The sequence below is a fragment of the Aquila chrysaetos genome, chromosome 4, assembly GCF_900496995.4.
Source record: "Aquila chrysaetos chrysaetos chromosome 4, bAquChr1.4, whole genome shotgun sequence".
NCBI classification, from domain to species: Eukaryota; Metazoa; Chordata; class Aves; order Accipitriformes; family Accipitridae; genus Aquila; species Aquila chrysaetos.
In genome coordinates this window covers 73,240,776-73,375,095 of record NC_044007.1, presented here as the reverse complement: position 1 = coordinate 73,375,095, position 134,320 = coordinate 73,240,776, and the positions used below count along the sequence as shown (strand labels likewise).

At 40.5% G+C, this 134,320-nt stretch overlaps 2 protein-coding genes and 1 long non-coding RNA gene across 5 annotated transcripts; 2 read left to right on the top strand and 1 right to left on the bottom strand.

The window, feature by feature from the left end:
* The first annotated feature begins 18,151 nt into the window (after nucleotides 1-18,151).
* Nucleotides 18,152-64,899, top strand: RPRD1A (regulation of nuclear pre-mRNA domain containing 1A). Of its 3 annotated transcripts, none has more exons than XM_030010860.2 (7): nucleotides 18,152-18,527; nucleotides 29,817-29,946; nucleotides 30,673-30,779; nucleotides 30,863-30,957; nucleotides 31,916-32,042; nucleotides 32,141-32,316; nucleotides 60,207-64,899. In XM_030010860.2, the coding sequence occupies exons 1-7, from the start codon at nucleotides 18,377-18,379 to the stop codon at nucleotides 60,354-60,356; spliced, it is 936 nt and encodes a 311-aa protein (XP_029866720.1). In that variant the 5' UTR covers nucleotides 18,152-18,376; the 3' UTR covers nucleotides 60,357-64,899. The 3 variants fall into 3 exon arrangements, with proteins under 3 accessions (XP_029866720.1, XP_029866722.1, XP_029866721.1); XM_030010862.2 differs by lacking the exon at nucleotides 60,207-64,899 and adding an exon at nucleotides 35,408-35,490 and having other exon boundaries at nucleotides 18,153-18,527; XM_030010861.2 differs by lacking the exon at nucleotides 60,207-64,899 and adding an exon at nucleotides 35,396-35,490 and having other exon boundaries at nucleotides 18,153-18,527.
* Nucleotides 64,900-68,209: 3,310 nt separating this feature from the next.
* On the bottom strand, nucleotides 68,210-73,394 carry C4H18orf21 (chromosome 4 C18orf21 homolog). The gene is made up of 5 exons (XM_030010864.2): nucleotides 73,246-73,394; nucleotides 72,945-72,967; nucleotides 72,212-72,411; nucleotides 68,825-69,036; nucleotides 68,210-68,402 (listed from the first exon to the last, which is right to left on the bottom strand). Exons 1-5 carry the CDS (start codon nucleotides 73,323-73,325, stop codon nucleotides 68,249-68,251), a joined length of 669 nt encoding a protein of 222 aa, XP_029866724.1. The 5' UTR covers nucleotides 73,326-73,394; the 3' UTR covers nucleotides 68,210-68,248.
* On the top strand, nucleotides 73,284-95,684 carry LOC115340072. Its single transcript, XR_003922916.2, has 4 exons — nucleotides 73,284-73,354; nucleotides 75,870-76,158; nucleotides 93,285-93,411; nucleotides 95,035-95,684. It is a non-coding gene; the product is annotated as an uncharacterized LOC115340072 (long non-coding RNA).
* The last annotated feature ends 38,636 nt before the right edge of the window (nucleotides 95,685-134,320 follow it).

Sequence of the window (134,320 nt, the reverse complement as noted above, 5' to 3'; positions counted from 1 at the left end):
GGAAAAACTAAAGCCTCCACTCTTAAGCCTTCAGAATCAAAGAAACTTCAGAATGGCAATACATTTTGCAAAATTATTTTTCCATTATTTGAACCAGGTCAGGACTAAATGTTCAATTCTGGACAAAACTCACGTCAACCACTGTAGTAATGTTTAATGGTTAGAGATCTTGTATGAATCATACTATGATTTATACCTTATTATGTGCAGAGAAGTTAATAGGATACTGGGGCAATTGTCAGGGAACTGGTACGATATCTTTTGTGTAGCTTGCCAGCAGGACTTAAGAGTTTGGATGATGTGTTAAAATACTCTTATTTTAAATCATGGAGATACAGCAGTAAGCTGAATAGTCGCTATCCAAGAAAAAAGCTGCCCAACCAGATATTAATGAAAAAATAGTATTGTGTGTGTTCAGTCCCAAAATGCTCTTTTTTTAATCAGTACAGATTCATGCAAGATGGGCAATTGTCAAATCTGGGATTTAGATTTCCTCAAATTTTGCAGTGTTTGAAATCCAGAACCAGATCTGAATTACACCGTTCAAGCCTAATAAAATAAACACAGGTGAAGTCCATGAACCTTACAGAAATCAGTGGGAGTTTTATTATGTGCTCCAATGGAGAAAGAATTTCACTCCAAGATGCACTTGGAATCAGGGACCCTCATTGTATTAACGTTACGCAAAAATATAACTGTGCATGACTGAATTGGTCCATAATCAGAGAAATGGATGAAGAATGAAAGGTCCTATTAACTTTGCCATTAAAGTCCAAAGAATATGTGTGTAGACTACATCTGTTACACCCAGGCTTTTCTAGATGAATGAACACCAGGATTAAATCAAGCTAAATTTCGGAAAGCTACATGTGTATGCGATGGCAGGAATGCCTCTAATCATGCATTTTCATTGCCAAAAGGATTTTGGAGTTCTGCCATTTCAGAAGGGTCATCAGGCAGTAGTATCCCATAAGGACAAACTGAAAACTCATATAACTGAATTACAATAATACATTAGCAGTTATTTATCATTATTCCTGTTTAGGAATTCACAGCAAAACAATTTTGATTACAATGTGTAACACAAAAAATCCATGGAAAAAATGCAAAAAGTACAGTCTAGAAATCAAAACAAACCGAGTCTGGCTTTTGATGCAAATAACTTTCTCTGTAATCTTCTTTCTGTCCTGTAAATAATAAATGTATTTCTAACACTCGTAGGATTTGGATTCCTGTTGATACAGAGCTCTAACAGCAAGCCATGTGTGACTCCAATAAGACATGATAATATTCTGTCAGCTCATCAGTTGGACCTTTATACTGGAAATACCTGGCTCAGTCACTATGTGAGAAATCACGCCAAGGCATGAAAATAATGTGATTCTTTTAAAGAGAAAAGTTGTTTAAAATATCATATCCTGGTTTATAGGCCAACCATCCAAGAACAATTATAATACTCTGGAGCTATTGGAAGGCAGATAAGCTGAAAGCACGTTTATTTTTAAATGGTATACTATATAAAAAGCATTACATGTCTCAGTAATTTTGACACATTCCTGTTTATTTTGAGTAACGCCTTCTGCAAATTACTTTGTAAATGCTAATCGATGCGATGTTTTGAAATCAGTCAGAGCCGGCGAACCTGGCAGACAGCTTCAAACCGTCCGAGTGTCCATTTAACAACATTTTGTGACAATGCATGTTGTGCCGGAGCATTTTTCGGGAAGACAATGATTCATCCTATTCACCTAGCTCAATGTAATAGCTAACGACCAGGATTAACGCCATGCAGAACTGCAGCTGTTGTAAGCAGCATGCGACGGGACCCTGGCTTGGCCAGAGTAGTGTTAGTGAGAAGCTGTGTCACTCGCTGCCTGATCTCTGCCCAGAAGCACCGTTCAGATAAAAGGAGGCCTGGACGGTATCTGCCCAGCTCTAACTGGTTAGACAATTCTGGCTCGCATTGGAAAAACAAGGAAGCATGGATAGTTACCACACAGGGGGTCCTACCTGAAAGCACTGCTAAATGAGACCTGACCTACATCTGCCTCCTCCCACGGCTTAGCTATGTGCTGGGAGACCCATGTAGTGCGATATGTGGAATGAAAAGGACTTCTTCCTCTTCTTCTTCTTCCTCTTCTTCTTCTTGCTCTTCTTCCTCTTCAAATGTCAAAGAAACAGTGGCTGCAAAATATAGCTAAAAACTATCTGCTCTTTCACACTCATGGAAATTAGTTCTTTTTTGGTTGTGTTTTCTTACATTGAAATAAAACTAGTAGGGAGTGGAGAAATATGTTTTTCTTTGTTTCTTAAAAACACAATGAGCTAAATCCAGCTTTCCTTGTACAGCTAGGCATGAAATCAATAGTACAATTCACATAAGCAGACGTAGCAGGATCTGACACTCAATCTTCTATACAGGTAAAACCAAATTCATATGTGAGTAGTGTGGCTCAGCAGAATACATTCTGCAGCTACCCTGTGCATATGTCTGCCTGACAAAGATGGGATGTGCTCACTGAAAGTACAGCATATAATAGAAAATTTCCTTCATAAAAAAAGGTAGTTCTTTTTCACTTCCCTGTAGTCTCACTGAAATTAATGGAAATTGCACATAAGCAAATGATAGAATATTTTGACTACAGCATCACAGGGAGGAATGTCTTGTGAATGAGAGAGGAAGAGGATTAACTCACCCAGTCAAAACACAGTATTTAATTTAAAGCAGTCACAATTTTTAAAGTTTGTTAAAATATGGGGGGGCGTGTCCTGTGTTTATTTAAAACTGTGACATTTTTCCTTGTTGCTTTTCTACAGAAAAATCCAGCTAAGGATATTTACAAGAATGATTACTCAACACCAACACATTGTTACCAAATTAGATATTTTCAACAGAATTTGTTCACCAAGAATAAGATAGTGTCGCTAGCGATGGTAATTCTGCAAAAGCTCTTTGTGTCACTCTTTTATCTACTCGGGTGTGTAAAGTCTTAGGATATATCTCTCAAATTGACTGGTCTGGAGTAACAGTAGCGTATGCTCTATGCCTTCAGGTTTCAACCTGACAGATGTATCTTGTAGTGTACATCACACCAACCTCGAGTACTAGCAGTAGCAACACAGGAGCAAGTGTGAGCATCTAAAATGGTGTTATTGTTCGGGAATGAACTACAAGCCTTGGATAATGTTGGCATTAGCAATTTTTTAAACAGAAGAGGTCTTATTCTGAGGGGTTAAATAACTGCAGTTGTTAAAGGGAGTGACTTATTTAAAATAACTTAGGGTCTCAAGTGTAAATGAGTTGGAATTAGTCTTCCAGGTGGCTTGTGCAATGTGAGTTATTTAGGTTACAGAGGTTTAGTATCATGTTAGTTTTTATGACAAAAACTGCTGTACCAGATGCATATAGGCCAGGATTTGCCAGCCTGGAAAAGTGATGACAGAGTGGTGATAACAGAAGTCTGTGAGCAGCAGTGGAAGGAAAGAAAATGAGTAGGAAGTGATTATTTATGGTTCCTTGCAATACAAAAAATAGGGGAAATTAACTGAAGTTATCAGCAACTTAAAAACACACAAAAGGAAGTAAGTTTTAACAGAGAGTAAAATTAAACTCTGGAATCCATTGTTATAGGATAATTGTGGACATCAAAGTAAAATTGGATTTAGAAAGGAATTAGAAAAATTCAAGGAAGAAAATCTGTCAAACACAAGGGTATAACTTCAGACAAGAAATATTTTGTTACTGAAATGGTATTTGCACACACTATTTTAATAAAGAAAATATATTTTATACTTGTGACTAGATTATAGCTGTTCCTAAAATTGCTTCACACTAGATATAGATATTTTTGTATCATACATTTTTATAGATCACCATTTTTAATATCTAATAAAAGATATTTCTTAAAATTGCCTTTTGGGGACAGTTTTTTTTTTCTTTTTTTCATTTTTGCTACTGAATGTAAGGAGAAGAATATTTCTTATTCTTTCTCCCCCCTGAGTTTTACCATTTTATTCCCTGTTCTCTTAGTTTTGGTTTGGTTTGGGTTTTTTGGAAGTTTTTTTGGCAATTTGAGTTTTTCCCAAAGATTTGTAACTGTAAAACTGTAAAAGCTACCACAAGGCAAGGAAACAGGGGTGGGGGGTTTTTTTTGGGAAAACTGAAGAAAATCACAATGGAAAAGAAATATAATTGTACTGATGTCAGGGGAAAGTCCTAGTGGACCGTTCCTAACTGTAGTCGGAAGAGAGGTGCCTAAATCGTAACTCAATCAGGTGTTGACAGAGAAGGAGAAGAGAGACAGACACAGTCAAAAAAGAATCCCCTGAGAAGATGACCAAAGTCTGTGGCCTGACAGGGTCCTGATCTCAGCCTCTCGGCCTTTAAACTTCTCGCACTGTAGCTAGTCATTAGTAAACACGACAAGAACAGGGCCACGGGAGCCAGAAACACCATGATTAATGATGTTCTGCAGACATGCAAAAGCACTCCATGTTCACGGCATCAAACTCAGCTGCAGTCTAACAACGATTCCTTAATTGTTCTCTTGGCATACGGCACACGGCTCTTCTTCTAAAAATCATTTTATATTAAAATTCCTGGTAAACCTTTTATCCAGACCAGAGTGAACTAAGCAGTAAAGCTTGTCCTGGGGAAAGAAAGAAATAACTTTGAGCAAAATGGCTGGCGAAGTGGCGGAGGAGAAGGGTCTGTCTGGAACAAAGACTAAATATCATGCTGTAGCCAACGGCACCACTTGAATCGCTTGAGGAGTAGAGAAGTGAAAGAACAGTGAACCTCACACATGCCCTGTCTAAGGAAGCCATCTTATTGCCAGGGAAAATTTGCCTCTGGCAAGAGCAAAGTTTTCTCCGGAGGCAAGCGTGAAGGGTAAGGCTAGAAGTGGCGGGGCAGGACTTGAGTTGCTCTCCTGATCCCCAGCCAGAAGACCCACTCCTCTGATACCAAACCACAACCACCCTGCTGCAGCGCTAGGTAGAGGCAAGGTCTGGTTGGCTGCCCCAGGGTTGGGAGAAAGAATAAAAAGGCTTAGTTTTACATTTACATTCGCCCTTCCCCCAAACCAGAAACATTGTAAAATCTCCCATTTTTGACGTCCTTTCAGCAGTCAGATGCCACCAAGTCTGTTGACAGTTGGTGTTCATGGCAGAAAATGAACTTTGTTGTTTTCCTGTCATGATCTTTGCCAGCATGGCTACCTCGCTGTAATTTTAAGGTATATGGGTGGTTCCTTTTGGAAGAAAAAATTGATAGCCCTATCAAGCAGCCCTCAAATTGGGAGCCATTTTTACCTTTTGCTAGCCTAACTCTTGGAGCTACTACCACCACAAGGTGCAATTCCAGTGAAGAAGCTTAACACAGAAAGCTCTAAAATATTATGAAAACAATCTAGATGCAGAATAGTTAGTCAATAACTTAAGATTTCAGCTGAATGGTTATTCATTACATATCTTCAGCTATTACAGCCCTGATTAAAGAAAAAAGTTGCTTTTCAATCTGCTGTCTTCAGAAGAGGTTTGCTTGGAAGCTCTTGGTTCTCTTCTGGGATATTTTGTCCGAAGATTGCTTTCAGGGTCTCTATTCTATTGTTTCACCATGAAAGCTTTTCCCTAGAATAGCTTTTCCCTTTCTTAAAGCACAATTTTGCATTGCTGTGCCCAAGACACAAAGGTTAAGAAGAGAGTCTCTGAGGTCTGATCACAGAAGCGACACCCAGTCGCTCTGCCAGTGGGGTTGGCTACAGCTGGAATGGGATGGAGGAAACAAAAGTACAGCTCTACCAGAAGGTGTGACCAAATGCTCATCTCAGAGGATGTTATTAATGGGAAGGCTGTAACGCTAGCGAAGCTGTAAATGCAGGTAGCTGCCGGCAGCAGAGGTGGTCTCTCTCGCTACGGTTAGACGGGAGCCGCTCATTTCTCTGCTTCTTTTTGGTGGATGCTTTGTTTTGGCACCTGCTTTCCTCTTGGACTGAACAGGCATTCAGAACTGACTTTCCAGGCACGCTGCAAGATCTGCCTAAGCTTTGGGAGGGCTGTGATAGGGTCTGGAATTTACTGGTGAAGGTAATTCCAGTTTGGGATTGATTTAATCTCAGGCTCGTTGGTTTCTTGTACTCGTTTGTGAGAGAATAAACCAGATGGCTTTTTCTTCTATGCTGTTTTTGTCTAGCAGTATAGAAAAGCACTTACAACCCAGAAAAGATCCATTTTCTTATTAATGGAAAAAGGTAAATAATTGATAAAAAGGCAAAATTTACAATCTATAAACCAGCATTTGCAGAACAAAGTGAAATACCAACCAGTCTTGCTATAGACTTCAACTTTCCATCCAGCACTCCTTAATGAAAATAAAATCCAGTGGCCACATCTAATTTATCAAATGATAACTCGGAGCTGCCATCAGAGGTTCTACCTGGGTAGCACCTGGTGGCACACAAAGCATTTATCTGAGATGTGTCATCAGAACCTCTCATTTACCACACACGCACACAGAGTAAAAAGCATTCGTTAAACAAATAAGAGTAGAAATGGGAAGATTTATTCTGGAGACTGTTGAAAGCCAAACAGGAAAGCAGATTTTATTCTTATCAGCTGGGAAAACAATTGCAAAATATAATCTTGTTTTGCCTGGCTTGCATTTTGCTCTCTTTCCTTTCGTTTTTAAGATGATACCAGCTCTGACTTCTGTGCAACTTTTTCATTTGTTTCACGGTCCATTTTTTTTCAGAAATTCTTTCACTGGCAGCTACCTTTATGTCACTTTTAATTTCAAAGTTGATGCTTAAAATCTGTTCTGTGGCACCAATACAATTAGTAGCATGTTGACTGCTATTCCTTCTGGTTTTTAGTACTCTAATCAGATAAATTTTACAGTCCAAACAGAGAATATGGAGCTAAGTGGATCTTTTTACAGCAGACTGGAAGAAATATATTGCTAGCAATGTTACTGTGACAATATATATACCGTAATATTAAAGCTATATTTTAAATTGAGAGTAGTTTGTAATCAAGAACAATGGTAAATGTAAAAAATCGGTGAATGTTAGTTGTATGTAATTTGAGCTCTGGAAAGCATTTCTTAGGTTATGGACAATGCAATTGCAAAATAGAAGAGACAATCACTCAAATCAATAAGGGCTCATTTGAAAAGCTTCTTCCTACTTCCTTGGCAAGTACTGCCATCAGCAAAATCAAAAGCAGGACCCAGTGCGCCTCAATGTGCCGTTCATTGCACTGCAGTGTTCACAGCGTCACGTGCCTATCCATATCCAGCTCAGAATAACAATATTGAGTGTAGGGAAAGCTCCAGCCACGTTGGTTGAATTCCATTTTATCTTAAATCTGGTGGGCAAGGATATGCATTTAAGACGTACGCTTGCCGGTGACTGACTGCACACTGATATCGGTGAGAAAGGCGTGGGCTGTACAAACTGGAGGCGAAGTCCAAAAGCTGCTGTAGGACTGCTATACACTGGTGGCATTCTGCTGAGGTCACTGGTGGTGTATACCCTCATTGGTACCAGTATAAGAAAGGTGAGAATCACTTTTGCTATAAACTCAGATCGTGAGTTTACGAGTTAAAAAAAGGAGCAAAAAGAACTGGAGACCTCAGTCTGGCCTTGCCATGCTGAGAATGGATTAAAATTTCACTTACAATGCAGACCTTCCCCATTCTGCCACAAGCCTGATGGCCTCTTGATGCCAAATACTGTTTTCAGTGGTTTACCAACCCTCCAAGTATACTAAGACTGAAAGCATTTGGCTATGCATCTGAACATCACAGGGATCTATAAAATTTCCAGGCTTTTTCAACTGTTAATCTAATTCCTATGTGTTAGGGTGAAAATAGACCTGCAAGTCATGTTTCAGTGCCTGAGTGATTCCCACTCCAAGCAGCAAACTGGTCTTAGGCTGGTAAATTTTCCACTCTAAAAGGTCAAAGTTTGAGGGTAGAGAGGGCAGCATCGACTTTCTGGTATTTTTCATGCTGAATGGGAGATGACCTTTAGGAATTTTTAGCAGGCCCTTTTAAATCTTGAAGCTCTGCCAGCGTATAGCTGACAGGTGCAGAATGGTAAGGAGTAAATGCCATCATGGCAGATAGCAAAGACAGACACATCAGAATGAGGACATTTGGCAGCCATGCATTGAATCCTGAGAGGTATTATACAGTAAAATGAGGCTCTTACCGTATAGGTACAGGAGATGTCAGCTCAGGACTATTGTCTGTGGTGTGTGCTTACTCTCAGTGCACATAACAAGCTTCAGATTTCAAAAAAAAACCAGGCTTGCAGTCATTGTGGGGGCGGATTTCAGGTCATTTTCAGTACAAATCATACGCTAACTGGAAGCAAGCATTGATTGCTTGGGGTGAGCCAAATTTCTTGATGATACCATATGAAGCCTGTTGGCATAGTCCTGGTACCTTACGAGACCAATGGAACTGACACAGCTCAAGGCTGCTGGAGCTCCTTCCTTATAAAAGAAGCAATACAGGCAGTTCTGGCAATTAATACCTGCCTGTCCTGCCAAGTTCGTCTGACGCCATTTCATATTCATAATGCCCAGATTACTTTCTTGAGCTTTTTGGAATATCCAGGGTGGAAAGCAATGCTGAAAAGATGGTCTGTTGAGTACAAGCAAACGGAGATCTGTCTTAATATGGAGAAACTACCTGCTTTATATGATCAGTTGTTGTGTTTTGAAAACAATATGACTGTAAAGTTTTGTTTCATCTTACTAGAATATGTATTTATCTGCAGAAAATCTTGTCTACCTGTGCCATGATGACTGTGTTCAAACATGCAGCTGATCATCCTTCTTTCTTAAAATGCTTTGAGTGATTCCTAGGTCAGACAGCTGGATTATTTCATTCATTTATTCATGAAACAAGAATGACTTTGATCACAGATAAATAGATCTGATTCAAAACACCAGGCAGCAACCAAGAACTATACAATGAGGAATTGCTTCTACATTATTCAAATATGCTTTAAAATTTTTTCATTCTTTTTTATCTCAGCTCTGAACCGAGATGGGAGGACTATCCAGAAATTAGTTCTGAATTGTTGATGATCAGTACCATCACCCAGTGCAAGCCAAAAATGTGAGGAACTGCTTAAATTTACATCACTGATATAAGGTTCCCCTGAGGGGGACATTCTTTCTGCCATTTTCTGCCTGGACCACAGTGAGAGCGCTATTACTACAGCCAGGTAATAGCAGAAGTTGTTGCGAGGTACAGAAGTTTACTTCAGGCACTTCATCACATTGGAGTTCCTTTCTGCAAAGAAAAAACAGATTATATGTATCTTAACAGTGTGAATCATTAGTGTGCCCCCATCCCTTGATCATACAGAAGAATACTCCAGTCCATAGCACTGTTAGGTACATTTTCTCTTAGGAATGTTAAAAAAATGGATTTCTACATACACTATGAAACTTAGGGAAGGAATTTTAGTACATAATGATTATATGACAAGTTCGTTACTTAAAAGGGCTATGCAGGTCTTGGATTTCTTCCACATTCTTACTTTTAAGTGATCTTTGATAACCTGCCTTGAAAATAACAATGTATTATATGACATTTTTTATTTTCAGCACCATATAGTACTGTTATTGTTGGGTATCTGCTGAAAGGGCAACACAGCAGGGTGCAAGAATCCAGGAATTTCTGGAGTTTAGGTACACTCTTTTAATACAGATGCTGGATGGGTCAAGCACTGGAGGTGCCTCTGCTGGATTCCCTACTCGTGGATGAGGAAATACTGGTTGAAGATGTAACACTCAGTGACAATCTTGGCTGTGATTACCATGAGAGGATAGAGCTTAAGATCCCTTCAAGATGGGCAAGAAGGGGGAAACCAGGGGGCTACCTGCTAGTCAGCCTAACCTCAGTTTCCAGCAAGTTTATGGAGCAAATCCTCCTGGTTGGCACTTGTGAGACCATGCCTGGACAACTGTGTCTGGCTTTGGGTTCCTCAGTACAGAGAGAAAAGCAAAAACCTGGGAAAGTCGCACAAAGGGGCACCAGGATGGTTAAGGTGGCATACAGAGACAAGGGACCTGTGATTATTTGGCTTGATGACAAGAAGGCTACAGAAGGATCTAATTTCAGTCTTCAGTTACAGAGAAAGCGGCTCCAAGCTCTTTTGGAAGTGCACAGGGAGAGGCTGAGAGGCTATAAATGAGTTGCAGGAAAAAGGAGATAGGAATGAAACTGTATCTGCTATTTCTAAACCACTAGTGACACCTAGTTTCCAAGAAAAATATCAGAAGCTACATTAGCACTGCAACTTAGAAAAATGCATCAGATTGCATTTACGATGCTACAGGTTCAGTAATTTGAAGGTTCTGGTTAGCATAACCCCAAACTAATAGACCTTGATAATAAAAATATGTGCATTAAATCTCTGCTCCAATAAGGGACACAGAGCTTGCAGGTGTGGCCTCTCAGTAGAAGGCACTGACGCTGTAACGCATCAGAGACATTTCCATGTCTGTGTCTGTGCTGTCAGGCTAAATCATTAATTTCTCATTAAGGACTGACTCCCTGATTGTCCACACACTGTACATACTGATGTGCACCGAGACAACCTTTGGGTGCTACCATCTGGCTCCTCAGGTGGGAAATCTTGGACTTGAAGTGGAAGCAGCTTACTTACGTGCAAGTCCTACTCTCACTGGCAAGAGAGATGCAATTGAGCTGGGTCTGGCTTGAGCTGCTCTGCTTACAGTAGTCCAAAGACAGGAGAGTACTGGGAAGGCCGTGAGCCTCCTCTCCCTCACACTGGCCCCAGTTCAATTTAAAACAAAAGCGAAGCGAACAGCCAGTCTGCGCCCTGGAGGACTGTCCAGGAGAAGGTTGGATTCTCCTTTCTGAGACAAGAGCAAATCTCTGGCAAGTATGTTGGTTTGGAAATTCTGCTTGATGGGGATAGAAAGTCACAGGTATGTGACACAGCGTACAGCTTCTGACAGCCAGAAGAGGGGAAATGTCAGACAACGCCTGTGGGCAGCCACAGTCTCCTAGCATTGCTACAGCACTCTCAGCTACAGCATCCTTACCTTGCTTCCAAACTTTCCTGCCCCCTGCTCACCATTTCCCAAGAGAAGTAAGAATCCCGCTTCCATAGAAATGAGGGGCTTTTACTCTTAACTGGGCAGCAGCTGTGGCCAGATGTGACAGTATAGGAGAGTCACCAAGCGGTAAAGCATATGGTAGCCTGGACCACTACCAGACAATGACAGCATGTCTGGTCACCCCTTGATAAACCACAGATGTCTGAAGAAACATGGACTTTCCACTGCATTCACAGCTGACTCCCGCACACAACTGCTCATCCGTCACCAACTCTGACTACGTTTTGAGTCGGGTATGACAAAATGATGGCACAGAAAACAAGTACGGCAGAGGACCACGTCACTAACAACTACTGGCAAAATTACTGTGCTTGAGTCATGTTCCTGAAGATGTTACAAGAGCAAACTAAGAACTCTTACTGCATGCACAATCTTCCTTTCCACATACCCTCTCCTCATTTATTTTCTTTCCTCAAAAAGCGGGCTCAAAAATACAGTTTTGGGGTGAACAAATAAACATCCCTTGGGAACAGCCACCTAGCACTCTGGCAATTCTTAGGTGTGCTCTCAGTGTAAGGAAGAGAGAAGACCTAGTATGCATCAAAAAATACATGGATTTTATTTATGGACCCCCCCCATGCATTTGGGGAAACTGCGGCTACTCAAGTAATTGATATTTTTGACAACATAACTGACGGCTAGCATGTAGAAGATACGTCTGACGGCTTTGTAGTAACAATTCTAATAACAGCAGACTTTTCCATCCCACTCGGCCTGCTCATTGATGAGTAGGAGTGTGGAGGTAAGCACACTCCAGAAGACAACAAGTACCGACTGTACTGAAGGATCACACTGACATGCAAGTTAATCTGAAGTGCTCTACATGATAGGAGAGTGATGTTTTGTAGCTGGACAACCTATTGTGCTATGTGAATCCAACTGATACAAGCCAAGCAAGCTAAGCCCTACGATGTAGATTTGTACTTGAGCCTGTACAAGTACACACCAAGTCGTACAAGTATATTGCTCAGCAAATGTGAATAGTAATAGTGTATAGACATACTCTAGAGCTCTACTCCACCATCCTCCTGCTCAAAGCAGGGTCACGTATGAGGTCAGACCAGGGTGGCCAGGGCTTTATCTAGCTGAGTCTTGAGAATCTTTAAGGATGGAGACTGCAAAACCTTTCTGGGCAACCTGTTCCATCTTCTGACTCTCCTTGTGGTGAAAAAACTTTTGCTTTATGTCTAGTTGGAATCTTCCATTTCAGTTTATCACCATTTGTCAGCCTCTCATTATGCATGCCCATTAATTATTCCATTTTTCTCAGTAACCTCCTCATAGATATTGGAAAGCTGCCATTAGGTTGCCCCGAAGCCTTCACTTCTCCAAGTTAAACAAGCCCAGTTTCCTCTGCCTCTCCTTCTGGGTTCTGTGCTCCAACCATCTGACCATCTCAGAGGCCTTCTGCTGGACTTACTCAAGCTTATAAATATTTTTGCTATACTAGGGGAGACCAAAACTGAATGCACTATTCCAGATGTGGTTTAATGAGTGCTGACTAAAGGTGAATAAGCGCTTCCCTTAAACCTCTGGCTACGCTTGTGGTAGTGCAGCACAGTACGCTGGCAGCCACCACCTCCAAAACCAAGAGCTGAGTACACTGTAACAAAAATACAGTGACTGCTTCCTACAGGTGAATGGCTTCTGGGACATCGTGTTCTCTACTGGATCACAAAGGTGAATCAGCCCATTTCCTTTGATTTAAAGTCAAATATAAATGTGCGTTTTCAGAAATTTCAAGAAGGTTCTTCACACGGTATATCAACACATTGCCAAGTTTTCCTTTTCCTTGCAAAGATAACATTATTTATTGTTAAGAATGTGCTTTATTACTTTTATGCTGTGACTAAGAGCTATATACACTTTAGGGCACATATTAATGATTCATTAATATATTGCTCAGATGTTTAAAATTATTCAGCCTAATGTTTCATGCCTTTCTGCACACCTGAGTTAATACATACCCTGGAGTGCTTCCTGCATAGTTACAGCACTCTCTCTACTAAGGAAAACTGGGACTTGATTGCATCCATATATTAATCAAAGCGTATGTTTACATAGTATGACTTCACTTAATAGCATAATGATGAAGAAGCCGGATGTACATAGCTGTCTGGCTGAATGCCTGACTTAGGAAAAAAAGAAAGGTTTTCTACAAACATCTTTACATCTCCACAGAGGGCCAAAGAAATCACAGAAATGCTAGAGAGATTTTTTTTTTTTAGATTGTATAATGCATCTTTCTCCCTAAGACATGGGAATGCCTTGCTGGATCATATATACATATCTCAGTAAGTGGTTTTTTGTTAATCTCAGAAGTAGCAAGTAATTTCTGCCTTTAATGAATTACATTAAAAAGGTGAAGGGCTTAGTGGCAGGAACTCATGTAGAAGAACAATTATTCACTCTGAGGTTTTTGGCTCCAGTAGGCAGCTCCTGTAAGTAACTTCAGTGAGCTTCTTCCTTCCATTTAAGCTTTCTTTTGTTCCCTGCCTGCAGGACTTCACACTGATTCAACTCAATTTTTTTTAACTTATTTATTTATTTATAGTTTCTGCCAGGGATATGCCCCCTTGTTATACAGGTAACAAATGGGGTTTAATGTTTCTGAAGAAATTACCCAGATGAACTACCATCTCTCAGTCAGGAATCATTTTACAGCTGTATTTCAGGGTCTTCTTTTTGCATTTCTCCATTTTCATGCCCTTATTGGGATATGGAAGTAGGATCATTTACACAGAATTGGGTCATGAGATGCACAAGCATATTGTGACAGATGGAAAAATATTTTTCAGTATGAAACTTCAGAAACTGTTATACTGGATGGACTGGACACTTGGAACAATAAAAAGGAACTGATATGCCAGTGTTGTATTTTTGAGATCCAGGTAGCAATTGGTATGCTGACTAACACAAATTCTCAGGCAGGAAACAAGACTAGAGAAACCTCATTTCTCCTTTAATAATATTTCATCTCCTGGGTGGGACTATTTGAGAAAGAGCTCCAAAACAAAGATAAAAATGACAAAACGCCAGCCTCATACAGAGAAAGATCTGGTCTTTTCTGATGCAAGAGCTGGTTTCAGCTCAAATCCCACATGGCTGATGAGTAATGTTTAGTAAACCAGTATATACATAGACTGTTTTACTGCTCTATGTAGTGCTGTAAAATAAGGATTCCTAAACAAATCCAGTGAAGCATAGGATATTACTAAGGATAAATAAATCATCCAGTTACATCTCTGGGCTTCAAGAGAAAACAACTTCTAAAGGTTACAGCTGTAAGGGGGGAGTACCAGACTGGAGTGCCCTGGAGGAAACAATTAAAGTTAAAATTGACTCTGAGACTAAGACATGTTCATATCAACAAACCATGGAATGAGATAGGTAGGCTCAGTGAACAGCAGTCAGGTGGTGTATATTTTTAGCATAGTCTATACCTCTTGGATTTGGCAGGTAGAGTGCTGTTCTGCAGAGCAATAGCAGCCAATTCACACTGAACTCACACTGCTGGAGCACGGACAATGGCAGTTTCACTGGGGCTTTGCCCATTTTGCCTCCGGGCACTCTGTTAACCAGCACAAACTGCCACTTTTGCCACATCTTTGGCCCTACCTGAAAGCAGAGAGATAAGAGACTCAGTATAGACAATCTGCCTTCTCTATCTTAATGCTGATCTCATTTTAAATTTTGCCTTTTCTTGCCAGTTTCAGATAAAATATCTAAACACGTATTGTCTTTTGTTATCTCACTTTTAAAATGCTTAGTGATAAAAAAATCATGCTCCTGCCTTGTGGCAGTTTAATTTTGATCATGCCTCCAAGTGTACCAGGAGCTACGCCCAGCTAGATTTGCTGAAGGGCAGTCCAAGAAACAAGTTTCAATGTTCTGATGATCAGCTGGAGTGGTTCAGGCAGAGAAAGAGCACACATGCTGTTTTGTGGCTTGGAATAGTTGCTTTTGAGACAGCCCTATAGCAGAGTCAAGATGTTGTGTGCTTCAGTAGAAGCAAGCCTTCTCTTTGAAGTAAGACTGGATAATAGAAATGCTCAGATATTTGGGGGAGGAGCAAAGATGTGGACTGATGTGTTTTGTTTTTTTTTTTACCTTTCCCACAATATACCATAAGCATTGCTATTTTAGACACAGATCAGCCCTTCTAGTGCTTAAACACTTCCTAGGATTCCCTCAAGGTAACAGAACGTAAAACTTCCAGTCATTACTAGAGTTAAATTCCCCTCTTATGGAAGGTTTTATGTGGATGTCCTTGGTTGAGGGGAAAAGAGAAACAAAAAATCTGTGGCCAGCATATGAAGTGTAAGGGTGCTATACAGCCTCTTGGCGACTGCAGTCTGAAATGTAATTACATCTTTCAACTACCCAGAGCTTCCCAGTCCCACGTTCTACAAAAACATCAACCGAGTAATTTATTCATAGTCATTGTCTTACACTTGCACAGGGCTCCTTTCTCCAGGAGCGGGAAAACACAGCGAACTACCACCAACCCACGGTGGTCAGACAGAAGGGAAACAGTGCAGAATTTCATTCTTAGGGAATGAGAGGAAAGATGTTATTACGGTTTGAACACAGGAACGGGTGGAAGAAAACTTGCCATCTGTTGGCAACTCCACCCCTGCGGACATGGGTGAATTTTTTTAAGGCAGGTGAATAACGTCTGAATTGTTTCTGAATGAAAGTTGAGGTTTTCAAAGCTCTGCAGCAAACGAACCCTCCATTGTGCATACTTGCTGTCTGAGAGTCACTTCACTTTGAGTAAGTCTCGTGGTAAATTTCCATTCACTGACTGGATAAGCATAGCTTTTAAAATTAGATTACTGATGTAAACATTTACGATTACAAATTTAAAATGTGCTATAAAGATTTATGGGGAAAGTAAAATATAAATTTTGCTGTACATTATATTATACACTAGATTATACACAGACAATAAGTCACTCTCTTGGTATTTAAATATATTTATTTACAGAACAAATACCTATCTCAGAGGATTTATTCTTGTTTGTAAAATGTTCTGATAATCTGGGATAAAAAATGCAGAGGAAGCAGTAATAAACATTTCTATAATCATTACCAAAATTCTCTACCAATTTCCTGCTCTTTTCCTTATCTTTTTTGCTTTAACTTCTAAATTTCACTGTTTGTTCCTAGATACTTTTTAATCTAGTCTTGTATGTGAGAGAAATGTTTCTTTTCCCATCGTTACCCACAAGTTTCTCCTGCTAACATCAGAATGTATGCCTCCAGAAAATGGTATTTGAATGTTAGTTACTAGATTACCATTCATATTTCATTTTTCTCATGGTTGCATCCGTGTTAGCTCTGTCTTAATTTTAGTTCACTGGCCAGTTCTACTTAATGCCAGAGTGTCCTCTGCTGTACATAGCAAAAATAGCAATATATTACAGGTTCTTTCATTCATGATGATCAAAATGCAGTGAAGTGATAGAAAAAGAGACTCTGTAGGGATCTGTGCAACTTCTCACTTAAATTTCTGTCAAAAGCATTTTTGCAAAATCCTTTCTAGTCCCCCCCAAATCATTTGTGCTACAGATGATTCTGTAAATAGAATTCACATTAAAACCTCCTAACCCTCCCACCTCGCCCTCGCCAATGTTTTATGTTTAAAGGGAAGATTTCACTAAGAACAAATATGAGGAAAATTGCCTGAAGACAATCCTGTGGGACATCGTCTCTGAATGTCAGGCATGAAATAGGGAGAAAACTTTGTAAAGTTTTAAAAATCCTCTACAGATTTTTTTTCATAACTTTCTGCTGTTTGGTGAGGACAAACTGGATGTGTTAAAGGTTACAGGAATACTCCATTTTAAGGGTTGCTACTTAACCATTGACAGGATGTCCCAAGAGTAAGGTATATGCACATTTTTTTCTAATTAATACACACATAATTTTATAGAAATATTAAAAATACTGAGAGAGACATTATCTGCAGTGATAATTATTAGCTACAGAACTAGGATTCAGGACAGACCTGTAGGAGTTAAGGTGGATAGTTCTCTGAAAATGACAGCTAGTTGGCAATGTTTCAAATAAGAAGTGGCGTCAGGTGTTTTTTAGAAGAGCAGCAGGAAGGCTAGAAAAAGCTTGCATTAAGACTAGAAATGCTACTCGTGTCAGGCGGCATAGAGCACCTTCCACGTAAGGAGGACTGACTTGGATCCTTCAGCCCGAAAAATGACTGCAGACGATACAATGCAAAACCTATGCAAGAATGCAAAGATGAGCAGAGAACCTTTTTTATTCACTATTTCCAAAACAGCAGAAGTAGCAAGGATTCAGTAAAGATTTAAGGGAACAGGTTTGAAACACAACTAAGAGGAAACACTTTTGCACGTCATCTTGCCATTCAACAGCAGAACCCTCACGATACTGTCAACGCCAGAAAGAGAGTTTTTAAAAATGAAGCAAGACACGTTTGTGGAGTACGTGTCCACCTTGCAAAGATGAAATACCATGCGCCTTGGCTCACAGTAAGTTCCTTAACCTGCTAGGTGAAAGACACTGGCAGGCCCGGGTCGCCTTGGGGCCTTTTTTGTGTCTGGGTTTTCACGTTATTTCCCAGGGCAAAACGCTGACATATCTGGCCTTTTGCAGTAACTGCCCCTAACTCTTGCTTCTCCTCACCGCACCCTACGGCCTCCAAGAGCTTACTGGGAAACCTCTCCAAAGCCCCTTAGTAAGGCACGGCTGGGACGCACAGGCTTTAGGGCGTGTGGCCACCTGGAGCGAGGCGGGCTAGGGAGGAAAACCTGAGGGAAACCTGAGGGAAACCTGAGGAAAACCTGAGGGGAGCCATCCCGCCGCCCGAGGCGGGCCGAGCCCCGGGGAGGGGAGACCCGCGCGAAGGCTGCTGGGAGAGGCGCGAGGACGGCGGGCGCGGGCGGGGCCCCACCCCGCTCCGCCTCGTTCTGGGCCCCTGCCGGAAGTGAGGGCAGGAGGAGAAGGGGGGCGGGGCTAGGCGGCTCTCCGGGAGGTTCGGCCGCCGCCATTTTGTTAGCGCCGGGCTGCCCGGGTGCGCGGAAGTGGCGGCCGGCGAGGCGGGAAGGGACGGGACGGGGCCCGCCCGGCTCCTCCCCTGCTGGGGCGGAGAGGCGGGGACTGAGCGCGGCCGAGCCGGGTCGGTGGAGGCGGCGGCGGCGGGGGGGGCCGAGCCGAGCGCGGCCCGGCGATGTCGGCGTTCTCTGAGGCGGCGCTGGAGCGGAAGCTCTCGGAGCTGAGCAACTCGCAGCAGAGCGTGCAGACCCTGAGCCTGTGGCTCATCCACCACCGCAAGCACTCGGCGCTCATCGTCAGCGTGTGGGAGCGGGAGCTGCGAAAAGGTGAGGCTGGCACGGCCGCCGCCGCCGGGCCTTTTCCCGCCCTCGGGTGCCGGGTAGGGCCTGCCTTGGGGGCGGCGGCGGCCGTGGTGGGAGGAGGCCGCCCTCGGGCGTGCGGCTGCTGAGGGGAGGATGGTAGGGCTCCTCGGCCTGTCGAGCCGGTGAAGGAGGGAGGGAGGGCCGGCCGGCCCGGCCCGGCGCCTGGGGAGAACGGAGCTGCCGGGGCAAGTGTTAAATTAAACCCCGGGTCTCAGTTTCTTGGTTATTGCGGGCTGGGGGGTGCTTCTCCTTCCTCTTTTTTCCCCCCACTCCCCTGGCTCCTTTTTTCTCCCTCCTATTCCGCTTTCCTCCCTCAGTGAGATGCTTCTGAGGAGGCTCGTTCTCACGTTTTACTCCCCTTTTTTGCGGAAGGAGAGAGGAAAGTGGGAAGAGGGACGGAAGGCGGAAAGCACGGGGTTTAGGGCTTTTTGTTTTAATACTGACAGGTTCGGCTCTTCCAAGACGATCCTTTTTAGGTAGTCTTTCATTATCTATAACAATAGTTAGTTGTAATACTATTTAAGTTTCCTGACGCGGTGGCTTTGTCCACTCGTGCCAGCAGCTATTCTTTTAGGGAAGCTGAGAAGGGGAATACTCAGGGGGAAGAGCAGTTTAATGTGTCCAAAGTGGTTTTTACTTACTGTTTTTGCAGATGGCTAATACCGATGTTAGCATAATAAAGATGTGTGTTTCTTTAGCTGTATTGAGTATTTGATGTTGAGCCTGCAGACTTAGATTCTTACATGGCTTTCCTTTTAACAGGAAAGAACTTGAAGCTATAGGCAGTGGCTCAGGGACTGAAAGGCAGAAATGAAATGGCACGTGAAGGTTTATTTGACCTGACTGGCAAATAACTTTACCTTAAGTTGACTCATTTAAGAAAAAGAAAAATCACTTGCTAGAACTCTACCTTGCTCTAGGAAATGTTACTGTATTCCAATAGCTTCCTTTGGAGCCCCATTAATATGTGGATCTTTAATGGGAAAAGTGGAAGGCTAGGTTTTCAAGCTGAGAGGAAAAACAGCACTAAGCCATTACAGGACTTGGGAAGGAGAAAGCAATCTCTTAGTTGCACGCAACTAAGAGGAATAGTCAACTCGCAGAAATGATGTGTAATGGAATACAAAGAGTGCATGGCTGGATCACAGCTACCTCTTGGTTAGGGGGCATAACTTCACAGCAAATGGATTGAACTACCCTTAAAATAAAAATCTTGAGTATGAATTACTCAAAACTTCACAATATAGTATGGAAATATGTTCCTATAAACTCTGTAGCTTTTCACATGGCTACTGTGTTTTTGTTTAATATATGCTTTTTGTGTGAAATGTTATCTTTTGAACTTTCAGGCATGAGTTAAATTATTTTTTTCTGTTGCCTAAAGAAAGACCTATTTGGTGGCATATTTCATCTTGTGAAATAAACACATTTTCACTATGTGTTTGTTGCAAGCTTGCTTTCTTGTTCTGAGAACAAATGAATGGATCTCCCATCTGTGTCTGAAACATTTCACATTTCTGGGCCTTCTAAACAAACAACTTGAATGTTTGATGTTCTGAATGATATCAGAAAGGTATCTTAAACTAACTGGTACAGAGCCAGAGTTTTGGTTGCTCATCTTAATTAACATGCACAATACCAGTTCATAATAATCTATAACATTAGTGGTCAGTCCTTAACTTTAGTATTAGCATAATTTTCTTGTGCTGTTGGACTAATTGGAGAAATGAAATGGGCTATATATTTGAAGGTAGTATTGAGAGGCAAGGATAATGATCATCTTAAGAACTCCTGGGAATGCTTTGCTTTTTCTCAGCTTTCAATGTCTGGCTTCCACTTTTAAGCCTGTTCTGAGGGTGTAGCTTAGGAGCTTCGAATGAGCATAGCTGCTGCAATGGGTTTTATCTTCAGTCTGTTGAAGCTGTCATCCAGCTTTTGCTGCTTCCAAGTAAGATTTTTCTGGTGACCTCTTTTTGAAAGCCAACCTTCAAGGATCTGTGAAAAGTATGTGATAGTCTGCTTCCGGTAGGAATAGCCTAGTTGCTTTCAATGTCCTATACCTTTTCTTCTGCACTTTTAAGGCTTATGTGAAGTGTTTTTTCTTCCCTATGTTCCTCTACCACTTCATTTGAAGCTGGTGTAGTTAATATAGGCAGGATGTATTTTAATTTTCCATCTCTGATAATAGTACCTAAGCTTCATAAATGTTAGCTTACATTTGGCTGGCACTAACTTTTTGCTAATAGCAGCACAGAATTGTAAGATGGTCCCTAATTCTCAAAGGGTGGATTTAGTGGTCAAAGCAGACAGCATGTGGAAAACGAGAAGGAAAACCAGTATGCTGTGGTGAGGTGACTTGCATAAAACATCACAAAGCAGAATGCTGGCAATGAGGCCATAAATAGAGTAAGTTTAAGGCTCCTGACTTGTCCACCATCCAAGCTGTAGAAACATGATTTCCCTCCTACCTGAGAGGAAAATGATCTCTATTTGGGGAATACAGACACAAAAATTATTGGCATTGTCTGCTGCTATTGCTAGCCAGTAGTGTCCTGGAACCTTGCCTTTCTAAAATTTATTTCCTTTCATTGTATCCCTTTTTTGTTGTCACCCCTGTCTCCAGACCTTCCTTCCAGCCTACTCCCTTTCAGGCTCATGGAACATTGTATAACCGAGTTGCACACATAACAGTGTGATACTACATTGTTTTCTGGATGCTTTCAGTTTTGGTAAAAGATCCCTTGTGTCAGATCAGCTTGCATGAACCTTTCTGAAGATGTCTTTAGTTATTCGTGAAAACAAGTGCTAGGATCACAGCTATTTCGTTCCTGAATGTTTGGTTCTGATTCTTTTATTTTTAAAATAGTCAGTGTCTTTATATCACGTTGGAGTAGTAGAGGTGAAGAGGTAGCTTTTCAAATGTGCATATAACTTAGGTAACATAAAATGTTAAGCCCTTTCTGTTTACTTTGATTCATTGATAGTGTTTAGGTCCCATATTAGGGCATCTCTACAGATCACTGGTTCTATACAGCTTCTTCTACAGGTTTTCTACAGTTGAACTTTCATTGATTCTCTTGGTTAATTCTTGCATTTAGATGTAAACAAAACTTGCACATCTTTGTCATAACTTGGAGCAGTTACGTAACACTGGGTTTGTCTTGCTGTACTCCAATATTGCTAAAGTTGTATTCAGGCAGTTGTTGTAACTCATGATTACTGAAGGAGAATGCATATATGCTTTTTCCCTAATACTACCATAGCTTTTATATGTAGTTCTTAAAATACTGGCATGTAAAATTCATAGGGTCATTCTTAGAAATAATAAAAAATTGGAGGAAAGCTAGTATAAGGTATTCTGGAATTGACTGTATTGTGAAAGTCCTGATGTTATCAGGAGTCCTGATAACTCTGAATTGTCCAGACGCTTCTAGTAACATCACAAATATTTAAGGAAAGGATGTTATTTTATACAACCAGTAGTTTGATGAAATTATGATAAGGAGTTGCATATAATATGCTTCAAGAGGCTGAGTGTAGAGATGTGCTGTTTAATGACTGACCTCAAATATGTGCTAATGAAAAAAGTATGGATGAACTGTGCCACTAGTGTAGGGCTGTGGCAGAGCTGGTGCTCTGCCTGGGGTATTAAGTATTCCTGATTCTGCATCTGTGCAAAACCACTCACGTGTTACTCAAAGTACTCCAGATTTCAGTGTATGTATGTTAGTAATCTGTTAGTATGATTAGTGGAGAATAGATTCTGTAGTTCATTGATCTTTTGTTCATTGATGAGTAAAATGATGAGAAAAGATGAATAGAATGCCTTTAACTTAAATGACAACTGTAACAAAATAACAAAGATTTCTCCTGTTTTGACAGATAAGCAGAGGTCTACAATGACAACAGAACAGCTCGTTTTCCACTTTGCTGTTGGTTAAATATGTCTTTAATTATTCTGATGGGTTTTTTGCTGACAGTGTCTTGTGCTGTGCTGCTGATGAAAATCCAGCAAAACCAATAATTAGTTTTGAAATAGATGAGTTCCCTGATGGAAAGCTGGTGCTGCCACAAAGGAGACTGAGGATAGTATTGTCCCTTTAGGCCACAGCCTGTGTTAGCGCTGGCTTATGCTGATCATGAGTCTGCATTCTTTTGAATGTCATAGTTGATTTATGGAATAAATAATTTGGTGGGGAGGCTGCTCTTCCAGTACTTCATTTGTAGTAAATGTCTTAATAATGTGAATCTTGTGCGGTTTGGATTTTTATTCTAGAAAAGTGTGGCTTTTTTTTTTTTTGTACTTGTGATCTGGCAGCTTCATGATTATGATTGTTTCAGAGTAACTTGTGTGGATTAACTTTTGTGATAATGTGGCCACATAACCTAATTATTTTACAGACACCTTTTGATTGCGGGTTAGGGAGAATTTTGTAAAGGCTTGAAAGGTGTGCCTTGAGGAAAATGATCCTGCTTCAGCTAGATTTCAGATGTATGAAATGTAACACCCAAAGTTAAATAGTTAATAACTTAGTAGACATAAGCTGACTCAGTAGTTAAGTAGTAGTAATTAATTAACTGTAATGTGACTACATGACTCATTCCCAAAATGCAACGCTGGGCCCATTAAAACTATTTAATTTTGTGTATCCATAAAGGGATTGACTTACAGGGGTTTTTTTAAACTTAAGTAAAGTAGTGGCATTACACATACAATTTTGTTGTGTAAGCCTGCAGCCACTGAGTGGCTGCTGAGAAAACCCTTAGGAACCCCCTTGAAGAGGCTCTTCTGAGATGGAGGCTGTTGAGACTTACTTTCTGTTATTTGCAAATCAGGTATGTTCCCTTGCATACATCTCTTGCTCCCTGGTTTCAGGATTCTCTGCAACTGTAGGGGTTTGTTGTTTGTGTTTTTTGTTTTGAAATGAAAAATTTCAATTCCATAATTCAAAGCGTCAACCTTCAAGGGTGAATGGTAAGTGCTTGCTCAGTAGGCTTCATGTGCTATTTGCTGTACTGGGTTAAAGTGTGTTCTTTTTAAAAGGAAAAAAAAAAAATTACTAAATGTTTGAGTTTGGTAATATGGTAATTTTTATTTCAAGCTCCAGTTAGCTGTCTGTAGTATCTTCCTGTCAGCTCATTTTCTGTTAGGTTTTCCAGGTCCAGCTCTGTCACTTGTTAGGTGTTTATGTCCTAGTGATATTTTAATAGTTGTCGTGTTGTGTCTTTAAACCCTATTTCAGATTCAGGTATCTGTTTCCTCAGAGCCTGACATGGCATCTCATAGATTAGTCAGTCTCAGAAACTGATGCTGAAGAACACAACATCCTCCCCGCCCCTTAGTCACTTGTCCTCTTGTTTTAGCTCTCATCTGTCACCCCACCTGTGTCACAGGGATTGTTGTCTTCACTGCAAAGCTTATCCAGGTTAGCAGAGCCATTGTATATTTTCTTTAAGGCAGCTACAGTTGCGTAAGTGCATCTGGGCTGCTACAGAGGGATGTATTTTTAGCGTTCCACTCTGCCAGTTTACCTGCTGTTCCATTTTATTATGCTTGAACTTTTTTTTGTTTTGGGTGTTGAAGTCATTCAGTGGTATAAAATGCAACTATTTTTGCTTATTTATGGCTGTCTACGACTTCTGCTGCTGGGATGTATGCTAGTGTTTGGGTCCTCACTCGTTATAGCTGTTGGCATTGATGCAGTACATTTTTCTGAAGCTAGTGGCTGCTGTGGCAGTTGCTCAATGCTGCTGAAAATTGGAAGATAGAGGATCTTAGTAGGCAAATTTAGAAGGCCTAGCAACATTGAAGCCAGAATTGAAAGATGTACTACATCTGAATTACTCTGATATTCAGTCAACTGCTTTGGAGCAGAACCACAGCCAAAAGTGGTGGAAATATATTGCCCTGCAGATGTGAAGTGCATTTCAGGAAACAAGTTCCTGATTTAAAGCAATTATTTTCTGTACTATGTAGTGTAGTTTTTCTACAAAGAGAAGGAATCTTTTTCTGCTGGTGGTTGTAAGATTATTTTACTTAATGGTGGTATAGTGTCATGGGCCAGTGTGATACATTTGAGAGAATAAATAGATTTTGTTTTATTTAAAAGAAACCAAACTATGGCTTACTGATTTTACTGGTTAGTAGGTGTTCTTGAGGAGGCCAATAATATACTTAAGACGGAGGTGCTTGTGGGTACCTTCCTGCTTATCCACATGAATCTTCTCATCTATGCAAAAAGGTTTGGAGATCAACCAACAGCGGGAAAAAGTTCAGGTGAATGCGAGTTGTTGAGTCAAGTTAGAGATTTACAAAATGACCTACAGTCAGGAGCAACAGATTAGCAATATAAGAATCTTTCACTTTAAAGTAGTCACACTTGGATTGTGTAATCCAACCTGACTCATTGACTCTCTGAGTCTTGAAAGAATGCAGTGTGTACAAATCTATATTCATTTATTGCTGTACTACTTGTGTTCTGCTATCTTACCTATACCTGCCTGTCTTTCATCATTCTGGTTCTGAATACTTAAGTGCAGTGTCTTTTTTCCTATCCTAAAACTGTTGTTATTGCTGTCGATTCGTACTCATCTTGGCATTGTACCAGCCAGGTGATGCAGTGAAAGGAATTGGTTTGTTTCACATGTTTAGGTAATTCAGGATACACTAAGTGCAGTGAGAAGCTTCTACAGAGTAATTATGTTGGAATGGTTTCCTTGGTTTGTGACCGACTTTCTCTTGTCTCTCTGGTAATTTGAAGCTGATGGCCTCTTTCCCAGCAGTGGCTGTATGCTGTGTTCCCTTTGCCTACTATCCTTCAAACTCAAAGTCAAGATACTTGGACCCTCAAACCTTGAACACACGTTCTGTGGGCAATCTCATTCCCCTCTTTGAAAAGGAGACACAGCAGTTCTCAAACCTTGGTAAAATTCACCAGGAGAATCAGGTGACTGCAATGTTGAACCCTTAGTTTAACTTTTTCTTAACAGAAGGTTAATTAATTTTAAGATTAAGTGCTCGTTGGTACCACATGCCTTTTTTGGTTTTATTATCTTTGAATTGTCCTTTCTGGTGGTAGCCTCTCAAGTGACTTTTTACAGATACACTTTCAGTCATGTTACCAAAGATGCTGCACTTAATCAGCTTGCATAAAAACTCAGGTTAGCTATCAGTGTGAAGGGTCAGTGATCTTGCACTCAAGTTTCAGTGCTGCTTGGCTTAAAAAAGATGAGTTGGGTCTTGTAATAAAAAGTTTAAAAGCTTGTCAGGTGTTGACAAAGATGTTGTGTAACTTCTTTTGCAAAGATATGAAGCATGCTATGACACAGCAAGTGTCCCAGAGAAGTGCTGACACTCATATACTCTGCTGCATATATGTAGACTAGTGTAATTCAAAAGCAATTGAGCCAAATCTTTATTTGAATCCATATTAGAGAACTTCAGTAAAAAGGAAACTGGTTAGTGCTGATAAATGTTGCGGGATTTTAACCTACTGATGCTCATTTTCTCAAAACCTCTTGTTAAATGATACTTTCATTTGAGGTCAGTTGGCATAGCAGAGCCGGCCTGTAGAAGGTTAAAGGCTGATGTAACATTTTCAGATGGGTCAATAGTCTATGTACTTGTAGTGGGATATAAGTGAAATCTCTTATGCTTGTGTGTTTCTCTGTAGTTTCTTCCTTTATGTCTGAGATGGCAAGTATCTCTCAGCTCTAGGGAAAAGGTGTGGAACAGCATGAAACTAATGGGCATGTTTCTAGCAATCTTCATGAGACCTCAATTTCCAATGCCAGGAGGTAAACCTGGGGAAGACAAATATGGGTGATTATGCTGGCTTTGATTGCCAGAGTTAACCTCAGTGAAAATAACATGCTTACTGCCTTCCAAGGTAAAATACTAGAGTTTCTTGCACTAAAGTGGTGGCTCGTCAGAGTTCTCTTAAGTATTATGGACTCAAGCATACAATGTCAGGGCATCTATATTGGACTGGCAGAGAACCAGGAATACCCAAGACAGGCTAACAAGTATGCGTTTCAAAGAATTTAAGACTTGATAATGAGGATGTCAAGTCTCTCCACCATAGATGCCTGATGATGCTGCAGAGTATTCATTGGCATTTAAATATGTCAGATACTTTTTTTTTTTTTGGGGGGGGGGGGGGGGCACACTTGGTTTCAGTTGCAAGGTGCCAATCCCAGTTAGTCTCATTGTGGATGCTTTAAGAGTAATCTGCTTAGTATGGCCCTTACACCAACCAGCACCACTGACATGTTAAAATATTTCAGAATCCAGCGCTTCAGGGAGCTGCTTTGGTGGGTAAATGGTAAATCGACCTGAAACAAGCAGAGGAGTTATGTGAACACTGCACAGAGCTTCTGAAAAGATGATTCAGCCCAACATGGATGCTTTCTTAGCAGTTTTGTGTTTGCAGACTGTACTGTTAGTGTACCAGAGGTACTGTGGGGCTAGCTACTTCTAACACTATACGTTCTGACAGTATGTGCTTTTCAGATCCTTCTTTAACCTAACGTCCTACCTTTTTTTCTTTCATTTTCTTCTGACAGTAAGACTGCTTTTGCTAATAGCCTTGCCATGTGTTGAGGATGTTTTTTTAAATAGTCTTAACTGTTCTTTGATCCATTTTGGTGTTCTGAGATACATCAAAGCGCAGGGCTGAAAAGTTAGTGTCGCTGCTACTGAAGAGAGATGCTTTAAACAGATAATTTTTTTCAGAACAGATCTATCTGGTCTGGAATTTTTTATTTCAGACTTCAATAGCTAATTTACAGTCATAGCAGCAATAGAACGCTTGCGTTTTTTTCAGCTCAGAGTTGTCAACCTCAGTTGCTAAAGGTTACGTTGCCCTTTAGTCTCGTGTGTAAGGCAGAGCGGTAGTAGGCCAGGATGTAACTACTGAAGATTGGTGAAGTGAAGGGGACAGCTTCTTGAGAGTAGGCATAATTTTTAGCTTTGGAACTTTGGAATTAAATATTACTTCACAATGTTCTTTGTGAACATAAGGGTAGAATATTAGTCGAATTTCTAACCAAAGCCACAGATAGCTTAATAGCTTTTTGATGATTTTTGTTCATTATATGCAGCTTTGGTTCTGTTGAATTGTAGTAGGAAGCTGGAAAGGTGATACTAGAGGAAAGCTTGAAAGTGACTTTCTGGATTTTAGCGTGCTTTTTCCAAACATGGTATATTGATCTATTTAACTGTAGTGAATAGATCAAGTCTAGACTTTGTGAGAATCAACATCACCTGACTTCATGGCACTGCATACATCGCCTGTCTTTACCAGCTCAGTTGATTTGGTTACTTGCTGGAAACAAGGAAGCTGAGGTCTGTCACAAATGAGTTGCCTCACTGAGGATTAAAACATGACTTTTCTTTCTGTGAAATGGACAGACAAGGACCTATTGTGCATGCAGTTCAGAGGATGTAGAATGGGGAACAGTCTGCTTCATTAGATTTTGAGTCCTAATTCTGGGCTTATTTAAGAAATGGGGGAGACAGGCATGGTCAGCTTTGGTCAATGCTAGTTAATTTTCGTGCGCCCATGAGACAAGACCTGTTTTTTAAGATTCTCTCTTTGAATAATTCAAAGCTTTGTATGTGACAGAACTATGATTTACTTGAAACATAGGTAGGAGACGTGTTGCTATATTGTCAGTTAGTTTTTAATATAGAAATTAAGTAGCATAAGTTTATAAAATCTACATTTTAGTCTAGCCAGCTTTTGACCCAAATAGATGAATTTCCTGGGAGTTTGCATGTAGTGACCTCACTGTTTGGAGCAGACTTTTAATAGATCCACCTTGTGTGAAGCACTTCCAAACTAATTCGTTTTTGCCCTTTTTTAGTTTTCCTTGATTCTAAGAGATAGGTGCATTTTTACTTTTAATGCAGAGGTTTCCCCCCCCACTTAATCCAAAACTCTCTTAACTTGTTGGATATGTCTGTCCAAGAGGATGGGAAAAATTCAGTACTCCGAGGAGAAATCCTTCAGAGGAGTATTTCTATAGTGCAGAATTTATTCTCAAAAACAATTCCTTAGAATGGAAGCATATCAACATTGAATTTTCTGTTTGTATGTGAGGGTGCTAATTCTGCATGTTTGAGAGGTGTCAGTGGAAATTAACAAAATCACATCATATTGGGAACTAAGCATGAGTTTTAAGAAATCCTAGATTGGCTTTACCACAGTGCTGCTTTCCTCGAGAGAGCAGAAAAAACTTAAATCCTGTCTCTCAAGAGAAACCTCTTTTTAAAGTCAGAGCATACATACTGAGACTGTGTGGTGATAATGGATATTGGAAGTTTTCCTGGTGTTAACACAAGGTTAGAAGGGTTACAATAAGAGTTGCAGCTCTGAGAAACCTGTAGACTTACGAAGATTAGATGAAGTGTGGTGGTAAATGAAAATACCTAAGTAGGAACACTTAGAAAACGTGGAAGAGATTTTCAAAAGCAACTTGTAAATATGAAGCTTGTAATCTATTATATGTTAATGCGAATGGGGTAGAATGCTTAAGATGCTTGGAGAAGAGATATGTTGCAGGAGCCTGAAAGTGATTTTTTTTTAAAATGTTTTCTTGATGTTACAGCTGCAGGCACATGAGTGTTTTAATGATTAGGAGATGAGGGAGGGGAGTATCATGGTGATATGGAGAGATTGACTGTTCAGTTTGCTCAAATATGAGAATGAGGGGTGGTTATGTAAGACTGAGTGAAATTCAAATCAAAAGGAAGAGGTTCTTCACATGAGTGATTGTGGATCTGTGAAGCTCCTTGTCAGAGGACTTCATGGGCGTAAGAATTTTATGCAGGCTCAAAGGGAAGCTGAAGTACTTTGAACAAATCCATGAAGACTACCAAATGGACAAATCACATAAGGCTCAGGAAGACACCTAGAAATAGTTGGGGGCTGAAGAACACTTTGGAGTATCTTTCTTTTTTTTTTTCTGTTTATTTTTGGAGGTGGTGCTAGAGGGAGCTTATGTCATATTATGAAGGAGGAAGAATCTGAGCAAAGAGTTACAGCAGAAGGGAGAGAAAAGCCACTGGGTGACCAAAGTCTTTTCACGTTTTTAAATACAAAATCAGACTGAAATGTTGTAAGCAGTAATGACAATAGGAAAAACACATTTGATTTGGGTTTTTTGTGTTTAGTATAAATGTGGATAAATAGGTATTAGTTGGAGGAACTAAAATTTCTAATAATTCTTGTTTATCACTCTTTTTATTAGCAAAACCAAATAGGAAGCTGACATTCCTGTACCTGGCCAATGATGTCATACAGAACAGCAAAAGGAAAGGACCAGAATTTACGAAAGACTTTGCTCCAGTAATAGTGGAGGCTTTTAAGCATGTTTCAAGGTACAGTAAACCATTATGTGCACTGTCCTTCATCATCCTTCATCATACTGTATTTGAGGGGTATTTAGAGAAGTCCTCAGTTCATCTCTTCTGACCTAGCTAGTCCTTGTGCTATTTCTGTACTTGAAGTCTTGTTAATTTAATTTGTTCAATTTTCTTTAGATCTTGGGTAGTCTTAATGCTGTTGCATGAAGTTACATAGTAAATTCATCTGCATTCAGTCCCTTTTGCCTTAGAAAGCTGTTAGCTATGCCTTAAATTAAGACTTGCTTTCAGTCTTTATAGCATTTATGTGCTACAGCAGTTTGCTATGTTTCATTACCGGTGTTGCATGATTTGTTATTCCCCAGCAGCCGTTCATCTTGTTGCATGACGATGCTAGAGTCTTGATACAGAATTATTTTCACATGGTACGCAGCTGTTGAAGCAACACAAACGTATTTGCAGTGTTTGCGTAATAGGGTTATAGACCTACGGATTTATGGGTTGAGCAAGCAAACAGAAAGAGGGGACTGGGTGTTGGCAGTTTTTTTATGTGCTTTCTGAGACATCTTGAACTGGTCTTTGCTTTCTTTTCTTTAAAATGTGATTTTGTTTTCTGAGGTTACTGGACTTCTGATACTTTGGTATTGCTAAGGTATGCCAAGGTCCTTCTGTGACAGATAATCATACGGCAGTGCTGTACTTTTCCTGAGTGCTGATTTTTGCTTTTTTACCTTGTAACAGTGAGTCTGATGAGAGTTGTAAGAAACACCTTGGCCGAGTGCTCTCTATCTGGGAAGAAAGGTCTGTTTATGAAAATGATGTATTAGAACAACTTAGGCAAGCGTTGTGTAAGTATTTTGTGTGTGTATGAAGATTGAGTCTCTTGTTTGAAATGTTATTTCCCTGACTCCTCTGTTTTGTTTTCATTTAGATGGAGACAGAAAGGTGAGGAAGCGCACATACGAACAGATAAAAGTTGATGAAAGTAACTGTTCACCTCGAAGTTCTCCCACTGACCCTCCACAGGTAAAAGCATGTTTATAAAATTCTGTATGTGCGTATGGTTTGATACAGAATTTTTCAGTTACTCTTGTTTTTGAATGGTCTCTGTTTTTCTTTTTAATGAGGTACTGTTTGGGTGAGGGTGACTGTACCTGAAACTTCTTCACAGTACTTTAGGTTACAAGTGGAGCATGCTCTAACTTTAGTCAGTTTGATGCTAAACCAAAATGTATGAACTATATATCCAGCTTTGTCCACGTCAGGATTTCAACATTAGTTTCTACAATGTTTTAAGTTCTCATTTGGTTTCCAGGGTGGTAACAAGTAACATGTGTATTAAAATAAGATTGTTATCGATTTATCAATAAAATACTTCTCAATGTTGCAATCGCTGGTTGGGAAAAGTTCTTGTCTACCTTGCATTGTTATAGCTTCTATAATTGTTGTGGGTTTTTTGTTATGGTACTGCCCCATCTCTGAAGGCTTTTTGTTATGGCAAGGAATGACTGTCCCCAAATAATCACAATTTAGTATGTTTCTCTGTAACAGACATCTGGCCTTCTATGAACATCAGCCCTACTTCCAAAAGAAGTGCAGTGATCTAGTCTGATGTGATAGTGAAGCAAAAATACAAGAAAAATAATTTCAAAAATGTATAGTAAAATAAAAGGTACTGTAAAATAATCACTACTGTCAAAAATAAAAGATTTATAAGTAGTCCTATACCAAGAATTTAAATGAAAAATCTATTTTAGGAAGGTGACCTTTAAAACTAGGAACACTTCAATGTTGTTCTGAGAATTAATGGCTTGGTTTTGTTTTGTTTTCCGTCTGAGAGGGGATAGAATGTTGGTATAGTGCTGATATCATAAATGCTTTTAAAATTACCATCAAATTGATTCCATAAGCTTATTGTGAAATGCTGCTTTGTACTAGGATCTGTTTATTTAAACTAGTTACCAATCTTGCATGCTTTTTTCAGACCACAGATCTCATTAGAGCATTACAAGAACTAGAAAACGCTGCCTCTGGGGATGCAGCAGTTCATCAGAGAATAGCTTCTTTGCCTATAGAGGTCCAAGATGTGTCCCTGTTAGACAGAATAACAGGTGAGGGTTGGGGATCCAGTAACTGAAATACTGTTCTGAGAACTTAACAGTATGTAATGAAATCATGCTTTACTTGGTTTTCTCTGCTTGCTTTTTAGATAAGGAATCTGGAGAGCAGCTTTCCAAAATGGTAGATGATGCATGTATGTTGCTGGCGGATTACAATGGCAGGTTGGCAGCTGAAATAGATGATAGAAAACAGCTAACTCGAATGTTGTCGGACTTTCTCCGATGTCAAAAAGAATTCCTTGCAGAGAAAGAACATAAGCTGGAAGTGCGTAATGTTTTGTTTTAGTCCATTCTTCACTAGAGCTTGTTCTTGCAAATGTTTTTAGTTTGCCTAAACAATTTTTCTCTCCAAAGGTAAATATTTAATTGCTGCTGTTAGGTCTTTGCTTCCAGCACATTATTAACAAGATTTCTTTTGGTTCTAATGTTCTAAATCTATTAAACCAGCTCAACATTAGGTAATGTTACAACTGTAATCACTTTAGTGTTTTTCTTTCTGGTTTTTAGCCTATTCAGTCTTCATTACATGTACAGACTTAGTTTCAGTAGTGCAGATAGAAAGTCTTATCCTGAATGGTACAAACTTAATTCTTCATAGAGTAAATTTTTTCTTGTTCTTTTTATTCATTGTTGTAAGTCTTAGTTGTGTATTACATTGTTTAATAATATCCTTTTAGTGAATAGAATGGTCTTTCTCGTAGTTGTAGGTTTGTGAAGGTACCCACTTAAAGGGTAAGAATTTAATTTCTTGTTTCAGCACAACTCTTTAACCTGACTCAAACATCCATTGGGCCCAGTAAAATGTAGTTTTAGCTTCTACAGCCTCTGACATGGCTGGTTAGCAGCACTAGCACTATTAGGACAGGGCAAATCATTAACAGAAGAAGGATGCAGAGTGAACAGCTCATTACGAGCAAATAATCCCTTAAGTTACACCGTTCTTTGCTACTACCAGTCATCTGTTTTCCTTTCCTACCATGTAATACTGTCAAGCCTCCTGTTGAACATCCAGCATATTCTAAATAGGTCCATAGTTTCATGTCCATTGCTTCCCAAATACCTTGTCTCAGCTTTGAGGCATAGGTTCCAGCGTTAACTTGAGTATTACAGTAATACTGAAGCTGCATCCTTCTGCAAGGGAAGATAGCTGAATGGTTGCAGTGCCCTGTAACTGCAGCATAAGCATACATGGTGCACAAATTAATTGCTTTTCAGGTTTCATCACATAGGCCTGTCAAGAGCATTTTCTTCACTCTGTGGCTTCTTTACCCTTTTATAACTTCAGAACTTGAGTTCAGATTTTGTGGTGTCTTTGTTCAGGAAAATGCTGTTCGCAATGTATCTGAAGTGATCATTCAGATCAGTTGTGTCATTCCTAGACTACTCTTATTTCTTGACTCCCTTCCTTTGCTCTATGCCTCACAGAAAAGCAATTGATGAAAGTTCTTGCTGTCAACTTCACTGTGTTTATCCTGGGAGAAGAATATCAACCAACTTCATGTAAGATAGGTGGTATGCACAGTAGTGCTGATTGCAGTAGCAGCTGATCCAACTGCACAATGGAACCTGCGAAATTAAAGAACAGGAAGCCTTAAGCTTTTCATCACCTGCCTTACCTTCCCTTTGTGTGTGTAATGTGTTTGAAGGATAAGTTCCCACAGTACCAGCGTAGGACTGATTGTCTTGAGACACTTCTTTTTGTAGATCATGACTAGCAATTAGACCCTGTTTAGGTATAGTAGACCGCTGGGATAGCGAGTTGCTCAAAAGGCAACTGTCCTTCAGACAGATGTATACTTCTGTAAAAAGAAGAGAGCTCAGTTAATCAGAAATTACAAATGGAGTGCAGCTGTGAACAGATTCCACCTGTTTGTTGTTTTCAACAAATAAAAACCAGTTTAATTTCCCAATATTACTAGATCAAAGAGTTTGTAACTGTAAGAGAAAGCAATTGCTTATTCCCAGGCTGTCATGGTCCTTAAAACTGGGTTTCTTGGCCAAATTATTTTAACTGTTAAAGGATCTCATTCTAATACAGTACACTTCCTGTTTTGGACTAGTTTCAGAGGTCTTTCTTTAGAAAGCAGGAGACAGTCCTGTAGCAGTCTGTTTTAAACAGATGAAGTCCTAGGATGTTGAGGTATACTGTTAGAATGTTTTTAGACTGATCAGTGTGCTATAAATGCAGGTTACTAATAAAAAACCATGAGGCAAGATGGTGTCAACCCTGGGTACTAATAAAGAGCTATAAGGCAAGAGATTGTAAAGAACAAGAACTTTAAGATCAAGCTTCTAAACTTATGTTAAGATGAGTGAAGTGACTTTATGCTCACTACCAGTAGTGCTTTTTGGTTTGGGGAGTGCAGGCTGATAAACATTCTGAAGTTTTGAAATGTAAGATCAGGATGTCTTCATGATACTGTCTATAGGTCCAGCTGACTTAGTTTATCTTTTTATATTATTATTTTTAAGAAATGGCTATCTTCTGATGTAAACACCAAATATCTGTAGCCAGATGCATTTGTTTTCTGAAGCAAGGACTCTTGTTTTTACAGTCTTAGGAAATACCATACCTCAGATTGAGCCTTGCTTCTTGGCTTCTCATTTGAAATAGCACTGGAAAAGGGCCTGTCACCTAATTCTTTGAGAATGTATTTCTTGAATTGTCTGGTCCCTGGGTTTTGCTGCTCAGGTTTAATTTCTGGTGAAATTAATTTGCTCTAGACAAGCTTGTTTCCCTTGTTAGAATTCTGGCTACTGACATTTTGAGTATGACATTGTCTCTGGGTTGTAACATATCAAGTCTTAATTTCTTTCTGCATTAGTATCACTGATCTGTGAATATATTGCTGAGATCCTACCTTACTGATTTGTCAAACACCCAGGTATGGTAAGAAACAAGTGGTTGTATTCTTAGTGGAATCTAGAAATGTTACCTGCTGTTGACCTGGTTTAACAGTATTAGAATTTGAATGTCCAGAGAATTCTTGCCAACTTGAAACTTTAGATGGGAGCTTTAGACCTAAATTTGCAGATGTTTTATCTTCTGAAGAAAATTTACAGGTAAGTAACTTTGAATAACCAATCTTTCCATGAGTAGTTTTTTAAGAATAAGAGTTTCTCTAATAGTAATTTCTAAACAGAAGTGCATGATTCCCATCAAAATTAAGGTAATGTATGCATTAAATCTTGACAGGAAATTTTGACAACAGATAAGTAATAGGAGCTATCGTGTCTGCATCAAAATTTAACTGTACTGCTTAGTAGGTGACTTTCATTAAGTCTGCTCTGGGTAAGTAGTGTCATCTTTAACTCTTAAATTGTTTTCTTTAACATCTGTCTAGCTTCTGTTGCAGGTGGTGGACATGGACCTATCTTCTAATGATGTCACCATCCATTAGTACAGACATCCTGCTAAAAATAAATTTAAGAATCAAAATCTTGTATTGTCTGTTGTTTTTGAAAACTGAAGAGGAGGAATTCTGTAACTACTCATACCAAACCTCTGCTATTTTCATCTATATTCTCACAAACGTTACTGAGTTTATGCCTGAGATGGATGAGTATTTATCCAGTGTCATTCCTTTTTCTTGAAGATTAAAACTTTCACATGGTTATTCCTAAAACCCACAAGTCCTTTCGGTTAAATCGTTCAAAATTCCAAATGCAGAAGTTTGGGTGTCACTTGCATTGAAGCTGCCATTACCAAAAGGAGAGAGCTGTGAAAACAAGACTTTTTCAGACTTTCGCTTTTTAACTTACACTCTAGCTATTGGGTTTACGTGAACATCAGAAATGAGAAGTGATGGATATAGAACTTGTCCTTCACAAGCACAATAAAGAACTTTCACTTTATTAATGTACATCTATTTTACATTTAATGTAGGTCACAAAGATGTATTTTATTATTGCTCTTATGCCCCTTTAGAGCCCACCTCAAATTTGGGATCATCCTAAAGAGTATTTTCCCTTCACTTTTGTAAGTTTTAAAGTAGTATAAATATTTAAGGTTCAGTGTACGGTAGCTGTATCTGTAAACTTGTATAGGTTTTATAGGTAGATGTGATTCTCTCTGTTAGAGAAAATGGAAATATTTGCAGAAAGATCTTTGTAGGAACCCTTTTTTCTCAGAACTTGGAGGACTAATATAATTTCCTGTTTTCTTCTACTTTGACTGACTCTTTCCTCTCTGCTTCCTCCTTGTGTCCCTCTCCTACCTCCCTGCCCATCCCCTAGTTTTTGAACAGAAATGTTGGTTGATCTGTTGATCTCACTGAAGGCTGATAAAAAAAGCTTTTTATGTTATTCAGTAACAGAGAATTTGATATACATAAATTAATATCCAGGTGCGCTCATCTTTTGATAAAGACTGTCCTGTAGACATTCTAGAATTAACATGACCTTAAAAATACAGGGATGACATGAACAAGAGAAATACTTTTTTCATATTGCTTTGCTTTTGCCTCATCCACAGTCTCGTTGATTACAGTGTAAATAGACTCTTACTAAGTTTCAAATAAAGCCTTTGATAGTTCAAATTCTTACACAACTTGTTAACAAGTGTGGGCAGGGGATCATATGACCTTTTTCTAGAAAAACAAGACAGCCTCCTCTCGCCTTCATTTTGATGTTACGGAAAAACATAGCATTGCTACACTTAGCATATACTAGATGATCCAGTTTCTTACATAGTGTTTGTATCAACTTACCACTTTAAATGGGGGAACATCTTGCCACTAAATCCAAATTTTTATGAAGTAAATGCTACTCTGGGAGGCCTGCTGTGTTTCAGCAGCTTGCATTTAATTAAGACACTGTTATTGATGGTGTTGCTGTCGTGCGTTCCTTATTTTCTACAGCTGTATAAACAATATTCATATCCTTACACTCACACATCTGGTTATAATTGTTCGTGGTTTCTTAGCATGTTGAGAGAATATTATATGTTCAATGCACTTTTATTTCATGATTGAGCTTTATAGCTAGATATATATAGCTTGACTTGCCTTCTTAAAGGGTTTAATTTTGTCATGGGATTTTATGGGTAAACAGCAAGCAGTTAGTCATCCTAGTCTGTAGCGCTGGAGTCAAAGGCTTTTTTTATTTTCCTCCCCTTCTGTTCAGTTCCAGCTTAATGGTTTCAAATGCAGACAAAAATGTTAAGTGAAGAATTTATAGATGGCAGTGGTATAACAGGCCTCTTGTGTTTAGGTTTTGGTTTTCAGTGTGAGAGTGGATTGATACCATCATCGACTGTTTCCCTCCACTATGGCCTTTGTGTTGTTACAGGGTGTAGTGCTTTCCTTGCTGGATTTTTTTTTTTTTTTTTTTTTTTTTTTTTTTTAGACCCCTTATACTTACCTGGTACCTTTTTGTATGCTGGCTTCTTTCTTTCAGTGCCAGATGAACTTAGAGTAATACATTCAGTCATGCTTCATACTTTTCAAGTCAACTTAAAATAATTGGGATTCCAATCTTCATAATCTTGCAGCTGAGCAGCTAAAGTATTTTGCTGAGCTTTGGTTGAGGAAGATGCATTTGTAGCTTGAATCTTACACTGCTCTTTGTTACGGGGTGGAGTTTGCAGCCTTGCAGGTGATCTACAACTCCTTAAATGTGGCAGCACCACAGTAACTCAAGTTAATCTTGAGTTAGAGCTGAGCTGTGCTGTACCTGCTGCTAACAGTGCAATGATTACAGAACTGGTAGCTGGGAAATATTAGGAAGTAGGCAGTATGGTTCATCTGTACTCATCAGGACTATTTTGAGTATTTAAGATCTGATGCATGCTTGGCAGCAGAAGACTCCCTGTAAGTAGTGAGACCAAACAGACCATGTTGTGTGGTCTCTTGACATTATGAACCATCGTGTTCGTTTCTCTTCAGGATTACAGCTTCAGAAATTGAAGCTGGGTTGACAGTGCTTCCCATTCAGGGAGTATATGACTTCTACTGAAAGAGGTGCTTGAATTGATCTAGATAGTCTTGGGCTGAGGGGAGCATGACTGTGGATCTCTTTTTATAATAAAAAAGGGAGGAGAGCCTTCACCAGAATTACTTTCTTCTGTGGGCCAATTTCAAGTAACTTTGTTTTTTCAGAGAAATGTATGTAGCACTTAATCATCAGGAGGGTAATGTAGGCTAGGGATCTCTAATGGACAGATTCTTTTCATTCTAGTTCTCCCCATCCTACCCTGAATGAAATCAAATATGATTCAGAAACAGGCCCCTGTGCTTAGAGATTTGTATAGATCGATTCAAAGTCCTTGCTTATAGGTTGGCTTTGAATGACCATTTGAGATGCTTTGTGCAGTGTAAATAAAGTTGAGTTGCATAGTACAAGTCCTTTAGTGAATATAATCACTGGGGGTTTTGTGTTTCTTTTGAAAAAAAAAAAATCAAAAAACAAAAACCACAAAACCCAAAGCAAAAAAACCCAACCTGCCCCCCCCCCCCCCCAAAAAAAAAAAAACCCCAACCAAAAAACCCCAACCAACTAAACTTCAGTAAGCTTCAGTAGTTTGAGTTATCTGCCTGAAGATGACTGGGGAAAATTAAGCAGTCACTGCAATACTCATTTGTCCTTAAGGTTTATTAGGTTAGAAGTTAAAGAATGTGAGGGGATGTTTAAAACGAGACACACGTTGCATTTCTGGTCTGCAACAGAAGTAGAGTTGCTAAGCATGCTTATAGGTTGCTAACCTATCTTTTAAATGTGGTTGTTCTTTTGTTTCCATGAGCATTTTTTTCAGTGGCAGGAGATACAGTTGTAAAGGTTAAGTTTTGTAGAAGTAATCTGCTGGACTAGAGTGGAGAGCAGCAGCCCTTATGTCAAACACAGCAAAGCAAAGTCAAGTGGTCGGTGTATTTTGTTCCTCTCTGCTGTACCCACTTCATGAGAATAACGCTTATTTGCCCTATTTCTTATAACAAGCTCTCTGTACTTGAGCAGTAAATCCTTTTTTTATATTGTGACTTCACGACTGCAGCCTCAGATACTATGGTACATAGTTTCTCAATTTGTACCTGAAAGAGTGTTAGACATCAGAGCTCTGTGTTGTCATTCAGAGTAACAGAAACACTTGAAGACTTCCACTTCTTAAATTGAATTACCAGATATTTGAGTATAAATCATGGCTTTTCTAACAGACTGGGCAGGTTGTAGGTTGTACTTTGCTGATCCTTGTAAAATAAGGATAACCTTTTGCTTCAGTTCATCATGTTTCAAAGCATCGCTTGTCACATTGAAGATGTAACATTTTTTATTACGCTGTTTCAAAAACAGACCAACTTCTGTATTTATAAAAGTTTTTACCAATTTCACCCTTATTATTTGTGAAGAGTGGGGTTTTTTAACCTTAACTCTGTAGCTCACCCATTACTTTTTATTTGAAAGAAAAAAAAAAAATGTACAAGATACTAGATACTGGGTACTTTAATCTAATACCCTTGAGGTACCTTTTGAATTCCTCATTATAAAAATACCGAGGGAAGATACTGGTCTTATCTAGGTAGGACTTGCTGCTGTTTGTGAGACTTTTAGACAGTATGTTCCTGGCTGTTGGAAGCCAAAAACTTGATACTGTTAACCAAAATGAACGGATCTATTTGTGTCATCCTCAGAAGAACAAGTTTTGCAGGTATGTAATGGATTCAGTTTTTGTGCAAACAAACATCTGAGATGATGGGAAATTGAAAACGGAATAATCAGTGCTGTATCTAGAACTTCTCAAGTTTTTGAAGGACAGCTGTAGATTGGCAAGTGACTTCATCTGGTGCTTTCTGCAACAGATATTCCCTTTGATCAGATGTTTGCTGGAAGAAAAAAAAAAACCCCTGGATATAAGAGATGGATGTAAGAACTGAATGTAAGAAATATTGCAACTAGTGCTTATTTATGTCAGCAGTAGCAATGTAGTTTTTCAAGTTAAGACTACACCTTTTCTACAAGCTTGAATTTCCCACAGTAATATTGTTGCTCTTTAGACTCTTTAAAATTCTGGTGTTTGTGTTGCTAGACCTACTAAATTTTAAGAACATATTTTTTTAATCTGTCCTGTGAATACAAAGTCAGCAGAGCTATAAAACCTGCTTGTATCACTCCAACTAGAAGCTTGCTTTTGGAATTGCTATTTGTTGAAGCAACTGTAAACTCTAAATAGAAAGATAAGATGCCACTGGAATGACAGTTAGTAACTACACAGACTAAACATTGGGCTTTCTCGCTCAGTTTGAGAGTTACAAAGGAAATGTTTGTAATCTAGTTTCAAAAAAGAAAATGTTATGGGTGGAAAGGAAAAGGGAAGGGAAGCTATCAGAAAGCTCTGCTCCACAATTTGAGATGACTTGTATAAACAAACTGAATAGAAATCTGTTGCTTTAGCTGCTGTCTTCTGGTAGTTTCATCTAACAGGAAAATAAGCCCATGTGTATTTGAAGATAATTGTGTTCGACTCAAATGCTGTGCTTCTTGGTGTTTTCTTTAAATTGTGTCCTAATTAAAGCCTATGTCATTAGGCTGATACTCAAAAGTTACACTTGGAAAATTTTTCTGCCGTCGTTAAGATCTATAAACTTTCTTATAAATTTTTTGATCTAACGAGCTTCTATATGAAGTTAGAAGGAAGCACCACACTCAAGTTACTCTTTGTTGTGACCTATACTGGTAGATTTTTTTGCTGAATTTCTGATGATGATTTGGCTGATTGGTTGGAAGGGCTGACAAGCAGTGCTTCTAGGAATCTGACAGAAGAAAAGAGAAATGGCTAGAACATCAGCTTGCTTTTCCTCTCAGCCTTGGTGAAACAACGCAAAGCAGATTTCATTCTCTGTTACAAACTTTTGATGTTTCCACTTCAAACCAGCACAGTGTTAGAAAAAGTGATTTTGTAAAATCTGATGCAGAATATAGCAGCACTCATGCATTTGTGGACAGGGCTGATACCTTCTTGAAGAATTCGAATGTGCACAGCAAGGAAACAGTCTACAAGTGGACAACGACTAGCTGTTTATGAGACAGCATTTAAAGAAAATTTGTATCCCGTATAGTCACTGTAGATCTTGGGCAGAGTGCTGATATTTACCTGTGTCCTCACATATACATAGGAAAATAATTCATCAGCTTCTGTAATAGTCTGAGGCGGCAGATATTTCAGAGCCCATTAATGAAATAATAAATTACCTTTTGTTATTAGTTGTATTTTAATGTCAGCATAGGGGAAAGTAAAGTTCTTACTGGAATAAATGTTAACTGGCGCAAACTAATTAGTAAGTATAGCTGATACCTTTGTGACAAAAACCTGTTTGCATTTTTAAAAAAATTGTATTGGGAGTGAAATATTCTTGCTTTAGAATATGTCAAAATTCTGTGGTACGTAAGGACAGTGCACTTTCCTTGGGTTTTTTTGAAACCCAGAGCTTGAATTGAAATTAATCTAAGTCCATCAGTTATGGGTAAAATATCTCTGAAAATAAGAACGTTGAAGAATTCATATGAATCTTGCATGACTGAGATAAGGATCATTTTTAGTTAGTTTTAATAATTCTGTTGTCAAAATGATTTGAGTTCATATGACTCAAAATGAATGAGTTCATAGTTGAGCTTCTTTAATCAGGCACCAAAACTATTTTGTTTCCCTAGTTTAAATTCATGATGATCTTAGGTAGTGGTACTAGTAAACTAGTCACAAGGTTTATTGTGACCATTTCAGACATTTTTTATGTTCTGTATGCTCTTTTCAAATAGCTACTAATGATCTGAAGGACACCTTCAACTTTTCTGTTAATTATATATTCTCCATCTGCAGTTCTTAATAAAGGTACAAGTAAGTAGACAAACAGCCAACAGGTAGAGTTTTAACACATCATGGTAGTGAGGTCTTTTTTTTTGACCAGTAGCTCTCTAATGTGCTTTTTTAAAGTAACATATGCTAATTGCTTAAGTGGCAGATCATGGAAGTTACTAACTTCCATATCTTTTCAGCTGAGGCTAAATGTAGAGGGCAGAAATACTGTTCAGTAGGACTCGAAACTGAATTTTACAGATCAAAAGCATCACACACCAATGTCTAAGTCAGTATAGTAAACCTGGGGAATTTTACTTCAAAAAAATAAAATCCAGACATTTTATAAAATCAGCTACTCCTGATTCTTAAAAAGAGCCCAAAGAATAGTAGGCCACTTCATGGAGCAGTAGGCCAAGAGGCCCAGCTGAGACAAGATGAAAACCGTTAGGGAAAATAATGCTTCTCTTAGCTGGGCTGTTGCTGGAAAATCCAGTTCTTGAAAAACTGTTTATCTTTCTGTTAAAGCATGCAGGTGAAATGCAGAGTTTTGAATATTTCCTTTCAGCTAGTATCAGCTGTAGTTTAGTTAATACTGGCCTGAATCTGAAAATTAATCTCCAAGAATAACGATAGCTGTTCTCCCTGGAGAAGCCAGTCTGGAAGGCTTACCTCCATCCTGAAACACACACCATGTGTGTACTCTGAATCAAAATGCTGAGAGGGGAATGGGAGGAAGAGAACTGCAGGGCTTTCACAGGATGCAGGAGCTGCCTGGTAGGAGTGTTTATTCTTGCCTTGATTGGAATTGCAAGCTGAGATTTATGATCATGTATATATTTACACACACAGAGTTTTGGGTTTTTTTCCTAGCACCTTATTTCAAAATATGTTGTCTTTGAAGCTGCATTATTTTCTTCATAACTAGATTTCCCTGATTGAGTGGGGTATGGTACAGGTGTCTGCAGGGGGGGAGAACAACTTGGAAGCTATGAATGGTTGAGGACAATGTGAAAACACCAGCTCTAATTATTGACTGTCTCTGGCAGCTGTATGCATTAGTTATTCTGGGGGGTGTAATGGAACAGTAAGAGAGCAATTGGGAGAGCTATTTCAGCAGCAGTGAGGAAACAATGTATTCCATATCTGTTGTGCTTGCTGAGAATTAGTTTCTTAGCTGGGGAGAAATGGAAGTTCTTTGTCACAGCAGTGCTCACCATTGACCTGATAAGGGTGTAATGTGGTCCTTACACTTGCCTTAAAATTTTAATTATAGACCAAAGGAATGGCCAGAGTACATTTACTTCTGCTTTCAGGCTGATACGGTTGTGATGTTTTTCAGTTCTGCCAGAAGTAAGAGTACTGGATTAGTCTACTTTGGAGTTGTTGCTGAAGTTTTTCTACTGCCAAAATCTGGAATGCTGTGGATTAAAAATGGTGGAAATTGGGAGAAACAGAATGCAGGGAGACAGCACGGGATGATGTGTAAATCCTGTAAACGAACTCCATGATGTTTCATTCTAGTAATATAGTATGAAGATGTATCTCTGAGATAAAAAGTGCATTAAGTTGACTTGATTACAGAGGGCAAACCATTTTTCTAACACTTCTCAGCTACTGCTGGCAGTGATTGGCGGAAGAGGAGGGAGTAAATTGCTCTTACAGAAGGCTTTGTGCTGGTCTGATTTCCTAGGAGACTTGACTGCTGCAGTCATGCTTCCAGTTATCAATTATCCTTTCATTTGACAGGGATACAATCTTAATAATTCAGTTCCTTAAAAGTTTGCTAAAATTAGGTTTGTAAATAAGTGGATAGAAGAGAGGCCCAAAGGAATGCTTCAGTAGCTCTTCTCCCCTCAATCTGTTATCTAGTCAGTCTGTGTAGCATGGAACCAGCCATAACCTCTGCTGCCCTTTGCCACAACAATAGTTGGGCAATGTAGAAGACATCGAGGGATATTGGGATGGGGAGGAGGGAGTTGGAGGGGGCACACTGGGTGGGAGTTACTGTGGGATGGAGAATTAGGCTAACTGGGATGGAGTTAGGACATTTAGCTGCTTCTTGACAAGAATCAAATAGCATCATCGTTCACTGAACATCCTTTTACCACTGTGCTGCCTGACCTTGAATAAGTGGTACTATTGAGGGTGTAAAATACTTGCATGTGGTAATAGGATTGAAACAGTATTTCTCTGAAAGTATTACTCTGAAGAGCCAGTGTTTTGAGCTGCTCTCTCCAACATCACTAGCTGCTTTATTTTCTTGCCTGATTCACTCACTACTAGGTTAAATTCTTGTTTGTTTTTCACAAAAGCACCTTTCTGTTTAATTTTCTTCATCTGTGAAATTGACCTCACAGCAGGTTCTAAATTCTCAGTGGTTTGGTAATTTAGAAATATATTATGAATTCAAATTGATTAAAAAAACCCTTTTGCACAGTTATTAAATAAAGTACCCTGCTCCATCAAGGAAATGAAGAAAAATCTGCTGTCATAACTTTTTCAAATTGAAGAAGAGCTTCAGTATTTGAAATAGGATGTTACATATTTAAATGGGAATATTGGGAACACTTTGTTGTCTAAGCATCAAAAAGGAGTTTTAGTTACTTGCTTTTCCACACTTTTACACTACCAGATTTAGAAAAAAACACTTTTTTAAGTGAATGAGAATGGTATTTTTGAAGGGCATAGGCAGGAGAGGAATGTACTGTCATTTTTTAGGCAGAAAGTTTAGTGAACATAAGGGACAAATAGGTTTTACATTTTTGTTAGTGGACAAAATAAGGACTTAGAGGAGAGAAATTACTGTTAACAGCGTTATCTGGCCCCAGCATTACCTCCCTGAATCAGACTGGTTTCTCGGTGCGGGAGATCAGTTCTCTCTCCATAGCTGGGTTTGTTTGCCATAGCATACATATCATTTGTAAGTGGGGGTGAGGGAGGAAGCTGAGTAGGAAGAATGCCACATGCTTTTTAAAATAATTGTAGAAGTTACAGTAGATGTTCACCAGAGGGCTGGAATATTAATCAGTATTTTGTCATTTAGCGCAAGTCCTGAAGTATTTGATGCTATTCTGCAAGTCTTTGATTTAAGCGTAGGCCAGTGTTAACTAATAGATAGAAATCACTGTAAAATTAAGCCTTTGATCTTCCTGCAAGTTAAATGTTTCTCTCTGTGTTTTGGGGTTGTTTTTTGTTTGGGTTCCCCCGCCCCTCCTCCCCTTGCATCCAAACCAGACTTTTGTATGCTGCTCCATCTTTGAGGCCCTGTAAATCAGATGTGGACATTCAGTTCTGCAGTCAGCATGTGCAACGGTTTTAAAGCTCTGCTGCATGCAGAGTTGGGGGGTAGGAAATGTGTAGTGGCTGCTCTGTTAGTTATTACATTGCAAGAGGGGGAGAGTCAAGTTTTGGAAGACACGGCATTGAAAGTTGGAGATAAGCCTTTTGAGATTTGAGTTCCACCATTCAAAAGATTTTTGTTTTGAAGTCATTTCTGAAAATAGCATGTTAATGACTTGTCAAAAATAGCAATAAAACAATGTGAAGAAGCAAGATTTACATCTGGCTGTGGTCCTAGAGGTCAAGTAGGTAATTACTTTGCTCTAGTTCCTCAAATGTTAGGTTCTCATTACCCCTTTCCATTCCTAATTATGTATTTCTTTTCATCCTTTGATTCTCTTCAGTTCATAGCATTCAGATAAGGTTCATTTTACTCCAGCCCAAATACTCATTCATCAGACAGCAAAGGAGGTAGAGGGACAACATTGTTTGTTCCAGAGTTGTGCCTGTAAACAGGTTCTTAGATTTTTTGTGGAGTGCTGAGCTCCTTGCAGCTTCTTTAAAAACAAGTCTCAGATCTGTCCTGATCTCAATAAATGTGAGCCCTTTCATCGTGAAGACAGTAGAAGGCAGAAGACTGAGCAGATGGTATATTTCCCCCAAGTGTTACACTTGGCGATGTTTCAAACACACAAAGTTTTAACGTAATTTATTTCTAGGTTGCTAGTAACTACCAGAGTAGGAGGAATAATTCTGCAAGGGGAGTAGATAGGAAATCAGTTGTTTTCCTGTGTCACATCCTAATCCACTATTTGTAATCTGACCCATTGTTTTATTTCTTCTTTTCTGCACTATCACTTACTCTTTCTCCTCAAACCATGGTCACTAAGAACGCACTGAGAACGTTGTGTTCGTATAGAATCTCCCTCGACCTCGTCTTTGCTATCCTACACATCAAGACTCAACAGTGACGCTGAAGCTGAATCTGGTGCTATTCATTGCCTAAGACTTCAGCATATCAAAGTGAAACCTGCTTAAATTCTAGATGTATTCTAGAAACATCATAAAATCTCCCATTTTAAGTTACGTGTTTTCTGATGGAGGTAATTGACATCCGTCAGCCATAGGGAACCGTGGTCAAAAGGTGGTGGCTTTTTTTATAAGGTCAGTATATTTGATAGATGAAGTGAGCGAGCTGTGCCATCATCATACCAGATTTATCCCAGATACTGATAATCATTTGGCATCCAGAAAAATCAGGCATTGAGTTAAACTGATACTTGATGGGTAGCTTCCAGTCATATCTTTTCAGTCTTTCACTCATCTGTGATTCTGTAATAACCAATGTAAGTGATGGATACTGCATCGGTGTCAGTAAATCATGTTTTCCTCTTTCCCCATTTTCTGCCTTCTGCCCTGGGAAATCTTTTTGTTGTTGGTGGTGGTGATTTTTGTAGCTGCTGTTGTTTTTTAAACCAGTGGTACTTTAAACAACCTTTAGTTTTAAACAATTTAGATGTAGAAGCTGTACCACTGCAATTAGTATTGCGTACACTGACTGTTTAGCAAAACAATTTAGCATGCCATCTTGAAAGCTGGGCATTTCTTGTGCTTGCCATCACAGGTCATGTAGTGAATTGAGGGCCATTCCCATCATTGAGCATAGGATGATATTAGATGCAACCTCTGTAGAGAGAATTAAATTCTGTCTATGCGTATATGTATTAATTTGCTCTTTTGGCCATAACACAATGACTGTGCTTAGCTACGGCATTATCTGAAGATATGGAATGGAAAGTCCCTATTTATAATATTCTTATCTGTGGAAGAAATCAGGTGTTCTTGCTCAGCAATGTTATCTCAAAGCCTTTTTATCCTAAGGCTGAAAGGTTGTGGAATAAAGCAGAAACAGTGATGCAGGTACAAACCCAAAACAGAAAGTACAGTCACTATGTGCTGGTTTGGTTCTGGGGAATCTGCATGAACTTTTTCAGACATGTTCCTCTCAAGAACTAATAATTCCTGGTTTTCTGGATTTCTTCTTGTGTAATAGTGCTGTCTTAGAACACAGATAGCAGCAAGAAATGTAACATGACTAGGCTATCCTCCAGAAAGTAGTCTTTAAACCACTACTCCTTTGGTTTCCTGGCTAGCTTCTCACCTGTAATTTATATGGATTGTCAATGTGTTCTCTTGCTGCAATGCCTGTAGGTGAAAGTCATCCTAATACCACTGAAAATGTAATGGGCTTTCTTCTGCAGCCGTTTTGTACCCGTGTTCTCAGCATTTCTAGAAAGAAGCACCCTGAAACTTCTTTTTTTTTAACCTCGTGGCTGATTACTGTCTTCTGCCTTATGCAGAGAGAAGAAACCAGGCCAGTTTTGTGGAACACCGAGATCTTCCTTTATTCCCAACCCACACTCCACTAGACCTGTTACAGCTAGTGCTAATCCTTAAGTCCTAGACGGGTGCTGCTTTATTATTGGGCTAATCAGTGTTGCTAAGATTGGACTCCAAAGGATCATGCAACTGCTTTCAAGCCAGGTAGTTGAAAATTGTTGATGTATATGCAAAATATAAAATAATTATTAGCAGGTTTTGTTTTTTTTTTTTTCCCAAATCTTAAGGTTCAAGATGGAGAAACTTCCTGTCACTGTGCTGACCAGGAGCACCTCATTTATTCTATTCGTGTCCTCTGCGCTGTGTGTGTGCATGTACTACTTGGCAAATATCCTAGCCCCAAATCCTTGAAGCCATGCTGGATAACAGCCACTGTAGTCAGTGGAAAATTAATGTTCTTTTCATGCAACATGATCAGAAGAATTGTATACACTTAGTAGCAGCTGTAGGCTTTAACTTTATGCTTCTGTTAAACAGCAATAATTCTTGGGCTTCTGAGGGTCATTCCATATGTGGGCTGTAGAATAATCTTGATCACTTGAACTTCAGTTTTAGAGTTGCTTGTAAGTCTTCATTGTCTTCTGGTGTCTGAATAGCTCACATCTCCAAAAAGCAAGAGAGTTTACAGAAGCTACTCTTAAAAATACCAAAAGTAATAAAGACTGTGTTGTATAATCTAGGTTTTAGCTATCTTCAGTTATAAAATGCTGAGCACAAACTCCAGATTTGCATTGATAAAGGCTTAGCATTTAAATATGTATTTGTTAATTTAAGAAATCATAATTGTATTATGTAATTTATGATTTAGAGCAATTTTATTTTCTGCATGTGAGCCAGCGCCCAAGTTTCAGTAGGAGAAAGTTGCTGGAAAATACTGAATTTCATTAGAGCTGCAATAAAAACAAAGCTGTCAGTGAAAAATGTAAACGCACAGACGAACTGTTGTGAGGGAGAGCAGGCAGGCTTTCCGTGCCTTAGTGGGAGGGGGAGATACTGTACAACTCTGACAACTCTGCAAGGTCCAAACTTGCATTAAAGCAATTTCTGCAAGAGATACGTTCTACACAGCCCGCAAAATGTTTAATGGCAGAAACGCTTTCTCTTATGCTGCTGCATACAGACTAACTTGTTAAAGCACATTGCCCACTTTTGCATTGCACACGTGTTTTTAACAACACTTTTTCTTCCAATATTTGAGTACCTAGCATACTTTTTTGCTACATCACACACCTTTTGCCATGTTGCACAATGAACTTTCTCCTCCGAAGTTCAGTTGATCTGGCAATGTAGTGAAATACGCCCTACGTAGTTGCAGATTTCAACCTACATATGAATGACTGTTGGGAGGGTTTTTGTTGCTTTTACTTGGCCCCATTGTCTTGACTCTTCTTGATGACGTAGCTGCGAGCAAGTCGCTTTCCCTGAACCATGGCAAAAGCATGGTTTTGTGGTTTGTTCTTTTTAGCTGTGAAAGGGGGGGGACAGTTGTGCTCTCCGTGCCATCAGCAGTTACTTGCCCTCTCTCAGCCGAGGCTCCTCTTGCTGTGTTGTTGCAGCATCAAGGACCTGCTAGAGCTGGCTAGGAGTCACTGGGGGACTCGTTTGGGCTGCTAAGCCCCTTCAGCTTGCAGTGCCTGGCTAGCTTGATTTTTTTCACTCGCAGGTGGGTCTGCAGGTTGCCAGTAGAGAAATTACCTTTTTGTAAGGCGAGACCTTTAAAAAAGAAAAAATTAAAAAAAATCTGAGTGCATAGTGACTTTTACGGTCACTCTTTAAGACAGTATCTTAAGTTTGGGTGCAAGTCTATATTTTATTATAAGTCATGGTTTAATCAGCCCTGTATCTCATAGCAGGCTGGAAGCATACACCCAGAGGGCATTTATGTTGTTCTTCATAAACACTTACTCTACTCCGCAACTGATTATGTCCAGCAGACCAGAAATCTAAAACATGTCCTGGCAGGCTGGTTTTGCTGTGCCAGCCAGTCAATCCAGCTCTTGCCTGAAGTTCAGCTGCAGGTTCAGACCTGCTGCTTTTGTTTCCGTTGATGTAAGTCCCAGTCATCAGATGCTAGGTGTAGTTTATTTTTATTTTTTCTTTCAAACTTCATGTTTATGAGAGATCTGGAAGCACGAGTTTATGGACAGACCAGTCTTAAGTTTACTGAACAAGTAGGGAAGAGATGGATAATTATTCTAAAAAAAATTCTTAAGTTGTCCTACAAGCCACGTATATTCAATTTGTATTCAATTCAATTTGCCACAATGGTAAGCCCTTTTCTGCAGCAAGAGTACAGTCTCCATTGCTACTTCACGTCTTGTTTTCACAGGGAATTTGGTGCAGCTCACCAGTGAAATGAGACAGATGTAATTATTTTGTAATTTGGACATCAAATCTGATAAAACCCACGTACTTGTCTGCTTTCCTGAGGTACTGTAAGGAAAAACAACAATTTAAAAGATTTTAGGTTCTTATTTTAGTGTGTACAAAGGGCAGTAGAGCCTGAGTTTTTCTCTGGAACCTTTGATACAAATTTAAAACAGCATCAAATTTGTGAGAGTGGATTTTTTATGAATAAGGGAGAAATTTGGAGTGTCTGTCATACGAAAAAAAACCCAGGGTGATGTACCCAGTGAAAATGTACCGAAGTGACTTGCATACTGACGTGCAAGAAGCACATGGCAAAACAGAGAATTTGAGTGATTTACTACTTTGTATAATTCCATTTTTTTCAACACTGTGGACACCCAAATAACTAGTGTGGGAAATACAGCAAAGGAACTGATGAAGAAGAGTAACTGTGTTTAGATAGTTTATTTCTGCCTACTGGATAGTCAAAAATCTCAGTCATTAGAATCTTTATCAGGAGTGAAATGCTGTACTTTGCAAACAATGATTCTTCCCTGTGTTTCCCTTGATTCCAAAATTATGCATTTATTAAAAATTGGATGAAAATTGAAAGAATGAAAGAATTTTTTACATTATTTGCATTTTTCCTCTGTAACACATCTACTGAATTACTTGTGATTTCATTTGTAAATACCTTAGTAATAAATTACTTTAACATTTAACTTACTATGTTCTCCTGATGACTTGATCTTCCAAGGTCACTTCATCCACAGCTGGATAGAAATACAGACCTACAAAACAGAAAACCCCACAGGTACTCTAGAGCTTCTATAAAAACCAGAATAATAATTTTAAAGGCCTTTTTATGAAACACAGGTGGCTTGAATGGATGAAAGATGCTTTAAAAAGCTAAGACATTTTAGAAATGATTGCTAACCTCTGATACATGTTTTCTTTTATCAGTAGATCACAGAAGGATGTGCATTAGTGGGGTTATTGCAAGGTGTAGGCTTTTGGGAGGAAAATAGTTCATAATGGGAAAGAAAACTTCAGGGAAAACAGTGTAAATGGCTTTCCATGTTCTTTTTAATGCTCTTGGTCTGCTTTTTCTCTAGACTTTTTCTTCTCTGGTTGCTCATAATTTCTGCTCTGACAACCTCTTTTTACCCCCTTTTATTATAAAATAAAACTAGCTATTTGAGCAATTCAGAATAGGGTAAATAATGTAAAAAATGGGCAGCTGTGCCAAATTTGCTGCCTGAAGTTGGTTGTTTTCTAAGAGACATTTACATTGTGAATTTTTCTTGTAATTGTTCTGTTCTCTCTATTGGTATGGTTTACCTTATGCAAAACTTTCTCATCATAGTATTTTAATACTACAGCTTGAAGATACGCACTGTTTTTTAAAAGATGGAACTTGTATCTATGTGCATTGTTAGGAAATTTAAGATTCTGCTCCTTTCTTGTTGGCTGTAGAAGGGGTGTGGTAGGTTGCTTACATCATGCGTGGTAGTTTTCATTGGAGATATTGCTACAGGACCTATGAGGGGCAGTTTCAAGAAGTAGGTCTGAATATCTACTGCTGCTGTGTAATTCTCCCTTTCCAACTTTACCTTTCTTGTGCTCCCATCCCTTCTACTATCTACTTCACACTCCCGAAAGGAGAGGAAAACAAAATTACCATGCAGCATATCAACAGTTTGTCTTACACAGATAATTATTCTCATGAGTCACGTAAACTATAGTTGCAATTCTCAAGTGACGCTGAGCACTTTCAACTACCATTAAAGCAAATCAGGCTTGTGAATGCGTATCTTTGAGCTGTAACTAAATCCTCTTCTTTAGAATCCATGTCTCTAAAATAGATGTTTCAACCTACTTAATGAAATTGTGAGAATGACTTGACAAGTGTAATACAAAACTGTATAGTTGATGAAATTTATTAGTGTATAAACACATTGGATGACCCCCTGGCATTTCTTGGCTTATTTTGAGAACCATTCTTTTAAAATCTCTTTAAGAAATAGCCACATGCTTTTCAGGTAAGACTGTTCTGGAATTGTAAGGTGGTTGTCCTTCACAGCTGTTTCTTCAGGTTGGATAGGAGTAATTTATGAACTGGGAAAATAAAAAATTAAAAAACCAAAAGAACCGAAGAATTAGTTTGAAGAGCTTCTGTAAAATGTCCAAGACCAGTTTTGCACAGATAGACCTGCACTGATCGATTACTTAAATGAACAAGCTCAGCAGCCTAGGCTCATCTGTAGCAGAAAGTTGAGGTCCTCTATCTGTATTTCTTTTATTTATTTCACTTGAAATATAGCTAATACTCAATCTCAGGTCAATAAAACACTTGATTCAAACACTTCTCATTCACTTTCTTTCTTGCTCACAGTTTGAGTGGCTTTACGCTGTAGCTGCAAAAGCTATATATATTAGCCTGCTTTAAGCTCTCTGCTGCTTAGACTGCTACTACGAGGTCTCATGCTTCTACTTTATGTAGATCTGTCTTTGACAAAAGAAAAGGATCTGAAACAGTTGTCTCTTGGCTAGCTATAGATAAATCCCCTACCTAGTGACCTGCAGTGTTACTTTCATTCTCAGATTCACTTTTCATCTTCAAAATAGTTACATGTAGTCTTGGCTTTACAGAATTTTCATACTTTCAGATGTCCTTGTTACATAATGAATATCAAAGTCCACATTTTTGTGGTTCGACACCCACAGCATTAGCTTCAGAAAGATGAATTGCACGTGTGGAATCTGAAGTTGGAACTGAGACTGTTGTAATGACCTGCAGGTGAGGGTTGCGTGAAAGGAGGAATGTGAGTCTGATGTACGCAGTTTTTACCGTTCAGCCGTTAGGTACAGTAAATACTTGAGCCTGAAGACCTTACACAACTCCTCTTAAATGCATTGCCAAAGGTGTGGTTTTTTTCTATAGACCATCAAAATTTTTCATTCATAGATTCCTTCAAAATTGAACCCTGATATCATTTAATTTGGATTTCCTTCATATCATTTGTGAATAGGTGAAACTTTAAGAAGCTATCACTAAGCCTGCAGCCATTTAATTTTTTTTATTATTTTCAAAACTGTTCTGCTTTATCCCTTGTGTGTCCGTATAGAGTATCAACTTGAATTGCTCAGAATTGTTCTGAAGTGCCTGATTGTTTGTCATCAGAAGTTCTCCAGAACTTCATTCTGTCAGCCAAGATTTGAAAATTAAGAATTCAGTGTAATTTAAACATCTCTCGGAAGTGTGTAGCTTTGAGTTTATTATAATGGCTAAATTTTCAACCAGATAAAAATGCTGTATCAGATAATAAAACACAAGGAGACCAAATTTAACCTCAAGCAGGCATCTTTCATTCAAGCTGCTGCTGCTCATATCTGCCATCCTGAAATGCTTTAAATTAAATCATTGTGCCATAGAGATTCTCTAATTAAATCAATGTCTTTAAATAGTAATTTATTTTATAAATTAATATTCATCACTGTGGAACCTTTATGATTGAATGGAGGTAAATATAAACTAAGTAAGCCTAGTAATACTCCTGGTAATTAAGCTTCTAAGTCCCTGTTTTCTTTAACTTTCCCAAACATTGACCAACTTTTTGCCAACACAATCTTAAAGAATAAAGCTATGGACAAGTTTGTAATAAAATAATGTTAAAAGATGACCTTTTCTTTGAGATGACATAATTCATGTTCTTTCTGGAAGTATTATGGAATGGGGAAATCCTTCTTTCTGTCAGGGACATGCATTTTGATATACTAATGAAAATCAACCTGAATTTAATGAAATTACAAGCCTTTGGAAAAGTCTTACTTTTATTAGGCTCATCAGAGGTTTCTTAAAACATTACTAACTTCCATGAAGAGCTTCTCCACCAGAGAGTTTTCCAGCTTGAGCTAAAGAAGATTTCTTCTGCAATGGCAACTGTATACAGTTGTTCTCTAGGCTGACTATGGGCCAGGCACCTGACACGAGAGCAGAGAAATTCTTCCATGGGTGGGTTGTCCGTGCCTTCCATGAGTCTAAGTAATCGGGAGGTGGAAGCTGATGGGTTTGAATGCAAAACTTGGACAAGTTCCCATGGAACTTGGCACCAGAGGCTGCAGAGATTAGGAAGGGATCCAGGACTAGACATTAGAGTAAAGAACGGAATAGGAGATCTGCTGGCTGAGAAGGAAGGGAGTGACCAGCCAGAAAAGAATAACGTCGTGTAGGACTGAAATGGGAGGAACTGGAATTCCTTTGGACTAAGAGAATGGAAGCAAAAACTGGTATGAGGTGATAGAGAGATCTGATGGAGATATTACATAGGCAGAGAACAGGGACAGGCTGAGTATAGGAGTGGGGAGAAATAGCTTGTACTAGAACCAGATGCAGCCGAAACTATAGACAAAATGATAAGTGCAGACCAGGATTGGAGTGAGAGGAATTCAGATATGGAGCCAGAAAGGAAGGAAATGGGAACAGTTAGACAAAAACCAGTTGTGAGTGTGTGTATAGCATGTGAATACAGGCATGACAGGAGGCTGAGAGGCATTGAACAGCCTTGCTGGACAAAGAGGTTGGTTCTAGGAACAGTGTTCAAGGAACGGAGATGGAGTCCAGGAGTCAAGTCTGGGGTGAACAAGATTTGAGACCCAGCTTTAGGCTGGAAGGAGCGGGACAAAGAAATTTTAAGGAAAGGGAAGAGTAGTTTGTGACCACTGTGAAGGACTTCACATTTCTTCAGATGGGAAATATCCTGGTAAAATCCTTTATTCCTGTTTATTACTGCTGCACTCAGGAATTTATGATTTGGAGATCTGCAGTGTATTCCTGTCCTTACCACAGCATAACAGTTAATGGTAGACAAAGTCACTTAATCAAACTTTCCCCAGATGGTCACTAATTTAGTTTGTGGGTTTCAAACTTCTGAGTTCCTGGCTTCCTGTTGCTTCATTTGCAGACAAGCTGAGGAGTCTAGTATTTTAACTTAATGCTTCAACATAAATTTTCTAAATTAAGTTCTTGGTAATTTTAAGTACTAAGAAAAATGGGATACTCGGAGGATGCATTTCATTTTGATTTCTCAGCTCAAAGAAGTTTTCTGAAGAATAAATTGTGTTTTGTAATGGTGAAACATGGTATTAGAAAACCTATGAAAGTATTAGTAAATCTGCGTACAAACTTACGCGTACAGTAAGTAATGCATGGGGCAATGGATAGAACAATAAGAAATAAACAAAGCAGTTACTAGGTAGGTGCTCATTGTTTCAGTGCTATTTATTTTGCTCTAAATGTGGTAAGACCTAATGGAAAACTGATAGATGATAGCATACTTGAAAGTTGAAGCTTTCTTCCAAAAATCTGTTTTCTAGTAAACAGGCAAAATGTGTAATGGAAGATTAGCCAAGTCAGTCCTTTCCTAAGCTTGTCATAACTGTCCTTGATTTTTCAACCGTGTGTGTGTGTGTGAAGCATATAGATGTGTTCAGACTCTGTTCAGGGTCTTAAATGAAAGTTATTTCAGGGTTTTGTTCATCCTTATCACTGTTAAATAGGTTGAGCCTTTAATCATACTGGTGACGAACGCAAGCCATGCCAAATTTTTAAAGGCAGCACAAAATTTAACCCTGCTGATCTGTTTTCCAGAGTCATAGTGAGGCTTATCTGACTCCTTCAAGCCTGGTTGTCAGTCTTGCTTGCAGAAAAATACCCAGACTGGGTGAGGCATTAGATTTTAACAAGGTGGAGTCGCACACACACATACTGTGTTTCTGAACTTCAAAACCTAGATATCAGGGTATCACATGCCATTTGCCTTCATCTGAGCCTTTGACGATTTCTAGTGGTTTCTGTGCTGTTGGACACAGTGCACGAGAAGCCTTTGCTCTGTGACACAGCTCTGACATCTGCACCTGAAATCGGAAGGTTGGAACGGACCTAGAAAGTCAGATACCTCAGTTTTAAATACCATATATATACAGGCCACGGATGCTGAAGGTTACACATGCCCTCAACACCTTAAAAGCCTTTAAGCCTTTTGGGTTTTGTTTTTCTGTATTGAGAGTATTGATTTCCACCTTACCTTTCTTTCTGTAGCCAGTAAGGGTGCAGATTAAATATTTGTGTTTTCTGCAAACCTTTTATTCTTGCTTTGGAATCAGACTTTGTTTCTTTCACTTTGCTATACATTTTCTGCCACGCAGTATTTTGATGCATGCCATAGCCTTAGTGATCACTTGAGGGTTTAAATCATATTAATGTTGTAAAAGGAAAGCATATCCATGAAGTTCCAAGTTGTTTTGGCTGTAGCATCTTTCTGCAGTAATTGCAGAAACTTTATATTTAGATCTATTTCAGCCTATTTGAGTTGGAAGGGAAAGTATTCTATGCAGTAAAGAGTCTGTTTGGCCTGCCCACATTTTTATTATTCATGATGATTGTAGTGTCTAATCAAAAATTATTTGGCTTTTTTGCCTGGTACTTATTTGATAGAGAATTACTATTAATCTGGCTGTGGAATCCATATGTTGTTAGCATTGCTTTCACAAAATATCCATATTCTACACTGTCAAGTAATGGAAACTGTGGTAATCAGTGGGATTCTAATGAGCAAAATAAGTTCTTCTAATTATCTCATAAACCTACTTTTATGACTGGAAGTACAAAAAATTATTGCTTGAAAGTAGTGTTATCTTAGACTGCTGAAGAAATTGAAGAGACTTAATTCTGTACATCAGGTTGCTCATATAGCCCAAGAGTAAAGTTCTCCATAGGTAGCAAGCAATGTGAATTATGCTCACTGTAGCAAAAGAAGACATTGTACTTCTGCCTGGCCTTGACTGTTTGAAGTAAATAGCTTGAATCTTGCCTCATTTACACAGGGGTAATTTGAATTATATCTTAAAATCAACATAATGAAAATGAAATTGAAATTCTCCGTGAGGATTTCTGCAGTTAGAAGTGTCAACAATATGGGTAAATTGATACTCGCTTGTACAGTATACAGCATTTCTAATGGAGCAACAATATCAGAAGTAACGCCAAGATACCCCATTCCCGCTCCTCTGCTTTAATTAAGTCACACTCTCAACGTATACGTTGAGGAAAAAGGTTGTAGGTACATGTGCATGCTTTTATGATAAAATAATAAAAGCTGTACATATAACGAGTATTGTTGATAATGAGTACTTGATACTTGTATTCCAACAGTCCAGGACTACTTGGGTAATGCCAGGACTATATTAGCAGCCTTAAAAATACATAAGCAAACCCTTTCAGAAGTGACTAGTGATTTTAAATAGAATCAAGCTGTGAAAAGCAGCCCATTTGAAAGTACCTCAAAACTGCTAAAACTCCTGTACTTGAAAAACAACCCTCTTTTGAACTTGCTCACCAGTCATGAAAATGGGACATTTCCAGTGATTTCTAGCATGGTTTTGGGAGTGTCATGGAAAACGAGCTGCTCTGGATAAGGTGAATAATATTTCTACTTGTGAGGGAGGATTGTCATGGACATCTAACCTGTAGTCGCAGATCTCACATATGCTTTGGATTACCAAAATTGTATTAAAATTGCATTCTGTAGCTTATACTGCATCAATAATATAATGAGTTATAAAATCTTATGTAATTTTTTATTTAGTTTTGTAATAAAAACCTTGAGCAAACTTTCTCAGAGGTCTCTACTTTCTGAGAAGGCACAAGGAACAAGTTTTGACTCCCTGAGAGCGTGCATTACGCTAAAGGTATTGGCAAGAGGAAGATTATTATATGGGAAACTGAATTTATGAGAACACTTTTCTTAGCGAGAAAAAGGGACCTACTGTCAGTAATATTGATCAAGCTGATATTCACTAGGCAACAAGTCCCAGGCAAAACGCGTATGGAAAATGCTGGATGTCAGAAATGTGATGTTACTATGGAAATGATTTATTATCAGCTGAAGGGAATTTTAATGCAGTCAAGCAACTGACAGTCTAATTTAAGGCACATTTCAGGTTTTGGAGTAAAGTCTTGTGAGAATATAGCTGCTAAGTGTGATCTGTGCGTATTTGCCTAGCTTCTCACTTTGAGCTTATGAAGGGATACTGATTTGCTGCTTCACATTCTTCGTTGACAGAGAATGAACTATCAGGATTCAGCTGATTCAAACATGATTTACAAGAATTAACTGCTGGAATTATTTTATAGTTAATTTCTTTTACTAATCTTGGGCCTTTTGGGTGTTTTGATTCTGCTTACAGTTCTAATCATCCTCTTCAGTACAGCAGTACATCTTTCACAACGGAGGCCAGGTCTCCTAGCATCAAGTTTGCTCAAAGCCCTTGTTGCCCAATGCTTGATCTCCAGCTTGATCTCCGCTTCTGAAAATAGTGATTCTGGTTACCTAGTGTTCTGTATATTGCCAAATTGTTTGTTTTACTAAACAATGAAACCTATCTCTTCCTCTGACATTAAAATCTATTCCCTAAAATAATAGTCAGTAGTGTATCTCTGCAATATGGACTAAAATAGGTAGTGAAAAGGCAAGAAGTATTCTGTTACTGGCTTTTTACATGCTGGCAAAGGACTATGACTCTTGCACAGGATCAGCTCACTGACTTGCGATTTTAAGACTTTTTCGGTCGTCTGTATCATAAAAGGAACGCTGCTTTGCCCTGTGTACTGTCACCAAGTGTTTACAGTTCTGCTGACTAGGCATCTGTAGTATTTTCGGTGTGTTTAGTATCTCATAAGACTCTGAACTGTATGTAATATTTAATTTTAAAATATAAATGTTATCAAGGAATTGATGATCCTAATTCAGGGACATTTTTTTCTCTCTTTCTATGTAAAGATTTAATTTTTTTTTTTTTTTAGCTATGCATTACCGTCTCATTAAGAATTTAAGATTTGTTGTGGTTCTCTTACTGCCCTTGGTAAGAAGGCCACACTGCTGCTAATAGTCGCAAACTTTGGTTTTATGTGTGTTGGACCTTGTCCAATAATCCTGATCGTGCCCCAGGTATTTAATATTTGCACTACTGTATTGGGTTCTACTACCAAAAGGTCTTTTCGTTGGCCTCCCTTTTTACTCCAGCTATTAACAGTATAGAAAAATGTTTGAAATTATGTTTAGACCTTGTGAATAGCATTATTATCTTTTATAGACATTTGCACAGTGTTTTTATACTCGCTAGAACTTTCAAGTGTTTGTATTTGGCACTTTTACAGGATGATGTAGATTTTTTCCCGCACTATTATTTAGAAGTGGTTATAATCATGAGATCTTGGTTATCCATGGGCTGATTATCCAAGTTGTACGTTAACTATTTCTTGTTATTTCCAGTCATTCCCAGGCTGCAGCAAAACCTGCAGCTGCACTAGAAAGCATCTGAATTTGTTGTGTCGGGAATTACAGTATATTTTCATGAAGCTCCACTTTGCCTACTAATGCTTAGTCTCTTCTGCTCTCCAAAGAAATGTGTTTCCAAGTTTTTGAAATGTAAATATTCCTGTAAACTGTACCCTGATCTTCCTACATTTGGGAATAACTGTTTTCATTTTATACAAGCTGGTATTCTTCTCCATTATGTCTCGTATTCTTAATAGGTGAACAGTAACTATATTATAGTGCACTGGTTTACAGTGTTAAATACTTCATCTTGTATAATGTTGTTTCATGTGAAAAGTTCTTCATAATCATTAAATACATGAATTATGAGTGGTTTGACCTGTATTCCAACACAATGTGAAATCCTAAGTCCCCAGTTCTAAAAGTTTCTGAAAACTCAGAGTTCGATCCATAAATGTACTGATGCAATATGGTTTTTATTATAAAAGTTAATACAAAATACTTGTATGATTGGTCGGCTTGGTGGGGCTGATCACCAGGCCTGGTTAGGTGGTATGTGGTTGGTTTTTATTCTTTCATCAGTATGAGCTGAAAGTAACTTCTTTGACATCAGCAAGTTTATCCTGTCGTACTCTGAGTGACAGTAGTGTATGTGTGTCAATTATCCTTAATACAGTTTCTAAGAATAATCCAATTCTACTAGTTGCATGGAGAAACGTGTGTAGTTGTGTTAACTGGGATTGTCTTCCTTGTTTAGCATTTATGTACTTAACGATTCAAAGCAAAATAATCCCACGGCTATGCTTCCAAAGTCTTATGCTGAGAAAATGCTAGACCTGATATCTCTCCCTCCAAAACACCCAGTTCTCTGGGTTCTCATCTGTTAAGGGATGTTTAGTCATCTAACTTGCAGATGGAATACTTTATTTGGAAAACGTCAAGTGCAGTAAGTAGTAGAGATGGTATTAGCGAAAGAGTCTCATGTTGAATTCTTCTGCATTACAGGAGTACAAACGCAAGCTAGCCAGAGTGTCCCAAGTACGGAAAGAACTCAGGTCACGCATCCAGAACCTGCCTGATCTCTCTCGACTTCCCAATGTCACGGGCAGCCACGTACACTTACCGTTTGCAGGAGACATCTACAGCGATGATTGATTACAAGAACATCCTTCCATAACCTCTACTTTTCTGTGAAATGAGGGGTAGGTCAGAATGATTGGTACACTTGTAGTATTATTTTTGTATATTGTTGGAGAGTGTCAGTAAAAAAACTCTAATAATTTATAAAAAATGGTTTAAAAGTTGATTTGTTTACTATTTTATTGGCGAGTGAACATAAGGGTACATTTATAAAAGTGACATCTGTGTCTATTACATTGAAGAATGGATAATTATCTTATCTTTTGTAAAGATTTTAGTTGGGTGCCCTCAAAAAAACATGCTAAGGTTTTTCTTACGTACCCTATATTTAACGTAGATCAACATATAATCAACACATACTTCTAACTCGAGACATTTCAGTTGCTAGTGAGGGAGTGAAATGCGGAAATCACAAGCTTATGTTTGCAAGAAGGTTGATGCAATTTAATGCAAAGTTAAAAGTGATCTTACTGTCCATTACATTTAAATTACCCACTCCCAAAACAAGTCAGGTAGGTTTTTTTGAAGTAAATGTTAGTCACCAATTTTGTATTGGAAAACATAAATCATGTTACACTGAGCAGATCTTTAAATGACTCAAAATATTACAATATTTTAGTATCACTTAAAAGTCAGTGTAAGAAACTATACAATCGACCCATTTAATTATGTTTCAAAATTGTAACCTTCTTTTTACAGCTGCTTAGTTTCTAAATTGAGGGACCATTCATTTGTACTCTAATCCCTTTCTGGAACATCCGTCTCCATCTAAAAAGGTTAATCCCAGAAATGTGAAGCCATTTTACAGCTTTAATTAAATTGAAAGGTCATTCTCTAAACTGTCCCAATTGTTAAATGCCCATTATTAAAGTTCGACAATGCTATGTACCATCCATGCACGCAGCACCACGATGATATAGCCATGCTGTACATCCTCTTCCACTGAGAAACCCTGGAGGCCAGCATGGGCTTCCAGCCCTGCACCTCCACCCGCTCCAGCAAACATTTCTAGATCTTGATTGTCTTTTCTCACAGAACAGGAGGAGACAGTTCAGGCCCGTGTATGAGTCAAACAGTGGAAAATTATTGCCGACTGTCGTTTTTTAAAAAAGTCCTTTGCATGGCACAAATGTGGTACTTGCCTACAGGTAGCTGAATTTGTGAAAAGTCCTCGTTACCATACTATGCGCCAGCTTTTAAGTTCACTTAAAAACTTAAAAGATACAGACAGGCATCTAGCAAATTGCCAGAAAGTTGAGGCTTTTCAGTCAATTGGAATTAGGCACGTAATTGTTGAAAGAGGTATATAAAAAATGCCTACCTGTGCCCTTGGCATTTAGATGACCTTAAAAACCTGAGCTGCAAGTGTTTGAGTTGGATAGATCATCGGAATATTTAATGATTGCATTTTGCTCATGGGTTTGCACTTGTCAGGCATTGTTTTCCATCAGTTAAGTTCCCAGTTTACAAGTTTAATTCTCCTTCTCACATGAAAGCAAATTTTCTTAGAAAAATCTATTCTTCCTTTTCAAAAACCACAACTCAAAATAGTCCTGGAGTGAAACTGTTGAAGATAGTGATCTGTCACTTGTTATTGACTTCTACAGGCCTAATCACTAGAATACTTGTTGGATGTGAATGGAGAATAATCTTTCTCTTTAAAATAGATACACTTGGTTGTAAGCACCTCAGTCCAATTATCTTTTCTCATGGAGGTTGCCATGAATTAGACCTCAGTTAAGTCGGGAAGAAACCCCAAAAGATAAAAATACAAGCTGTTGACATAGCATTTGGTAGCATGCAATGTAGAATACTAATTTCATCAAAAAATCTGACAGATAGGAATGCTGAAACTAGTTCATCAGAGCGCGCTAGCTGTCCAAAGATTTGTAAGTTTCGAGTGGCAGTTTTCCACTCCATAGGAAAAAGGAGCTAACTATAATAAATACAGAGGAGTGTTTCTTTAGTTTAATATGCAAAATTAAATAACACTTATTGGCATCTTTTCGGTGTAGATTCTTGATAAGAAAATGAATGTTCAGGTACAGTTTTAATGTTTTGAATATTTCTGTTCTAGTGCATTAAACTCAGCGCATAAATTCCTATATACATGTATGTGCATTACAGTTGCAGTTAAAGCTCAGTCTTGCTAAAGAATAGCACCAAATTTGTGTTAAATGTTAGAAAAGCTTACTCTATTAAGAATTATAAAACAAATCATAAAACAAGAGGGATAAATAGTGAGTTCACGGTTGAATCCCATCCATGGAAAACTTAATTTGTACCCAGAGGTGGTAATAAGTGCAGTGGCATGGCTTGTTCAGGGTGCATTGAAGGATCTAAGTCTTGGATACTCAAAACCACAGGGAATTAAACTTAAACAGACTTTTGCTACCTTAATTAAAAATAGTTATAATAATAAAGTTGAATGCTGAATTTCCTTGACCTCTCAAGAGTGTTAAAAAAGACATGACACTTTTACTTCACTAGGCTTGTTTTTCCTATTCATAACTCTTAGTGATATTGTTGCTTATCTACAGATAACGTAGAACTGATAAAAGAAGGAGGAAAAAATCTCAACTTCCTGATGTATATAGGTTTTAATTTTGAGAAAGTGCTATTTTCTGGATATATTTTTCTTTATTTTACTGTGAAATTGTTTACTTCAAGGAATATTTCATAGCTGGGGTTTTGGAAATGATCCCTCAACATTTGTTTGGAAAAGAGGACTTGTGGAAGGTAAAGGTCACTCTTATAGCAAGTGTCATATATTAGTGGCTGAACGGTACGTTGTTTGTTATTTATATGGGAAAGGCATCAGATATCAACTAGTTAGAAGATTTATATTGTAACTGTAATAGTATAGCAGGAGATAACATGGTACGATACAAATGCAGCCCTGTAGTATCAAAAAATACCTCCAAATTCTCAGGTTCCAAAGCTTAACGTACGTACTTCGGACATCTCAGGAAGAAAAGAGACTGGGTAGGGAAAGGAAGGGTGCCTAGGAGCTGAAAGGGAGAACACGCCTGGGTGGAAATGAAAAGCAAAACAAATGTCAACTTTTGTCAAAACAGAAATAGCGGTGTGAAACTGGGCAGCACAATGTTTTAGCTGTAGATGGGATTATACAATAGAACTGCTTTGGGGTGTTACCACCCTGGGAAGGAGAATGTGTGGGTGGGTGTACCCTGCCCGTCTCTTCTAGCGTGGTCTGAATCTACTCAAACCAGAACACCGACCCTACAGAAGGCACAATTATAAAATATCTGAACATTTTTCATCTAATAACGAAAGCATGATAATTAGATTATTTGCTTCACTATATTGCACTTTTATTGAGCATTCTCCAAAAAAAGCAACGAGATTCCTGCAGCTCTTTGCCGCATGAGAATGCTTACCTTGGAGGTCACTGGGACTGCTTGTATATTCTACTGTTTGCAGGCTCAAGCTGTGTTTCTGCATAATGTTTTGAAAGATATCAGGAATATTACCACACTTCTGTGGTTTTAAAAATAAATGTGAAGCCCTTAGTTACAAAAATTACCATTCTTAGAAATTCTGTTTCATTACTCCTTTTGAAAATTAAACTACAGCCTGCAGTAACATTAGCTTGTCTGTTTCACTGTTAATGTTTGTATTAATATATTAAAACAAACACCTCAGTTAATCCCTAGCAACACAACCCAAACTACATGCTTATTATGTATTTTATCTGAGTAGTCTTCTGAATGTTGACCTGAGAGCTTTCATTATGATAAAATTACATTCCTGTTTCCCTGAAGTTTAAAAAGATGATGTGTTAGGACTTCCATAGACTAATACTGCTCTCACAAGTCAGTGGGAACTCAGTCTGGTAACTTCGGTGATGACCCAAAATATGTACCTAGGATGCAGTATGTGCAGATGACCATGGAAGACATGGAAATCATACATAGGCTTGGTTGGCCCTCTACAGAAGAGCTGGCTTTCAACCTTTTGAAACGTAAGCAAATAGATTAATAGGTGGGGGGTTTTTTAAGTGGAAAAATTAATGAACTAGAAAACCAGCACGTCTAAAATTTGACGGTTACATTTATAAATATTTAGGGCCAGTTCTGCTCATTACTCATGCATATAATCACAGTGACTATTCCTGCAAGTAAGGAAAGCAGACTCAAATGTAGTGTCTGAAGTGGAATTTTTTTTTTTTAATGAATTACCAATTTTGTCTCAGCTCCTATTTCAGTGTGTCATTTATCTTGATTAAGTAGTAAATCTCTTCCATCTTGTTATTTAGAAATCTAATTCTGATTTCATCTTTACAATATTTAAAGTATCCTACTAAGCATGATGTTTTTGTGGGAATTTGCAAAAGTTCAATAGCACTCGTTACTTGTTTGCAACAGAAATAGACTCATTTGTTAAAAGCTAACAAGAAAAGTTTGAAATGTAAAGATGTTTCATTATTGTGCTTTTCTGACAGAACGTGTAATCCTTGTGTAATTTATGTCCTCAGAATAACACCTGTATGTATGCTCTTTCATATTTAATAGAATAAAACATTGTTGTAAAAACATCTTTGAAATCATTGTTTATTGCTTGCCTACTCAATCTCTTGGTGTGAAATGGCTTTAATGTAAACTGCTCACTATACTTACTTAGGAGTCAACCAAAATCTCATAGTGATGCTGGGGAAATGGTCAATGCTAATTTTGAAGTTTATTACTCTCTGCATTTGTATTTTGTGTGACAATTTTCAGTGAGGAAGCAGTGCATTAAGAAGTTTGAGGTCATAGCTCTAGAACTGTAAATTTCTTAAAAAGAAATACTGTTCACATACCATCTAGTTTGGCTGAAGTTTGTGTTTCTTCAGACGGGGCTGGGTGTGGGGGAACCGGCTGCGATATGCCAGCTTGAGGTTCCGAATTCTCAAAAATGGGAAAATGGCTCAAACTGATGTTTCAAAATAAAACACGCTTTTGTTGAGCTGGTTATACGAAGACACGCTTTGTAACATTTTCAATACATGGTATAATGCTATTACTGTCAGTGATATACATACCATTGCCTAAGTAGAATTTGTATGAGCTGGGAAATAACTCTCACTCTATAATTAAATGCCTGTACGCAGGGCTGTATGCTAACAGAGAACCTTCTTGGTCTTGCTTTACAAAGTCTGGGTGAAATTCTGGCCTCGCTGAACTCAGCGAGGCTGTTTCCTCTCTCTAGAGTCATTCTTCCAACGCAAACCAGTAATGCTGCATGGCAGAGGTTCGGCGCGGAGGCTCAGCAATAGTCTGTTCCAGCCGGCAGTTAACCTCCAGTGTTTCATCGAGTACAGGAATGTAATACATTCTGAAGGGAAGAGTACCTCAGGTGCGTGTAGATGTGTATATAGATATGTGTGTGTATATATTTAGGTGTATACATATATATGCATCTGATGTGTGTATACATGTCTATACCTATATACATCATGGATACAGATATGTATAAACATATATACGTGTGCGTATCTCTCTATATATGGTTTTCAATACATTGATTCTGTGAAAGTCCAGGAACAGAAAAAGACTGTATTAGAGGCTTAGGAATAACATAAAAGCACTTCAGATAGATAGAAAATGCCAACATTATTTCTGCCCAGCATTTTGAAGCACACTTGTAAAACAAGGAATGGCACATACTGTTGGTTGTTTTTTTTTTTTTTTCTTTTTTCCACAGTAAAGTCTGATAGCTTGCACTAGCGATCCCTTACACCACCACACGTGGACATGTCTGACAACTCTGGTAATTACAAAGAAAAAGATGGTGTTTGGAGCACAAGAAGACTACCTTAACAAATAGCACTTTGCAATAGTAAGGGACCTGGAGTGCAGGATACCTGAAGCTCAGTGCCTGCCAACCACGCTACACCTCTTGGAGGTGCGTACTTCTGACTAGCTCTCCTGTGATCCTGTGGGTAGACTGCGTGTACTCAAAGGCCACTTGGTATTGCGTAAAACGCACAGTAAACAGGGACAATTGGGAGCTCTGCTTCAAAAGCATACTCTTGATTTGCTCTAACACACACATTAATGTTGGTGCACCTTAAAACATAGCAGATGCCCATGCTGGTTTCACGTAAGCCTCATCATAAGCAGCACAGCAGTAGAGTACCTAATATGTGTACTTTTATATTAAAAAATTATTGCAAAACTTATTTTTCAAATACTTTTGTATAATGCACATTTTCCATCAACAAGATTGAAGTATTTTTCCAGGGACTGGATCATAAATAAGAGCAACAACAGGTGAATTAATGCCAATTCTACATTGGAAAAGGCGTAACTCCAAGGTCCATACTTTGATCAAAGAATGACAGTTAATTTGATCCTACACGTACCTAAGGAACAAACAGCAGTGAACCTTTCAAATTTATTGTGCAAGTGTACAGCACATATAGATATAAAAAGGTTACATGCCAATCTTTGAGACTGTAAGTAGAATTTGCAACTATTCTCCCCTGCCCCGGATTGCTTTCAAGTCTGCCAACTTACCTGCTGGTCCTATTTCTTAAGTGGTGTTCATTGAGTGTGAATACACTTAAAGGAAACTATTCATTAGAATAAACACAAAAAAAAAAGGAAAATACAGACCTTTAAACCCAAGAATTTAAATGTTTTTAACAGACTGATTCTCTTTTCAGAGGAGAACTCTGAAGCACAATTTGCAGAACCGTCACTGCAGGCTATACACAGGGCAGGCCACGAACTACGTACTGAACAGTGACTTTCTGCTGTCCTTTCTCACCTCTGTGCCAACTTGACAGTGTAAAATCTGACAGCAGAGACCGCTTTAACCTCGACAATTGTCTATTCACATCAAAACACTTCGGTGCAACGAGTTCACTACTATCCAGGGCAAACCTGGTTTTCGAGACTCTGAACTCTTGACACCTGATAAAGCCGAAAGACATTTAAGAAAGAGGTTCTCTCCTTAGTCATTTCTGAATGAGACAAAAGTGACCCATTTTAGTAGCACCAGAGCAACTGGAAAGGAAGCATCCCCTATTCTTTATGACTGTGCCACTCTCGTGGCAGTAACAAATCAGGGTGCCGACAGCACTCTGATAGTGTGGAGCTGTCAGTTGGTATTGAGAGCATCCCACATTAGAGCAGCTTTACAAGGTTCTGCGTTATCCTGAGACCAGTATCGTCCGCAGTTCAAATCACAGAGAACATTCTTAAGAAAAAGAAGAAACTTAATCTGGTGATACACTGTTTTCTCTTTGTATATGAGTGCTGTCTTAAGGAATAAAAAAGTAAGTTATTTTGGAACCTTTGTAAAGGCCGTGTTAAAGTCTGTGCTTAAATTAGGTATCAAAAGACAGCGACACTACAGGACACTACATTACAGCCTTGAACGTAGCGTACCTGCAGAAAGTGCCAGTGAAAGTGTCTTAGTTTTACTGAAACATGCAAAGCAAGGATGAGATCTTTTAAATTCTGTTGTGATGCATTATCTTAAAAACAGTGGGAGAGTGAGATGGAGCAAACTGCAACCTCCCCACCCCCAAACTGCTTTCAGGTCTGCCAACCTATCTGCTGGTCCTGCTGGACCCACTGATGGATCCAGTACTGTCAGCTTCCTCAAAGGGTAGATCCTGGTTTTTAATTCTTGGGCTACTAGAGACTGCAAAACATGTTCAAGATTCCCAAGCATATTAGACTGGCTATTTTCTCATCTCTCCCTTGCAGACAATCAGTCCCCTTAGAGCTTCCTTCTAAAAAATACCCCTTAGAGCGTCCTTCTAAAAAATATAGTCTATGCTTTCACAGGGTACATGCTGTTAGCTTGAGTTTTAAAGAAATCACTTCGTTGATTTACTAAAACTGGAACAATACTTATTGCTGTAATCTTTATTACTTTGAAATAACGTGCAACTAAAGTAAAGTCAAGAAGGTTTTCAAATCTGCCTTCTGGCTTTTCTCTTTTTCTTCTAGGTTAAGCATCCGTTTTAGCTTAGAAAAGTGAAATCTGGAGTTTCGGGGAGTCTTGGAAGCAGAGCTGGTTGTCGCCTGTCCGGATACACGTGTTCTGAAAAACAAAAGACTCAAATGTCTTAAAGGTGAGGAATGAGAATTAACATAAAGTAACTATGAAAGTGCACACGTACAATTTGAGTGAAACATTTTGAACGTAAATAGTGTATTTTCATGTGAAAGGGAGCAGTCAGATGTGTAACTTTGTTATGAAGATTTTAAGACATTTCACATTAATGACAAAAAAATAATGGGGCATTCTTTGCCCATAGTCGCTTTTCATTAGAACCTTGGATTTGAAAGGCTGGAAAGTTAAAATTGATCTCCTCAATCAGAGCACTGAAGAAAAATACATAGTTATCAATTGAAAGTTTAAGCAGTGACTGATCTGAAATCAGTACATGACACCCTTTCCCAGCAAGACGTAATACACTCTACTCAGCAAAGTGCCTCTTTAAATAGGAGAGAAACAGGTACCTGGGAAGTGATGAGGGACTGTTCCCTTTAGATCCCAACCTACTGCAGCTTACAGGTGTCACTTTGTTTGCAGACGGAATTTTGGACACATCTGGTGTCCTCAGGCTAGACTGAATACTTGGAGTGCCAGAATTTTGTGTCTTGGTAGCCAGAAAATCCCTGCTTTTACCATAATGTCTTGTTGTTTTGTTGCATGAGTTGCAAGTAACCAGCTATGGAGAGAAGAAAGAAAATATCAACCATTCTTTCAGTCTTTCCACCCCTATGTTATAAAGCCATTGTAAGAATTACCCAAACTATTCTCCGAATATCATGACACAAAAATTTGCTTAAGTGAAACACCAGCTATTAAAAAGCAACACATACTTTACACCTAGTATTTTTATTCAGGCTTCTTAAGCCAAACACGTCCTATGGGTTTATCTAGAAATTACTCCAATCCTTTAGCAACTAATTTCAAGAGACCCGTAATTCTGAATGTAACGTTGTACAGTGAAATATAGAAAACAACCCTGTCAAAACAGAAAGATGAAACAGCACCTGAACTGGATATATGCTATCTTGAGTATACATTAGGGGTATTCGTATTTTGTTAAAAAACATGACATACAGTGTGATCTAAATTCATTAGCATATTCTACCCCTGATGAAGTTACATTACACACTGAGTCTTGAGATAAAGTATTTAAATTACCAAACTCTCAAAAATAGTCATCCATAACTAGTGACAGCAAGTCTCAGTGAACAAAGAAGAGGCTTTCTGTTAGTGCAAAAATACTTATTACAATACAGAGGAGGTTCTAAACAAAAGGCACTTTCTCTTCTGTTTACTTCTAGGCTGCAGGGAACTTCCAGCAGCACAGTATGTTGCAGAGGTGCATCAGAACTGATACTGTCAGACAGTCACAGAGACCGTCAGATATTCCTAATATCCCTTACTGCCATGGCAACTACTCTTATTAAGAGACAGGAGAGTAATACAGCCAGACAACTTTTTGAGGCACACAACTACACTGACTGAAAAACACAGTTACGTGATGTTTCGGGTTAAAAAAACGTACTCAAAAGAATGTCACAAACGTGTCTTAAGCAGTTTTGAAAACATCTATACTAAGTCATTCTTCATTTCAAAGTGTGTAAATTTACCTAAATTCAGATTGCTTAGAAAGAATTACATTCAGAAACGCAGAAACGAAATGTTTTCAGTTAAGTGTTTTGACTGTCTCTAGACATTATTTTGTCAGCCTAACAAACTAAAAAAGAGAAAGATCATTAACTTATACAGCTCAGGTATTGATGTATTTTTAGTTCTTCTAAATGAAATTCAGACGGGAAAAAAAAAACAAAACGGCATCACATGACGACTTAGCACTCCACGGAATATAGAGGTGAACACCTTACAATGCAGGAATTAGAGGATTAATCATAGCACTGCATAGCTAGTTTCCATTCCCTGAATTGCATATGCAGTTAACTCCAAAAATTTTAAAAGTCCTAAAATAGTTCCTATGTTATACGCCTTTCCATGGCAGAAGCATTCACAAATCAAGTTCTGCTTGCTAAGAAAGGTATCGGAGGCACAACCTGTCACACTGTTGCTTGGTTTAATTTTCAACCACGCTCAGATTTTCATTTTCACAGGTCTCAGGTATTAGATTATAGGAATCTACATTGCTAATTTTGAAAGCTGTCAGTTGCTGACAGTATTTTAAATGCTTAAGACCAGAAATACTTAAATCATAATCCACAGCACAAATGCAAACAGACCTGAGCAGAAAACAAGTGCAGCAAACTGTAATTACATCCCAAGATTAGAATATTACCCAGTTTAAACTGGACCTATTTAAAACTGAATTTTAAACTACTCATATGAATGCACACTGCGTCCTACAAACCTCTCCAGCTACAGAATAAATCTAAGAGCCCATAGTTCCGTAGGACACTGCTCATCAGTTGTCTGAAGAGACAGTTCTTAATGTACACTAAACGTTTGTGATCCCAGAAAAATAAAGCAAAGATTCCAGCTTCTCAGATGCCCTTTCTGCTGCTCAGCTATGATCTACAATTTGGAGAGTAATAGCAAAGGTGCCTTTCTGGAGTGCCTTATTTTGCCCTGACAGCCGAGAGCCTCTGTGATACTTCCTCAGTTTAATTTTGTGTTACTGACTCTTTAATAATTTTTGCTTTCGCAGATTTTACTCCCCAGAGCAGCAGACTCTCATCTGAGAAAATGCCAAGTGTGCCAGCAACTGCTGAGCACAACAGGGTGCTGTCTCATTTATCAAAACATCCATTCACATAACCTGTTTTAATAGTACTGCATGCCCTGGCAACACTAGGTTAAATGTATACTACTATTCTTCAAATAATAGTAATTAGTATAAAAAATAGTAATTAAACCTTACATTCCTGAGTAATTTTAGGAAAAAGAACTGAAGCCCAAAGAGCAACATTAACTTGTTTAAATTACCTATGTGGTTCGGTTTTGAAAGACTTCCTATAAACACTAATATTCAGACAAATGTAGAAAATTCCATTCTTACAGAAGGTAGCAAGAATCTGATGTAGCCATGAGAGTCTACCGAAATAAATGAAACGAAGCTCGTTAAGTTGAGCAAATACGTTTTCACGCAACTAACTGATAAAACTGAAAAAAAACCTGACAACCTGTCGGTCACTCAAGCCCTTCTTCAGAGCTGAAACAAAGGCAGTAAATGTCAAGCTACATGTACTAGCAAAACCAGCCTGACTTCAGCCAATGGCATGTTCTTCTTCTTAGGTATGTTTTGGGGTATTCTTAGCAATGGATTTGTACGGATTCTAACGGATTTTAGGATCTACACGGCTGTATTAAGGCTCTGCATCTAGCAGAATTACCCGGTCCTAGTTCTGCCACATTCATAGTAAAAAAGGAACAGGCAAAAATCTGCCACTCCTGCCATTTTTCGCAAAGCTATGCAAACGATACAGTAGCTGACAGTGGAAATGCCAGAGCTTCCTGGCGGGAAGAAATTACTTAATTTTCAGCAAGATCTTAGACATCTGCAGCGTCCACCCAGACGGCTGCTAAAAGAGATCACAGGGAGGGCTGAGCTGTTAGTGTAGCTTCTCCGACATGTGGGGTTGTTTTTTTTTTGAGGGGGGAAGCCTACTGTTCTTGTCATTGTGCTCACGATCTCTCTGTTGTGGAGGGTAGATTTTTTAAATGTTGGTTGTGAACAGAAGTTATCCCAAAAGAAAGGAAGAGTTACGTGCTCATGAAAAAAGGAAATGCGTAGGTGTGAGCTCCTCTTCTAAGAGAAAGATTTCCATACCTTCTTCTTTATGCCACTGCAAGTTTTCAGGGAAAATACCAGGTATTTGGCAGTTCCAAGTAAAAATCCTTACCAGAACGCTTCTTGACTCCCTGTACTTCTTCAAAAGCTTTGTCTGTTTCATATTAAGTTTACGGTTCTTCGCCTCTCGTTTAAGAGCCCTCTCTATCTGTGGAGTCACCTTCATCTTTGGTTTGAGACGCACCCGGTAGCTATCAGGAACCAGGAACTGGAAGCAGTAAGGACATATCCTTTCTAATCCAAGTTCATTATCTGCAGGTTAATGAGGGTAAGAGAGTAAAACTTACATTAAGTGATTACGTTTCATAGGCAAACATTAAAATGGTACGTTTCTATTTTAACATCACCGAGGTAGAAGTGTTTCTGTTTTGTTTCAGATACAACCAGAACCCGAGAGGAAGCCGAGCACCGCCACGCGCTCAGCTGAGCGCAACTCGCGCCAAGCCGACTCACGGCATAACTTCACGCAATTGCGAACTTCCCCGAAAAAAACTGCCATCCCTTCCTAAAAATCTTTTAACGACGGAGCCCCACGATTCCGCGCGGAGCTCTTCTGCCAGATCGGCGACGCCGAAGCCTCGTCTGCCGTCTAGCAGGTACGCCGCTTGCTCCCGCAGCGCGCCCTGCCGGAGTTTTGTTGGGGCTGGGGATAAACGGATTAAAAAACAACAAAAAAAAAAAAAAAGGGGGGAAAACTTGCGTTCTTCGGGCCGCGCTCCTGCCCTCCGCAGGAGACCCCCCTCCCCGCCCCGCGGTACCACCTCCTCCTCCTCCTCCTCACTCGCCTCGGCAGTTGCGGAGCGTCCACCTGCGCGGGAGAAAGGCAAGAGCGTCGCGTCACGTCACGTCACGTCACGTCAAGCGGCGCCACGTCACACCCGCCGGCCCCGAGCCACGCGCGCGGCGGCAGGCGCGAGGACAGGGGGCGGGGCCGCCCGCCCGCGTCACCACCCAGCTCTGTCTTACACCCCCCCCCTCCCCCCCCCCCCCGCCTTCCCGCTCAGCGCGCGCCGTCTCTCGCCGCTTTCGCTTCCCGCCCTCCGCCCCTGAGGGGCCGCCGCGTCCGCCCCGCCGCGTCCCGCTTACAGCAAGAACCGCGCCTGGCCCGGGCAGGCGGCCGTCAACCCCTCCGCCGCCACCTCCAGGAACCGCCGCTGCCGCCCCATGGCCCCGAACGGAAGCCGCCGCCAGACAGGTCCGGCAGCCGGCGAGGGGAAGGGGAAGAAGGGTGGGGGGGTGGGTGTGTGGTGTGTGTGTGTGGGTGGGTGCGATGTGCAGCGTTTCGCCGAGGCCCGGCGGGTACCCGCGGCCGTAGCACCATGGTTCCGGGCTGGGACGGACCCGCCGTGCCCCGGGCTGGTGGGTCGGGGCAAGGGGGGGGTGCGTGGGGTGTCCGCGGGGGCTCGCGCCGCCGTCGCGGTGGGGCCGCGGTGAGGGAACCGGGTGGGTTTTGGCGGGCGTGGGCTGAGGGGACGGGAGCTCCTCGCCCGTCGCCGTCCCGTGAGGGAGCGGTGTCCGTGTTCGGGAGCCGCTTGTGCCTTCGGCGGTGTTAGAAGGTTTTTTTTTGTTTTGGTTTGGGTTTGTTTTTTTTTTTTCTGGAGGAAAGAAAACTTTTCCCTTTCCGGGGGGGGGGGGATAAAAAAATAGATGTCTCTGTCAAGAGTTGTCACGTGAAAAATCTCAACCAGCAGCTCCAGAATGCCGCCTGACGTTCAAAAGTGCTGAACTTCAGCTATCCCCCGCTCCTATTTAAGATGCCTTTTCACGAATTTTGGCAACTACGTACTTTGCTTTATCGCTCTGCTCCTATTAAAAAGAGGAAAAGAAAACCAAACCAAACCCCTCAGCTTTTCAACGTTTGATGTGCGTTTTATTAATTCCCTCGGCCCCATTCATTTGCTAGACATTCTTCTTCTTTGATCTATTGGTAATGGTGTTCATTTAGGAGAGGTATTCATCTGAGCAGGCTTCAATATTCTATCAAGGAATTTGAATAAATATAATTATTTCTTATTTTCTAACACGGAGTAGCCGAGGGCTTTGGAAGTAGAAAAGCATGGGAAAAATTGAATTTCTGGGCTTCCTTTAATAGGAGAGCTTTACAGTGCAGTCAATCAGTCTGGGCTTGTTAATGAAATGTTCATAATAGCTACAATTAGGGCCTCTGCTGACTTTATTTTTGAATTAAAAATAAATTTTTCAACGGACCTTTCAATATCACATATTTTGTTGCCAAGTTGCTGGCTTTGTTGATGGTAGGTTTTGTGTGAACTCTACCTTTCCTGAGTGGAAGAGCAGGGATGTCACATAATATCTATTTAAAACACAATCAGTGTTCATCAGTCAACAGATTTTCAGCAAATGAAATAGTCCCATTTATTAATAGCGGAGGGGGAAAAAAAAGGAAAGCATTTTTTGAACACAACAAAGCAAAAATAACTTCAACACCTTTTTGGGGGGCGGGCCTGTTTTTATCATTTTTAACCATGTTTGCCCCCTAGGGGACTTGGTTGCAGAGGAGGAACGGGGGGGGGGACGGGGGACACACGGACGACAAGAGTGCCATGTTCTTTCCCAGCCTCTGCCTAGCAAAAGAAAATGTGCTGGGGATTTTTCTGTTGTCTGGAGCTGGGACCTGACTCCTTCCTGCCCCTGGAGCGGTGCAGGTGGGCCAGAGCGCTTGCACCAGCACCTTGGGATAACTTTTGTTTTTTGTGAGAACAAGTGCCTGAGTGACTTGGTTAACAAGCACTGTACTGTAGTAATTAAGCAGTGACTAATACAATGCGAAGGATTAATTTTTATTTCTCTCCCCCCCCCCCCCCCCACTATTACACTCTTCTTATCCCTGCTTTTTTTTCCCCTCAGTCTCTTCCAGTCTGTCTGAAATGCTTATCCATTTTTTTTCTTCTGCTCCTGAAACTACACTGGGCCATTCCCTTTTTTAGGTTAATTCGCTGGTTTCTGTTTGCATTATAGATCATCTTTGCCCAAAAAGCAGTGCAAACAGCACCTCCCACTGCCATTCATATACCATTGACATGCCATATCATGTGTCTTGTCCCAGTACCTGTCTCATGAGGCAGAAACTATGTTTCTCATGTTAGGAGTGGTGCTGAACGTGCTAAACAGATAAAACTCTAGAGACAAAGGGAAAATGACCAAGAAACCATGGCCTCTAATTCACGGCTCTCTACGAGCCCCTTTCTGCAGAACTCCCATCAAAAGTCAGTATTGCTGTGCATCCAGTGCTGGCGGGACCAGACCCTTAAAACCAGATAACCCTCAGCTCCCTGGTAGAGTATTTATGGCACCGGTGGGGTGAATTCACCCGCATTTCAAGGCAGAATGCATTCGTCTCTACTTTTTCCTGGCTTTTGTTCACCAAAAAAAACACATTAGCAGACCCATGTTACTAACTGCTTCCTGCCTCTGTTGTTTAGTGTTTTGTTGCTACCACGGCTGGCCAACAAGCTGTAAATCTTGCCTAGTGTTTTGTAACAAAGGGAAAAATAGAATGATTTGTGTTGACTTTTGGTCATCGTGTATCATTATTGATTTGAGGGAGGGCGGTGGAGGAGAGCCTACTGTGTATCTGTTGCTTGCCGATTCTCCGGGAAGGCTGTGTTAGCTAGCAGTCAGTAGAGGGCAATAGAGAAATACGGTTTGTGATACCTAAAGGATTTGAAGCACTGATTATGTGTTTACAGAAAAGAAAAAGAAGAAAAGAAGAGCCAGGAGGATAGGTTGTTCAGTTTACTACTGGAGACCTGACTGTGACAGACCACCAAGAAAACAAAATTTTCAAAGAGAGCAAAGAAGACCTTCTGCAGCATCTGCGAGTCTCTCCTTTTTTCTTCAGTTACGTAGGATAACTTAGCCAGAACTTATTGATGACTGCATGTTCAGTGGACTCGGGAATGGACTGGGAGATGCGGGAAGGCACTCTTTGGAAGGAACAGAAGAGGAGGCATTTCAAAGATCCTGCAGGTGACTGAGGTGAGCAAACTCGCAGCTTCTCTTTCAGGTGAGATAATAGGTGTTCAGTCAGCTGTATAAAAGTCATGAGCAAATTGAGTGATTGAAATTATATGAAAATTTTGCTTTTCCAGGCATGCTGGTGCAAGACTAATTTTATCTTCGGAAAAAAAAAAGGATAGCGATGCTACAAGGATAAGCATTTCTAAGCATACGTTGTTTTGGAGACATGCTAAAACTGGTTACTTGTTTTATGTGTAATATTTTATATTAGAACTGTTTGAAACATGCTTATCATTTTACAAGGTTTATGTGCTTTAGTTCCTAGACTCTAGTTTACAGAGAAATATATAAAGAAGATGTGAGTATTGTTGTTCCTTTTAGAGGGGATTTTTGCTGAGCTTTTGGACAAATGTGACTTGGAGGTTTGGAGAAATTTGCTAAGAGATTTTGGATGCGTGGTGGGAATGCCCTCAGATTCTTCAAAGGCTTTATTATCAGAAAGATACTGAGAAGTGATGACAAAGAATATAGCAATAACAAAAGGAGTTAAGCCACAGAAATCAAGGGGCTGACAGAGGGTTGGGAAAGCAGAAAAAAACCAAGAGACTAAGTTAGGAAATAAGCATATGAAACACTTTTCTATTGCCAAGATCTCAGCTGGTGTCACCATAACACTTGGAAAATATCCCCAGGATGCTGGGAACCATTAAAGCAGTACAGATTATCAGAGGATAAACTTCCACTTCAGCTGCCACTGGTACCAGAAGTGACCAATAAGAAACGTTTGGGAAATGAAAGATGAAGAATTGAAGCATTGACATTCTGGGGATATCACAGAGCAAGTGCAAGGGTATCTAGAGGTCAGTCAGACAGTACCCATCTGAAACAAGGCAGGCTGATAAATAAAAGGAATAAATCATGTTCTAAAAAATACCATCAGCTTTGAAAAGCTCATTAAAGGAAAAGTTATCTAGTGTTCCTCCCGAGCCTGGATTTATTTTTTAAGTCGTATGATAGGTAAGGCTGCGGCACAGTGATTTATTTGTGCTTTGAGTGCCAAAATATGTAAAAGATTAATATGACGGTTGTTTGTTTATACATTGTTTAGAACACAGCTTCCTTGCAGTATGTACCTGAGGGAAGTGAAAGATAACATATATAAAGCATGTCACTATTTTCCATGGCTTGGCAACATGCATCTGACAGGGAAGAGACTCGATGAGTATCAGAATCCTCCTGATCTTGAAAGCTACAAGTTCCAGTTCCAGTCTCCAATTTTTTCGTCCTTTCATTCCATTTCCAGTGCTCTAGATTTTCTTGTATACCTGCAAATCCATTCTCTCAAAAGACAATAGGAATTAAAGATTGTATTGAACAAAAACCTCAGAGAGAAACATACCTGCAATTTAAGGAAATCCATACTTGTGTACCAACTCTTCTTGAAAGCGGTCTCTGGTAGAAACTATTAGTTCTTTCTCTAAAATGTGAAGCTCTAGGGCAATAGACATGCTCTTATAGCTGATACCTATTTTAAGTGAAATTAGCATGATTGCTTGCTGGTGTTTGCTGAAGAGTACTCTCATGGATCATATCTGTACAAATATAATCAAAAGGATTTTTGTAGTGGGGAGCCACACAGGTCAGCGGCTGGGGCTGAGAAATAGGAGGGAGCTACTGCTTGTTCAAGTCCAGGCTTTGCTTTGCCTCTGTGTCACTTTGTGGTACGTTAGGCCTTTTTATGGTGAGCTTATGAAGTGGCCAGCCTGGCAGCCTGCCCACGCTGAGGGCTAGGCTTTGAATGGCAAGCTGCAGATGTACAAGGAGGCCCTCCTTGCATAGAAGTTATGGGAAAGGCCATCATCTGGTTGCAGTGTCCTTCAGTACATAGACAAATGTACTCTTATGCCAGTTCTGGATATGAGTCCTTGTCACCTTCAGCCATAAGAAACTATTCCTTCATTTTCACTCACAAAACAGTTGCCTAAAAATGTTGAAATCTCAAGCCGAATTTCCACCTGTGAAAAAGACACTGCTAATTAATGTGTTAATTGTCATGTAAACCTCTTTGCTTAATGAGATGTGAAATAGCCCCTACTGTTAGGAATATCAATGTGCACAGGAGTTTGTCCCAAGCCCTCAGGGTCACTTACTGCTGTGCTGCAGCACAACCCAGGGCTGCTATTTCAGCCTCTTGTCAAAATAGGAACATTTTACTTTCTGATGAGTCATCCATCTGGGTTTCACTCAGATCTCGTAAGGTTCCCCCACCCTGTTCTTCTCTGCTGTATAGTCCAGGCCCTGCCCTAGAGGCCTTGCTTTCCCAGCCGAAAGATGGGGTGGAACCCTCTTCAGCAGCTGTCGGCTCTGTTCCTTAATTAACTTGGAGGGGACTGCAGATGAATGATACGAGCATTTTCTCTGTCACTGGAGCTGAACGTGCAGCATTCCTAGCCTTTTCTGGCCTGGAGTGTGGCAGAGCAGTGCTGGCAACCGAGTCGGAGTTTGCCACACGCTGTGCTAAACGTTACCTGCATCAAGACAGGAAGGGAACTAGGTCAACCAAAGGAGGCAGCTGTAGGTATTTTCCATATTGGTCATATTTACTTATGAACAACATAGAGGAGCTATATGTTTCAGGAAAACATTTCTTGCCTTTTTTTTTTTTCCTTCTGGTGCAAAAAGGGGATAGGGGAAGTCTTAATTTTTTATTTCTTTTCGCTTTAAATTATTTTCGTTTCCTTTTAATTCTGAGCGACCTGTTCTAAGGTGGCACTGGTTTGAGCATGAGGTTGGACTAAATGACCTCTAGAGGTTTCCAACCTTACCCTGTAATTTTCAACACTCATGCTGTTATTTTGGATTCTTCCTGACTCCAAATTACCTGAGAGAGGAAAAAAAACACAACTATTTTAAGATAATCCCCCCCCCCCCCCCAGTTATTATTTTAATTCATTTGAAAATGGACCAGAGAGAATAAAAATAGGTACTTCCAATAAATAACTGTGTCATGGAATAGTTCTTTGCAGTTGTCGGTTTCTCGGTTTTGTGTTCCTGGCTTTTGTCATAAAACGCTTTGGCTACCATGTTCAGGCTGCTTAATAGAATTGCTATTATGCAGATACTGAGTCAGCTGAGGGCCAAACTGTTTGCGGGCTCTACTCCCTGCTGCAGTCGAAACATAGCTTCTCACACCTGTTTATAGTATTCAAAGCTGGTCTCATGTCTGAGAAGCTGGCATCATTGCTGATTCTTCCAGCTTTATGCTTGGTGAGTCAGATGGCAAGTAGGGGCGGAATATTTACTGCTAGACTATGTGAAAGAATATGAACTTGAAAGATTCATATCAGTTTTTCAGTAATCAATTTTGCCTAAATTCATTCAAAATTAAACTGTCCAGCTGACATCCTCAATTCATCACCCTTGCTGAGACTGAGATCTTCAAAGCCATTTACAACAGCTAAACAAACATATCTTCCATTACCTTCGATTATAAAGCTTGATAAAGTGCTCAGAAGATCTGAATCTTTAGAGATGACAGTGCTGGATATAATTTAGACACAAGAGAGGTAACAGAATCAGACAGATGCTTAAAGTGAACTTTAAGCCAGAGTTTCACAGTCGAATATGGGTGGGTGGTGCCGTGCTCCTTATCTGTTTCAAAACTGCTGCTGAGGCTCAGTGGTAGCACAGCATATTGTACCTGCATTGGGAAGAGAGCACTTGAGTCTTCATTGCTGGTAATGTGGCATTGTCCCCAAAACTTATTCCTCTTTTAAAGGGAAAACTGGAATGGAGAGGATATAACTACTTCGTAAGTCTGAAACAGCTACAGTAGAGAGGAAAAACTCCACATGATGGTAATTTAATTAGACTGCAGTATTATTGCCTTGACTAGTGATGGAAAACAGGAAACTTCTTCAGTGAGGGTTATATTACAGCTGCGTAATTCCCCAAAACTGAAAGGAGCTAGCCTTTCTAAAGTTGGCCTGCATGTAAGGCGCTCTGCTTTCCTGTGCTCCTTAGATTTTGTACAAAAAACAAAACAGCAAGGAGTAGATGATTCAACAGAATATTTTTTTCTAAAATCCCAGAGGTCTCTGCTTAAGCATCCCAAGCCAGAAAAAGCTCAAAGTAGTTACATGCACATATGTTCAACAAACATCATCAGAGTTGTCATTAACTTGCTACTTACTTGAAGTGTGGGGAGGGGCTGATGCAATCTCCAGACTTTCTCCAGAAGGCCCAGAGCCATATGTTTTCATGTATTTTTTTCACTATTATTCGATAATGCTAACAGTAGTGTTCATGTATGGTCTGCATCAGTCTCAGGAAAGGTCATTTTGGCCCTCAGCGAGGAAAAGACTTGTTTTCCCTGTTCAGAAAAGTCATTTTAAAGTGGCCAGGCTGATGGCATGGCAGACATAACAAAGTTTATCAATTCATAATCGGTTTGTGCAAATGAAAATTATTTTTTTCCTTACCGTGTCCTTAAGCAATGTTTTCCTGATGAAAATATTTGTGTTTTGTTTTTTTTTATTAATCTCAGCCTTTCTCCTAAGCCAGTTCTCTGCATCCCTTAGCACTGTTTGGAAAAAAAGATCTGGTTATTATAAGAGCATGGGTGAAAGATAGGACAGTGGAAAGCCCGAAGGAGTAAAGGTCCAGATAGAGATGTACTGGCAGGTCTGCGAAGAGCTTGTCACAGTGCCTGTTGGCTCTCTGCTTCTGTTTCATTTGCTCTGCTGGGTAATCATTTGCTTGAGTGCTCAGGTACCATGGTGATGGACACACTACCGGTGCCACAGACCCAGCATGCTGCATATTCATTAAAACATTATTTTTGAAAGGAAACCCAAAATAAATACAACTTTTGAAAATTCTCAGCATAGCTAACATTGCCGTTTACTTTCCTCTCTAACAATATGAATTAGCATGGTAGGATATAGACTTCTTCCTCACATTTTAGGTTTTTTGTTCTGCTGTTGATATCCACAGCTTTCTCATGAAAACATAAGTGGTTTGAAAGGCTTCAGACTTCTTCCATATGTTGAGTATAGCACATTTGTGCATTGGCCTTTCTGTGCAGCTATTGAGATGTTTGTTCCATTGTCATCAATATTAAAATCAGGGAAAGGGCCTTGGAATAAGAGCCAAATGCGTCTTTGGTCTATTAAGCCCAACAGTTTGCTAGTGTGACCTTTGTGAAACTAGGGGTATAAAGTGCAACTTTGAAAATCCTGGCCAGCAGCTCTCTGCTAGAATGCCAGTTGGCAAGCTATTCTTCCTTCTTCTCCAAATACGAAGCCTTCTGACTGAATAGCTCCAATGCAGCATCTCTTCTGCAGTGTCACGTTGAGGTCTGATCCTCACACAGACCTCTGTTGCTGTTGTTACTTTTTATAGTGCAGTGCTATTTATATCTCTGTTTGAATATTTATGGTGGCCACCACTGGAAAGTTAGCACTGAGCAATAGTTTCCCACAGAGGGCATTACTGTGCTAGCATCCCTCCAAGATAACAGCACAGAATATAGAAACAAATGTTATCTCTTTATCATGAGTACCTTATGAGTTTGCTCCTGGTTTTGGTATCTTGAATTGCTTCACAACACTGCGCTCTGAACACTGGTGCCTGGAGCAGATTGAACTAGCGTACCGGCAGTCTATGAACCCCCAGCACATGATGTGCCCAGGAGGCAAACTAAACCACAGAGGGAATTCAGATAGAGCTGGATGTAAGGTATACATCCACTGGAGCTGGATAATTGTTCCTCAAACTCCACTGATCATAAAAGCTTGCTTTAACTTTTGTTGCAGCCCTCAGGAAATGGAAAAGACATCCTTTCCCTCTTACATTTCCCTCGTGATAAAAAAGTACCAAATATTTTCTTCAGGCCTATCTTACTGTCTTCTCTGACACCAATTAGCTCACCAATTCGTGTGGGCCGAGTTCCATTAATATATGGTAAAAGCGTGCAGAAAAGCTCAAAACTCAGACAGTGATGCAGGGATGCTGTTTATGTCTCCTTGGCATGAGGTAGGAAGGGCCTGTGATGCACTGATTGCCAGAAGTTGGAGACACTTACAAGCAGTGTGAAGACAGCAACACTATTTGAATCTCCCGTATTACTGATACAAAAAAAAAAAAAAAAAAAAAGTAGTATAGTAAAGACACTAAGTATGGCAGTCCTGTTAACATTTCTGAGCAAAGGGTGAGTGAGATTTGTGGGTCAGGACAGTGGTCTCCTCTCTAGCCTGCTTCCTGTAAGATCTGAGCTGATGTTGTTGCAGGGGTGGTGGGAGAGAAGCCAGGACTTACCCTTTAAGGATTTAATTTGGAAAGCACTGGAAGTGGGATCCCCTCATCTCTATCCTTCTGCAGTATGGGACTTTCCACCTTGGCCCCATCCGGTCCTTGAACTCTCTAGGATCCACAGAACCTTGTAAAACATACAGGATATTTCACTGGGGAGAAAGAACAGCCCTTGAGAGCCCTTGAGTGGAAAATGTACTCTGCTTGCCTCCTGTGCCTCTCCTGACTCGAGGAGCCAGTGCAGGTAGAGTCACACCCCTCTTCCAGGTGGAAGTTGGGCCAGGCTGCACAGGAAGGCACCAAACAGGGTGCAGGATAGTATTGTGGGGTGTCAAAGTAATAATACCTTAACAATCCTGGCGCCTGTAGTACAATTGCAAAACTGGGCTGTGGCATCAGAATGTAGACTACTACTATTGAGATGGCAAACATCTACAGTGCAGAATCTATGAGTTGTCCTGTAACATGTTTTTGTTGCTATGATGTTGCCAGTCATGCAGGCAACCCTTCCTCCCAACCATTTGCTCTTTTTCATTAATCTGCAGTAATTTCTTTGGTGTTCCTTTGCATTAAATCTGAGGGGTATTCGTGGCATTCGCAGGTATGGCTCAATTAACTCCCTCACCGTTCCCTTCCCAAGGGTGTTCCATTTTTGAGAACCACCCTAGGAACATGTGCGAGTTGAGCGTGGATAGAGGCATCTCCTGCCAGCAGATCTGTGCACTTGTTTTTTTTCCATGGACTATTGTCTGGAACTTGGCAAGCCTTTGGAATCTTTCCTGGATGAGCAGTTCTGGATTATTCACCAATTTTTTGTGAGCTGAAGTGAAAATAAACATGAGCTTAGGACTCTGAGCTCAAACTCAAACCCAGGCTTTCCCAATGTAAGCCCAGAACTGAGAGTTTTAATTTGGCCCTTTATGGATTACGATCCAGCGACAGAATTAGGTTTTGAATCTGAATGGCATCCAGGTTCTGTGATACTCGTGTAAATATACTAGCTCAGTGCTTGCAGTATGTTTACAGCCTGCTATTCTTTTCTGACTAGTGGTGTTTTCCTTTTCGGCTACAGTGGGAGAAACTGTGGGCTTTACTGTTCGTATTGGGTTTGGTACCTTATGATGGTAACAAAATCTGCATATGTAGAAGCATGATAAACGCTTAGATATGAGGGTCAGAAATGAGTACATTTCTAAACAATCTTAATGTCTGTTGGAATGGGCAGAGAAAGAGTTTATGTAGGTTGCACAACTGCAGCCATTGACTGTTCACTTTCAGAAAAGCAGATCTGTGATTTTTCTGTCCTCAAACACTTGGTAATTTTGGTTTAGAACAGTAGGCCCAAATCCAAACTGAGTTCAAATTTTGCAAGTGTCTAATTAACAGCAGGTGTTGATACACCTGGAATGAAAAGTCTGTAAGGAAGGGAAAGCAATCACCTGGTCTAGTGCTGAAAGGGTTAATGGGGAATTATGGAGAGAGAAAAAAAGGCTGCTAGAGTTGTGTTTAATTTTTCAGTCTCTTTGCTGTCTGTCAGTCCTTTACATGAGTGCTAAAAATTTCATTAAAAAATTAAAAATATATTTTAAAGACCAATTTAAGAAACTGAACATGCAGTACTAGCTTTGGAAAATTGCAGCTCTGTTTTCTGACACAATCTTACATTTGTGACTAAGGGAGAGCTCGATTATTTCAGTGGATTGCTGGAGTAGATGTGAATCTCACTTTATCCATTCTCACCTTAACGGATTGACTTGGAAACCTTCAGTTTCAAAGAAGGTAAAGGTGTCAGAGTGAGTTCATATCGAACAGATGGGTTTTCTGCAAAAAGCCTCCAATTTGATAAACTTCCAGAAAAATTTCACATGACTGGCAGGAGACAAAGTACCTTTGTTGTGAATGTTTGCTGGTCCCACTGAAGTTGATGCTACTTTGGGAGTTGACTTCAGCTGAGATTAGGACTTTGGTTATAGACTGGTGTGAGTGTTGAAGATGAAGATACTGATCATTAAAGCTGTGTCAGCTTCTCAGAAATGAACTGATGTTCTTTTTGGCTTAAGTTCAATGCTCTTTGAATGAGAACCCTTGATTTACATTAGGTATTTCTTAACTATTCTTGGGGCGGGGTATTAAGCTGATGTCTTGCTACTGTTTGTGGAGCCACCAAAGAAACAAGCAAAAAGGAAAAAAAAAAAAAACAAAGAAGAGACAACCCCACAGAAAATATTGATTTAAGTTTGGTGGCTGCTGTTGAATGTGCTTGTTCTTCCCTCTTGCAGCTACAGAACATACTGGCATTAGAGGTGGGTCGTCCAACAGCTCCCTTTTTGGACCGTTGCCAATCCTGCTTCATGGATCAGCCAACAACTGCCTCCTGAACTGTGCTTGCACCTGTTTCCTCTTCTTCTGGAATAAACAGTTTTGTCTGAAAAGAGCACTGACAAAGGCCAAAGTTGCACACCTAGCCTGGCCCACTGATATAAAGGAAATCACATTTTCTTGATGCTTGTAGAATGAAAGTGGCAGCTGTTACCATGGAAATAGTCACTTTATGAAAGAAGTTTTGAGGAGGCTGAACATCACCACTAATGTAAGAGATTGCAGTCAAGACAAAAGGTTAAAGTTGGAGATGTGCTAATTAGGAGATAGCTGTGTTTCTGATAATGTGAGGATGGATACAAAGGAATTCTATCTGATAAAAATGCTGTTGTCCTGTCTAATCCCTTGAACATATTATTTTGGATACACAACATGGATTAGGTTCATCCCTAGTATAAATCCACTGATTTGTGTTCAAATAGGTGTAAACTTAATGGGTGTGAATAGGTACTCTGTCCTGGAAAGGTTCTTTAAAATACTTCCTTAAAATGTATTTTAAGAGTAATTTTTTCACATTCCCTTTTTGGAAACATTTTCCTGGGGTTTGTTTTGTCTTTTGCAAATACTGATGTCCTCTCTGTCCTTTTCTCTCTGCTCAACACATATTCTGGGGTGCAGAAATTTCTGTGGTTCTTCAGATTTCTCCTTAAATGTGCTAAAAATGTTATCAGCTAAAAATGTTAAAAATGGAGAAAAGGCTTTGTTATTTCCACTGCAGTTCCTCTGTTGATTGACTGTGCCAAGACAAAGTGAATAATACAGTAAAGTCATCATCTGCAAACAGGAATGTTTGGGCCAGATCCTCTCTGCTCATACAAAGTGCCAAATCTTCACTGTCTTCGGGAGAGATGCATCTCTCCACCAGTTCTGAAAATACAGCAACATACTATTTCTGTTAAATTTCTCAGCTTTAAAGCACTGAACACCCATCTGACAAACTCCATCTGAGCAGCTAATAACAATTTTAAAACAATCCCACAGTTTGCCCTGGATTATTTCACAAAAGACTTAATTATTCTTAATTAAAGCTCCTGTTGATTGTATTTTTGTGAGCCCTAGCTCTTCAAATAATCTTGAGCCCTACATTCTTCTGTTTGTTTATTTTCATTACAAGTAGCCTGCATATCGCAAAAGCCCTTATCTGTGTAATTAGTTTTACATGGATTTTGTAATGAAGACTGTATGTGAAAAATGGAATGGTAAATGTTGTTTGATATGTCCCCCAAAACGACACCAATAACATCAAAGCAGTAAAAATATCACCACCACACTATTCATGGAAGAGCTAAAGGACTTTCTGTGACCAGTGGACGCAACCAATGGGTCTGGGCAATTTAAACAGTGTTGTAGCATGTGATAATTTCAACTGTATGTCAAGGTCCAACTTAAAGGAGCCCTAACTCTTCTATCTGGGAGACTATTTGAGAAACTCAAAGGCTTATTGCTAGGTTCCTTCTTTACAGCCTAGATGAATGCATGGCATGTATACTGCCTTTTCATTCCCCCTCCCCCCCATGCTATTGTTGCTCTTTAACTTAAATAACACTTCTCCCACCTGGAGGTGTCTTCCTCAAGGCATTTCTAGGCAGCAGTTATATCCTTAGCTCTTTTATTGCTAGGCTAAACAACTTAGCTCTGTTGTTGGCATCTTTGGATGGAGGATCTCCATTCCTTCATTCATTTTAGAAGCTATTCTCTGCACTTTTCCCCATCTGAGTTCATCTTTTTTGAATGTGTATAGGATTTCAGGTGAGACACAAACCACACTTTGGACATGATCACAGATGTCTCCCAGGTTCTACTGAAAATCTCCATCCTCATGTCCTACAGTCTCACTTGCCTTTTTCATCATGTTACCTGTTTAGTCATCCTCTCATTGGCAACTGCAGTCCGCATTTGTCTCTACCTGGTCATCTCCCAGGTTACATTTGAATTTTCTGCACATGGCCTTGCTGTTTACCCCATTTCTATGGCTCCCATCTTCAAGCCGCTCTATTTGTATAGTTTCTCTACTCTTCTGTATTGACAGTACAAGAGTGTGCAGGTACTCTTCTATCTGGGTCACAATGATCGAGAGCTATGAAAGGACAGCAGAAGCCCCAGGATGGATCCTGAAGACCCTCACTGCTAATTTCAATTGATTTGATGGATCCCTTCTTAATGGCACTTACCTGTTACTACTCCTTTAGCTGTTTTTTAGCCATCAAAAAATTCTTCTCCTTAGTCCTCAGATTCCTTAATAATGTATAATGTGGTGTCAAATGCATTCCTAAAGTCCTGAAAGATGACATCTATTACACTTCATTTGTTCAGAAAATCACTTACCTCATCTAAGAAAACTATATGGATAGTTTGTATGGTGTCCCTTTGGTAAACTGCTGTTGCACTTTATCCCATTTTTCATTCGTCTCTGTGTCTTAATATATTTTTTCTCCCTCAAAATGTATTTTAAGGCCTTTCATACCAATGAGGTCAAATGAAATAGCTTGTAATTTCCCAACTGCCTTCTCCTCTTATTTTTGTTCACATATTTTTCTTAAGTAAAGAAACCGTATTTACTATTTTTCAGTTTCACTCCCAACTTGATGGTGCTATTAAAAATATTTGTCACTGGACCAGCATTACACATGTCAGAAATTTTTAGAAGTCAGAGATAGTGATTAACCAGACTTCAAGCTTGATGCATTTAACTTTTTGAGTCGAGCTTTTGTGTTAGCTGTGGTAGTTTCTACCTGCATACCCACATTCTCATTGTTCACCCTATCGTTGTCTCTAAATTCAACTTAAAACTTCTGATTGAAAACTGTGGCAAAACACTTATTCAAGGCTTTTCCTTGTGTTGTCTTTAATCTCCACTCCATCCTTACGCCACAATGGCACAACATTTTTCCTGGTCTGTTTTTATTTATACTACCAAAGAGCCTCTTACTATTTGTTTTCATATTCTTTGCAAGATACAACTCAATTGGCTTCTTGGCAGTTCAAACTTTATCTTTGTACTTCCTGACTTCTCAGATGGTTTTAGTTTGTGGACAGTACCTTTGGCATTCTGTGTGGACTTTGCTTATTTCCAGTACCTTCTTTTTGACATAGTTATTCATTCATGTTGGACCTGGGATCTCTTCTTACAAGGTCCCGCTAGTTGCTGGCTGCAGCTCTGTAAAAGCTACTTGTTCAATTTACTGTCCTTTTTCTGTACTATAGAATAGACATAACTTGAGAGAGCTTAAATGCATTTTTTACTGTCATTTTACAATGGTTTACTATGTTGGTGCAAATCTTAAGTTCCTATGCCTACCTTGCTTCTCTCACATAAATAATCCTCCTCATGTCATAATCAAAGCTATGAAGATTATTTGTGTGAGAAAAGGGTTGCAGATCAGGGTCTACATTCCTTTAAGTACTTTCACCAGGTGCAGCATTTTCTCACAGTGGTGGCTTTTTTAGCTGAACTGTAAAAGCTGTTTAAGAGATACACGTGCAGTATCAAAAGAAGTGCAGAATATTTTGGAAGATGAAACTGCTTGGAAACCAAAGGATGCAGGGATTTGTCCAGGTGCCCAATATTTCTCTAATAGCCTTTTTGCCACTTGACTCAGGTTTTATTTCTGTCTTTTAAAGTATTATTAGATATTCTTTGGGCACCCTGGTGATTTGCAAATGTACAAGTACTGTACTGAGTGCTCAGGAAAATGGTCTTTCACAGAACTAAATTGTTGCATGGAGAACGTTCCTTGGTAACTGCTTATTACTTGGATTTTTGTCAGGTCTCAAGATATATCATGGCTGTGTTGCATTAACACTGGAAAAGCATATTCAGCAGCAGACTCTGCCCCAAAGAGCTTGCAAATGAAATGTAAAATACATTCAGGGCCAAAGGAAGCAAACATTTTTTTATGGTTACTGTGAAATAAGCCAGTGTCACTCATCTAGAGCATGACCAGTAGCTGAACCCAGTCTCCTTGACTTCTCAATCTCTCAGTTGCAGGAAGATTTTCCTATTTGCATCCACTACAGTCACTAATAGGAGTAGGAAATTTCAGTAGGATATTGGGAATGAAAAGAGACAAAATTTCATTTATTTTCTTGCTATTTCACTTACTTTAATAATCTGTCACTATATGACAAAGTAGTTGGTAGAAGGAGAAAGCATGGTATGTTCCCTACTGGTGCCATTGCATTTTTTAGCCAATCCAGTAGGGGAGTATGTATTAGCTATTAATCTGTTACAGGGAGAAGGCAGCGGATGGGTCAAAACCTGATTTGGCTGTTAATTTACAAATTTTGAGCAGTGAAATGACTGAACAAAGTAGTAGATGACAATGCAGAAAATACTTTTTGGTATATAAAAAGCTTCCTTTAGATTGAGCCTACTCATAAGTAGTATTATACACAATTCTGAGAAGATATTAGGAAGTCTCAGTACATTTAGATTTTCAGATTAGCTGGTGAGCTGCACAAATGTGACCTGAATTATGACTCTTCTGTGGTTTCTACTTACAAATCCTTTTTCCACTACAAATAAATTATTAAATACATTTAAAATAATGAGTTGATGAAAAAAGAATATTATTATTTTTTTTTAATCTAATGGACACAGCTACTTTGAATAGTGTCATTATTTGCAGTGGGAATGACTCCCGGCCCCGCCAAATCTCTTCTGTGTATAAATACATCCATTTACTTCAGCAGCATCTCAGTGAATCTAAGTTTGACCAGTAAAACTTAGCTGGATTGTCACTCCTGTGCATGTCAGAAAGATTCAGGAGAGATTAGTGAGAAATCTGTATGTGATTCAGTACTTAACGCCATGTCAGCTTCACAGCAAGGCAGGATCCTGGGTCATAGGAAAGAAAAGGAAATAGAATTTTGTTTTGAAGAGTGTCATCTCATGTACGTACAAAGCTATTACTTCCCTCTCTGGCAGCGAAACTACATATTGTATTTACCAAAAGAACATCAACAAATCTCACAGAAGTGCTCACATAATGTTATATTAAGGAATTTCAAAGAAATTCTGATCAAGATGGTACTCAGACTCTGAATACCTACAGAATTGTCAGGTACCAGCACAGTGTTGTAAAGAGCACTACAAAAGGGTTTCTGCTAGCACCAGTGTTGCAGTTACTCACACAGCAAATCTTGTGCTCAGTAATTCATCGCAACAAAAAAAAATCCAAATAATTTCACCACTGGTTATGGTTTTTTCCCCAGTCTGTGTTCTAAAATAGCCAACACAAATCTTTGTTTTGTTCTCTTGTTCTGATGGTGGTTTTTTTCAGGGAAGGAGGAGGTATTCAAACAATTAGAAACTTTTCCATCAAGAATGTGGAGGGAATAGGTTAAACGGAGATGATAAATCATGGTAATGGAAAGCTGCCCCTTCCAGTATATTTGCTGGGTTTCCGAGCAAGATTTTCAGAAAACAGGATCTTAGCCTTAGGATTTGTACTGCTGCGTGAACTTTTCAGGAGAACAATTCTACTACATCAAGGACACTCCCTCTGTTAACAGCTTGATAGAGTGATGGGTGTTGATTTAAAATCCAGAGAGAAAAAAATAACTGGTTTAATTTTCAGAGGTGTAAAGTGTACAGATCACTAGTTGAAAGAATGTGTAATTTCTTTTAATGCTTATTTGTTAAAAATAATGCATATTTTTTCCTTGGCTTATATGTCTATGTTGATTTTTCTTAGCTGTGGAGAAAGAGCTACAATACAAATAACATGGCATAGGTATTTACTCAGCAGTCTGTCCAAACAAACTGACCTGATTAAGGTGAAAATTTTTCATTGCAGCAGTTTTCTATTGGTGCATTAGGAAATTTGTAGTGAAAGGCATGTTCTTTTTGCAGGTTTATTTTAATAAAAAACAAAACCACCTGAAAACCCAAATATTCAACCACAAAATCATATTCTTTTTAATTCCAGAAAGGCTCCATAATACCTTCTGAGTATTACAATTTAGATGCTTCTTGCTCCTGTTCTACTTAGGGGCCTGTTTTCCTGTCTGGACCTAATCTTCCGTGACATGCCACTATCTCTGCTTTATGGCTATGGACATAGCCTATTCTCTGATGAATTGAGGAAAATACTGTCTAATAATGTAGCTACACAAGGGAATGAGAATATGAGTCACTCAAACTTTAATATCTGTGAGGGCCAAAAGCGTGTATTTAAAGCTCCCCTGGAAAATTGAATTCTTCTCTGCAAAGGAAAAAAACACAAATATTTTTAATTACCTCTAGACACCTAGTTCTCATTTACTGTTGAATACGTATGGTGACTTCAGTAAAATTAGTTCACAGGAAATGATCTTAGAATTTGAGCTGTGAAGAAACCTAGCGATGCATGTGAAAGGCTCAGTCTGAATTTATATACAAATGACTTCATCTGATTGATAGGAGGAAGAGAGGGGTGATGGTGAATTAAGAGCATGTTGGGCTATTGGTATTCTTCAACCATACTCTATTTGTATAGAGAACTTTTTTGTTGATGGCTCTATTAATCCTTTCTCTCAGTTTGTAGCATTTGAGGTAAAAGGCATTTTTTACACGAGTGCTGTGCATGTGGCATGGCCCACACAACTGAAATCCATCTGTGAACTACGGTGTCAGCTTGACATCAATTACTGTCTGTGGCTCTAAGTTAGGTATCTTTAAGCATCGAACAACAAGCAAAAGTTGTATTTCAAAGCCTTGAAACCAGCTGCCGGTCTGAAAGCTCTCCAATTTGGATGGAATATTCTCAGGTTGGATTGCTTAATCAATGCTCTGTTTTCACTTCATCGGCAAAAAATAATATGAAAATAAAGCTTCTCTATTAACAAATTGTTTGTCATTTCCAAGCTGGCTGCAGAGGTCTGTGCAGTCATGTCTACTGAGTTGCTAAATCTTTATGCTTCCTCCTCTTTGGAGAGTCATTAAGCTTAGAAGCATTAGCCTCTACGGGGCTGATCAGGACGGCTTGTTTTAAAACACGTCAAAACTGTTGGACAGCAGCTTGTTAAAAACTTCCACATTATGGATCATTCTGATTGACTGGGCATAAATTAGTGCCAGTTCTGTTGTTATTTTTAACACAAGTTGCAAAGATACTTATACATCATAATTGAGCCTTTAGGCTGTGGTCGACACAGGTATTTAGTGCATCTGAGCTCTTCCAATTTTTCTTTTTATTAACCCAAAATCTTTTATATGGTGTGTCTATTAATTAGAAATCTGAGTAACTGTTACTCAGTGCAACTACAAGACTGTTGAGAAACTGATTTTCAGAAAGGCTGTTCACCCACATCTTCATTTGCTTTAGCTCAAGTCAACAGCGTCACTGCTTCTAAAGCCTGGATTTGTACAGGGTACACCACAGCGCTACAGTTACCGTATAGCTCTGCAAGAGACTGTTAACGACAGGCCAGCTCTGCAGACCAACACTTCAGACCAAACGGGTTTGCCAGTGGTTCCTGTCCACAGACACAGCAAATGACGAGTGTGCGTATACCTATGCCAACCATGACTTCCATCGGGTGACCTTCAGTGCATCCCCTTTGTACCCTGGTGTTTCATCTGCTTTAAGATAGTGAGTGACCCATGACTTGGAGGGGGTCCGGAGCAGATGCATGTTTCAGCTGACATGGCCTCTGGCAAAGGGGCAGGTGGGGGCAGCCTGTTGAAAACCTCTGTGCCAGAATTCACTTGAGCTTGTTCCTTTGGTGAATAAAAGGGGGGGGGGGGGGGGGGGGGGGGAGATGAAGGAGGGGGGAGCAACCATCCTCCTTTCCCCCCTCGTATTTCAGGGGGATTAGTCCCTAGCAGGGAGAAAGGAACAGTCACTGCCCACAGGAAGAGCTTTTTGCTCTCTGCCTTTGTATGCACCATGTGAGGGTGTGAGCTATGTCTTTCCTCTCATCCCCTCGGTTATACCACAAAGTCAGACTCTCCTCCTATAATTAGGTTTTCAGAGCTCAACAGCAAAGGTGCAGGCCCACGTTCTACAAGAACATGACTTGACATTTTGTTAGTGCCAGAGAGAATTGGACTCTAGTATCCAAAGGCAGATTTTAGGTCTTTTTTTGAAGGCTATGCTCCAAGTTAAATCATTTTGTTGTCTGACCAATTCATAGGGAAGAATTACCTCTCTCTGTTTCCTGTCTTGTATGCTATAGATACAATTTGAGTATATTATTTTTATTATACTTTGAACTTTAAGTATTTCCTGCAATTTCCAGGAAAACTTCCTTTAAAAAAGCAATAAGCTACTGACCAATATGTAGAAATGATTTAGCAATTTATTTTTAGTAATGGAGAAAGTCCAAAGGAAAAAAATTCATGGCCTACTGGGACAATTTATAAGGAAGGAAAAATAGGAGTAAAATTGTCAGATAAATGACATAATATAATTCACCCCGGTCTAATTTGTGACTTTCAGGTTTTGAGCATTTCTTAATTTGATTTGCAGGTGATGATCTGCTGCCAGAATAAATAAATGTTAGAAAGTGCCGAGACTGCTCAGCCATTTGTCGCGGTATCACTACCCCATGAGGAACCTGTATCATCATGTTTCTTCAAGTATCTTCTCTCCTGTGGTAAGTTTTTCAGATATACAGTCATCTTCTGTGTCAGGAGTTTTAAGAAGAGGGAGTGAGGTGAGTTCTGAAAAGTCCAGCTCTGGTCTTAGATTTTGTTTTTGTTGGAAGCTATACTCAGTAAACCTAGTTGTCCTCATATTGAACACATTTAAGGTTTGGTAAGGCTGTGGAGTATAGTAAATACCACAGGACAAAATTACAGGTGTCACTAACTGTAGTTTGTATTTCCTTCATCCCCATAAAGCGGACCACATTTGCACAGTGTGTAAAATTTCTCTACTTGTCTTATTATCTGAAATTAATTTTTTAAATACTGGCATCTGTATTTGCAACTTATGACTTTCAAAGCGAAGTCAGTCCCTCTAAATAATTAAAAAAGAGAGCCTCTCATCCAATATTAAAAACAAACAAACAAAAATCCATTAATAATTCTGACAACTAACCTTTGGAATGGAGACCTGATTAGTTCTTATTGAGCTTGGTCCAAAGATCATTGAAGTAATTTGGAGTCTTTCCATTAAAGTTAATTGACTTTAGAGCAAAGTTCTTTCTCAGACATACTGGTTTAGCAACACAGGGTAGCAAACGGTCACCCTGTCACCCATCAGCAACATCACCCACAGACAGAGTGTGTTAGGTGTTCTATTTGACATTGTTTCTGGTAAAGATGTTGCCTAAGTTGATGATGCCCCTGTGGGCATATAGAGGACGTGGGAAAAACTGTGTCCTGAGTACCTGTTTATTTGGCAGTCACCAAAGCCTGCAGGTTTCACTCATTCCAGCTTCACTGTGGAGCTTTCATCAGAAGTGTCAACATTAACAAGATTTTAAACTGCAGGCGAATATAGAACATCATTTGATCCTGGCAAAGAACTGTTTGCCTCAGCACTTGTGGGATAATGTAGACTAAGCAGCAAATCATTGATGAATCTGTAATGCAACACCAGTCCCAGGAGTGCTCAGGCAAAATTGCTGCAAAAAAGAAGGAAAGACACCAAAAGTGATTAAACGTGGCGATAGATTCAGACCTTGGGAGACCTCTAGGGAGTCTCTTCTTTTAAAGAAAAACATAAACGAAAAAAGAAAAAGGGGTACAGAATTATGTGCTTAACCCTTTCATTCTGGCTTAATAAAAACCATAAGGAACCCACAGATGCTGAATGTTTACTGAACCTTAATGGGCCTAGAATCATCCTTGCAGTTACTCTAGTTTTATGCTTGTGGTAATGTTGACTTCTGGCCATTATCCACAAGTTTGTAGTGAAACTTTTGCACGTTCTATCTCTAGTGAAACTTTTGCACGTTCTGTCAGGCCAGTAATTCTCATCACTGTTAAACACCTTATTTGCTTTTGCTGTCCATAGAGATAATTAATAAACATCGGAAAAAAAATTGTATAACATTAATAGAGCAACTTATTTAATCTTTCTTTGTACATTTAAAACATCTGGCAAATACTTACAGCAATACTTAAATGGTGATTAGAAGACTTCAGTGGAGTTGCATCGTCAGAATGTTACAACACATCTGTCAACACAGACAGTTGGTCCTTAGACTAGCATTTCAATGGATGCTTACTTGCTCCCCATCTCTGTTTTGTCTTGTATCTGGCTGCCATAGTTCGAATATTGATCCAGTGGGGTCAATGCACGTTATTCCATGGTGATGATTGGGACTTGCACTTAACACCTTGGCACGTGGGAGATCCCTGCTCAGTTTCCATCTCTGTTATGCGTTTGCTCTGGAACGTAGGTGAGTCACTCTTGGGCCAGCCACAATAGGGTTGACAGAGCTTCTTTCTTATGCCCTGGCTGCTTGGATAGTCTGCTTTGTGACAGGGATGTTTCCTACTATATTTCTGTACCTAGGAAGTAGGGTTCCAATTCCATTTGGTACCTCAGGTTACATAACATAACAAATTTAATTTCAAATAATGACATCAAGATTAAAAAAAAAATCCCTATCACATTAATTATCCTCAGAGCATTCCACTCCCTTTGCAAATTTATTTTGGAGACTAAGCAAGGTTATACTGCCGTATTAAATATAGTCATCTGTGTGGATAAAAGTAGTTGTAAAGCTCCGGCTAATACTCATATGAAGTTTAGATTAGAGCATACGTTCCACCTACTGATACCAAAAATACCAAGTTAATGTACCAAAAATAAACATTCGTGTAAAGAAAACAAAGAAGCTTTTAAGTGATCATTCTGAAAATTTCAATGGCATTTTGCAGTCATTTGCGTTGCATGATTTGTGCTTAAAATACTGTTTCCTACTTTCTCTTAAATATACTTCTCTATTGTTTAAAATTAAGATGCCTTTTACTTTGCACTGGCTGCAGTGGGGATGTCACTTCAGACTATATTGGCCTAAGACAATGTAAGGATCTTTAGCTTCATGTTTATATCCAGGCCAGTGGACATCCAAAAGAATTTTAGTCTCCAAGGTACCATCAGAAAAGTGGCAGGCAGTGTGGATGGGCAAAGAAGCCCATATGTGGGCAAGGAAGCCCTGCCTGTTCCATAATAAAAGGGCCCCACGAGGCTTTTCAAATCTGTAATAAAGCACGTGCTCAAGGGATTAGGCAGGAGAGAAGAAAAGAATCTACTGGGTTTTTTTCTGAACTCACAAAAAGAAATGTTCTCTCTCAGGCATAACCAAGATGGAAGGCAATGTCTTACTGACAGAGAAACATATATTTAGCACCATGATTTGTTGGGAGTGTTTGTACTTGTTTCCCGAGAAATACATGGAGCCTCTTGATAATGCTAGATGATAGGCTTCTGCCCTGTGGGCAGGTGTGTACCTAATGGATGGTGCCTGAGGCGTATTTGCCCACATTTGGTGAATTCTCCTTTTGTTTATGTTACTATATGGTTCAGTTTTATTATAGTAACTGTTGAGAACAGTATCTCCTTAATGTCAGAAATCAATACCTTATTTATAAGTATGCAGATTTTAATAATGCAATAACAGTAATGATTTTTTTCTAAGTGTATGGTAAAAATAGTGTCACTATTTTCCTGTGGTTGAAGATACTTTAAAATTGGTGGACTGGTCATACTGATTTTGAAATAATTATTTTTGCTGTTGTTCCAGATGATGTAAATTCATGGAAAAAGGTCTCAGAATCTGGCTAGACAATGCTTTTGCTTGTTTGAGAGTCTATGCGCTATGTTTAAGAGCCTTGCTCTATGCTCTCAGCTGAGATTGAGATGAGGTCATTTTCCTTGAAGTTTTGTTGTTAAGGTTCCAGATCAATACAGGACTTATGTCTGCATGTATTCAAGTACACAAGTAGTCCTTCTGAAATCCGTGAATAAAGTTCTGACTTCATTGATGTCAATGCCAAAACTCCCACTCACTTCAGTGAGGCCAGAACTAATCACGTTTTTCAGTGGAATAGTTTTGGGGTAGGGAAAGGGAGACTTGTTTTGGTTTTTCACCAGTGAATGAAGGATAGTCAATATTTTAAGATTTTTTTACAGATACAGTGCAGATATCCATGGAGAACTGTCAGAAATAATTATTTCAGTTTTGTAAAAATCTTCTGGTTTAGCAATGCCAGTTCTTTATTTTGTCCTGACTTTTACATTATATACTAATGTGAACCATATTACTACAAGGACATGACATGTAATCTGAAGTGGTTTAGATAGCGTTTAGATACAATTTATGTAAAGCTTCTTATTAAATCAAACTAAAACCATTCAATCATATAAAAATAAATTGTTTTGTCATTACTAAAATGCTTTTGGTTTAGATTCCTGAATCTCTTTTCTTCAAGATGTTTGTTTAATGGGAAATTCTGAAGCAGTGACATTCTTTCTGATTTAGAGCATAATCAAATTCTGAAGGGTCAGGATTTCCTGCAGAACAGAAATTTCCATTTTGACCATCTCTCAATGCAGCAAGTACTTAATTCACTGTGACTGTTTACCAACTCAATGAAAAGCTGGGTACTAAAGTGCTGTGCAAATTTGGAACTTAGCAAGCTAATGTTATTCCTGGTCAAAATGACATGAACATATGATCAAACTGCTGGTCAAATACATTGTATGTGGTGCCTTGATTTCGGAAGATAATGACTATTGTTATGGTTGCTCTTACTCAGACACTCCTCCCCATTTCTGGTTGACAAGATTTTTTAAATAGAACCCAAGCTTTTGTAGAAAATAGAAATGTAAATGTTTCTTTTACCTTCCTTCTGCACTCAGAAAACAACTTCATGACCTACAGTCAGAAATAAGTCATAGTCACAAATAAGTCATAGTTTTACTATTAAAAGCTTTTGCAATAGATTGATGTGCAATATAGCCTCTTTTATTGACTGACCCTTTTATTCGCTTCTACTTATTTCTTAATTTCATGGTAGTCTTAATTTCTTGGCAGAGCACAATATACTAACAACAACTCTTTATCCACTTACCTGGTAACTTTATCTACAGAACCACAGTGTTGTTTTTATTTTACTGTAATGGTGACTGGCTGGGATTGACTGTGACTTTACACTATTTTATACAAATATGGTGCACTCAGTTTAAGTGGAATGTATCCAAATTTATACACGTGGCTGCAAAAAAGAACTTTTGGACATTTCATCACATACTGAAAGTGCTGAACTCTTGGGTAATACAAATGCCTGGCTGGTGGTAATGTCCTCGAAAGGTTTCTGCTTGTTTCCTAAAATATCTGTGTTATCAGAAGTTTTGTTCACACAGATTCACGGAGCCCTTTGTTCAAACAGGGCTGACTATGGTGTAATAACTATCTCCAGCTGTTTGATGGGAACCTTTCACATACAGGCTGAGTGACAAGTAGCCACATAAACCTTCCTCCACTGTTGTAACAGACCTTGAAAATCTGCTAAGCCCAGGAGGACAAGGGAGGTCAAGGAGAGGCAGGGTGTAAAAAATAATATTAACACATCATAAGTGGAAGCAAACATAGTGAGAGTTTTGCATTTAAATGAAATTTTATATACTCACAGGAAGCATCATCTAGTGGTTAAAGTACAGAATTGGGAGCTGAGTGATGCCGCTTCTATTCTTGGCTATGCTGCTGCAGGTTTTGTTCCAAATAGAGAAGAGCAGAGGTCAAAAATATACCTCTATAAAAGAGCTTTCCATTTTTAATAATAGCATGAGATAAGGCCATATCCCAGAGCATTAAAGAGAATCAGAACTTTGATTGTAGATAAGATTTTTATGAAAACCAGCTCAGAATTTAAAAAAAGGGACAGATCAGAGTTAAATGAAAACAGGTATGAGAAGAAAGTCATATTCAGTATGAAATCATGTGAAGAGAGGTATGTTAAGTATAATCTGGGGTCAGCAAATGTTGAAAGCACCAAGGGTAGTAATGGCACAATAATTAGTTAAGGGGTCATAAAATGTGTCCATCTCATACACCCATGAAATTTCAGCGGCTGCCTAGCATAGGATATTAAAAGCCTCCTTTTGTATGAATGTAAAATTACTTGTATAGAGAGATTTGTGCAAAATTCGTGGTAGAATTCATGGTCTCCACAGGATTTGTGCCTGCAGTTGAATGGGAATGGATTCAGACAAGTTCATGCCCAACTGTGCTCAGCTACATAGGTAGTGTACACATGTGAAACTGCCATATGAAAAAAACAGAACTTCAACTGAGACAGCTTGGAAAGTTTGACCCCAGGTATGCAGAGCTTGGTCCTCATTTTCTATCTCCTAGCACACCTTGATGCCATCACCAGGTTCCCCATGTATCTGTAGTATCCAGGATCTTATTGAGCAGTTTAGCTCTTCATTTACAAAGCCCGAATTAATGTACCCCAGATTTCTCTTCTGTTTACAGCCTGCTGCTCTGTGTTTTAGATTTGGAAGCTGATAGTGCTTGGACATGCTGAAAGTATGAAGGTATATATTTCCAAGAAAAGAAAATACATAGGTCTTTGCAATCACATATATGCAGAACCACTTGTCTCTGAATATCAGGTGTAGTCTAAATGTCTAATATTGAGATGTTCCTGATGTGTCTTAAGTCTTGCTCCTCTACATGCCCAGAATGTCTCCAGCCTTGACACTGCTGAGCAGTTCAGCATCTGTCTTGCACCTCAGACCTATCAGGATTTCAAACTTAGAAATGGATGGCTTACCTGCAGGATCCAATATTACAGGTATTCTTTGAGCATGGCATTGACACCCTCAGTCTGATCTAGTGGCATTCATCCAGTAGTCAGCAGATCCCACTTCAAATCCCACCTCTGCCTGAGTAGACATGAATTTGCATTTTCTGCCTCACAGGGGAAGCAGCTTAAACACCAGGCTATAGAGTAAGCTTTGAGAAGGGTTGATGGGACATGGAGTCAAGATTGTCCTTCCCTCAGTTGAAGCTCTTCCAATTTCTAGGAAGTGATTAAATGTTCATAGACTGGGGGGGTGGCGGGGTGGAGAATGAATGAACTGTACCAAGGGATAGAGGAGAAAGGGCCAAACACCTTAAGACATTTGAAGCTGGGATTTGAGATCCCAAGAAAGAGCTGCAAGGAATTTGGAGAGGATCTTGTCTGTATTTTGTGAGAAGGGGATGGCTTAAGTGTCCATCTTCAGGAGAGGTTCATAACTATGAATTGCAGGAGAAGAGAAGCACCAGCTGCAGCTCAGGATAGCAGCTATGTTGGGAAGGAGGCGGAAAAGAGGGGCACCTCCATCTCCAGCAGTGCCACTCGGCCAGCCTCAGCAGGGTGGCCTTCCACATGTCCCATGCTGAGGCACCTGACTGTCCCCATGCACTATCTAATAGCACATCAGTATCTAAATCAGGATATGGACTGTAAAGTGTCAAAGCATCAAAGAATATTTGTCTTTCTGAGGATATAGTCCATCATACTTTATACATCAAGAATCCCAGTGGTATCTGTTAAACCTCTTTGTAAAGCTCTTTAAAATCTCCAAATGAAAAATGAAATGGCAGTAGTTTTTCTATTCAGAATGGATTAAAAATCTGAGAGGCAAGATTTTAGAGGAGAGCTTATCTCTTATTAGATCATCTATCCGCTACACTAGGAAGAAGCAGGCCAGCTTTCAGGCATGCATCTTTTCTTTGTAATCCTGATCACCGCTCATTACCACAAGGTGTTGCAAAGTCAACCTCAGTTTGTCTCTATCTTTTTCTCATTTTATTGCAGGAAGTTAGTTGCTTCCTTTCTGTTGCTGATTTTGTGATTATTCTAGTTAGTCATCTTGCCTGAAGTATAATTTTCAGAAGCTGGACTGCATTACTTTTTACAGCTCCAGAGACTTCTCTGCAGCGGCAGAACACCCATCTGCCATGCTCCATCTGGTTTCCGCTTCTGCCTCTGCCACCTGAATGCAGAGAGCCAGAGAAGTGGGCCCAGCATTTTGCATTTTAGCATGCACACATGCAGGAAGTATATTTAATGATTAAATATTTAATAGTTAATTAATAAATTTTAAAAAATGGGGCTCTAAAAAGAGCAGCTGGTGCTTAATTTATTGAAATTAAGTTACCCCAATGCACTTGGGTTCATGGTTAAAAAGTTAGTTCCTTGAGGGTTAAAAAGAAGAGATAACCTGGGGACAGAGAGGAAAAACAACAACATTTTTTTTTTTTTTTTCCCCTATATTTCCAAAATGTTTGTCAGCTTTCTGTGGAAAGTCAATCTGTAGTGTCAGTCTTTGTGTCCATTCACCTGCTCTTCTTTGACTTCAAAAATTCTAGCCCAGCATCCACTATTTTCTGCAAATGCTCTGCAGAGGTAACTGAACCTGTTTGTTTTCTGTTTTCTCTAAAATCTTTGTTAAGCTTTCAGAATTTATACATGGATATGCATTAATGAGAAAGCAGACGCTGGGTGAAAAAATGAAGTATGTTTTCAATGAAGTTTGGCTGTAGCATTTGCCCCCAGTAAACTGAACACTCTGTTGTGCTCTATTTAAAGATGTCCCCAGGACCCAGTTCAGTTTTGCATCTGTCCAAATTCAAGGGGTTCTGAGAGAAGCTTTTGTCTCAAACTGAGTCCTCAGGCTGGGGTTCAGCTACTGAAACACTAACATACCTGTGTATTTTTTTCCTTGTAAACCATTTTCCTAAAATTTTGGTTGATTTTTGTTATTTTCAGCTTCAAAATACAAGCAAGTCTTCTCCCAGTCCCCAAAGGTTCATGAATATACTGGTTATATCCATATGAGGCTAAACCGTGACAAGCTAACACCTGGACCTTACACTATGAGTTCAGTGAATTATTTAAGGAGCAAAGCATTATTCATAGATATTAATAAGGGTAATGACACACTGGCCTTTTGTTTTCCCCTTTTCTTCCTGGTCCTTCTAATAAATATACAAAATATAAGGAGGACTTCAGGAAGCTTTACTTTATGGGAGGAGTCAAAATTAAGAATTGTGATGATACAACCTGAAAATTGCCAGTGAGAATAACAGGGCACAAAAAGTCAATTACTTGCAAGGCATTGGGAGCTTGGGAAGGAAGTATCATAACAATATCACATAATGGATCCATTATAAGACTATAGATGCTTTGCAGAGCAACATTAATGAGCTCCACTAAAACTTTGGGGAAGGTTAAACAAGTCTAAACTCACTTGCTGCTGTGGTCTAATTTAGGCATACATTAATGTCTCTACAGTCACTTGATGCTGAGCAGTGGAAGGAAACATGCTATAACCCACTAAATATGCTGTCGTGTCGTATTAACAAAGCTATCAGAATTAATAAAACACTTTAAATATATCACAAAATGAGTTAAAATTGCAAAATAAATTATAATACAGTAAAGCAAAATAATAGCAAATGCAAATAAATGAAATATTACATTTAACAGTAAAATATACTGAAACTAACATTTTACATTGGTTTGCTTTTTAGAAATTACTAAAATGATGATTTAGCATTTGATGCAAAATTTATTGGCCAAGAATTGTTTCTGGAGCAAGGCACCACTGTTTGTTCTAACATGACTACAAAGAAGCATGAGTATACAAAATTTCTTGACATTGCTGAGTGCTCTGAGCTTAGATAGTGTTATCAGTGGAATCCTCTCCACCCATTCTTCCATCTCCATTCTTTCAGCATTGTAGATATGCTTCTGTGTGTCACCAGGACATATTAAAATGTAGCACATTTCTTAAAAGCTATTCAGTTCCTTCTCTTTCATGCAGGTGCATGAAAAATGCTTTTGTTAGCTCAGGCATTGATAAAGTAATAGCAGTTTCTGCAAGCTTAACTATTCAATTTCATTATTTATTTGGAGAAATTTTATTGAATGAGTCAGGAGAGGTGAAATTGAGGGAAATTTATTGCAATTTAGAGTTGAAGAATTTGGTAATTAGCATGAAATAAGAAAGAGAAAACAGAACTTTCCTGTATTTAGTTACTGGTAAGGTTTGGGGTTGTTTTTTTTTTTTTTTTAATATGAATGTCCTTTCCTTCCCCTTAGCAGATGTTTTCAGTGTATGACCCATACCTATCTGAGAGTGTGAGCACCACTCCTAAGGCGACTGTAGAACTTTGCTAAGAAAATCAAGTCTACTGAGTAAATTTTAAGGAGCTGCAAGCAAAAAAGGTTAAAAACTAATGCTATATGACAGTACCAGTACACAGTTAGGCAGTTTTTTTCTAATATCATTATTAGGCTCTTAAGGTCTTATCCTAAAAACCTTGAAGCCACCAGGAAAACTGTTAATGACTTCCAGGGACTTAGGATCAGCATCTCAGTTTATTGGAGTTTTGTTTGTCTTTAATGTCTAAAATTGTTGTGGTTTAAACCCAGACAGTAACAAAGCACCATGCAGCCGCTTGCTCTCTCCTCCCCCCCGGCTACGGTGGGATGAGGATAAAATATAAAGGCAGGCTCGTGGGTCGAGACAAGGACGGGGAGGGATCACTCCCCACTTATGGTCACTGGCAAAAGACAGGCTCATCTTGGGGAAGAAACAAAATCAATTTAATTGACTACAAATCAAATCCAAACAAGGATATTGGGAAGTAAAACCAAACCTTAGAACACCTTCTCCCCACCCCTCCCTTCTTCCCAGGCTCAACTCCACTCCCAAATTCTCTACCTTCTCCCCCCAGCAGCGCAGGGGGACGGGGAATGGGGGTCGTGGTCAGTTCATCACACATTGTCTCTGCCGCTCCTTCCTCCTCAGGGGGAGGACTCCTCACTCTTCTCCTGCTCCAGCGTGGGATCCCTCCCACAGCAGACAGTCCTCCACAAACTTCTCCAGCCTGAGTCCTTCCCGCAGGCTGCAGTTCCTCACAAACTTCCCCGGTGTGGGTCCTTTCCGCAGGCTGGTCTTCAGTCACAGACTACTCCAGCGCGGGCTTTCCCATGGAGTCACGGCCGCCTTCAGGGACTGCTCCGGCGTGGGCTCCTCTCTCCCCGGGCTGCAGGTGGGCATCTGCTCCCCCGCTCCCCTCCATGGGCTGCAGGGGCATCAACCTCCTCAGGTGCACCTCCTCCTCCCTCACTGACCTCAGTATGCAGAGGGGTTCCTCTCTGCTGCAGGTTCCCCTTCTTAAATCTGTTCCCCCCCAGGTGTTACCACTGTCACTGAGGGGCTCCGCCTGGGCCAGCAGGGGGTCCCACCTGGAGCTGGGGAAGCTTCTAGTCAGCCCTGTGGCCCCTACCCCGCTACCAAAAAACCCCGCCACACAAACCCGTAACAAAAATGTATGTAAGAAGATGCTTGAATGGCAGTAATTAGAATTTCCTAACTTGGTCATTGAGCAGACAAGAGTAGGATGCTAGAAATTGGCACTACTGAGTGTTGTATTTATGCTTTTCCATTGACTGGCTGTATGACCTTTGCACACTGACTTGCCCCTTCAGCCCACAGTTAATTTATTGTGAAGAGTCAGAAAATATGAAGAACCCATTTTTTTTCCTTTCAGAATCCAGCAGCTGTGAAATTTAAAGTAAAGTATCTTCAGGGATTCTTGGACAGGGAAGGAGACAGAATGCTTGAAGGCAGGAAAGCAGAGGTTTCTATGCCTGCAGACAGATCCACAGTGGCTGGTAGCCAAAAAGGAAAAAAATTGCATGTGAAGATACCCGCACAAAAAGATTTTTCCTCATAATAATACATTCTTCCAGGTACAATGGAGCATAGAATAACTCTACTGAAGATAATGCTGTTACTGCAAGAACAGAGCTGAGTTTGGCCCATAAGGAACAGAGATCTTTTCCCCTGTGGAAACTGCCATTCACAGGAAGATGCAGGGAGGAAATAAGAATGATGTTAAGGAAAAAAGAAGTTATAGGAGTGGGAGGCTGCCATAGTGATGACCAACCTTCCACTGCTTTGAGTCCTGATGTGTATTATGTTGTGTGTTCTGGGTTTAATTATGGTGCTGGAGTGTAGTGCTAATAAGGCTGCACAGTTTTGTCTTCTCCCTCTCTCTGAGGCAGAGCTAATTAAAATAGGCATTAATTAATCTGTGCTTTGAGGTCCATGAACTTTAGGTGATTAAAATATTATAAATAATATATTATAACTTAGAGCACATGGATCCCGATGAAAGAGTTTAAAGTCACTGACTGTAAAATGTGACTAATCTTTCATGCCCTGCATGGTAGGGAACAGAGCAGTCTGAAGTGACCACCACCATCTCCATGTCCCTGGAAGAGGTCAGTTTAGCTGTCAGTCCCTGGGCTCCCTTCTCAAGCCAGCCATGGGGGACAGGAATGGCAGAAACTTTCCGTCTTTGATCTCACTGCCTTTTTCTGATGCGAAGACTTTGCCTGTTAGTCAGGTGCTTAACAGACTCTTGCTGGTTTTATATCTGCTCTAGATAAGTTGCAGGTTTTGAGTAAGGCTTTTTTTTATGGCTTTGTGCTTTTAGTTCTCCAATTATCCCACAACATCTTTGTCCTCTTGTTGTGGGTGATACATAGGAGATAATTAATTAAATATTGAAAACATTTTTACTAGCTTCACAATGGCTCTTGTAAGTTTTCTCTTTGCATCTATTGCTGACTTTTTATGATGGTTATGATCAAGCATGTGCACTGTCAGCAAACTAGACCTCTTGGTCTAGAATACTGACTTAGAATATAAATTCAGTGGGCAGTAAATGTGGCAGTGAATATTAATAAACTCTGTTAGTACTTGGTACATGCAAGAGTGAAGACTACCTTAGTGCTAAATAGGGAAGTTCCCGGTCAAACAGGACAGCTTTTAAATGATCAGCACAGTGGTGCCACCCTTAGAGCCGCCTCGGGGATGACGATGCCTTCTCCTTCACACCCCTGCTGAGAGGAGGAGGTTCACTTCCCTGCTAGGAGTGATCTCCTTCAGATCTCCTTCAGACAAATTAGCAAGTTAGACAGTCTTCTCACTTTCAGGAAAAGGGTTCAAGATCTGCTTTTCAGAATGACCTCTCTGCTCCAGCCTTCCACCCCCACCCCCTCCATACACACATTAAAAGCCTCCTGTTAGAAAGGACTCGAATCCATCCATTACCCTGACTACTGAGAATTTTGAATCTGTATCCAGATTTCTAGGCTACTGTTTGGTGCTGATTTCTTGTTATAATCACCATGGCAGCAATACTTAACTCATTCTGTTAAAAAAAGAAGCTTTTGAGACACTTTGTCTATGAAGTACCATGCCAAAAAAAAAAAAAAAGGGAAGATAATTTTTGTAATTTATTACATGACAACACAAAATTGGAAGCCTGCAATCAGTGGGAAGTAAAAGCTTTCAAAAATAAAGCTCCAAGGTGATAAGTTAAAATTGCTGGTTGTCACATCTATCCTACTGCTTTTATCCATAACTGCTCTGTTCCTTGTATAAAAGCCTGGCGTTACTAGCATCAACTGGAGGCCTTCAGACACCGTAAGCCCTCGTGGCTCCCAGGTTAATGACTGGTATTAATTACTACCAAGATACAAATTTCTAAGGCCGCATACCAGTTGCTATGTTTTATCTCAGGTGCATGTAAAAATCCAGTCTCTGACTTGATTTAATGTCACTGGCTTCAGCACTGAGCATTACTCTAAGACAAGGCCATTTACAGGTGCCATGAATAGCTGTATTTGTATTTGACTATAAAAAGGGTCAGAGTTTATTGCAGCAAAATGGGCCTTCACACAGGTTTCCAGGAGGGAAAGGGAGCTGCTGCTTTGGTCTAGCCTCCTCTCTGAATGCACAGTCATTCCAGATCTTGCAGAAACGAAGGAACAAGGTGATTGATCACTTATATAAAGGATAAGGAACAAAGATACAACTTTCCAGACTTCTTCCTGGCCTAGCAGTGTCTGTCTTATCTTGTATTTGAAATACAGCCTGACTCTATATTGCTCTTCCTGAGCCTGTCTGTATTCACAGAACCACCCATTCCGGGAAGATGTGAGACAGCCGTGGGTACCGTCTCCCTGCAGGTAACCCAACAGGTTGGTCCAGCCTACAGGCCATCTTCCACGTTCTCTACGGTTTGCAAACGGACGCTTCCATGCTTTCCCCTCGGATGTCGCTGATGCTGGGGGACTACTCTCCGCAAATATCCATCAACCTCTACTTTATCAAAACACTTCAAAACTATTTGCCTCTGTAGCTCCATTTATGAGTTACCAACAGAGTACATGACAACATTGACAGCCAGTAGGCTGACACCATAACTTCCCACTGGCTAGGGCTGTCTCATTCTGTTCTTCCCACGACAGGTAGATGACTTGTGAAACTCCTTGCCAAAGGATATGGTAGATACTAAAAATTTACAAGGGGCGACTGAAGCTCATGAAAATAAATCCACTGAGCATTGCAAAATACATAAAGCCCACATTCAGAGAAATAAGGTCCTGAGCTAAAATCATTAAAGGCAGAGAGAGTATTAGCAAGAAGTTTCATATATGGATGTCCTGTTCTTACTGTTCCATAACCATCCACTTAAGGCCATACTTTGGGGGGTTTTTAATCAAGACACCAGAACAAGAGATTGTCAGCAGTCCCAGGAGCAAAAACTGTGTTCAGAGATCTCTTAATGTCAATTCTATAAAAACAGAGTGCTCTCCTGGAGCAGGCAGACCTTTGGTCTAACCCACTGTGGCCATTCTTAGCTTTTGCTTTTATGTATCTAAAATTGGAATCAAAATCAGAGTATTTAACTCTTTGTTACCCTTTTTATTGTTTTTCCTGTAGCACAGCTAAATTAGTTACACACACACAGACACGCGTGCGTGCACGCGCGCACGCATACAATATTGAAACAGTGGCACCCAGGGCAAAAAATGCAAACATTAAGCTTTACCACCCATCCCAATGACAACAGAGATGCTCTGATAAGCTGTGAATTTGAGAAGGACAGTGACATCCTGAGCCACAGTCTCGTCTTGGAGAGCTGTTGTTTCAATAAGAGGGTGAAGCAGGCCCTAGTGCATCTTTTACAAAGAATTTTGTGATGGTTTTTCCTGTGATTTATTCAGTCGCACAGTGTGAGAGGCTAAAACCCACTATGGGTTTTAGGTATTTTGTCCAGTGCATTTTCTACCAGTAGAAATTTAATACAATCATTTTCTGCCTTTGAAATACGCGATGCCATATTGATCTTTCTCTTATAAATGCTTTTATTATGGATTTTGATGCCTCCCTGCTTTTAACAAGACACAGAGATTTGTTGTAGAGCATGTTTTTGTATATGTTTTGTAAATGAGCATAATTTTGAGTGATGGAGATTGCTCTTCTTTTTTACTTAAGTTTGAGCTAGAAAAAACAGTATTTACAGGAGGAAGAATTTTTGAACATTTGAACCCCAGAGAAGGTTTTTCTTCTTTAGTTAATTTCTCCTTTACCTGCATTCTTTTATGTGGAACTACAAAGGTAATCTGTCTGTCTGAATACTAGAACAGCTACAGGGGCTAATTTTACCTGTCTATGGCCTCTTAAGGAGAAATACAAGTCCTCATTTACTGAATACTAGTATTCCCTTTACTTTAATTTTTTTTGTTGCTTATACAAATATATTATTTTACAAATTTCCCAGACCGCCACCTTCTCCCACCTGTGTAAGCAGTATTTCCCAAGCTGGAGATGAAGCCTTCTCTGGATGGATTGACAGATGACAGCAGTAATACCATTTTATACACAAATCCTCCAAGATTATTTAAGCACACATTCTTCTGTTGAAGCTGACAGGAGGTTGGTGCCTGGTGGATTTTAGCCCTGCTGCGCCGGAGTGCTGGCAAAAACTGAAGCAGTATAGCTCACCAGCAGCTCCATCACAAGGGTCAGCTCTCAGCATCACATTTCCCTGCTGTATCATACGCGCACACAATCTGCGCTGGTCGCCTCGTGCTACTTCTCACATACAGACAGTCCAGACTAATTGTCGTGGTTTAACCCCAGCCGGCAACTAGCACCACACAGCTGCTTACTCATTCCTCCCCCTTCTCCTGGTGGGATGGGGAGGAGAATCAAAACCAAGTAAAACTCCTGGCTTGAGATAAGAACAGTTTAATAATTGAAAGAAAAATATAATAATAATAATAATAACAACAATAATAATAATGTAGTAATGACAAGGAAGATAACAAAAAGAGAGTGAAAAATAACCCAAGAAAGACAAGTGATGCACAATGCAATTGCTCACCACCCACTGACCGATGCTCAGCCAGTCCCCGAGCAGTGATCCACCCCTCCCAGCCAACTCCCCCTGGTTTATATACTGAGCATGGTGTTCTATGGTATGGAATATCCCTTTGGCTAGTTTGGGTCAGCTGTCCTGGCCATGCTCCTTCCCAGCTTCTTGTGCACCTGCTATCTTGCAGAGCATGGGAAACTGAAAAATCCTTCTTAGGGTAAGCACTACTTAGCAACAACTAAAAACATCAGTGTGTTATCAGCACTGTTCTCATACTAAACCCAAACCACAACACTATACCAGCTACTAGGAAGAAAATTGACTCTATCCCAGCCAAAACCATCTCACTGAAAACTACCAGTTACTCTTGCTTGTCTGTCATACATACATGGCTGTAAACGTTCTCCAGCTCTGTCCTCTCATCTGACTGACTGTAGAAAATGTACAGAGCTCCAAGTTCCTGTCACATCCCACCAAAAACTTCTCTGCTGTCCCTTGGCATCCAACTCGACTGTATTTGCTGTCACTGGACAGCCTCTGCTCTGGAGCTCAGCCCGTGCTGAACCAAGCACTCTTAGCATGCTCTGGTCACCACTTACTGTCTTTAAATTAATTTACAGCCAATTCACTTGAATTAAAATTGGATCACAAGCTCTAGTCTAGATTTACTCAGGGACACTTTACACAGATGACACATGCACTCTGTGTAAATGCATGATGATGATTAATCTAAGCCATTTTAATTAACTTAGATAAAAAGTCCAACCAAAGTATTTTTTGTTGCTGCTGGTTTTTACTAATGATGTTGCAGAAGAGCTAGTGACACCTGTAGCAACCAAAGACTATACTGCTGAATGATTCCCATAAAGAATGTATAGAGACTCGATTCCTTTGTTTTCTTTTTCCCTTTTCCCATTTTCACTCCCGCAGCTATCTTTGGGAACCTTCTGTTCTGTTAGCTGTTCATTTCATTCCCAGTATTGAACATGATGCCCCTGAAGTTGGCCAAAATTTGAGGTTTTTCCACCCAAAGCACCTTTGACTCTGGGAAGTGGGGAAAGCATTAAATGATATTCAGGAGAACCAGTTCAGTGTCTTTGATCTATCTGCAGCACTTTGAAAGGGCTGTCTCCAGAGTAGGTGCATGGGTGATGTCCTTTGCCTCCTCTCCACCTCCTTCCATGCGGCTGCCTTGGAGGGAGGCAGTGGACGATGTGTGTGAGCCGGCTGTAAAAGCCGTGCACTAACGTGCTGGTCTTGCTAGGGCACATGCTCTGGAGGGCATTTCCCAGCTGTACCAGCAGATGTGCTTTCAGGCTCACCCCTGTCCAGCGGACATGTTTAGTTTTGAGAATATAAATATTCTTTGCAGCTTTGATGCTGCTCTTGCCAGACACTGTAGCCACCGTCTGTGTGACCTCAGACTAGTTACTTACTATTTTTGCGTGTCTGTTCTTCTTTTGCAGCTAGAATAGTCATTGAAGTATATGAAGTGCTCAAATACTGTACTTCAATAGTCTGAACTTCAAAAAATGCCTTGTATGTTATTTCTTCCTTAAGTGAATGCTTTTGTTCTCTGAGAGGGCTGGGTAGCAGAAGGGCACCTATGGACAGGATGGTAGCATAGTCTTTTATGTTCCTAAGAACTGGAATGGACATACTTCTGCTTGTTCGGAGTCAGAAGGACTTTGCACGAAAATTTCACTGAATTAAAGAGTAATCAAAGACATAGAGATAAGCAGGGGTGCTGTTCTTAAACGTATCGATTGGTACACGGGTGAACACACAGTCACAGTCTGAGACGTAGCTGTACTACTGCCGCTGTGGAAGAAGAGCCTGGGAACACGTACACAGCAGACCTCCCCCTTGGCGGCACGTTTCCAGCTGATATGCGTTTCACAGTCGTAATCACACTTTCCAGACTGGTGAACGAAGCAGAGTTTAAAGAATGGAATAAGCTTTTTAAAAAAAAAAAAAAAAAAAAAAATCTTGTCTTTTTCCCTTATTTGTGAATTTCTGCAAGAAAAGCAACCGCAGTCCCAAGTTTTGGAATGGATCCAGCTATCGAAGTTCAGTGGTGTAGCGGCAACTAACTACTTTAATTCAGTTTGAAGTTAGAGTAATTTAGCAAGAAGGGAATGTATCGCAAAGAGCTATTCAATCCCACACATACATTAGACAGCAAATGGACTGTACATTATTATTATATCATTTCAAATTTCTGTCAGTTGTGCTGTGGGAACAATTTTTTCATATAGAGTATTTAATTCTGGAAGCAATAGTCAGTGCTTAGTACTGGAAGGAAGTAGCAGTGGACAAAACCACCTACAGACCGGCAAATTTAGAACATCTCTAAATCCATCATCGGCTCCATTATTCACTATGTTTCAATTACATACCACAGACAACACCGACAGGGGCTTAACAGTGAATATGGAAATTAGTTTCTGGGGAGGTGAAGTTTACAGGCTTTGTTTGCACTTCGGATCCGGAGGCTGGCTGGGAGGAGCTACGTGGCAAGTGCCGCGCATGGCTGACGGCGCCTGGGAGGCTCCTTGCTGTATGTCAGTGTGGCACACCAGGCACGCTGTGTCCAACCCTATCTTCTGGTGCCCTCTGGACACCAGCTCAAAACCTGCAGAGGATTTTTACATAAACCAGCAGATGCCTGTTCAGTCCCAGCTCTAAAATCTTATTTTCATTGCTGATTCTGCCCCATGCTTTCCGTATAACTGTAGACAAGTTAGTGAGCGGCAGCACTCCCAGGCATAAAATGTCTGTAATAGCTGCTCAGTTCTCAAGGAAGCAATATTCAGCGGCATGTCTCCAGCCCGTGGAGACGTTTGTCTGAGAGTCACTGTATCAGCGAAGAGTACCACTAGATGAGACTTTTATGTATAGCCACATGCCTTCCCTTGGTGCTATTTCATTTAATTAATTAGGTCAGTTTTAATAACTGACTGCCTAACTCTGTTTTGTAAATTGGTACCGAGAAAGCGGTGGAAAGAGGGCGTTAAGTGCGCACAAGCAGGGCACGGATGCTGTTACACAAGCGCATTTCTGTGGGAGAAGGACAGCTCGAGTCGCGGCTGAATAAGAAATGGGAAAAAAAAAAAAATACGGCCTGTCGTAATGACAATGACAGTCTCCTCGTGCGCCCTCACCCCGCAGGAACGGGGAGGCGAAGGAGCGTGGACGGTGCAAGCCGCAGCAACCCCATCAGAGAGCGCACACGCGCGGCAGCCCGCACGTGCCCGTGGCTTCCCAGCAAGGAGAGCATGGCCGCGCAGAGCAAGCCCACGGGAGGACAGCACTGCCTGGCGAGACGGAGCTTGCGCCGACAGCCTTTCTCCCAAACTGATGCCGATCCTGGGGTGAAAGTGGCAGTTTTGTGGGATTTCCCCTGCGGTGACTGGAAGTGCTGGGCCAGCTGCGCCTCTCTTTTCCTTGATTTAGGAAAGAGTCACGTTTTGTTTAGGAATTAGTGCCTGGGACAGTTTCTGGTTTTCTCTGTGGAGATGGGCTTTCTCTGTGCTACCCAAGCTGCTGGGTAATGAACTGCAGCCCCCTCACAGCATAAACCAGCTCTGCCTAAGGAGGGAATGCTTGCACAGGGCCAAGTTTGCTAAATACTGATGCTGGAGAATCACTAGCACAAACATTTTCACCTTGACCTAATGCTCCACCCTTCTGGGCTCCTGAAATAGCTGTGATCTTGATTGATTCATGCACTTTATGCATGTTTGCTGTACAGCTGGAATGCAAGCAACAGATCTTTTGGCTTTCAGACTTTCTTTGGAGGTTGATGCAGAATTTGGACAGATTCTCCAGAAACACAGTGGCCAAGGTGATTGAATCCATCAAGCATAACAACACGAAGAGATATCATGGGGATATGATGCAAACTTTCTCAGTTCAGTGATGAGGGCTGTCAGCAGAAGCCTCAAAATAAACGCTCGATTTGTTGAGACTGTGGGCTTTTTTTGGGCCTCTTTCCAGAAGTGAACATATACAATGGAAATAGTCAAGCAACCTCCAAAACTTTGCAAAGTCACGATGTATGAACTGATGGTAAAAAATGTGAAGGCTGACTTAATAGAAGACAAATTAAAATGTTTGGAAAAATCATAATGGATACAGGAAAGAAAAAATCATTCCCTGAAGGCAATACATCTAAATCAGCATAAAACCAGCAGTAGCCTGTCGTATTTTGTCTGGTGGTGCAACATCAGCTCAACGGAGTGTGAAGCGTGACAACCCATCCGTGGCAACTGCAGGCCATCTTCATACCGCAGTTTGTATGCTCTAGTAGGAACGAGACTCAGTATCTCCCAAGTTACCATTGTACCGCAACTCTAGAGTAACCTCAGTGTTCAAGAAGAGACATTGAGTATGAAGCATGAAGTGAAGCTCCTTAAAATAAAGGCCAGATGAGATACTTACCCTAAAGCGGCAAGAGCCATTGAAATAATTGCTAGCTCCTTAACCTTTCAAGAAAAAATTAGCTGAACTGTAAAAAATGAAGGATTAAAAAGTGAGGTGGGGGGAGAGAGAGAAAACTAGGAAGAGAAAGACGCTTTTAATTTGCAAGCTGCTCTCTTCATCAGAATTACTTTAGGATAATCAGGCAGATGCGGATGTTTCCTGGAAGGTAATGCTTGAGTGGTGAAGGTAGAATGCGATGGTTGGATAAAACATGCTTGCAAATTTGACAGGTTACATTATCTTTTATTGACATCTGAACAGAACTGCCAGACTCTGGAGGCTTTATTTTTGCATCACCCTCTTTTTTTATGACATCTGCCATCTTTAGAAATTAAACAAACTTTTTATTGCTGAGTTTTAGCAGATTATCTCAAGCAGTCTTGACTGCTTCTTGGTAAATTGTGTGATATGTGGTGTGCTTCTGACTTTAACCTGCTTTTTTTTCTCCTTCCTTTTTTTTTTTTTCTGTAAAATCATTCAAAATAATTTATGAAATTCACTCTGTGTTATAATCTAACTTTGATCGGGGGAGACAATACCAAGGCGAAATAGAAAAAGATGGATTATAGTTCCTACATTAATAGACTTGCAGCAAAAAAACCCCTTGCACTTTATGAAATGAGAAAGATAAGAACATGAATTAATAATGCTTTAACAGTGGTGGCACAAAATCCTTGAACGGTAATGCTCTAAAACTACTCATATTGATTTAAAATCTATATTTAAGACAGTTAGGTCTAGAAGTCCCCCTTCAGCCACATCAGATATAGATTTTCAATTTACAGGATTATTTTAAATCACAGTCTTTAATTCAGAAAATATCACATAATGCTTTCCATGTTTAAAAGTAAATTCCTTCCTTTCGCTCTCCAAATTTATGCTAGTTAAAGTTTAACAGTCACCATTGATAAATGCTTGTGCATGACCATGTGAAAGCAGAACTGTCACATGTCCCGCAGAGGCCTTGTCCCAGGTTGCATGGTTATAAGGCTTTGGAGTCTGGAATGAGGGAAATCCCACAGTGAATACAGATTAGAAGAAGATTGGGCTCATGGAGAGCTTAAGGTCACTGAGGGCCAAATTCTGCCTGAGGTGATGTGTACCTATTGAGTACGACAAGGGTTTGTGTTCATGCAAGGGCAGAGTTTGTCAAAAATGTTTTAGGAATAATAAACAGAGATTGATGTTCTCAAAAATAAAGTTAGACAATTCTTTGCTTTATGGTAAAGTAGCAGCAGCAAGAGAATTGATTATTGCTTTCTTGCATTCCAAAACAGTTCTTGAGGACTTTGCTGGAAGTGCGCGCTGTTCATTTAAAGGGAAATGATTACAGCCTGCAGCTACATTAATGTGCTAATATGTAATTAGTACAGTGTCACCTTAAACACCAAATTAATTCACAGTGGTTAGGTAAATTGTAACACATACTCACATTTATTTTTCTATAAAATGACTGAATTTTTTAGTGTCCCCCAGCAAGACTGTCCTCTCCAAAGAATAAGGTGAACTGGTGTGGAACAGATGTGAAATTTAATTAGAAGAACAAAAGGGTATTTGTCACAAACTCAAAAATTGTAACAAAGAATGGGAGCTGGGAAAGAAAATTGATTCCAACAGCGGCAAGAAATGTCTCCCTTAACTAATAATAGTAATGGGCAGAGAAGGCAGTATCCACATCCAAAGGAAAGTGCTAGTTTACATTTAATGGCTTGAAGATGAGGACAAATCACCCTGGCTCGAGTTCAAATTCACATTCTGTGGCTTCAGTATCCCTGTGATGTGTTTCTGGAACTGGAAAATAACCCCCTTCCCATTTTGGGTCCAGCCACGCCACCAAATTTTAAGGGTGTGTTTGGTGGTGGAAGTCAGAATTCCTCTCAGACCTCCAGTTTAGAGGTTTGATTTGATGGCCGGGTCTGGAATGGGGAAGGACCCCTCGGACACCTCTGTAGTCATATGAGCACATTATATCCGTTCTTGCTCCTTATGCAAACCAGAGAAGTAATGACTGCCTGGCTAATGATATCGCCACTGATGGTTCCCGAACGGCTCACTGTGAAGATTACGCTGACCAGCTCAGCTGAGAGGCCAAATTTCAATGATCGTTCACTGCAGCTTGCCGTACCAGCTTCCCACTCATGTCGGAGGAGAGGGGAGTGAAACACCGTGCAAGAGGTGATTTGCGAATCTCTCCCTTGCCCTCCATCCCATCAGTATTCATCATGACTCAAAGTTTATAGCCACGGAGTGAAAGATGATTGTACTGCCAGACTAGGGAAATGAATCCTGAGGAATGAGCAGGTTTCCCATTTATCCATAAATTGACTTACCCCTGTTGGTAGTATAAAACAGGTAAAAGGATGCGTCGTATAGAGCAGGCTGCAGTGCTCTTTGAGACGTCGCGCGGAGCAGACAACGAGACCGTTCCAGAGAGGCTTGTGAACTCAGAGTAACTTCTCTTGGAAACGCCCTCAGTGAACAAAACTGAGGAGACACAAAAGAAGGAAATATAGACTAATTAAGCAGAATCTTCTCTAACCCAAATGATTTTCATGCTTTTTCCACAGGGCATCAGCAAATCTTTAAGGATGTAATTTCAGCTCTAACCTTGAATTTCCTTGCTGTAATAGGGATGGAGTGAATCTTTTAGCTTTATCTGAACATAATTTTTCTGTAAAAAGCAGATTAATTCTGGGTCCCAAGTTTCTAGTACTCTGTGTTTTGATTTCCTTTTAGTGCCTATGTAGGCACAGTTTAGGGAATTGGTAAGACAGATGGAGCTTGGCATGATTTTTTTTCACACTGAATGTAAAAATGGTTGGGTTTTTTTTTACTATGCAGCTGAGATAAGAAAGGCAGGTGGCTGGAAATAACTAATTTCTAGATAAACTATATAATTCGTAACAAAAATCTCAGAATACATACACAAAAGGATTTGGGGTTTCTTCAAGTTGCAGATTAATGGCTGAAAACTGTTGTTGCACTCGTCATTAGACAACCTTAAGAGCCACGTTATTGTCAAAAATACTGACGGCATTCCTTTTGATGCGCTCATATGGAAAGATCTTGTAATTCATAGCTTTGTCCTTTGCCTAATCTGAGCTGTGACTGGTTCAACTGTACTTTATACCATGTGAGATAAGTCTGGAAATGAACAAAGCTGATAGCTGTGAGCTTTATTTGAAGTAGATAGGAAAGTCTTAAAAAAAATTTTAAAATCTTTTGAACAGAAGTTTGACTTTTTAGAGCAAACAGCTTATGTAATTTACTAAATTCTATTAATATGAGTACTTTCATCAGAGTGCCTGAACAGGCATTCAGTGGGTCATCTTCATAAAAATAGCAGCTAAGTACACTTCATTTCCTCTCCCACTTCTTCGGGTTTGTTTGGAGAAGCAAAAGTACCAAACGAAGTAGCGACAGCATAAAAGTGATATGTAGAGAGTCAGGGACAAGAAAGGCAATAAATCTGCCAAAGATATTTTGAACAGAGATAGCAATAATCTTGTCTTGTATACCTGGCTCCAAATTGCTGATCTTTATTGTAATGCACAGCAATGTACTGTACTGGATTGACATTTATAAAAAAATAAAAATCTTTTCAAGCTCTGCCTCTCAAAACATTTCAGTTGGGAATGAACTGTAAGTCCACAAGGAAAAGAACACATACAAGTAAATACTGTGCTCATAAGAAATTCAACAACAGCTCTGAATATTTTCGCTAGCATTAATTTATGACTTGAGTTGAGCAAGCAGTAAAAAAACATGCTGTCCTGTGAATATCCGCTTGGATTCATAAGTGAATTCCAATTTAACTCTTTTAACCATTTCTAGGCGTTGTTTTCTGTGGATATTTGGCACGGAGCCTTATTAGCAGAAACTATGCTCAACAGTGCCCATTTTAAATTCCAAAGTTTGAATGTTTACCAAAGGTGATTTCTTGAGCTGCGTATCCACAGTGTCAGTTAGTTAATTAGACAACTAACCTCATCAGGAATAAGTTTTACATGGCTTATATAATTAAGAAATGCACTGTGATTTGCAAATGTTCACAACTCCTTACGAGCGATCTGCAGACCTGGAACTATTAATTATGAAGGCATTCATAAATAATTCTGCATAACAAATTTGGAAATGTTGTGATCCGTGTAAGGGCAATTTGCAAACAAGAAACAAAAGGCAGAATTTGTTTATACATGATTAGTTGCTAATTATTTGCTTAGCCTTATCTGCCAGTGAAAGAATAGGTGCTGGCAAAGTTGCCAAAGAAATGCTTTCAGTCCTCAAGTTCTTCTCCAAGGCTGGAAAGGCAGTAGGGCTAATTGGAACTACTGTGAGCTGGCGTGTCTTTGCTGAGGTCAACCGAATGGCAGCTTTTAACTCCGGGTCTGAACTTGACCTTTCTGCCTCAGGTTGGCAGCTACTTGGGTCGTATTCCCATTTGCAATGTTGACAGTAGCAATAGCACACAGTGTTATCTGCGTGCTGTCCACAAGCACCTCATTTCCATTCTTCTCCGCTTCTCTTTCGCAGATTGACACATAGGTTGAATTCAAAAGTGCAGGAAAAGAGCTCTGCCTGCGAAAGGAGCCTGCACTCCAGAAGGTTTGCTCTAAACTATTGTGAGACCTCCGGCTACAACACAGGACATGGGAGCTTTTCTGAACCCTCGTGTCTTGTGTTGCAGCCAGAGGGGCACATCTTTTCAACCGAGTCTGAGACAAGCAGAAGAAACCAACTTGAAAGAGGTGTAAAGAGAGAGTGAGAGACGGGTACAGGCGCGGGACTTCACTGAACATCTGAGAGAAGCAGACTCAGGAATGTGATCCTTGGCATTAGCCTTTGAAGCTTTCTCCTAGATCCAGAGGAGATGTCAGAATTCTGCCTGTTCTTGAATGCAGATTGAAAGATCTGAATCAGGTAGTAAAAGTTACTGGGCTTACAATGCCACTGGCATTGGTCTTTTTGTTTCTTTCTGCAAATTTGACGAGAATCACTGAATTAAACACTAAACGGTTTGCAAGTATCCCGTGATCTGCCCTTTTGAAACTCAGCAGTTTTGTTTCTGTACTTCAGCAGCTGTAGGTGTGAGCTTTCAGTAGAAATAGAATTAAGTAGCCTCACATGTTTTGAGCAGAGAACATGCCTATGATTAGTATTGCATTTTTGTTGTTTCTCACTGTTTGTCAAATTTTTCCCTTCTTCAGCAGCTGACTTCAGGGTGAGTCTCAGCTTGAGTCGGAGCTGCCACACAGCTTCTTTGCTTTGCTTAACTTTGCCACTTGTTTAAAACATCGCACGCCGGTATGTCCCATCTAATAAAGTATTAAAGTATACTCAACTGAAATCTTCCTTTTTAATACTGCATTAGGCTGGATATACTGGGATATAATTTTTTTAATATCTGGATTAAATAAAAGTGTATGCCACTGAAACACCCAGAAGAGGACTCTGGATTTGTATTTTGAGTTGTTAAAATAACATGGGTGATTAAAAATGTTCTCATTCTGATCCTTCTGTTTTGACATCTTTTAGGAAGCTACAGAGACATGTCTCCTCATGTAGCAATAAACAAGATTAAATATTGGGGTAAGATCTGAATAATTTAGAGTATGTTTCCAGACTGTCTATAATCATTCAGACTTTGCGCCATTCTGTATTCATTGATTTCAGTGGCAATACAAACAAAACAAAGCTCTGCTCTACAGATTAAGAATAGGAGGACCTGGTCCTTGGACCATCACAAGGCAGATTTTTTTGAAGATTCCCTTTCCTGATAAAAATTGTGGTTTTGTAGCCCATTTTAGATTGCTATTTCCCATGGGAAAAATAAAAAGGTAGTTCTAAGAAAGGTAAATAAGTATCTCACCTTCACTTCTCTGACCAGGCTCGGTGTTTCCCGCACATTTTGTGTAGCTGTCATTTAAATGAGAGAGAGTGCTTTCATTCAGAAAGTGTCCTTCTGGGTCAGTACTCCTGGCTTAGTTTTCAATGCCATTTACACTATTCGGTTTGTCCTCCTGATCTTTGGTGCAAGTCAGCAGAAAGAATTAGCAAAATAACCCGTGGGAGACCGATGCTCCAGTGCCATCCATTGCCCTGTTAATTCCCCTTGGGTTGAAAAGCCCAGTTGTTGTATCTCGGTGTATGTGTCTCTGCCTCCAGCATCTCTTACAATCTCAGGAGCATAAAACCTGATAATTTGAAAATTCTTGCTAGAGAAGCTCCGTCTCTCAGTATTCTCAAATACAAGTCATGTTCAGACATTTTCTGAGGGAAAAGGGAGTCTAAGGGAGTCTCCCAGTCCCACTGGAAGACCTTGGAGGAGACAACATTTCAGGAGGAAACAGGGACACATGCCCTTGGATAGAAGCGCAGAGGTCTGGGTATAAATCTCTGCAGTTGCACCAGTTTACTCCAGCCTAAGCATTTTATGTAGTGATTTTCCCCCTTTCTAAAGTATCCCATATGGGCTAACAAAAATTCCAAGAGCTTTCTAAAATACTCAAAGTGAAGGATGTACTTTGGGGTTTTTTCAGTGATCTTTATTCAAATTCCTTGCTTCCTATTGCATACATTAAGTCTTGCACTAGAAATACAAAGCAAATGGTTCGACAGAAAAATATGTCTATACTGTGGGAGAGGGGTATTTTTTTTGCTCTGGAGTCTACCAGCTAGACTGTACCAGCTGAGAAGATTTTTTGCAAGTAGTTAGCCGTCAGACTGTAGCCAAACCCCTAGTTTAAAGAAAAAAACCAGCAGTTAAGTATAGTTTAATTTTTTTTTTTTCCAGGAAGTATTGTTATTATAAACTGTAATTAGTGGTTTTAACTCGGCAATATTTCATTTCTCTTAAAGGAGAAAAAGCTTCCTAGCTGAGCATCTTTGTTAGAGCTGTCAGTGTCTGCATTCATAAAAGGAAAAGAGCTATGATCGAAAACGGGTAATTTCTTGGCAGTTCAGATGCACACCCCGCCAATCAAGAAAGCCAAGGCCTCCTAATGATATTAAAATAACAGAAAATGGAATTTTGTCAAACATTCAGGTGTTTTTCAGAGACCCTATTTGCTCAAGTGAGAAGTTTATTTGTTGGCGATGGCTGAATACTTAATTACAGTAGCTGTGCTAAATAGCACTGCTGGCGCTTGAGATATATTTAGATTCAGCTCCCTCTGTCTCAGAAAACACAGCAATTAAAATGCAGCACTGTAACATAACGTAACTGATAATAGGTATAGGGCTGAGGAAGGTTTAAGATGTTGCCAAATCTGCTATGGAAACCATGGATGAGGCATGAAAATGGTGGGAGCTTTTTCTTCCTGTACTAGTCAGAGCCCTTACTCCACTCTGTCAGTGCAACATGCAGCAATACAGGGATTTTCAAGGGAATCCGGAGGAGTTAGGTGCCTCTGACAGTAATAATCTTTACGGCATTAGTCTTACTGTCTATAATTTATCTGCCTCACAAGATTTGCTTCTAATAATGAAACACAGCTTATTCCTGAACAGACCCGAAAGGCTCTTTTCTCTCTCCTCTCCTTTCACATGAGGTGTACACATCCTTTGGGTCCTGAATTGGAGCATGTGATTCCCACCTGGTCTGGCTTCTTGCAAAGATCAGCGCAAGTTGACGCGCTCATCCTAGCTCTCCCCACAGGGGCTCTGATTTCATCTTGTGTTCCCAGATGGTGGTAGAGAAGGAGACTGAGTGTGGGACACAAAATCGAAACGCTTATCCCGAGCATGCCTGAATCTTTTGTGATCTCATCTGGTCTCTGCTTCCCTCTTCTCCTCCTCCCCCTTCTCAGAGCACCCTCAGCCCCCTCTGATTTAACGAGCGCTGAAGTTGTCGAGCCCTATTAAAGCTCAGACCCTCAGACGGTCCCAGCAGAGAGCCGGTAGCAGAATGCAAGCTCTAATATGTAATTCCTGACTGTATTTTTAACACTGTCATGTCACGTGCAGGAAATCAGGCACAGTACTTCTTGAAGGACAAAAAGTGGGAAGGCATTGTCTGCTCAGCACATACTGTTTGACTTTGCCAGAGGAAACCTGCTTTGCCACATGTATGGAAAAGCCTGCACTGTATGGGCTCTGAACTTTTCAGGAGTTGCATTAAAGAGATGTGGAAAAGAGATGTAATAAAGAAGTATCCTTGTCCTCATTTAAGCTCTGTTTATGCTTTGAAAGTCCCACACAGTTCACTGAAAGAGTTTCTCCTTCCCTCTTCAAAATGTGAACTTATTGATTGTCAGAGCTCCATACTGACAGGATGAGGAACTGACTTACTTAGCCTGTTTATCCATAAAACAGTGGCACTATGTAAGTTACTTTAGCCAGTGCGTTGCTTGGAAAGCAAAGGGGCTGCTCATATTTGCAGACTGATTCATCCTGCGATCACTATGTAGAGCATGTGAACAAAAGTGGCAATTCACTCAAGCCACAAAAAGAATTTCTTATCTGTCATTTACAGTGCCATTCTTTAAAGCTCCTTTCTTTCAGTATGTTTTTTAAATTGAATTATTACATGTATGGTGTACATGTCTTTGTTTCACTGAGAATTTAATTGACAAAAACCTCATTTTCGACTGAAAAAGACGGCTTTGCTGGAAGCATAATAATCCATGCACCATTAGCCTTGGTTATAGTCAAAAAGGAACAGTAAAAATGTCACCTTCTAGCTCAGGTCAGCTTCCTGAGTGGATCACAGGTGGTGTTTGTTCACTTTACTGACTAAAATAAATCTTATTTCTCTCGGCTGCAAGAACAATGCAGTTAATGGAGATTGAGGTGGGCTTCAGGCTGTGTCGCATGTATTCAGCAGAGATTAATTTAGTACTTTAATGAAGAATGTTTATCAGTAGTCATGATGCAGGGGAAACATCCATGAAGAGCCTTGGGTGAGCTTCCAGTAGTCGGGAAAGAGCGTCCCCGTAAATTAAACCGAGCCAAAGAGGCACGGCGAGCACGGGGGTCTGCACTGTATTCCTTGAACGGGGCCAAACTGGGCAAGGCAGGCCAGTCGAGGGACATCCCTCCTCCCTGCGGGAAGGAAGGGAGCAAGGCAAAATCCGGCAGCGCGATCCCATACCTCTGACACAGGCTCGACTCAAAATCCCAGCGGGAGTGACGGGGTGAGTCAGACTGGTGCCTGCGGCAGCAGGAAAACGGGGAGGAGATTTCTTCCGTCTTCACCCTGGCCTGCATAGCTAGCTAGCTGTGGGAGGACATTTTTCAAAAAGTCATCTACCTTTTTTAAAGGCGGAGTGGCTGCTGTGGCAGTACAAGGACGCTCCCGCGTCCTGCTGCTGGCCGGCAGACACCGCGGCGGCACCGCTGGTCTTCACGCACGCGGTACCGATCCGTACCAGAGCCGCTGGGTGCCCTCGCCTCAGCTGTGGGTGTCTGTCTGTCCCCACTGCACTTCTGCTTCTGACGCTTTTCTCCCCTCTTTCTGCTTTCCAAAGATGAGGCAGAGCCAGCAGCGATAGGGAGATCGGTGGGATTTCCTACGCGATGCCGTTGGTACATCTTTTCCACACCGTCACCGTGCCGGAGGGGGTCTGCAGGTCATGCGGCGCAGCTGGAGCAGGAGGGAAGCGTGCCGGGATTAGGGCGTCCACGGCACGGGAGCGGGCAAAGGCCCTCAGCACAGGTCGTGCTGCTCTAAGGGGGCTGGGAGGGAGGGAGGAAGAGGAGAAGACCCAGACCCACAGCCTCCAGGACTGCACTGCCTCCTCCTCCAAGAGGTTTTGCAGTTTGTACGTGTACCAAGCTCCTGTTTCAGTATCAACTTTATGGTTGTTTGGAATGTCATTGGCCTTCAACAGTCGATGCGGGAATGCAGACCCGTGATCTCTGCTTTAATTAGAGAAGGAGGCTGTTTTGAATTCTGAAGCCATGACGATCAAAAAAGGTTTGGAAAGGAGAATGGTGCAGAAAGGGAGACAAAAACAGTGCATGTGTGGGTGTGTGCAGGTGTACTCTCCAGATCACAGACTGAGAAGAGGTGCAAACATTTGGGAGCTGATGCTACAGATGCCTGTTAGCCTCATGTTCATCCGGACCAACTCCATCGACTTCTGCTGAGCCACCTGTCTTCCCACTAGAGTAACGGATCACGAAACTTTGCTCCCAGTCTTTGCTGCACGAGCCATTTCAATTTTTCAGAAGAGTTGCAAACCTGCAAGCTGAACTTGAATGTCATTCACAAAAGCTGTCTGCTTTACCTCTCCCTCCCGTGTGGGCGTATTGCACCAGGTTACTCAGGCAGTGCTACAGTTCAGCGTTCTCTGTTTAAACTCGATAATAAACACCGCAAAAGGTGAACACATTTCCTTCTACTCTGCTAGCAAGGGAAAAGCAAGGAGTAGAAAAGGCACTGAGATGAAAGACATAACTATAGGTGGACCGCATCCACCAGGTGATGAACAAACAATACCCAGAATAGACGGAAAATACTTTCAACACTGTGGCAGGGCAGGGCAGGCTTCGCTGTTCCCACACATGGCGTGCAGTTACAACTACGGCCGTCACGGGTGTCCTAGAAACTTCAAATCCAGCTGGCAGAAGTTTCCAAACTTTCCATGGTGTCAACCTCCCCAGAATGACTCCATTGTACGTACTGGGGCAGCGCCAGGCAGGGAGCTGCAGGGTTCCCGTGGCAGCCCTCCAGCTGCACGCCTGCCGGAATTGAGCTGAATATCCACCGGGCACCGGCTCACTGCGGCACGCCGCCCTGCAAGGTAGCAGGTTTCAAGGCCAAATTGGTGGTAGCAACGTCCTCCCTACTCTGTCCCCACCGGCAGAAGCCCCTGTGTGCTGGGGAGCACAGATTAGTCACTCCGCAGCCTGCGTCCCTTTTCCTCTGCTGGCGCGAGGTCGGAGAGAGGAGGGAAAGGAGGAGAAGAAATCGGTTATCGCCGGCAGCAGGTTGTCACCACCCAAAACGCTGCTCCCCAAGGGCTGCCCTTCTGTGCGGGTGCCTCTGCCCGCTGTGAGGACTGGGAATCAGACAGACACTGGGGAAACTGGGTTGAGTGGAAGCAGCTACTTTTGAAGCGTTCGTGGGAAATGTAAACACTGGGCGTCTCTGCCAGGCTGTCTCCAAAGCCCTTTCTCCAGGCTTTTTTACTTGTGGATTTCCCCCTCCTCCCCCCGGAAAGTATATGGGTTCGTGCGAGATAAATTAACATTAACGCGGCCATTGTTAATCTGATCGCTTCCTTTTGCTTAATTTTGTCAATGTTCTAGAAAGAAAAACAAAATTCTCTTTCTTCCTGGACCTTGTATGGGCTCTGTCCGTAGCAGGAGGCCAGTGCTGAGGAAGCACCCGGAGCGTGCCGGGTCTTTTGCTTTGCCTTCAGCAGCGGACTCCAGTGTAACCAAGTTAGTTGCCCAAAACATTTTAACAGCAGTGTACACTGCTGCACAGGCTAGGTAATATAGTAAGGGCTGAATACAGTAAGGGCTAAGAAAGGGCTTGCAAACTGTTTAAAGGGAGAGTCGATAATTCTTGTTATGTGCTGCCTCCTTCTCTGCAACAGATCTATCCACACATTTTATAAGAAGAGCTGAATCACCACATTATAAATAGACTCACTACGTATTTTTTCTCCCTGAAAATAATTTCAAACTGAACATGCCTACTCTATTCACTTTGAATTACTGCTCCTAAGAAAAGAGAAGAGGAGGACATTTTCTAACTCTTTCTACTTTCCCTATTAGTAGTCTAACTGTTAAAAGCCTTGACTGTTAGCCTTTGGGATGCAAACCTGCTCCCATTTAAGTCAATGTGAGTTTTATCATTGACTTAATTGGAAGTGAGATTGAGCCATTGGGCATGTGAGTGGCTTTGTGTAGAGCTTGAAAAAAAATAATAAAGGAGACTGAGGCAAAATGTAGTGCCGTTTTTTTCATCACAGCAATAACCCAGCTTTGCCCAGCCTGCCTATAGTCATGCTAAAAGGAAAGCCTAGCCTGAAAGGAAGCGCTCATAATATTACAGCTTAATTAGTTTATGGGAGAAAAATGCTGAAGGGGAGAGGAGCTCCCGTTGTTAAATATTTTACCATCGCAACACTGACTAATGTTGTCTGCTCGACGCTAAGTTAGCTGGAGTCCTTGCCCTGTTCCACTGCAGCCTGCCCAGGTTTCCGTTCTCCCTCCTCAAGCCACAGTTTTGGTTTAATGACAGTCATGCTGGGTACCTCTGAAAGTACAGAAAACATTTCTTTTCTGTGTATCTAATTTGCCCATTATTAACATTATCCCCAATCTTTTAAGTAGCTGATTATTAAGCAAAGAAATAGCAATGAAGCAAGGAAAGAATGTGATAGGGAGATTTACTGTGTGGGAGGCAGAGATAAAATTAGATTTCTTTAAGCTATGTAGTACAGTTATTAGGAAGTTAGGCTAATTTTTCAAGGAGCTGTCACTTAAATAACCTCATCTTATTATTCATGCTGAGGTATTTACTACAGAATTCTTTCCCCCAGGTCATCATTTTTTTTCCAGCAGCATAAGTTGGGAACTCAACAATTGTTTGCGTGCCCGAATAATGCAATGGCATGTTATGATAATGCAAATAGTAGATTATTAAAGGACATGATTTAAAAACACTCTGCTGGTTCTAGTGGAATTTGTTTGTTTGGCCTCTTTTAGCATTTTCACCATCTCTCTCCAAATTTTCCATCCAGTCTCTCAGCAGAGACAGCAGTAAATTTTTCCCACCTTGATTTGTTCTTAATGCTGTTTCTCATTATCTGCTGCCTTTTCTAAAGGTGCCCCAGCATCAATCCCACTGACTGCTAATAGCACCCAGTATCTCCACCACCACAGAGCTCTGAAGTGTATTTTCTCAATTGCTTTCTTTTTTCCCCAGGTCTATTTTGTTGCTCCCACCTCCATGTTGCTCCGAGTCCTGGCCTGTGCATGAATTAATCAGACTGACTTTTAGGCTAAACTATGGGCTCTTAGGAGCACGCGTAGCTCTTAACACAGAACGCATTTTCCAAGCCACGAACGGGGAGGTAGTCTCCAAGCGTTTGTGGGTTTGGCAGTCCCTCAGTGCTTGGCAAAAATGTCCGCTTTTATTCTCCTTTCAACAGTGTGTCTCCAGCTCTACTCCTCTGTTTTGTTGTGCTTCTCAGCTCCAGTTTGCTGGCACACCACCCTGAGCTCTCCTCCTGGCCTTTCCAGTGAACCAGGAGAGGTCTGCATAAACCCATGCGGCTCTTTACTGCAGAGTCAACCCCAAAAACCTAAAGGGGACTCTAAGTCTTCTATAAATGAGGAGACTGGTGGACAGCAGCAGGTTATTGTTTTTATGCCAGAGAACGTAATAAAGGGATCGAGGAGGGGGGGAAGAAAGCATATACTTTTATCATGCTTTCATTATTTACGGTCTTAGCATAATCTCCTGCTGCTGGTGGTTTGCCAATAAAATGGGTCCTTCCTTTTTAGAGAGGACACTTTTTAATCATTGCCCTCTGCTGTGTGGTTGGCCGAGTATGACCTCACATGCCAAATGCTCGAGGTTTGCAAAAACAGTCAGCACACCATACAGAGCTGTGCGAGGCTGCTCACAGCATGCATGATTTAATTTGAGCAGAGAAAAGCAAGAGATATTGAAATGAAGATCATCTTAAGTCCCTCAAAAATAGCTAAGATTTGGGAGCCTCCTTAAAGTTGCAAATCCGTGTATTGGTATTGGGGTATTGGCTGCTGATCTCCTGCATCAGAGCGCACGTAGCTGTTCCTCTAGGAGAACTTTGGGGAGGTTGGAGCTACTACAGATTTAATTTTTTCAACACTGCTTGTTTAAAATGAGGTAGATATGAACAAGAAGGTGACCAAAATGTGTCCTTAAAACATGGACTCAGTTCTAGTAGGGGAGAGGGAAGATCCTAATCAGCTACCGAGGCTGTTACCTCCAGAACAGCATCATATGGGAAGAATCAGCCTTTAAAGCAACCACTTTGATTAACAAAAATAGGTATAAAAAATGCCGAGAAAGCTCTGAGGTAAGATGGAAAAAGATGAACATGACTGGTTGAGGCTGGGGTGGGATGTGGTGAATTTTTCAAAAAGCCAAGAATAGGGCAAGATGAAAATAGGGTTATTGGGACACGTATTTGTCTCTGAAACTTCAGAGACTATGCAGTAATTAAGCAGCACTGAGGAACTTATTTTCAAGGCAGGTACAGAACTGGCGGAGCGCTGACAGAGACAGGGACAGCGTGCTAGTGATGTCCATGCAGCTCTCCTCACCTCTGCTGGTAGCCCCTCGTGCCGCTCTAGGTCCACATGCTTCCTCCCTTCCTCCTTCCTCTCTTCTCCTCTCTCCTTCTCTCCTTTCTTTCTTTTTCTCTCTCCCTCGCTTTGAATGAGGTGAATACACGCTTTTTATTAGCGCCGATAGGTGAGGAAACAGGTTGAATATGCCTGGTAAATTTGCATGCCAAATTCACAGGACCATCAGGCTCCTCTCGTTCTCAGAAGTATCTGTCCTTAAAAACACTTGTACCAGAAGTGACATTGTAAACAAGACAAGTGTCCCCAATGAGCGAATGAAGCTTTTCAGAATTAAGTTTTCAGTAATACACGTCAGCATTCAGTCAATTGTTTTCTTAACCTGATTATGGCATTGTGCTTCTTGTAACAATAAACATTACGTTCATTTTGTTCTTTTATAGGAAAAGAAAAGTGGGGGTAAGGAATTATAACTTGGGAGCGTGAGGACGGGCAGAAAGAGTGTAACTGGGACATGGATTCAAGGCAGGATGTCTTGAAAACCTCTTTCCGATGTGTTTTTCTCTCTCTTGGTGACCTTGTCCAGTTCCTTGAGGTTTCTTTTGCTGCAGTACATGCGACTGTAGGACAGGAGGGCAAACTCCCTTCTCCATCCCGTAAGAACGAGAGACAGTTCTCCCCCCAAGTCCCCGACACTCACACGCCTCTCGCTGTCCTCCGGGTGCTGGGGGATTCCTTCCCCCGCCCCAGATTTCCCTTTGTGTCCCTACCCAACTCCCAAAGGCCGGACTTTCAAAACTTTGGGCTTAACTGTTCTGCCTTTCTCCCAACTCTCTGTGAAATACGATTAGCGCATATTTACCTAGCCGAGAGGCACATTGTGAGGCCTAATGAATGGCTCCCCAGTACCCGGTATGGTGTAAAAGCCTAGAAGAGCCTGATAAGGAGGTGAGCTTTACTTAATTAAGTTAACCTTCAGATTAATTGAGCTGCTTTCTAAAAAAATGCAATGTGAGAGCTCGCAACTCCTGCAGGGCTCCGGTCTCGTTTCTGGGCTGCGCTCATTAGATACAGCCAAACCCAGTATCTGTCAAAGGGTATGTACATTGCTGGGGAGCATGCTGATCCTCCCCGCTTATTTATGCTTTACAAAGTGTGAATTTCAGAAATAAATAGTTGATCTACTCTGCATGCAGCGAAACTTTGCCCAAGGCTGGGCTGGTGATTTTTTTTTCTGCGTGTCTGCTTGCGCCTTTGGATGGTGCCCACATGCTGCTATTTCAGTTCCTAACCTAGCAATTAACCAGCTACACGTATGTGCAGCAAGCGCACCGAACACAGCTGCCTCCCTGGTGAGTTCAAGGAAACTCAGGTGTCTCTTTCCCTCCTTTTATTGAACTGACCCTTTGCACATTATCCTGTAATTCTTTTTCTTTAGCAATTTATAGCTATAAAGGTATATCCTTTTAAACCCCTCTTCCCTCTCTTGACAGACTGCAATTTTTTATTATTTTTTTTAAATGACTAATTAGCCAGGGGCTTTGTGGATAAGCTGTTGGCTTTAGTGCCTCTCTTCAGGGCCCCTTCCCGTTCAAGTGTAAAAGACAGAGAGGTCGCACTAGCAGCGCTCAGCATAAATTCCCACCCCCATCGGAAATCTGTCACCCACCTCTTTAGCCCTTGACACGAAAAAAAGGAAGAAAAGAAGCAATATCTGGGCGAATCTCTGTGGCGTGTTGTCTGACATTCTGACATGCTAATGTTTCTTTCGCTGGGAAACAGCTGGAGAGAGAAGGGGCTTGCTGACTCGCTTCTCTTGCCATCCAGGGTCAAGCAGAAGGAGCCGCTGAGTGGGAAACGAGAGCTGGCACAGCCAGTACGCTGTGCAGAAGCAGCCGTAAATCCCCCCTGACGTACAGATGAAACTCAGTCAGCAGAAAGTTCTCCGAAGATGCTGGATACCAGCCTGGGTGGAAGAAGACAGAGGACAAACAGTGTCACCCGGTGGAGCTGGCGCAGAGGGGAAGAGAGCCCGCAGTGATGGGGGGTGAGATGCGGGGACCCCAAAGACCCTCAGCACAAGCCCGGGAGTGCTCCCGAACAGGGGACTGCAACAGCCAGGGCCCCTGCCGAGTCTCTGTTTACTGTGTCTGATGGGAAATTTTTCAGTACTGCAGAGCAGTGTCTCTGGCGGGGGGTTCTTTTGTCCTCCTGGGGTGAAAAAGGTGAACGGAGCCAGCACGATTTTAGACAGTGGTACCTGGTGTCATCAGGAGCTGCTTCACATACAGTGGAGTCTTAACTGTCATCTAAACCTCTCGGCTAATCAATAGTTTAAACATTAATTGAACATAGTTAACAAAAACTACTGGGTTTTTTTCCTGGGAAAAAGTAGAATTCCACAGAATGATGAAGACTTGCTTGCGAGTCGATTTGAGTATCTGTGGCTTTGGGATCGAATCTCAGAAAATGTAAGTCTTAAAAAAACAGATGTAAAATGGAAAAATAAATGTTTTACCTTTAAAGGAAAGATCTGTAGTCTAACCTAGCATAGGACTTATTTATGTATGCATATCTTTATGAATTTAAAGATTATTTCTTCCAGTTCATAGCCATCATGCTTGTAAGATACAATTCAGGGGACAGAAAACATGTAAGCAAGGAAATAAACTTAAGCCATTTCTTATTTGTTGCTTTTGATCACTTCAGCTAGGAGGAAGAGTCCTTAGAAAGAAATCTACCAGAAATATTTGCAGTGACACGGCTGACACTGCACACCCTGGGGTTTGGCTCAGGCAAGTGAGATATCCAGACAAATCACTTTTTCTTACTGGAGAAGAAAAAAAAAAAAAAAAAGGCATTTAAAAGTGTCATTTAATGCATTCCGTTGTGGTAGAAAGGTGTTTTTTGTATGGGGGACTGCCGATGTATTTCCTTACAGACAATGTACATCACTGTAAGCCACCCTGCCTGTTTTATTCTGTGTATCTGTCTATATAGCCACTTCCTATTCTAATTTAAGTTCAAGAAGCTGAACTTCCATAAAAAGATTTATTATGGGTGTGATGATTTCAGACTTTAAAAGAGAGCCACTGGTGATTTTAAAAGATGAGATAAACTTTCAAATACATCAAATGTCTCATTGGATGAAAGATTAAGATGAGCTTGATTTTATCCGGATTTTCTGCAGATGCCCAAATTAGCTTTCACACTGTCTGAAGGGACGTGGAGACCTGGGGTTTGCATTTGTGAATCTGAAGGCTGGGGCTGACTATCACTTGCCGTCTGAATGGGAAATGGATTTTTTTTGGCTTTGGATACAGCCCAGATTTCTCTAGAAATATGCTCTTTTTTTCCATCCGGAAATTTTGTCCAGACACAGTTTGGAGACTTTGGCTGTTTGTCAGGAGTTTCCGAGTGCTAAACAAAGCTTGCCAGGGGCACAACACTGTACCCTGCTGTGCTTCGCAGCTGGGGTGGGGGTATGTGCCTTGGTTTTTTGCTGCACGTGTGCCCGGGCAGCAGGCTGCAAGCCCCGGTTTAATCTCTGCTCGGAAAGTGTTTCTTGAAGCCACCCTAGCTGGGACTGGACCCTGTTTCCCACTGCCTCTTCCAACGTATGGATGGCTGTGAATGCCAGCATGGGAAATACCCACGCTCCCCACACAAAGAGAAACGGTCCGTTCCCATTTCTGGCCAAGATTAAGTGACAGCGTCACACGCAACTACAAAAGGAAAGTATCCAGGAGAGAGAGTATGTGGTCTGTCGCTCCCCCCTCAGTTCTCTGCTGCTAAATCAAAGCTACCTCTGCAAAAAAAAACCCAGGCTACCAGGAACTTAAATGGGCAGGTCTAGAGAAAGCCTAATCCCCCACTTGCTAATGCTTGCCGTTTAGTGGTAAGGTTTGTGATATCTGATGTTTTCCCCAATGCCCCAGTTCTTTGAGTCACACAGCTTGGTGAGAATTGTTTTCTCAAATGTTAATTTCTAGAAGAAAACCTGAAGACGTGACCAGAGTCCTCCTTTCAGAATGAGAAGTGTAAAGAAAAAAGGGTTGAACTTACTGTTGTAAGCAGTCTCTAGATTTTTAAGTTAATTTCAAGCTCTTCTGAGATCTAGCTTGTAATTTTTTAAAGCGTAGCTGTGACAAAACTGCGTTACGATTACGCAGCACAGTGTAACGATGCTCAGGGCTTCCTACTGCCATCACTACCTCTTTCCCTTGCTAAGACTGGCAAATCCTTTCTGCTTCTCCATCTCCTTCCTCCTGGCGTTACTCCAGCCCCCAGCTCCCCTCTTCCTTGCCTCTCCCAGACTTTCCTCCCTCCTCACCGCCTCCCTGTTCTCCTCCCAGTCACTACGAGCACCCAGTGAGCACCAGCAGGGCTTCAGTCCCTCGGTTCCCTTCTCGCGTCCCCTCCGTCGGAGTGGCACTTCCCCCCCCCCCCGGGCTCCCGGTGGCTTTCAGGGGTGTAGAAGACAGCGCGATAACCCGGCGCCTGCTGCCTCCTTCAAGTCGAACACAGACCTGGCAGAGGGCACTTTCGGTGCTGAGGGTCGCAGGGGTCCCTGGCACGTCTGCAGCAGCTGGGGGTTGCCATCGCAGGGGGTGTGCAGCCACAGCGAGAGGTATCAGAGGGTCACGACTCCCAAAATTGACCCTCTCAAGGTGAAGGCACCTGACGTGACCTACCTTAGCAAAGAGGAAGATACAGGAGAAACAGATGATGGTGGCAGTTGTATAAAAGGAACAGAAATGGGGAGGGAGAAGAAGGTTGGATCTCAGACCTAATGTTTTACAGTGTTTTACAATTTAGGCTTCATGTTTTATGCAGTCGAAGGCCAGTCTGTGGGGCTGTGGTTGCTGCCCGTGGAAGGGGAGGCAAGTGAGGCAGCTGCACAAGGAAACTTCTGTCCCCGGTGGCCTGTCTCCCTGGGCTTCCCTGACACTCAGTGGAAAAAAGCTAAACTCCTCTGCAGGGCAATTCAAAGCAGAAAATTAACTCCATGTTCTCCTTTTTTCATCCGAGGCCAAAGTTCCCCTTTCTGAATAATGCCCTCCCTGCTTTTCTTAACGTGTTGCTTTGCTGGATTAAATGGGGCTCAGCATGTGAGTTGATGCGGACAACCATTGGTGAAAGTGTATAAAAGCTACATCTGCAAGGAACAATTGCAAAGAGCGCTGTCAAGCAGCTCCACAGGCTGCTTTGGCTCAGAGTGGAGGAGGATTGGCAGTAAAGAGTGATGGCTTTATTTGTACACCAGTTTCAGGTGTAAACAACAACTGTTTTATGCAAAACCTTCTGTCCATGAAGCTCTTGTCTTGCCTATGGAGCCATTTAGCAATCACCAAACCCTGTTCAGGTGCAGATGCTGTTTTTTATTCGGAAGAGATGTATGTGTCTATTTCCTTTTGATAACTTACTGTTGCTACCAGCAGCAATCACCAACATCTGCTTGAAATAACTCTCCTGGCCTATTTCTCTCCCTTGCTATTCGTGTTCCCACTCCTACTGAATTTCCATGTAACCACGGGCAGTGTTGGCTTGTGGCGCTGGACTAACTGTGAGTCAAGTGTGAAAATGCGCCTGTACACAGGCAAGCAACAGTCAAGCATGCCATCAGGTGCAGCTGTAAAGGAAAATTAGCTCTGTCTGTCGCCACCACAGGATAGCCTCTGCTACTACTCAGGTGTAGCTCCCAGAGGTTGCTGAGGTGAGGTGCTGATCATCTCCGGTTCCCAGGAATTCCTGTGGCTGGTGAGGCCAGGAGGCTTCATTCCCCATGGAAGCTTTACCTTTGTGTTACTCTGCCCCCCAAACCTCTTCTATGCAACTTTCCCAAATCACTCTGAGCCAAAGGCAACAGCTCCAAAAGGGTACTCGTATACAGCTTACCTCCTGGGCAATTTCCGTAAGTATCCAGGACTCACCAGAGATCATCAGTTCCCACTGGCAGCACGAAGCCCTTGAAGCACAGATGCAGAGTGGCTTGCAAATCTATCTCAGAGCAAAACATAAGAAGCCCAGGAAGAAGATTCCCAAGCTCTGCAGAGGTATGCCCGTGCTTACAGGCATTTCCAAGGGATACCAAAGCCAGGCACAAGCTACACAAATGACCATGGGAGAATGAGGGCAACTTTGAGTGCTGGGAGCCCTGCGTTCAGCTGCCAATTCAGAGTTGAGTTCAGCTTGCTTTGGAGGAGGATCTGAACACACGTCCAGGGTGAGGCATCCCACCCACCAGCCTATTTGAGAATCTCCAAATCACGGTTATTCACACCGTCCTCCTTTAACCACATGAGGAAAAGATTGCCAGGGTGTTTCTACTGTTCCAGAGAGCGAGCTGATTGTCTGATTGGCTTTTCTTTCTGGCTGTCCCAAAGAAGACATAGGAAGGGTCTGAGCTCGTTTAGCTCTGAGCAGCAGTTTTTTGAGGACCCTTCCCCATGCCACCTCACTCTCCCTTGAGTTAGGGGTCTAACCTGGAGCTTTGCATTCCATATGTGGTCAGCGGCCACTGCACGGAGTGGAGCCCGGCCAGACGGAGCGTTGGCAGAGACTC

What these genes read in the sequence shown, in the direction of transcription:
- RPRD1A (XM_030010860.2), top strand. Translation starts at nt 18,377, where the DNA reads ATGTCGGCGTTCTCTGAGGCGGCGCTGGAGCGGAAGCTCTCGGAGCTG. An exon ending in ACAACTTAGGCAAGCGTTGT is followed by an intron (nt 30,780 to 30,862) that starts GTAAGTATTTTG and finishes GTTTTCATTTAG; the next exon opens with ATGGAGACAGAAAGGTGAGG. An exon ending in CCTGTTAGACAGAATAACAG is followed by an intron (nt 32,043 to 32,140) that starts GTGAGGGTTGGG and finishes CTTGCTTTTTAG; the next exon opens with ATAAGGAATCTGGAGAGCAG.
- C4H18orf21 (XM_030010864.2), bottom strand. Translation starts at nt 73,325, where the DNA reads ATGGGGCGGCAGCGGCGGTTCCTGGAGGTGGCGGCGGAGGGGTTGACG. An exon ending in GACGCTCCGCAACTGCCGAG is followed by an intron (nt 72,412 to 72,944) that starts GCGAGTGAGGAG and finishes ATTAACCTGCAG; the next exon opens with ATAATGAACTTGGATTAGAA. An exon ending in GGGAGTCAAGAAGCGTTCTG is followed by an intron (nt 69,037 to 72,211) that starts GTAAGGATTTTT and finishes TTCTCTCCATAG; the next exon opens with CTGGTTACTTGCAACTCATG.